At 44.4% G+C, this 136,068-nt stretch overlaps 1 protein-coding gene across 1 annotated transcript; it reads left to right on the top strand.

Moving 5' to 3' along the window:
• Positions 1–27,431: 27,431 nt before the first annotated feature.
• On the top strand, positions 27,432–94,792 carry FOXO1 (forkhead box O1). The gene is made up of 3 exons (XM_037376005.1): positions 27,432–28,263; positions 88,818–90,174; positions 90,563–94,792. Exons 1-2 carry the CDS (start codon positions 27,658–27,660, stop codon positions 90,159–90,161), a joined length of 1,950 nt encoding a protein of 649 aa, XP_037231902.1. The 5' UTR covers positions 27,432–27,657; the 3' UTR covers positions 90,162–90,174; positions 90,563–94,792.
• Positions 94,793–136,068: the final 41,276 nt, after the last annotated feature.

Below are 136,068 nucleotides of genomic sequence, written 5' to 3'. Positions count from 1 at the left end.
ATCTCGTTGTCAAGTAATCCATGAAGTTGTGTGTTAGAGCAAGCAGTTTTATGATGAGGAAATGGCCTCAAATTGTGCTAGGGGAGGTTTAGATTGGATATTAGGAAAAATTTATTCACTGGAAGGGTGGTCAAGCATTGGAACAGGCTGCCCAGGGACACGGTGGAATTGCCATCCCTGGAAAGGTTCAAAAAATGTGTACATCTGGTGCTTAGGGACATGGTTTAGTGGTGGGCTTGGCAGTCCTGGGTTAACAGTTGAACTTGATATTAAAGGTCTTTTCCAACATAAATGATTCTATGATTACTGCAGTGTTTGGAGCTGAGGCCTTATCTCCTGCATCTGTAGGTCTAGACGGGGGTCTTGACATTGCTGGCAAGGAGAGTTGTCGGCTACAGATTGCTGTCGCATAATGCCATCGCTGTTTTGTGTTTGGTCCTCTGATGATGCTGGTGAAGTATCTATATTTTCTAGATGGTCCTTTATTCTAACTAAAGGCAAATGTTCTGTCGTATCTATTAAGCAATCGCAGTATATTTTACTTCAGTTACCTTTTGCTAAATTTTCATCCAGAGTTACTCACTCGTTCAGAATCCTGGATTAAGTCTCGCTGCCTAACTTTCCAGAGCATTTCCAGCCTCAGATTTTGTGTTCTTCCTTGTTCTCTCACATTTACTCCAACCTCTTTAACAGCTGTTGGCCCTATAAATATGATCCTATCTTTTTCTCGCATTTCCTCGTAACTGAGGCAGGAAGGGGAAAGTTACAGAATGAAGGTAAAACACTGGCTTCATATGCAAACTGATTTTTAAAATGAGAATTACAAGAAAGGAAAAGAAAATTAAAAGAGTTGGCTTTCTTCTGTGAGTTGGAATATTGTTGCTGTGTTCTGCTCATCTGCAGGATGTGGGTTTGCCTGTCTGGCAAAGGGCAGGACTCGGGCTGTGGAAAGGAAAAGCAGCTTTTTGACTTTCTAGCTGTAAGAACAGCAAGGTTCAAATGCAGAGATTTTCAGAGGCTTCCTGGCTTTGAAATGGCGCAAGTAAGAATTGTATCAAAGTATCTCCATTTAGTACTTGGATAGTTTTAATTTTTGGTTCAATGCCCAAATACGTTGTACTTCAAAGATACCATCTTCCCAAATTTCTACCAAACTATGATGCCTGCATTCTGCTGTATCTGAATGAGCCTTTTCTAAAACAAGGTACAGTGACTTTGAATTCACCACAGACTTTTAAGAAAAGTCTCCTCTGTGTATTTGCATCTGACCTCTGTTTCTATAAGAAAGGCAGGACACTCACAAGCTCGGCCCTTACTGGAGGAGGTTCGGGAGCATTAGCTGTGGATGACAGTACTGAATTTCCCAGCACTGGGAGAGAGGTGAATGTTATCATTTGAACAGATTCATTAGGAGGTCAGTACTTCGACAAGCTCTTAACAGAGTTGGTGCTTAGGATCTTTGGAAAGCTGTAGTAATTCCTACTTAGGTGCTTAAATATAGATTTGAGAGTTAATACTGGGCAACAAGATTTGATTGATCAGATGTAGCTGCACATATGTAAGGATGCTTACGGGGACTGCTCAAGGCACATTGAGAGCTGAAATGGCAGGGCTTTTGTGTGTGGGTTTTTGAGTTGTACACTTCCTGGCAGTCCCAAAGGAGGAGAGTTGCAGGAATGTAAAGCATTGCTTGCACGTTAGTCACTTAGAAGCATAAAAATTGCTCCTTTTCTTTTGCAGCTCAAAGGATAAAAGCTGTCAGCCGTTGTTCAGGGAGGAGCTAGTGCTGCAGCTAGTGATTCCCATGTTGGAGTCATTCAGACTTTTCTTCTGAGGGTTGGTTTGTTCCCTCTTGTAACTGGTTGGGTGGTATTACATGTAACTTAATGGACTCAGCATTAGGATCTCTCCAAGGCAAAATAGTGTTTTTTATGCTCTGTGGTCTTGCATTTCCTTCTTCGTGCATAAAGCTGAGGTCTTGTTAAATGTGCTGCTAATGCTGTACCTCCATGACACCCGCTTTGGACAGTTGTCTGGCTTTGAGGGGGGCTGTTAATGCTGCCCTGAGAAGAGCAAAAAGATGGAGCTGACTGACCCGGGGCCATAACTGGGGAGGGGGGGTTGATGTTGTCCATGTGTGATTTTTTTTTTTTTTTTTTTTTTTTTTTATCTGGTGTGGATACAATGGGTACGTAGCAGGAGGAGAAGGTCTTGTTGAGTGGAGATGGCTGAGCTACTGCAAAGTTGCATGCAAAGGCATACAGACTCGCTGTTGATGATGGTGGTAGCTGTTGGTAGCATTGTGAATGGTGGTCATGGCGTTCCCAGGTTGGCTGCTACACCATGAAGAAGTCCAGGCTCCTTTTTCCCCCCATTCCATCATAGCTGGGTAGTGTCTATTTCCACCCGCCTGGTGCTACCGCAGTGGTTCCAGAGGGTCTCTGGCCATCTCGGAGGAGACAGGCACTGGCACAGGTAGAAGACCTGGCAGAGGGCAGTGACAGAGTTGACAGAGCGAGGGAAGAAAGGGGGAAACGAAAGGGGCCCATATGGTTTCTAAAGGTGTAATGGAGAAGTTTAAGGCACAACATTGATTACCTGGCTGTCCGTGTCCCTGTAAATTCTTTATTTCTGTTTCCCAAGGGCTGGTCTTGCCCTGCCAATGGCCAAACTGATTATCACAGTTAAAAGCACTTGCCTACCACCTGGTTTGAACCCAGCTCCATGTCTCCCCTCTGCTAACTGGACAGGTCAGAAACTGGGCTGGAAAAAATCCAAACTTCTTGGGGGTGGTCCCTTGCCCAAGGGGAAGGATAGGAGCGAGTAGGGTGAAAACCCCATAAAGGACTGAATGATTTGTTGTGTTACACGCAGAGGACCTCAGTGAGGTGTAAATGCCAGCCTCTTGGGCTGGACATCTGATGGCACCCTTGGTCTTCTCAAACCTGTTTGATAGGAATGGTTTGCTAGAAATCAGGCTTGATGAAGCACTTTTTGCCCCGCTGTGGAGCAAGCGTGAGCATTTGCTCCCCAGTGTGGTATTAGGAAGAAGCTGGAGGAATGATTGTATGGTTTGGTTGCAAGATTATCTGTGCTGGGATTTCAACTCTTGGTTAACCCCTACCAAGCAATTACACCGTGGCATTGATGTGGCCTGTGCCTGACAGAGGGGTGGTACTTGGAACATTTACCCGCGCACTGGAAGAAAGAGAACACTAGAAGAAAGACGGCAGCGGCTTAATTTAACCCTTCTGACCTGCAGAGGAGCTAAAACGAATGGGGTGAATAGGGAGGAAAATCTTGCATATTTCCGAACTGCAGGCAGTTTTTGCTTAAAGCATGTATTTTTAGATGAAGAGGAGCATTAAAGGAGTTCTGAAGTGCTACTCAAGTCCATTTTCTTTCAGTGCTTACAGAGACAGTAAAATTTCAGCATGAAAATAGCTTCTCATCGGAAGCTTGTGCTTTGATTAGAAGCCTGAAGCATCACGGCATTTATGCAAGAGGGGCCATGGTATTACTTTCAGTGAGGATTTAAAAGTAAAGAGTCACATTTTAGTTGGGTTTGTGAAGATCACTTAGCAAAACGATCTTTGTGGACAGAGAAGGATGGCTTCTGAGATTGCAGGACCTGGTTTTCACTGTGGACACACCTGAAGGTTCTGTGGCAAGTCTGGCTGCCACTGCAATGGTGTCTGGCAGGGCACAGTGAGGGTGTAAATCCCACCCCACCAAGTGGCTGCACCATTCTGGTCTCATGATCTCCACAAGATGTCAGTGTAGATTTATTTGATTAGATATAAAATCTTTATGCCATGTCCATCTGGTCCCGTCCCCCCTCCCCACCCCTACCGTTCCCCCTCTGGCTGATTAAATCCACAACTGTTCTAGAGCTGCACAATAGGTTTGATTGTGCTCTTGCGGTGTGTCACCCGTGGAGGAGCCATGTGGTGGCCTGGGACCACCCCGCTGCTGTCCTGGGAGGTGTGCGAGTGACACCCTGAAATGGGAGCAGAGCTCCTGGTAAAAAAAGGCAATGCTTTGCTCATATCAAGGTGCCTTTACTCCCCTGGGGACAAGTTGTGTATGTGTATTATGCCATATTGCACTTGCGTAATAAAGTGCTCTATATTTTACTCGAAGAAAAGCTGGAAGCCTGAAGAAATACTGCAAGGGCCAGTCTAGGTGGCAGGAAAGATCTGAGGGCTATTGGGTCAAGTCATATACTGGAGAAGCTTAACGCTGGCACATGGCATCCACAGCTTGCTTTGTTTCTTTACGTACAAAGAGTAGTCTTGCAACGTGGAACAATGAGTTGTGACCCTGCAAAGAAACCAGGATGTAGCATCCAACCCAAGGGAGTTCCCCTTCACCTTTTAGCTCTTTTGCATAGCAGTCCCTGCCTGTCAGACAAACTTTTTAGTGCCTGTTGAGGTGAATTCAGATGGATGTCAGCAAGAGAGGAGTTTTTCCATGGAAGATTGTCTGAAGGGCTGGCAGTGGTGATGGGGAGGCTGGCCCAAACCCCCAGGTCCGGCCCCGTGAAGGAGGGAGCTTCCCCAGCCAGGCTGGGCTTCTCCGTGCCACTGAACTGCCCTGCCCTGGGCATTGCCGGGCTAGCTGATGCACCCCTGGGCTGCTAGCTCCTGTGGCTGCGGTGAGGAAAAGAGGCAGCGTGGCCAGCAGCAGTAGGGATGTTTCAGAGCCAGCTTCCCTCTCTCCTGCCTTGCATCTCCTGGTATTTATTCCTGTTTTCCCGATACAAGCCAAATGCAATGCAGACCCCCTGGCTCTCCGTGCGGCTGGGGCTGCACCGCCCCCCCCCCCCGACCCTGCGGTGCTGCTGGGCTGACGTGGGTGGCCCCACTCCCACCACCGTGCTCGAAAGCCACAGGAGCTGCAGCAGGATGATTCATTTATGGTCCCCGACGCTGCACCCTGTCACCCGCGAGGGAGGGGAGGGAGCGAAAGGTGACGGTATTTGTCAGCGGTGGCAGAAATAGCCATGTTTCACCGGGGAAGTGGGGAGGCAGGGAGGGAGGTCAAGACAAATGCAGTGCTCAGCCCCGTTTCCGGGCCTGCCTCAGCTGGGAGGGAAAAGCAGTGCCCAGTTTTCCTTATGGGCAAGGATTCGCCCACTGAAGTTTGTCTGAGAGGATCCTAGCAGTTCCCCAGTGTTTGCGTTGTGCCCGTCAGCTAGAGACAAGGATGGAAACTCTCTCTTCCCTTTGTGCGTTATGTACCAGCTCACCTGGGGGACAGCTGAGATGACTTCCAGCGGTCCAGGGATTCCCGAGGAGGTATTTGTGTTTTCCTGCCCTCCATGCCACAGCAGCCACAGGGTTCCACTTGACTGGCAGCCACAGTGGAGAGTTATTCTTGGTTTTCTGCTGGCAGAGGGGTTTTGCCTGTTGAAGGGCCAGGACTCTGCCCCCATGCTTGCCACTGGCACAAGCCAGTGGCTGGAATGTGCTCCTGGGCTGCCTGGGACAGGGGATGCTCTGCAAAGCTGGGCAGTTTTCAAAGATAAGGAATAATCTTATCTTTAGAGCTGATTTTAAATAGAACAAATCCTGATGCTCAGCACGCTGCAGCCACGTTGGATAAGAGAAAAGGTGCAAACAAAACAGCTGCCCGGATTGAAGAGCAAAGCTGTGAGCTTGTTCCTCAGGTTAGTGATTACCCACTGAAATCAATGGGGTTGCTCAAGCAAATTACCATTTTGGATATAAGAAAACTTTATGGTGAACTCGCCCTAAGCCTCCCCGGTGAGGGGATGTTTGCTTAGTGCTTTCTGAGGGGAGAAATGGAACGGGAGGCGCATACCAACAGCTGCTCGTAAAAACCTCCCAGTCCCTTAGATCAGGGTTTATTCCATTACGTACATGTAGGATACAATATCTGTAACATAGCAGCAAATGTAAAATGGTTTTGTAAACCTGGATTTATAAGCCCACAAGCTATAAGACAGAAAGGGAAAGGAAAGGAAAAGAGGGAAAATAATACAAATAATACTTCAAGTTTAGCCACATTTTAAGCTGAAAATGAACATTTCAGCAGTGTTGCTCTCAATGTGATCAGTGGCTGTGTTTTGCTCAAAAAGGCTCTGTGATCACGGATTGTAAAACCCTGGGAAACATTGCTCTAATGAAATTATTGGAATTTACTTTCCCCCCCCTCCCCCCCCTTTTGAAAAGTGTCGTTTTAGGACAGCCACGAGATACACAGGCCTCAGTGTGGCAGTGCTCTATCAGGTTGTCAGTGATGCTGAGCGGCGGTATCCAGGCCCAGGTTGTGCCGGTATCCTGAGGGTGTAAATTTGAGTTTCCAATTGCCCCCAAATCGGAAGCAGCTGCCAGGCACGGGAAAGGTTGGTTGCCTGAATTCAGGGCTGCAGTCCCATTGATTCCTCTGTCATTGCAAGCCGTGTGATTTACTAACCAGAGTGGTGGAGAGGGATGAAGGCTGCCTAAAGCCACTCAAGGCACCCCTGCAGCCAGCATGGCTGCCCCGGGTCCTGTCGGGATGCAGCAGGGAGGAGAGGGGCTTCCTGGTGCTTTGCAGAGGCCAGCCATCCCACCTGCTAATAATTCTGCACTTCCCTCTCTCCCAGACCTGAAGCACCTCCTGCTCCTTTGTAGGCGCTTTCTGCAGATGTTTTAAAAGAGACTGACAAGCTTCCCTGCTGCGGGGGCCGCTCGGTTTCTGTCTTCCCCCTCCACAGAGAAAAAGACTCTCATCTGAGGGGTGTTTGCAAGCGTGAAAAATGTAGCTAAGGTTCTTTTTGCTATCTAACAATTATTAAAGATACGGTGAAGCAAGCTTGGCGGTCTTCCCAGGTGCCTGCCATGCCTCTCCTGCTTGCCCAGTGCTGCTGGTTGTCACTCACTTATGGGAGCCGTGGGGGCCTGACCCTGCGTGTTGGCTTCCACAGGAGCTTTGTTGTTACTGTTATTGCTCCCAGCATCAATCCCCCATGCGAGACAAGACCGGTGCCCTCATCTGGGATGTCAGGCTGGGGCCCCTCGCTGTTGGGTTCCTGCTGGAGGAGACTTTGTGGTTGTGCATCTGCCAAGGAGAGATGTTGGAGGGGATGTTCCTTCTTCCAGGCTGCATCGACTCCCCGGGTACATGCGTTCCATATAGTATGTAGGTTTGGTTCGAGCCTAACTGCCACCCGAGGCAGTTTTTCTGCAGCGTGATGATAATAGGACTGACAAAAACTGTAGCTAAAACACCCAACCTAACATTTTGCTGCTGCGAACCAAGGAGCTGGGAATGGCCGCCTTTCCAAAGCTTCACCCTGTGCTAGTTGCGTGGTAGTTCATTTTCTGCATGGAAAAGTGATGGTAAAGAGGGGAGGAAAGCAGTCCTTGCACTTTTGAAGGGTCACATTTCAGTTTGGCAATAGGGAGCAAGTGAGGTGGGCTTGGGTCGGCCGATGCCTGGCCCGCAGCCCTGCTGTCCCCAAGCCACAGCATACCTGGCTACATGCCCACTGGCTCAGGGCTGTAGCTCCCGGGGTGCCTTGAGCCCCAGTTTTCTGAACATTTTAAAAAAAACACCTGGCTTTCTGTCTTGGCAGTGGCATTGTTTGGTGGTTGGAACGGGCTGTGCAAGGCTCGTTCTTCATTCTCCACAGTCACTGGCATAACTTGTCCTTTGTCTCTTATTCTGCAGCACATCCCCCAAATGGGCGTTTAACCAGATGCCAGTGTAGGAAGCAGGCAGCTTTCACCTGCCTTATCACCACTGCTGAAGTATTTCAGCTGTACTGCAGTGTGGAGGGGATTCTGCATCCTTCTCTGAGCTGTCCCTGGGTCTCCTTCTGTTGCCAAAGCGCTGTGTTCTTAACAGGAGCAGGCTTGGGCATGGCCAAGGAGGCCAAAGCTGGAGCTAGTGCCTGGTCAGGGGGCTATGGGGGATGTCCCTGCTCCTCTCCAGGATCTCCAGTGCCTTGAGATCCAGCAGCATTGCTTCTGGACATCAGCCAGAGCTGAGGGGTAAGTGCTGCAGTTTTGCCTTTCACCCAGCCCCGGGAAAAGCACTGAGACCTGTTAATCAGACCTTCTCCTTCCTCCCACCACGTGGAAATGGGGAAGGAAAAACCGGCTCCCCTCCTCTCCTGGCCGGGATGGGAGAGAGAAGCTGTTATTTTACTTTCCATTGCCTCGTAGCTGGAAGGAGGAGGAGAAAAGAGGATGTGGAAAGGGAGAAAGGAGAGGTTTGAGGCATGGGGATCCCCATCAATGACCACACTGGGGTCTGCCGAAACCTGAAATGGGCATACAAGGTGAGCAGTCCGCGGTGTGGCACCCTCACCCTCAGAGCAAACCTTTACCGAGTTGTATGGTAACAGCATGGAGCAAACTGGGAAGGCAACCCAGAGAAAAATCTGTCACATCTGCGGTTGTGTCAGGGGCGTTGCTGGATGTTATTTGTAATATTTAATCATTATTTTTAGTTGTTCCAGTTCTTCCCAGACAGAGAAGGTCATTCAAGCCATTGCTCAGCAAAGAAAATGATGTTAAGCTGGTAAAAAAAGTGAACTCCTGTGGGTTTGGTTTTTTCTCCTTTTCATAATTTTGCCATTTTCACTTTGGCGGGTGCTGAGATTTCCTGCACGCCTCACCTGAATGAGGGCTGAGCGTGGCAGTTACAAAGATAAGGGCAGAGCAGCACAGAGATATGGAGGTGTCTGGGTTAAGGCTTGCCGAAAAAACCCAAAAAAACCCAAACCGACCAAAAAAAAAAAAAAGTCTTGGCCACAAGCACAAGGGGTATGTGCCAGTGTGGTGGGCGCTGGGCGAGGGGGAAGCTGGCAGAGGGAGTGCAGCCCCTGCCTGGCCCTGGCTGTTTCTGTGTGATGCCTGGAGTGGGTGGGAGCCTCTTGGAGAAGGGCAAACAGGCCTTCCACGCAGATGGGATGGGTCTATGCACCAGACAGCACATGCTGGTCCTGGAGAAGGTCACTGTGGCAGCAGGTCTGGAAGCAGCTCCGGGGTTATGGCTGTGGGTTGCCTTTGTGGTGTGTGGCAATGGTCAGGGGTGCTGAAAGAGCACCCCACGTGTCCAGCTGGTGTGTGGCTTGACGTTGCTGGCATCATGTACCTCAGTCAGAAGGAGCTGTTACTGCTGCAAGAGGAGGCAGAATCAGGTGTAAAATGTGATACATGGGAAGAACTTATAATCCTGTGGCAAGTTTCTCTTACTTTTTCTGCTCTTTATATACTTAAAAAAGAGAAGCTGAGAGGTTTGGGGCCTTCCACAAGCATTTATCTTGGGCTGCCAGCTCCAAACCTACCCTTCCTTGAGCACAAACTTCCTACTTTGCTGTGGGCTGGTGTAACAGTGTTGTGTGGGACGAGCAGTGCCTTCTCTGCCTCAGCAGTGTGATGCTACCCAGAAGTAAATGACTGCAGCAGCTGTCAAGTAACGAAAATTAAATGTGTGTGTTAACACACCTCTCCTCACTCAGATTCTCATAATTAGGCCAGATAGAGCAGCTACTAATTTGAATAGTTTCTGTGGCTCCCCTCAGACAGTCTTTGCAGCAGCAGTCCCTGATTTAATTGGGCTATGGAAAGACATTACCCTTTTCTGAACCATTTGCTAGACCTGCTCACCCCCACAAATACTGACACATGATTTTACTGCACAGAAGCCAAACATAACAAATCAACAAATAACTCATGGTATCTGATAATCCAGGTGACGTAGGTGAATAATTGCCTAGAAACTTACAGGAAGATGCTTGAGTGCTGGGTTTTTTTGGTGGTGTCAAACAAACTGTGAGTATCAGCTTGCATGGTTTGGCTTTTTGCAGGAATGGAGATAAAGATCTGAGTCCAGGACATCTAGGGCTAAGTCAGTTCAAAGGTTCCTGACAAGGGTTTGTCTCTGGGAAGAATGTGCTTCACACCCCATTAAAGTGGTCCTACGTGGAGATAGCTGTGGTGCACCAGGGTGCTTTTGCTGGTGTGTAAGGCTGTCCACACCGTCCCATGCCACCCTAGAGCTCCTGAATCCCCTGTGTGAACAAGACCCATCATTCATGGATCATGAAGTCAAAGTGAGGCAATGTAACCTTCAAATCCGATATCATGTGCAGTGCAAGCCAGGCAGCTTATTAATTTCAACTAAGGCGTCTTTTTTTCAGAAAAACCAAGCAAACAAACATTTGGGACTTAATAATTTCCAGCAATAGAGAGTCCACAGCATCACTGGGTAAGTTGTTGCAGCGGTTAATTATGCAATGGAGTTACTGTAAACTCAAGTTATACCAGTGTGACTGAATACAAAATTTGGCCTAGTTACCCAAAAGGAGCAGCACTTTGAAGTCGCTGTATGTCTTTAAATAAAATTATTCTCCAGCAGAGGATGCAGAAATGCAAGACTTTTCCTCTAAAGCGTGCTCAGCAGTCAGTCGGTCTCCAGTGTACTACTGGAATATTAATACCAAATCCAAATTGCACCCATGTTTAAGACAGTTAATTGGACTTACTTACACATAAGTCTGTCTGTCATCGTTAGGGCTATATTGCTGCTGGCTCTGATAACATTTTTATCTGTTAACTTCCAAGCTGCTACGACTAACACCAGCTACTCATGAAATGAGTCAGCTAACTTTCCTTTTAACCGTTTGTTCTGCTCCCTGAAGGTGTTACAAATGTTGTGGTATGACAAGCTGGTCGACACTCATTCCTTTAGAGCTTATGTAGCAATTTTATTGTCACAATAGGCTTTCTAAAAAATGGGGTCAGAGTTTTGCAGCAGCTGGGAAGAAACATTTCCCACTTCAGTGCAAAGACCTGAGTGAAAACAGTCGTTTTGATTTATTAAAAAAAGCGTCTTATGATGAAAATTGGCATTACAATATCCAGGTTTTTGCTCCCACAGGAACAATTCTTACAGGCTGTCTGAATTATCTAGAAACGGCCAAGGCAGACTTAAACTGGATTATAAGGAAATACCCTGCAAACCACTGCAACAAATCATTACTAATCACAATCAATTGGAGTGATTAAAGCTCTGAAATCTGTCCTGAAGTTGCATTAATGAATGAGAAACTGCACACAAGTGGCACTGCGTTTCTTCTTCCCAGCCAGCCGTTGTGCCTATCATCTCCCCTCTCACCCAGCAGGTCAGAAGATTTTTCCCTTGAGCTGATGTCCCGATAAATGGCTTTTTCATGCTGGGTGAAATTTTCATGGGAGGACTGGGGACATTTATCCCAGAGAAAGAAGCAACGCTGTAGCTTGTTACACCCTAGAAAGATGTTAACTCCTATAGACTAGTCACACCCTCACTCAGGTAAAACATTTTCAGACTAGCTAACTTATCTCTTCACGTGTAAAATGTCTGTGGTATTCGTCTTAACTTCCTGTGCCTAACTGCTGGTGCTATGGTTGCTATAGTATATGGCCAAGAAGCTACGCTTTCCCACCCCAGATGTGAACAGAGAGCTCCAGCATATATTTATCTTTTTTTGCATACTTCACAGAAAGATTTTGAAGCTTAAGAAGTCTCTGGGATTATGTTTGTTCAGTGTTTCAATAACCTCCTGTGAAAATACTCACAAAGGATTATTCTTCTTTCTGGTCCGCGATGATTTACGTACTCCTCCAACTCAATGTTTGTTTCATGCCGATTATAAGGGCCATAAAAACATTGCACTGAAGTGCATCATTTCCAGAGGCCACTTGCTCTCTTTGCTGGGAGAAAATGAGGAATCACACCCCAGAGGATGCTTTCTGGACAGAGGATGGAGCTTGCACTCCTCAGGCTGCACAACAAGGTGACAAAATGCAGCTGTGCCAGAAGTCCACTGTCACCAGCGCTGGCTGGGAGCAGAGTGCAATGGGTGCCCCCGGGTATGTTTGTGGCTGACAGCATCTGAGGAAGGCCCCATAAAGTCTAGTTCTCCTTAATCCATCTCCTCAGCAGCCCAGAAAGGCTGTTGTAGTTGGTGGGATGTGCGTGAATCTGAGCCTTTGAAAGATGGAACAGGATGATCCTTCCTCCGTGCTTACTGTACTGGTGTGAACTTGGTCTGCGTTACAGAAACCTTTTATAATGTCCCTGTGTTTTATCCTCATCCAAATCACCCAGAAGAAAAAAAAAAGTCCGAGATTATCCAGCGCCCACGTTTCCATGCCCCCTGGGAGACAGACATGAATGTCCACCACCTGCTTCAGCTGGGAGCTAGAAGGTATGTCTACAGACATCGGTGCACGCGCCTGGGAGAGCAGCAGTGTAATTGCTGAGTGGTGAACAACATTTATCGTGTCCTGGGATCCTTCCCCATGTACACCCACTTTATGTACTGCTTTCCTGTTTAGAGGGGAGATTATCTCAGCCTGCAAACACTCCTGTAGCGAGTTAGCTTTGTGCAGCTCTCCTCCGTGTGGCAGAAGTGGTGGTGAGGATGCCCGACGTAAGGAAACCTGTGCACCACAGGACCTGTCCTCCGGGCTGCCCTGCTGCTGACTGCCCTTTTGAGGCCATCTCCTCCAGCTGCTGTGCTGCAGTAACCCATGTCCACACCGCGCCTGCGGCACCGAGAGCGCCGTCAGCTCTCGGTGGGTTTCGCAGCCACTGGAAGAGGCACTGCTGGGAAGAGATGTCAACTCCTGCTTTAGGGTGCTCCCATATCCCAGGACAGCACAGATATCCCTCAAAGGCTGGGAGAGGTGACCCAGATCCAGCGCATTGTATCTCCCCAAAGGGTGTTGCTGCGAAGCGGTGCTTGTTGATGCAAGTGCTTCTTAGTGACAGGAATGACGTAGGCGTGTTTTAATGAAGAGTGGCTTTAGCTTCACCACAAGTCCCTGTGTGGGAGGATTGCTTTGCCGTGGGGGGGCTCACCCCACTTCTCTGCACGGCCGCTGGCCCCAGGCGCTGGGGGATCACCCCTCTGGCTCTGGGCAAAAGTCACCTGAAATCTCTCCTTGCTGGTGGTGCTGGTTTTGGTGAAGGAGGTGATGAGCTGGGCTGATAATTGTGTCTTCACAGCAACAACAGATAAGCCAAACATTTGAGGAGGAAGAACCTAGTGAGGGGAGAAAAAGAACCTGTATTTCTCATGGTATCAGGACACCAGTGCTTGGCTCACAGTTGGATGTGAGCTGTGGCTGTTTCAAGCCAAAATATTCTAACACGGCAAAAGGGCCAACTGGTCTTGGGGGCTGATCACCTTCCCCCTTCTGTAGAAGCTAAAGGGCTGTTTCTCCAGTGTGTCTGCTCTGATTTAATACTCACCTGAAAGGAATCAGGAGTGCCTCTGCAAGCACCTAGTGCTTCTGTGAGCCTACGGTTCATCCCTACGCACATGGACGTGGTTCTGCATGAGCCAGTAACAGAGCATTTTCTGCTTCATTTTTTTTTCCATAGTCTTTGTAAGAATTCCCTGTTTTTACCTTCAGCCATTACTTACTGAGTAAACGGATGCACTTGCAGGGATATTCATCCCTGGCGTTCATCCAGGTTACCTGGACAGCTGCCAGAGATCCTTCACGTTTGTTCTTACCTTTGTGAGCCCTTCTCCCGCAGCATAGCTTCTCTTGGAGAAACCTGGCATCTGACCCTAGCATTGCTCCTCCATTTCTGTGAACAGTTTTGTGGTTTGCATGTTCGAGGCTGTGTTCTGCTTTTCTGTCTATCTAGTTCACAAATACTCACTGCTGAAATGATCCTCTAGCAGACCTGACTGCACGGTGCTGTGTCCAGCAAAAGCAGGTTTTTTGCTCTTCAAAACCTTTCCTGCTGCCTCTTAGTGCAGCATCACTTTGTGAATCAGTGTCTCACTTCTAATGGTGAAGAGCCCTATTCATAGTCAAGATGATATTTCTGGCACTGGACATAGCCATCTTCTGAAAAGTCTCTCCTGCTCCTGTCTAATCTTTCACTTTTTAATTGTGCGGGTTGTGCATCAAAAACCTGCTTCAGTAGGTACTAGAAACCTTTGTCTGAAGACTCTTGCAAAAAGGTTTTGCTTCTTTTAAGTGAAACAAATCTTTGGAGAGCCACCACTGCTAGTGTGTGGTTCTTCCCATGCTTTAGATGGTCATCAGTGCTGTTTTCTGTAAGTTCATTCTCAGTGCTTCTTGCCGGTGTCTCTGTGGACCCTCAGTTTGTATCCCCTTTCTGCACGCATTGCTTTAAAGTAGTTCTTTCTACCTTCATGAAAGGACAAAAAACCCCTCTTGCCGTGGTCAGTGCATTCCCGGGATGCTTTGATGGCCTGGAATCCCAGGTTGCTGCAGTGAGGTTCCTGCTCCGCTGGTCGCCCTGCCTCCCCATCGCTCTTTGCCCTGCCTCCACTTCTGATACGAAATCAGCGTTCTCTGCTGGTAGATAAGGTGAGCCCCACGGCAAAGCAGCTAACGAAGATGAGTCTTTGTTATAATAACAGGTTAACAGACGAAGGGAGCGATTTGAGAGGGAGAAATCTACTTTACCCCACAGTAACAGTACTGGCTGACTCCATCTGCAGCTCTTCCAAACAAGAATATTCTGGTCTCCTAAAGGCCATTGGTAATTCTGACTATAATCCATGCAGGGGAATCAGACTTGAAGTCCTTGTCAATCTTCTCTCCCTTTCCACTGACACCAGCCCATTTTCAGGTCAACATATTCATTTATAAGTTGCTATTAAGTCTACAACACTGACATGGCATTTCAAAGTAAATTCAATAGCAGAGGTTGAACAATGCTCACAGATTATTAATTTATGTAACTTCTATCAAAACAAAGGACAAAGATGCTTTTAAAGAATAGTCTTTTATTAATACCATCAATACTATTATTACGCAGTACTAGCAAACATATAATTTTACATTTAGCTGTGAATTTATTTTACAGAAAAGAAGATGGTTTGCACTTCCAGCTGAAGATCTGTTGTATATAGCATGGCTGCTGCCTTTGATTTCTTGTCTGGAGTGATGTGATTCACCTTTGTATAAATAAAATGTGCGCACTCTCAGTCTTCACTGCTGTTGGACACCTGTAAGTCATCTCCAAACTTAGCAATATGTGAAGGCTTTCCATGCAGAATTGGAGCGACGGCGCTAGCCAACACATTGTCTTCAAACACAGAATTTGCCTCAAAAGTATCAGCTGATATTTGATGTAAATTGGCTCAAGCATTTGACAGGCCTTAAAAAAAAAAAAAAAAAAAAAAACACAACAAAAAGGCAGCTGATTGACAACTGTGAAAGCAGATGCTTTTTTTTAATACTGCTTTGAGGGAGGGCTTGCTTGGTCAATGTCCTGTCATGGTGTGACTGTAAAGTTTGAGCCAGAGCCAAAGCTTACCAACTCTTTCGCTTGTTGGCATGCTTTGATGTCTAATTTTGCGAGGGCTGGGATTACCCTCAGAGATTGAGCACAGGCTGTTGAAGCAGCTCGCCTACCTCTAGCAGCCTGCAGGAAGGATGGGATTTGCACCCAGCTGTAGAGGTGCGAAGGTCTCCAGGTCAGCACCAGCTCCTCTGCGCTGTTCCCATCAAGTCAGAACAGAGGATGGCTCAGCTCTCCTGGCTTTCAGGCCAGGCTTTGGATAAATGAATTTTCTCTGCCTGGTTTTCTTCCTCAACTACAAATGGAGCTGAAGATGGTTGGCAGGGACCTAAACATTATGTTCTAGATGCCCAAGTCGTGGCAGGTGAATCTAACCCACACGCTGAACTGCTAAAGGAAGCCACACAGGCTCTCAAACGCCTGTCTCCCCAGAAGCCTTGGCCAGCACAAAAACGGTTCGAAAGCCGCTCTTCCAGCTTATGACTGGGAAGATTGCAGGTACTTTCCCCTTTGCCTGGAGATATTGTTAGAAGGCAGCAGAGGCCCGTTTTACCGCCATAACAAGTTAATTAACTCCATTTTCCCCCAACTAAGCTGAGCAAAAGTTTTGTGCAAGCCACATGTGCTATAGTGAGAAACAGGGCTTTTCTCCCTCGTTCTTGCTGTGCCCACAGTGATATGGCTAACAAATGCTGTTGTCTTCTCAAAAGGAAAATCATGCTTCTGAATTGTTTCCAACGGCCTGGGTTGCTCTTTTGGTTTCTAACTAAACTCGCTGCATTAGAAGAAATCCCTGTTGCGAATTGCCTGCTTCCCTCACCAAGCCCTTGTGAATCATCCACCAGGGAACAACACGGTGCCGCTACCGTGCTGAGCGCAGCAGCTGCCAGGCTGCTCTCCTCGTCTGCTGCAAGACGATGCCCAACATGAGCATTCAACAGCTTTCACAAGTTGTTCATGCGACTTTCAAAATTTTTGGCCTTTTTTCCCCCCTCCCTGTTGATTAAAACAAGTTATGCCACCAAGGTTTTGCAAAAGAGGTTTCCAGATACTTTTTGATAGCAGGGTTGCCGATGACAAGAAGTGTTAAAACCCTCTGCAAATCAGGAAACTTATTCTGCGGTGCAATCTGTGTAGGGAAAAGTTCACTTGCCACTTTTTGTGCTTGGCTCTGCCAGTGCAGATTCAACATCTCCCAGCTTCGATTCCCGTGAAGCACTCTCAAAATATTTGTCACAGACTGCTTTTGCTCAAAACTTACAGGAGCAGAGCAAGCTGTGCAACACAGCATGCCAGCATGCTTGTGAAAAATCCCTTCTGGATGCCTGTCACTGCTCTGCTTAGCATTTACCTTTGCACTTGCTATAGCCATTTTCTTGACCTTGCATTTGCCTCCATGGCACTTACCCACTTCCTTGCTCAGCTGCAGATCTCGTTGGCTGGCTCAGACATTGCTGCACACGCAGCAATCTGTCAGCTAGACAGTAACTCCACTGAGGAAGAGATGTGCTGATTTCATCTGACATTGGCACATGAATCTGATGAAAATATCAAAGAAAGAATCCATTGACGCAGGTGTTTTTGTAGACCCATTTGCACGATTTCACAGACGTTGCTCAAATAGATGGTTTTTCTGACCACCATAAGGAAACCTTGGGTTTGATCATGGAGGAAGAGTCACCACCCATGCTGTAACAGCGGTGGTTGGGATGAAGAGTTGTGTAATCCATGTGCCAGTGACCCACAGCTAATGTTTTGCATACCCTCCATCTGGCTGCTGAGCTACCCTGGCTGCTACTTTCACAGCACCAGCAACCGTTGAGTCTCCTTTGTCACCTGCAGCTGGATCAAGCTGAAAACCAAAGAGGGGATGAAAGAGATCTGGGTGACAGCTTCTGCAGGGACCTTCTGGGCTGTGTTGGGCCACAGGGTACTGTCATGTCCCTGGAGAAACAAGGATCGAGGGGAAGGATTATAATGCATGTTTGTAATGCTGCAAAACTGCAGGAGGACAAAGAGATATTCGTGAAGACCTGTCAGAAAAACAAATAAAACTGAGAGCTGTTCTGGTGAGTCAGAAATATTTGGCACTTTGCAAACTACAACACTTGATAACCACTCAGCTGCTGAGAAATTCAGTGTACTCAAGGGTAAGGTTTACAATCTCCCCTCTTAGCTACCAGATTTTGATAGCTTTTTAGGAAATTATGACATCTCTTTGGGCTTCTTTGCCCTTGTCGTCTCTCTTTGTTGTCTTCTCCTTTTCTTATCTTTCCCACCCTTCACAAAGACCTCCACAAGATGACAGAATACTGCCCTTTTAACTCTTTCTTCCTCTCCTCAAGCTGCCAGATGTTCAGCACTGGTTAAAATTGGTGCCCTGGAGGGATCTGAATAAGACAAGAAGTGTGAAACACAGTTGTTGTCCATCAGTCAGCCTCCAGGGTGACAAACCTGCAGGCTGCTGGTGACAAACCAAGTCATCTCCCAGCCTTGGGCTCCTGCCTCTGTAGCTTCCTTCTCCACAGCCTTGGGGCTCTGGAGAGGGTAAGCCATGCCCTTGCCTCTGTGCTTTTCAGCAGGCTGAGGCATAGAGCCTGCCTGCTTTGGGGAACTGACTTTGGATGGGTCACACGCTGCTGTGCTGCGTTTTGGGTGTTGCCCTGGAGGAGGCTGTACATCTGCTTCACGCCGTAAGTGCCCCTCTGCTAACAGCGGGGAGTGTCACACAGGGTCAAACCGGTGCTGTATTTGCACTCCTGATGTAGTTCCAATATTGAAAACACCCAACTCATTAGATTCACATGATGGAGCAGCAAAGAAAGTGCCTATTTATGGAGGCTGAGGAGAAATCCACAGAGATGTGGGTTGCTGTTATTTGTCTGGATGGCACCTCCTGACATCACGAGTGGCTGGAAAGGCTTGCTTAGGAACAACGGAGAAGGCAGCTCTGCCTGGATGCCTTAAAGCCCTCATGCAATGCTTTCAGCATCTAGAATTGCATTTCTTGGGGTTTTTTTTACAGAAATCTTTTGCAGGAAGTTTGATGTACAGGGAGGGTAATGCTTTCTGAGTCTTGTTTGCAAAGTGATTTTTCAAGCACACCATAGAGATTTTACAAGGAGTAAAATGAGGTGTTTAAGTAGAAAATAGAAAAAAGCCATAAGAAAAGATTTCACTAAAAAAGAGTTATAGGTAGATATCAGCTGAAAGGAAACTCTGGCAGGTCTGGAAAAGGAACAAGCAGTCCTGCTTTTCTGCACTGAATTTCCCGTAATGTGAAAATGCAGTTTTGTAACAAAACTATAAAAGGCTCAAGTTTTTAACAAAGTCATATATGTTAGGGTTTTCTTTAAAATTTATTTTTGGCCCTGGTCCATTTTATTTTGACTGCCAAGTTCTTCTTCAAGAGTGTATCCAAACACTCAGTGGCCATCAGTGCTGGATCCTCCTGGCCAGAACGCTAGCAAGAAATGTTGAGGATACCTTGGCATTTATTCAGGTGGGTCAAGAAGAGAGCAGGTGGCTGCTTGGGACACCGTTTCATCAAGAGCTGTCAGTCCCTGGCATCCCTGAGCCAGGGACTGAGTCGATGTGTTGTGCCCGGCTATTTGGAACGGAGCACCACTGGGTGAGGGCTCCTTTGCCAACTCCAGATCTCGTGTCTTTTTGCAGCACTGCCTGGCTTTGCTGGAAACACCTCAGGGAAGCACAGCCCAGGGGTGCTTGCTCTAGACTTGTGGTGCTGCAGGGCAACGTCAGCTGTGCACCAGGAAAAGAAATGCTGAATGGCTGATGCACGCAGAAAGTGAGGCGCAGGACCAGCTCTGCAGCACACGCTTGACCAGGTGAACTTTGCTGCGGTGTAGACTTTGGAAATGCAAAATTACTTCTGACTGCAACAGGGGCAGGAGCTCTGGATCTGTTCGCCCATTAAATCTCTGCAAGGCGCACTGTGGCGGGGATGTGAATGTGGCTGGAGTGAGCTCTCTGGGAGACACCCATGCAGACCTGCCCTGGACGCCTGCGGAGGTCGCCTGTTGTCCCTTGAAGGCACAACTCTGGGATGACAGCCTTTCAGTGCCTTTTAGGTATTCGTGTGGATTCTTTGTTTTGCAAAAGCTCTGATTTAGGGTGCTTTGATACATGACCTCTTTCTTCATATAATGGACAAGTCTCATTTCTCGTTTCACGCTCGTTTTCCTCCTTTCTACTTTTTGCTTTCCTTTCTTGTTGTTTTTTCCCTTGTTGTGACTTCTTTTTGTGATTTTCTTATTTCCCCGCACCTTTTCTTCCTTTTTTTTTCTCTCCACTCACTCTTTCCCTTCTGCCCCTTCGTTGTGTTTCCCATTCCCCAGCAGCTCTGGCACCCATCAGAGAGGACAAGGCATCCCTGTGAGTCTGTGTCTCAATGAACCGATCCTCACCCCAGCAAAGTGGGGGTACCAGAGAGTCCAGCTGCTGGCTAAGATTCTGCTTTGGTTTTTGTTTGCTTGGGATTTTTTGTGGTTTTTTTTTTTTTTTGTTGCAAGATGCTTCATCAGCCCGTGAGGTTGGTAGCCACAACTGGAGCAAAGAGTGAAAGTGGGTGGCTTTCGGGGAGCCACTGCTGATTTCTTTGCAGCAGCAGCATTTCTGTAACGTGTGGGTGGACAGATCCGACAGCCCCACCATTTACCCCTTCGCACCCAGGGCTTTTCTCTGCCTCGAGCCCCCTCCTGAATCTCGCCATTCCCCATCTCCTTCTTGGATACAAAGAGAAGCCACCAAGCTGCTGCCCGCCATGTGCCTTCCTATTACTGATCATGTGGCACAAGCTCATCTGATCCTGGTTGGGGTTTGCTATTCGGGGCTTGGCAGATACGAATGTAAAATTGAAACTACTCGTTGCTCATTTTATCTGTTTTCAGGCCGGTACGTGGTGTGCCTCTGCCTTGAGGCAGAACCTGATGCTGGGACCTGGCTGGTTTCAGTTTCATCAGTATATTCTCCTCGCAGGCCAGGTGTAAGAAGGTTTGCATTTGCAGTGCTGGATCTCAAAGCATTTAAACTGTTAACTAACAGGGTTGCAGACACTTTTTATACCTATTTTACAGAAAGGTAAAAAAAAAAAAAAAAAGCATGGAATTACTACTGTGTTTCGTGAGAAGAAGGAGAGTGTAGCTGCCTGGGGTGGTTGTCCTGCTGTGGACGTTTATACCGTGGAACAGTATTTGTATGCTACAGACCTTACCTGTTGAGCATCCGGCTCGAACACTGACTTCTGTAATGGATCAGTCACCAGCAGCACAGGAATATATGCATATATGTCAAAATACTGTGTTACTATTGTTGTCTAACCACGTTTGCATCTATATAAATCGAGCGTAAAATGCATATAATGATACCATGCATACGCATTTGTGCAGCATATACATAATGCACTCATTTGTATGCAAATACAGTTGTATATGTATATAAATATGCTTTTCAAGCATGACTTTAACAATGGAAAAAACCACTTTTTCTTAAAAGTAAGCTTCTGTTATGGCACAGCCTCCATGCTGATTCTGGCTATAAATTATTTTTCTCGTTGATGACAGGTAGCTATCAGTTTTCCAGTGAAACAAAGGAAAAGAAGATGAAATAGTTTTCAAGCATTGCATTGTACCATGCCATGAATTTTCCTTCCTACAGGCTGAAGAGAAACCACTGAATTATACTGTAACTGTCAAGCGTCCTGTTTTTAGTTTGTTGCTCAAACACAATAAAATTATTTAATATACAAAAGCTATCATGCGAAGCCAGTCAGTTTTTCCTCCAGCAATATATCAAGGAAAACAAGAAATGAGAAACGCACCTGAAAATGTTGAAACATTGACAGTAGGATGTGGGAGAATATTGTAATAGATCATATTTACGACAAAACAGAAACTCAACACCCTGAAAAACATACACACCACTTGAACTGTGTTTACTTCGAGGCACGTTGGCCTTTGCATAGGGGTGGGCCGGGTGATTCAGCTGAATCTGAAACCTGATAAACTCTTGCCTTCTGTTTTTACATCACAGCCAGTGATTGCACATGACACACTAAAAACAGATATCGCTACGTGGACACTACCTTTGGTATTTATCATATCAATCCTGGTAAGGATCATTTCTTGTGCATATTGTACTTCAGTCTTTCACTTACGGATGTCTATACGTGGGTGATGGGGGATGTATGTTTAAATGGGAGATCTTGAGCCTAGATTGTAAGAGTTGAGAGATGAGTTTGTGTCAAGTATTTTCTTCAGTTTGCCTTCTTTTTCTTTTTACAAAATGTGGCAGCAGACTGTTGTTCCCAGTAACACGGGATGCCTCATTTGAGCTTGTTCAGTGAATATGGTTTTGTCCAAATGCTAAGTAAGAGCCAGACTGAGCAGGAATTTGAGCTGCATTAATCGCACCAACCAGTGAAGTTGTATTATTATTTTTCTTGGCCTGGAAAAAACTTATGAATGCTTCTGACGTGAGCTCTTGCACAAGGAAATTTAAAATTAAATTCTGATTCCTTCAAATAGTGCAACTTGGAAATGGTTTCCATGAAACCTTGTTCTCAAATCTTAATTGTTTACATTTTTGCAGATGCTGAGAACAAATGAGGTATGAACAACATCAAGGGAAATTGTCCAAAAATACATAGTAAAAATTTTTACTAGCTATTTTTAATAAAAAAATATGTTTTAATATTAAATTCTTTCTTCATTTACGTAACTAAATATTTGTTGTGGTACTTCTTTCAAGCCAGGGTGGTCCAGCTTCAGCAGCCGCTAAGTCTGCAGTGACATCTTGGCAGCCCAACGCCCAGCAGCTCCATCTCCCAGTCTGGGGAGCACAACCCCACCGTCGCCCCTCTTGATGTCTCCCTTTTAACCTTTCTCCTGGCAGCAGCACCCACTGAGCCCTCCGGCTGCTCTCTGCCACCAAAGCTGCTGTAGACAAATTGGGGAAGGAGGAGGGCGTTGGCTGCAGGCTGTGGTTGTCCAGTTTGAAGACTTACTGCTGATTGCTGATGGTGAAGAAGAGGAGGAGGAGGAGGAGAAGGAGGAGGATGCAGCAGCTGCTGTGAGAGCCCCGGTCGCAGCAGCCCAGCTCCCTACAGCATGCAGTGAGGAGGTGAAGGAAACGGCACTTGGCTGCATTTGGGCAGCTCTCCCACCAGCATCCAAGGTTCTCCATCTCCTCTGAGAAGAAGGGGTGGGCTGCCTGGAGGCTTTCTGGAGGCCGGAGCTGCACCACTTTGTGCGAGGATCTGGCAGTTCTCGACTCTAAAAGATGTCCAGTGAGGTGGGCAGCCAGCATGGACACATGTGGCCCTGATTTCAGCTGTCCAGGTGTAAGTCCAGAAGGGCCTTCCTGCCTCTACGGGGAATGTTCAGGACTTTGTACTGTGTGTAGCGGGAGACAGACCTGAGACAAGGTAACTTCAAATCCCTCACCAGCAAGTACCCTGACAACACTTTGATGGCATGAATTTTGGTAAACCGAAGGACTGGGTCTTGGTAGGCTTGGCTTCTCTGCCCAGGCATCCTCTGTGAGGTCCTCTGCACATTATGTGGGTTCACGGTGGTCCAGTTCCCCCCCTGCAAAGCAGGACTGATCATTTTGCCTTTCTTTTGCCATCTCTCCGCAGTGCCTGGCCAGCCTGTTAGCCTTGTGGTATGGCCTGTTTCTTACTGTTGAGCTCCGGAGGGCTGCAGCCCTGCTGGGGTGTATAGGTGCTAGCATACAGCGGGTAACAAGAAATATTATAAAAGTTTGTGCCAGGCAAGGCTGAGTGCCGCGTGTTTTGCTCAAGGAAGTGATCCCTTGAGATTATCGGCGTCCTGACTGTTACTTCTGGCTTGCACAGAGCCAGCGGACACTTCTGGAGCCCTGAAAATCCTGGGGATGCTATGGCATGGGAATTGGAGATTACACATTTTCCATGCGCTATAAAACAAGATGGGTGGGATCTGCTGGCCAGAAGGCAGCTGGCTGAAGGTAAGTGTGAACTACTGGGAGCAAGAGCCTGGCATCCCCGTGGCTGGTCAGCTCCACCACCTGGGGTGGTAAATCACCCGTGGGAGGGATTTGATTCCCTCCATTAACCATGGAGTGACCGTAAATGTGACACCGGCCTCTCCCCGAGCCAGCCAGACCCTGACCTGCCAGGCGGGAGGCGAAGGGCGAGATGGAAGGAGAGCAGGGGAGCGGGGGCATTAGCACCACCTAATTGTGGTGAGGGATTAGCAGATCCTTAAATTCCCTCTGTGGTTCTGTGGTTGGTGGGGAGAGATGCGCACTCCCAGGAGTGAAGTTAAGCTCCTGCTCTGAAACGTGCTGTGGAGGGACTGCCTTTCTCCAGCGGCTGTGTAGAAGTCCCCAGCTGTTTGGGAGAGCTTCAGACACCCTGAACTCTCTTAGCTAGGCAGTGCCAATGCCCTGTGCACCCGGGAACTGTTCAAACCCTGCCGTGTAGGGAAGCCCTCAGTTACCCTCGGCTGGGAGGGGATGTGACTGAGGTGCCATGCCACCGTTCTGAGACCCAGGCTCCTTGGAAACGTGGACTGCAGACAAAGTCAATGCCTTCTGAGGGATGTGGGAGAAAACTGGAGGTGCTGAACTCCCTCATCCTTCCTCAGAAAATAAGGTTTGCCCCAGCTCTTAATGATACCAGGTGCAAATTGGTATTTTATCGTTGCTTTTTGTTCTGTTAAAACCTTTGTACTCTCTCACCATGCACATATCTGTAAAAAAAAAAAAGAGCTGTACATATACTACAAATGCTTTCAACTTCATGTAATCTCCTGCTTGATTTGATCAAAACCTCAGAAAGTGAATTATACAGACAGTAGTAAAAAGACAGTGCAGATCCTTTATTTTGGCTGCCTCAAACCCAGAATATGAATAGAAGCTCTGCTTTATTCCAGTGATGATAAAAGGCAATCTTCAGGTCTTTAATTTGAAAAAAAAAATAAAATAAAAATACAAGTCGATGCTAAGGATGATAGGAGATACTGCATTGTAGAGGAGTGGAAAATGGGAGCAGGAGTAGGAGTAGAGAAATAAAAAGGTGGAGTGTAGGAGGAGGGCCGTGGGAGTAGAAAATGAATTGTGGTGCATCCATCAGCATTTTGGCATCGTGGGAGATGAGATAAACTTAATGCTGTCATTTGTAGATGCAGTAAAATTTCTTGTACGGAGCCATTGCTGTGCTGAGCTGTTTTAGGAGGAGGAAGCCCCCCTCCAACAGCCAAATGGATGGTTTGTTCACTGCAGTGTGTCCTAAGCGTGGTCGACGGCGTTTGGGGTGCACTGGGAGAGCGGTGCAGGCGGGTTAGAGCCTGCAGCTCGTGTGACCCTCATACTGTGTATGGCATGCATGCCACTTCGTTGCTTTGACTCTAAAATTGGTTGATGTGAAAGGATTCCGCCCCCAAATACTTGATGGAGAGAGATCCTATGAGGAAAGCAGAGGATGATGTACATGTGGACTGGGACATTGCAGAAGGACTCACTCACTCAGGCGGTTCTGCCAAAGTCGGAGCAGACTGCCTGGATTACTCATCCCAGGAAAGTGCACGGCATCATCTCATCGGCCTTCATCCTTCCTCCAGGCCTCAGCAGACCTGGGCCCAGCCGAGAGCCTGCAATAGTCAAAATCCCCATGGCAGAGATAAGCGCTGCCTGTTGCGTTGTGAGTCACGGGGCCCCACTTGCCAAGCAAATGCAGCATTTTGAAGGCTCTGGTTTAATCAGTCTCTACTTCCACGTCCTCACTCCTCACTGCAATCTGCTGTCTGTACCCACTGCTAAGTTTTAAGCTGCAAGAACATCAGTAACGCGGGGCACAAATGTGGCAGAGCCCTGCCAAGAAGGTGAGGTAAGCAACGGCAACACCACGTAGGGCCAAGAAAGGGCACTACAACCCTTATCCTGCAGAAAGAGCCGGGCTGAGTGATGAACACACCAGGGCTTCCTAAAATTCCCCAGCAGTAGCTTTCTTTGAGGTCAGGGAATAACATCTCTACTTTTGACAAAATAAAAAAGCAAGGAGTGCAAGATTTTAAAAAAATCCTTAGAAGAAAGCCTGGGTAATAAATCCATTTCATTTAGCAGGATGGGTGCCAGTCTGGCTCTTAGGTTTTTTGTTGGTTTTTTCCCCCCCAGACACCAAGGAAAGAAAAAGAAAATGTTTCAGTGTTCTTGGGCACTTCTTTTGTTCTGGCTTCCATTTAAACACGTCAATTCGCTGTGCATCCCTGGCTGCTTCTCACCATTATATAATCTCTGCTTCTTCAAGACGGGGCTCTTTCCCTTATTGCAGGGCAACTACTACACCGAGTTGTGTAATGCTGCTGGATAAAGCTGTTCCAAGCTGAAATGTGGCATGCAAGTTATTAGGCTGGACTTGGACTATTTGCCTTTTTTTTTTTAAAAAAACTGGAAAAAAAAGGGGGGTTTCTAAAATGCATAGGCTAAACAATATAAATTTGTGGGTTAAATCTTTTAAAGAATTTAGAAAACACAGAAATGACTTAAAGGCAAAGCGACTCCGAAATCTGACAAGCAGCCAACCTATAATAAGGTATAATCACCTTTGGCGTTTGGGAAAATAAACATGACAAAACCAGTGCTTTAAAATTTGATCAGTTACTATGCACTTATGCATATGTTGGACTAACTATATGGTTAGGTGTCATCACATGTCTTAAAAAGTGTTTTCATAATAGACGTTATGTATATGTAGATGTATGATCTGTCACTAAATTATATGCTGTGGGCCTAAATCCAGTTTTATACTCTCTCTCCTTCATTATTGTTACTCATTTTCAGGAAATATTTTTATAGGAACAATGAACGGCATTTAAATAACATTACCGCTCTGTGCCTGGGTACAGAGGAGGGAAAAGTAACAGGTTTGCTGGCTCAAGGGTGACAGTTACCCAGCTCCAGCGGTTCTTTGATGGGCAACATCAAATGCCGTGGCTGGCTGTGAATTCTGTGACTTACGAAGGCACGTCTAAAGAATGTTTTTTAAAAGCACTCCTCCTACTGAAAACAAAACAGATTTTCTAAGAAGTTGGGCTTGCCAGTTTGAACAAGGTGTCGAGTCGTGCCTCATCCCTGGGATCGTTTCCCTAGCTTAAGCAAACGTCTCCCTTGTAATTTTAAACGGAGTAACACTCCTGTGTTGCCTCGAACATACATCTCTTTGTATGTTTATGCGCTCGGGTGGCAGAGGTGGCGTGTTCTTTAACTGCCGCCTCTTTGGAAGGGGGGAATACAAGCCTTACTAAATTGTGTGGCCTTGGGGTTTGCCTGGAAAAATATAAGGTTTGTTTACTAGTCGACTTAAAATGAAATTATCCCGAGCTCCCGTGCCTGCCCACGGAATAAAGCACCAGCTCACGGTATGAAAACACGCTCAGCCAAAGGGGAGGTTTATCACTTCGGGAGGCGCAGCCACTTTCTGGCGAGGAGCCGGCTTGGGAGGCAGGGATGGAGGCAGGGAGGCTGTCGCAGCCGCCGGTGCCGTCCCCCCGGGCGCGGGGGCTGCCCGGTCCCCCCCGCGGCGGGCAGGCGGGCGGCAGCGCACAGAGCCGGCGCCGCCGGGCTCTGCTGGGAGCGGGGAGCCGCCCGCAGCCCCACCGTGCACGCTCTCCTAGCCGCCCCCTAACCCCAACCCAGGCGCCCGACGCCCCCCGGGTCGGCAGGCAGCGACCGGGGCGGAGATCCTCCTGGGGGCACGTTCCGTGGCGGTGCCCCGCAGCTCCCCTGCCCCGGCTGCTCCCCGCGCAGCCCGCGGCCGACGGGCGCTCACCCCCCGGCGAGGCGGGGGAGCTCCGGCCCCGCCCAGCCCCTCGGCGGCGCCGGGCCCGGGGCGGCGGGGGGCACGGCCGCCCGCCCGCCGCTGCTCGCCCTCCTCCGCCGCCGGAAAACAAAACCACCCAGAAACAGCACGGGGGCACCGGCACCCTCCTGCCAAACCGGCCCCGCGGCGGGAGGCGGGCGGGCGGCGCGGCGCTACCATTGGCGCGGCGCGGGCCGTCCCTCCCCGCCGGGAGGAGGAGGAGGAGGAGGAGGAGGAAGGCTGGAGGCGGGCCCGCGCGGGGCGGTCGCTCCAGTCGGTGCGCGCCGGGCGGCCGGGTCGCTGCCGTTGCTGCCGCCGCGGAGGGCAGGGAGCCGCCAGCCGGGTAGGGGCAGGGCGGCGGGGCCGGAGCCGCCAGGGGAGTTGGCGGCCGCGCCGTCGAGGCCGCGCCGGTCAGCGGCCGGAGCCTGCATGGGGCGGCGGCGCTGAGCCCAGCCGCCCCGCCGCCGCCGCCGCCGCGCTCCCGCCCCGGCCCCGCCATGGCCGAGGCACCTCAGCTGGTGGACATCGACCCCGACTTCGAGCCGCTGCCGCGGCCCCGCTCCTGCACCTGGCCCCTGCCGCGGCCGGAGTTCAACCCCCCCAGCTCGGCCACCTCCAGCCCGGCGCCGTCGTGCGGCGGGCAGCCCGAGGGGGCGGCCGGTGCCGCGGCCGGTGCCGGTGCCGCCGCCTCGGGAGCGCTCAGCGCCGACTTCATCAGCAACCTCAGCCTGCTGGAGGAGAGCGAGGACTTCGCGCCGCTGCCCCCCGCCGCCGCCCCCCCAGAGGCGGCCGCCTGCCGCTGCGGGGATTTCCCGGCGCCCGAGGCCGGCTGCCGCCTCCACCCGCCGGGACCGCCGCCGGTGCCGCCGGTGCCGCCGCCAGTGGCCGGTCTGTCGCCGGGCCCCGTGGCCGGGCAGCCCCGTAAGAGCAGCTCGTCGCGCCGCAACGCCTGGGGCAACCTGTCCTACGCGGACCTCATCACCAAGGCCATCGAGAGCTCCCCCGAGAAGCGGCTCACCCTCTCCCAGATCTACGAGTGGATGGTCAAGAGCGTCCCCTACTTCAAGGATAAGGGCGACAGCAACAGCTCGGCCGGTTGGAAGGTGAGGGGGGGGTGGCGGGGTCCCCCGTCGGTCGGGGGTCCTGGGAGGCTCGGCTGCGGGCGCCGCACACGCTGCCGTCCGGGCCGGGAGCCGCGGTGCTGCGGGCGGCCGGGCCCGCTCCGTCCCCCGGGCTGCTCGCTGCCCGCCGCGCCGTCTGCAGCGCTCCAGCTCCCTGCCTTGTTTTCTTTTTTTTTTTTTTTTCTTCCTGGAAATTGTACTTTTTTTCACCCTTCCTCGGGGAAAAATCCTAAGGGAAAAAAGCGTTTTCGCCCTCCCCCCGGTGGGGCGCAGGAGGGGCCAGGGCGGCTCTCCGCCTCCCCCCCCCCCCCCCCCCCCGCCCCGCCGAAAGGAAAAGTTCACGCCGTGTCACGGCGCCGTCCCCGGGAAAACGCGGCGAGAGCGCCGCCGCCTCCTGCGCCCCCCGGGGCGGCCGGCCGGGCTCGGGGTCCAACACCCGCGTCGTGAGGGTGGCTGTCGGGCGCTGGTCCCCGGGGGCTTCCCAGCCCCGGGGCGGGTTGGGGCGGGGGCGTGCCGGCAGCCGGCGCGGCGGGGTTTGCCGTCGGGCGGCGGAGAGGGGACAGAAGCAAACAGGGATGGGGAAAGAGCGGGGGCAGGACAAGGGTTGCAGAAACGGCGTGTGTTTAATGAGTAAGCCGCTGTACTTGGCTCGATGGCTTGGTTAAACTTGGGTTGCGGGAGCGCCTTTCTGCTGCAAAGTGCTGGGACAGCGCTGCCTCCCGCAGCCGTAGCGGGGGCAGCGGCAGCCCGCAGGCGGCGGGGGCAGCGCCCAGCCCCGCGCAGGCTGGAGCCGAGCGCCCGGTGCCGCTCACAGCCGGAGCCAGGCCGTGGGGCCAGCTGCCGCGCCCCGCCCGGGGGGGGCTGCGCGCCGGCTCCCGGGGGGCCCCGTGGGCACCGGGTGGCCCTGGGCCCGGCGTCGCTTGGCGCGGGGCCGGGCGGCCGCGCTGGCTGTCGCCCAGCGTGGTGGGGACAGCGCGGGGCCCGTGGCCCCGTCGCCTCCGTGGCCCCGTCGGGTGGCGAACGCTTCGCTGTGCTGGGGACAAACGCTCCTCCTCGGCCTCCGGGAAGGTGTCACCCACCTGTGCCCCTGCTTGCGGCGGAGGCAGGGCGCCTGGCGCCGTGGCACTGTTGCGTGACAGCGTCGGCGGAATGAGCTTCGGCCGCCTGCGTCAGGCAGAGCCTGGCCGCCCCGCCGGGGGTCGGCGGTGGTAGGGGACTGTCACCCTGTCTGCGCTGCGTCTGACCGCGGTTCAGCGCCGGCCGACTGGGCTCCTCGCTTCGCTTTCTAATATCGGTGTTATTTGCCTTTCCCAAACAAGAAAGCGTCGTCAAACCCTGTGTTTATGTATTTTTAATCGCATCTAGTTAGGAATGTTTGTTACCTTTAAATGTTTGTAAATCTACTTCATTTATTTTTTGGAGGTAAGCGATGTCCTGGTAAGGAAATGCAGATCAATCTTGAACTCATTTTTAACCAAAGGCTTTTGAGGTTTTTTAAAGTAATTTGTTAGTTTTTATCATTGTGTTGGTCTGAAAAATTTAAAGGGTATTTGCCTGAAGACATCTTTCATTAAAACCTTTAATAGTGAAATAATTGATAGCTGACAACTTTTAAATACGGTAACTTGTCACTTGAAGATGCTGGTTCTTTTTTTTTTCCTCCAGTGATATGTTAGTCTCCTTGAAAAAAGCAAGATACATCAAGTGCTTTTTTCAGAATGAGTAGAAGTGACCTAAAAAACACAAACCAACCAAAGTAAAATCAAAGACCTCCCAAATTCAAGCAAGCAAAGAAGCTTTGCTAGCCGTGTGACTTACTAGGTGCTTCCTATTTTATTGCTGCTCTTCCTGTGGTGCTTCAGCAAATACAGAAGCCTCGCACACCTCCCTCTGACAGGCTGAGCTCTTCTGTGCCCACATACCTCCGTTATGACGGGGACAGCAGTTACCAATATGTTTTTTGGCTGTAGTACCCTCTGGTAGGGTGCAGTATGTACCCTGCCACTGCTGGCGGGTAAATACACGTGCTCTCCTACCATAGTTAATAGTTGCTGTGTTCTGCATCAGGCACATGTTGCCCAAATCCCTTCCTTTGGCTGCGTCACTGCCAGGCTGCTCAGAAAGTTACACGCTTACAGGTTTTACCGATTTAGCCAGGTAAGTGCAGTGTTCCTTAAACACACAAGTTTAGTTACTGGCAGCCACAGGGTGTCGATGCTATAACTGATCTGGTTGAGGCACGCAGCCCGTTTGCTCGCTCGTCAGCATTTCTCCATGGCTCGGCTTGAGCAGGGATCGTTTTTATTTTTCGATTTGGGAGCTGTTGGTTTGCTTGTGGTCTGGGGGCCGGGAAGCTGTCGTGGGTGCAGGTGGAGGGCTGGGAGCGCAGCCTGGAGTCAGCCACGGGCCCTGGCACAGGAGAAGCATCACTCCAGCGATGAGCACAGATGAGTGGTGGACTTTCCTGCCGACAGAGAGGGAGCGTGGGTTTGCCTTAGAGCCTGGTACCGACTTAGGGCTGGGAGCACATCGTGCGTGTGTGTTCTGCAGGCTGAGGAAGGAGGGGGTGTTGTTTTTTCCGCCCCCCCCCCCCCCCATCCCCTACCCCCCCCCCCACATCCACCCCCCCTTTAAACAGAGCTTCGAGACACTTCATCTTGGTGGAGTTTGCATGTTTGTAAGTGCAGCAAGGCACCTTTTTGAAACGATACACAAAATCTATGAAGTACACAAGGAATTAAAAAGAACGTGCACTTTCCGCATAGCGGCAAGGCTGTGTTTCTCACCCAGAAGATGAGGGCTGACTGCTCTAATGCTTGTGGGTATGTACTGCCTGGATCTAGTGTCTGATGCTGAGCTGCTTTTTAGTTTTTCACTGAATAAAGAAGTTCAGCGGTGTCAGCGTTATCTGTTAGGGGCTCAAAATAGCATCCAGGTTCTTCTGAATAAAAACATTCACATAAAAGAGGCTTTTTAAATAAGGGTAGAAGCCAAAGGTAGTAGCATGAAATTGTCAGTGGTGGCTTATTAAAGGAGGTAAAATTGTGCTCAGTTCTACATACAAAGTTTATTCCAGACTTTCTTAGCCCAAACTCTGCTTTATGAACAAAAGCCCTGTTGAACTCTAGGGGAGCAAAGTCCACATGACCCCCCAGGATGCAGCGGCTATCTTGAATGAGGCACTCGAGATACGCTTTGCCAGACCGGTCATGGTGTTGGTTGTGAACGGGTGCCGAGCGGCCAGCAGAGAAACTCAGCGAAAATGGAGTGACTCAGAGAAAGCTGAAGCAAGAACAAGATCTGTTTCAGAGATAACAAAGAAATCGTTGTGGAAGCTGCATGGAAGAACAAAACCTTTCTCCTAGTAGTAGTCAAGTGAAAGCAACATTTTCCCTTACCTGTGCTAGTGCGGGACATAGGGCTTAAGACAGTCTACAGTCCTCCAAGAGCTCTGCCACAGCTGTAGGTAACTCTTCCTTTACTCAAATCTGATAGCTTTTTGGCTAATCATCATGGATAAAATATAAAACATCTCCTGCAGTGCGCGTATTTCATGATGCCTCTGCTTTATGGCAAGATTGTTGAGATTTATCGTAAAGGAGCTACCAGTTAAGCTTCCTTGAATGGTCTCATCCCTTTAGCCTGCTTTTGAAAATGGGTCCAAATCAAACCCTGTGATTTTTCTTAAACAGAAAACAAAGAGTTTTGGTGGCACTCCTCTCGGGGTGGATGTGGTGTTTATTTTTCACAGTGGCAGGTGTTAAGGTCACAAGGGTATTTACACCTCCTCAGCTTCCAGTCTCAAGGAAACCTGATCCCTTGAATTTATTTGTTACCGTTGCCAAAGGAATGAGAATAGGTGATACCTAACTGCAGAAGGATGAATGGGTGTAAGCCTGAAGGCCTGAGGATGAAACGGGTGTGGGCAGGGTGCTTTGGGTGGCCTTCCCATAGGAATACTCTCTGGTCATGACTCTTACTCTGTAGTGGGTTGGTCTTCGTGCAAAATAAATTCTGGGTTGTGGTGTCTTTGATTCAAAAGCTACATGTAGTATGACATGTTTGAAAGACTGAGAAATTAAGATTAATCTTCACATAAGTTGTCCAAATTTTTTGATTTTACGTCAGTGACCAGTTTAAATTGTGACAATTTATACAATTTATTTGAAGTGAAGTGAGTACATCTTTTGAGGTTTTTAGTGCACATTTTTTTCCTACATGGACACAGCACAGCTGAAGATTGCATTGAAGAATTGCTTTGTATTCCCTCAGTGCTGGTAACATACCTGTAGGCATTTACCTCTGTCGTTTTAGATGCTTCCCTAGGTGATTTGCGGACCCCCTAGCATCATGCATCGTGTCATACATACATACATCACACACGTGCATATGCATATGTAAGTATGTATGTTTGGTTTCCTATTTATGGATTATACCAAGTTAAATGCTATTGCAGTCATACCTTTTTATGTGTGACATTAGTAATAGACTCAACAGCTGGAAGCTCCGCTCTGCAGAGATGCCTGCTTTCAGCTGGGGCACACTTGGAGAAACAGCCGGAGCAGTTCCAGCCTCTGCCCACCCTGTGGTGAGCTTTGCTGTTTCATGGCTTGCGTACCTGCTTGCTGCCACTAGAAAGTCATTCGTAGCAGCCTTCGTTGTCTGTCTGTGATTTTTACCAGCTTGCGTTTTGCTTAGTTTCGGGCACGAAAGTTCAGTTGAACCTTTGCAGGTGCAAGGTGCTCTCCTCGCCTGTGCCCGAGTAACTCACAGCAAAGCTGTATCGCAATGCCAGCCCTTAATTCTTTGTTCCTTTTAAACTTATTTTTGCTTCTCCTTTTATGTTTGCCCTTTTGCCCTCAGCCCTTGCTTGAAGGAAAAAGCCCATTCTGACCTCAAACCTGTGCGTTGCTGCCCTGTTTTTGGGGTGGTGTGTGGGCTTCCCTGGCCCTGTCCGACAGGCAGGCTGTGGCCAGGAGGGATGCTCAAGATGCACCTGCTGCCAGTACCTTGTGCTGTCTGGTGCAACGTGTCCCAGCATTCATCAGTGGGTTCGAGCTTCCCACCAGGGCCTTGAAGTATGTGTTGGAAATACTCTTCATTTTCTTTGCCCGTTTCCTATTTGCTGTGACGTCTATTCAGTTACTCCTATGATTATAGGTAAGATTAAACACTGAAACTAAACACCTGAGTGGCTTTGTATGCTGATGTAATGAACTAAATTTTCCTGAAGTGGCTGACTTTAAAGAACTTCAATACAAAACTGAGGTAACTGCTGTCTTTGCCACCATATTCCTTATGACGGCCTCAGTCACTTCCTTAACATCTTGATTTTTGTATCACACGGTTTCACAAGTTGCCAGTGAAATTAGTGGTTTAGGGAATTGGGGCTTTTGCTGCCTGGGATGGAAGGGGGAAGCAGTGTGGTACAAGGCAATAAAGGTGTTTAGGTAAGGTATGTGAAGGGTTTGGGTTTTTTTTAGTACAATGATCAACAGTAAAATAGGCACAGTTTTTGGTGTTTTAGGTTTTTTGTAAGACTCCAGAAATTATGTACTTCTGAGATGTCTGTTTAGACTTTTTTTCTGTTTCCAAAGCATACTACTACCTAAATATATGCTCCTCTGTTTACACAACTGGTGAGTATTTTGTGAAATGAGTGCTTGGCTTTTGGAACAAAAATGCTGATACATTTTGTAGCCACAGATTTGTGAAATATGTAGGGCTGCGGCTACAGAGATTCAGCATTCAGCCCTTTCTGTTTTGGGAGAAAGTTTGCGTATGAAGCAAAGATTTCAAATGGCACGGGTTTTATAACCTTGAGTAATGAATACTGAAGTAAGACATAGTGAAGGCACTTGGTTAATAGTTTATTGTTTTCCTCTTTCAGAAATACATGAAAGATGGAGATATTTACTTAATTGTCAATTACCATGAAGAAGGAACTTCAGATTCACTGACACTGTCTGCAGATAGTCGTAGTTAAGCATATGGTAGTGCATACTAATATTTTAATGAATTTTGTAGCATTTTGTTTGTAAGTCTGGTTGCCAAGAAGGGTTTTAAATATTGGGGAAACATTTCTGTTCGCGGTGATGGGCTGTATTTCAGAAATGAAGTGCACTGGGAAGAGTCACGTTTTGAAGAGCAGCATCTCTGCTGCTCCATAAAGAGCTTCAGCATGAATTAAATCAATCTCCTGAGGACAAGCGCTATTCACATTTAGGTATTATTTCTAAATATACTTAGTAAAAGTTATTCACGTGTGTTCATCAGACAAAGGTACTTCTTTCCTGTACTGTAGTTTGTGATATGCAGATGTCTTAAGTTAGTTGTGCAGCAGCTGTATCGTGGGGTTTCTTGGTAGGTCTCCACTCCTAATGGAGGAGGTGGAGGAGTAAAAAGAACAAAGCCAGCTGCTTTTGCTGGATTGATGATTATCTGTTAAGAACTTCTTTAGACCTCGTGCTGGATTTCGATAGTGGATACTGATCTTTACCAGATCACTTAAAATAATACTTCAGGAGGCAAATGTATTTAGTTTTGAAGCACTTCTGCAGGAAATGCTAAAGGTTTAGCAATGCTTTGTTTTGTAGTACATGGGACCAGAAGTGGCTAGGTTTAAAAAGGTAGCCACTGAAAACCTCCTGTGACTCTGCAAGCTGCTGCATCAGTCAGAGATGTGAAGTTTGCTGGAGGAGCAGAGGGCAGTGCTCCATTTGCTCAGACAACTTTCTGTTGTTAAAGGCATCTTGCATCGCTGCACGGTATCAATGACGCTATAGTTCTGTTTGAAAATACGTCTTATTCTAGAGCTAATTAAACTTAAAGGTACAAGTCTTCTCTTGTTCTAGTCTTAGAAACCTAATTTTTGGGAATGCTAGGAATCTATGCAGCTGGAAGCTCATTCAGTCCTGTCGCTGCTTCAAGCCAGTGCGCCAGGGATGGCTGTGATTGCATTTCTGAGCAGCCCATGTTTCCCCATGTGCTTCGCTGCTGTGTGCAGCCCAGGCTCGTGTTGGTGTGAGTGTGCAGGGCTCCTTTTTAGTTTTGTCAAGGCTGTTCTTGTTGCCTAAGTCTAAGGGGTGTAAATTCTGGGGCCTGGCACGTACGTACTGGGTATGCGTGGGGCATGGTCTCTAAATAGTACATATTCAGATTTAAGTTTGGAGTGATGGCCAAAAAAACGCTTGCAAACAGAGGTGCCCTTAACCCATAGTATTTGCTGAGTAAATTATATCTCCTAACCATGCTTTGTAATATGTAAGACCTCTTATTTAATTAACTTTTTTTTTTAATATTTATTACTCAGAGGCCACTTCCTACCTGGTGTCCATGTTCTCCTGCGCCAGGATGTGAAATGATGAAATATGCTGCTCTCTGCTTCTTGCATGTGGGTGCCTCCCTCTAAAAATGTTAGAGACACCCCTCTTTTAATTTAGTTAGTGCCAGAACGAAATTTTTACCATGCGCAGAAATCAGGAAATTAAAAACTTCTAACGAAACGAACAGTGTGTGTACATGAAGGAGCCATACGTGTGAGCAGCCTTTGTGCTGTCCTTGGAAACTGTAGTTTTGGGGAAAGTTGAAGGTCCATAAAGGCAGAAGATGCGGGGCAAAAGGGGGGCCACTTGCTGGTGAGGCTGATCTGTGGCTGGGTACCTGAGCAGCCGGGGCAGTGCTGCCTTGCTCTGCTGTCCGTGTTGCAGAGCAGAAGGGTAGCAAGCGAGCAAAACCGCTGTATCTGGGAGGGCCCTACACCACTGATGGCCACCTGGAGCTGGTCTTGGCTCCCTGCGCTGGAGCTGGCGGTGTGTAGATGGGCAGCGGCTGCGATGAGCAGGCTGTGTCCCTGGCTGCCCTGCTGCCCTTCTTGCTGGCAGGTCCACCTGGGGAATCCCTGTTGTTGCTGATGGTCTCTGCTTTAATGCTGCAGTGATATGTGCCTCCTGGCATAGGCAGAACTTGTGGCTCTTTTGTCTATATGCTGACCTATTTAAATCTATACAATTTATCTCAAGTTTTATTTGTTTTCCTGTTTTGTTTTGGTTTTCCTCCTCTTATTTTTCTTTTTTGGCAGTTACCGCGAGCAGGCAGCAGAGGGTCTTTGATTTTGCTTTTATTGGGAAGGGGAGCTCCAGGGCGTTGGAATATGGACATATATTTTGCAGGAGAAAAACAAAGTGCAAAGTGCATGCTTTTTTCTCTTTCCTGAGTAAGTGCTATACGCATAGTTCAGAATATGGACCCAGTTGTCAGAATACTGTTGGCAGTGTCACTTGCAATGAGAAGGTAGCAACTTCTTCAGTTTTCTTATGCTTAACTCCAGAAACTGTGACGTGGGTGGAGTTTCACTTACCCGTCACTGACTTTTCAAACTACGCAGTTAGATAAGACTGAGGCAACTTGCTGTAAATGTGGTGACTTGTTAGACCGCATTTATTGTGCAAATGAGCTTACATCCTGCAAGATCAGCAGAAATGCTTAATGTTTGCCTCGATGGAAATTAATTAAAATTTGGCGACTGAAATTAAAGGAATGGGTTTGTTGTCCGTTGTGTTATATGAAGCAGCCTTTTGGTTCCCACAGTGGGAATTAGTGCAATTGCAAATGTGTTTTGGCATATGTGAGTTTCAAGTCCGAGCCATTGCTAAGTTCTGGCATCTGTAGCCTTCTCAGATTCAGACTAAACTTGTTTCACTTCTGCTGCTGCCCTTTAATACATGTTAAATGTATTTGAAGCTGCTAACAGGAGTAAGGATACCAACAATCCAAAAATACACTGTGGTGGTGGAGGCTGATTTGCTTGTAGCTTGCATTTGCTTAAAACTGATTCAAGTTAATATGCTAATTTGAATGTAGTTGTTAGAATAATAATAATAAAAAAGTACCTGTGCCATACGTATCTTGGATATATATCTGGATTTAAATTTTGATTGCCAAAAGCATACTTACAGACTGAGAGATCTTTAGTGTTTGCCCACTAAATTATATCTTACAGTGATGCTTTGCGGTACATAAAACCTCCTAATTAGATATTCAAAAAATGAAGATGCTGTTATTCAGAGATGCTTCATAGGAGGCCTCCGCAGTTCTCCCCTGTCAGGATGTGAAAGGATTATGGGCTCTGTGCTCCCGCTTGCTGTTAACGTGTTGATTTTTCTTTCCAAAAATACTCTCTTTTAAATGTGAAACTTCAAATTAAATGTAATTATTTGCAACCCCCACAACACCTTCTCCCAGAAAACCTGGCTCTTGAAGGCACTCTGGTGGTGCACTGAGGGAAGAGGGATTATTCCTGATGTTGTCCCCCCTCTGGAAATACGGAATTAGTAGGTATCATTTGTAATCGTTTGGTTAGTCCCCCTCTTCTTTCCTTGCCCCTTTGCACCGTCCCCAGCAGGACTGCCCTGTGCGGCTCCAGAGTGCCGCCAGGCCAGGTCCAGGGGCGGCTCCTGGCTGCCCTTCACAGCAGTCCCCTCAGATGCAAACATGGGAAGGCACGAAGAAGAGGTGCGGAGGTGTGAGCAGAAGGCTTTTGGGGGAAGCCTGGAGCCTGGCTTCTGCCCCTGCACTGGCAAGGTGCTGCTGTGCAGAGGTCCCTGGGTGTTAGAGCCGTGACCTGGCGCTGAGCCCGCTGAAGTGCCGCGGTCTGTTGGGCTGCTCTTGGGTACCTCTCTGTTTTCTGCTCGGGTGTGAAGAGGAGGTCAGGGAAGGGAATCGCATTTCCTCTCAGCAGTTACAGGGAGAAGTCTGTAGTGATTCACCACACAGGTTCCTCACGACTTACGGTACATCCCTTGGCCTCTCCGGAGGATGCCGTGCTGTGCTGTTACTCCTCAGTAAGGTCTTCCAATGTCTCTGGAGGTTCAGGTGAGGAAAGCAATGCTTGTGCTAAAATGAAAGATTCGTGATGTAAGTGTTCTAAGAGAAATGTTTATTGATTAGGTTCATTACTACTACTACTACTATTCTTTTTGTTTTTTAAATGAGCTTTGTGGTGATGTTAAGGTAGGTTAAGTTGACAGAGCCAGCTCTGGCCCAGGGTTTGCAGTTGCTGTTTGCCTGTCGCCGCTGCTCCGCTTGTCCTACTTCAGCCCTGCCTCTCTGAGCTGAGTTCTGCGCAGCTGACGGATCTGCAGCTCAAACCAGAAGCTGCTTGAAATTAAGGGTGAGGATACAGCCACACGTGTGATCTGATCAAATTATGTTACATAATGCAAACGTAAAGGAAAATGCACTACATATTTTTATCTAGCTAGATATATTTGGATCTTGATTAATATTTAGAAATCCATAGTGGAGGAAGCAAAACCAGAAGATGGTGTATTATTTTTTTTTAAGATGTGAAACCCCAGAGTGTGACTGCATGTTTAACTCAGAGCAGCTTCACTTTTTCATACTTGTTACAGTATCTTGGCCCTGCCATCCTTGGGATGGCATTAAATAGGCAGAGCTGGAAGGCACTTCTGCATTTTAAATGCAGGTGGCACCATGCTTGGAAACCTCAGAGACGGATGGAGTGGGCTGAACCAGGAGCCTTCTCTTTCAGCTCAAGTTGAGGGATTAATTTTTTTTGCCTTACTTTCCCTTTTTCCTTGACAAATATACACAGCCTCCAAGTAAAACTGCGTGTCAGATCTTTACGGCTGAGGGTTTGCCTTTGCTACAAGAGCTGAGAGTCTCTCCCAACATTGTGTGAGCATATATATTCTAGCCGGTGGGGTACTGATGCTGGTCTAGGGTCTGGTCCCTGGTGGTGTTGGTTTATTGGGCCCTTATCCACAAATGTAGTAAGTCCAGTAAATGCCTTCTTGAAATAAAAAGGAGGACGGGAGTTTAAAGCAGTGTTTTAAAATGCAGCCTGTTGCAATTGATTTTGGGAAAATAAAAAGATGCTATCTTGATGCAGAGTTTTCCATGCTCGTTAGGAAACTTGAGTCACTCTTGAATAATCCAGTTTGTTCAGTCTTTGAAAACCTGATACTGCACTCTTGCCTATTTCTTCTTTACAGTTCTGTGGCAATGACATAGTAGTAGGTATTAAAAGGAGCAACCATAATCTTCTCTGCTTGCAGTCCAAGCCAACACTAGTCATTCCCTGATGCTATGAAGTCATCCGTTGCTTTGAGGTTTCTAACTAAGACTTTGCTCCAAATGTCTGCTCTGGGTGAGCAGTAGTGGCATTAGTGGGGGATTCCTGGTGCCCTCCCGCTGCCGCTGACCCCTCTTCAGACCATCGTCTTGTTGCTGAGGGGACCGGTTCTGCAAAGTCCACCCCATTCTTTGACAGTGATCCCTCCTTCCCCCTTCTGGAGCTCTGGAACAAAAATGAAGATGTAAATGGATTTGCAATGATTGCACAACCTGATTATGCAACGAGGCTGACGTGGTAGCGTATACATATGTAGAAAACGCCTTTTTGAAGAGGTGACATTAAGCGCAGTTTCACCACCTTCTCCCCAAAGATGAGGGCAACTGCATTTCTGGCTTCACCCCCTGGATGGTTAAGCTGCATATTAAAGCGCACCAAATACTCGGCTTCTGTTGACTGAGGATTATTGTCGATGGAGCAAAAAAATAAATTGGTTCCTGTGGACTGTTTATTTAGGAAGGAGTTTTTTAGCTTGAGGCCCAGAGTCCAGGTAATTAACATTACAGTAGTCAGTCTTGGGGCAGTGTCCCACACTGTAGTGAGTTTTTGTACTGTCAGCATCATCTGAGCCTTCTAAATGTGTGTTTTGTTTCTTTTTTTCAAATGAGTGGTGGAGTTTCAGTTAGAGGCAGTTCCTTGCAGCGGGGAGCCCCATTTTTTACTTCCTGCGGGTTTTAATTTCTCTAGAAGAAGATGCGCAGCACTGCCAACTCCTGTCTTTTGTGTGAAGGGGGATACTGATGGCATGGTGCTCTAACTGTGTTTTTGGAGTGGGCTGGTTTGCAAGGCTGCCTTGACACCGAATGAGACGGAGGCATTTGTTCCATTGCTTCGCTGGCGAGTTACCCTGTGTGTCACACGGGCTGGTGGGCAGCTCTGCCCTGGGAGCCTGGAGCAGGACCACAGCTGAGCAGAGGTGGGATACCCCTCACCACATTCATTCACCCCCTCAGGGGTGTCTGCTGGCTACCTGTGTCCTCCGTGGAGCTGTGAGGGAGCTGTGGGGCTGCAGCTGGGGCTGGGGTTGGCTCCCATAGTGGGCGGTAGCAAGTAGCTTCTTGCAGATGTCTTGGAGGTAATTGCTGATGCCTTGGGGCAGAGAATAGGCTTCCTGAGGTCCCTTCTGTGTCTTCAACTCAGCGGATTCACATTCAGCTACTGGCCTTGTGGGAAGTTGTTCTCCCAGCTAAGATGTGCAGTGTCTAGAAACTTGACTCTATCCCATCTTGCCAGAAATGGCAGGTGGCGGTGTTAGTGTGATGTGCTGCGGCTCTTGGCCTGGCTTTGGCTGGTACTTTTTCACTTCTGTGTGGGAAAATAAACCTTTTTGTCCCTCAGTTGCTTCCCTTCTTGCTTCTGTATTAATTCCTGGTAGGTAGAACAAAGAAACTATGGTACCTTCACACATAATGCTTACTGCCGATTGAAAGAAGGATTCTGCAAACTAAGCAAGTAGACTGACCTGACAACTCCTCATGACAACTGCCTCGTTTAAGTTAACGTTCAGAATATTTTTATCCTAGTCTTCTCCTTAGAGGCTAATAGAGTGCTGCTAGAGTAATTTTCAGATGAATCATGCCATCTGCCATGCGTGCTTTGCTGTTTCAGCAGTAGGGGAGGAGAGGGAATATATATACATACAGTGGTCTGAAACAGTATGTTTGCATTCACTGTAATACTAATTTAAGTTTCAGAGCTGCTGCCTCCCCCTCCCCAGCAAGCATTTTATGTTTCTTGCTTTGGTTATTAGTTTAACATGCGGCTCCAGCACTGATACTGCTCCGTTGGATGATCAGTGCCAAACTTTGCAGAGACTCACAAGGCACAGGGCATGCTTGATCTGGCCCGCTAGTGAGTGGAAGCGGACCACTGCAAAGTCCTTTTTTGAAAACACAGTTCAAAGTTGACCTTTGGGACTGCCAAACTGAGCCAGCTGTTATTTGCACCCACACCCCCCCTAAAAATATATATAAAAAAGTAATTAAAAAGTTGTAGACAAATGAAACTGGAGCAGGCAGTCTGGCAGTATAGAGGGAAAGGTCACTTGTGGAATGGGTTCTGTAGGGCTGATGTTCAAGACTTGCTCTTCCAGGAGCTTTCCTGAGCCAGGGGAGGAGTGTCCTCCAGCTGTCTTACGTATGGGAAAGAGCAAACTGGCATTTGAAACCAAAAATGCATAATCACAGTGGAGCGTTGGATGTGTCGTTTCCCATCTTGTGTTTTGTCCAGAAGCAATTATTTGGGAGGCCAGCCAATCTGTTAGTAAGGTTCATGGGTTTGGAGAGGGCTGGAATCATAATTTCAAGGAGTTTGTACTTCAACCCTATCCCATCTTTGAGAACAGGCTATGATATTAGATAGTGCTTTAATTATTACCAGGCAGAGTGAATTCTTCTGTTCTAATATATTAAAAATCTTCCCTTGCTGCCTGTCCAAAGGATCTAATTTTCTTATAAACTGATTTGGCTGGTGAACTGTTGTACGAGAAAGTACTAATAGATTTTGTGCTTTGTTCATGTCTTTAAGCTTTTTACAAGAATTTTATCTCACGTGCTTGGTTTTAGTGCCCTGACAAATCATATTTGAAGAAATTGAGAGCAGAATATTGAAGTGCGGAGCAATGAAAGTGTTTGCCTCCCTGTGCGTGCATTTCACCCGCGCCCCTCAAGGGAATGATATATTTGGTAAACTCCAGAATTACATGAGGTCAGTTGAAGGCCTGAGCAATAGCATGCTCTCTTTTTCACACAAGACAAATGATTTTTAAATGCCAGGAATTAAAAACAAAGATTGCTTGCCTATGGAGAGGAGTTGTTGCACCAGATATCGAGCTGACATGCAGGCAGATTTCTGCTACCCTTAGACGAGGGTTAGTTTATGCCCTGAAGCAAATGGGTTATTAACTGTTGTAATTTTATTTTAGCATGTTTAACAACAGATACTGTTGTTTATAAACCCCATTTAATCCCTTTTTAATCACTGCAAGTTATTTTCCAGTAGTTATCCTGCAGCCATGGGTTCCAATGGTTAGTTATTTACTGAGTAATACATAGCATTTGTCTGTCTGTGTATAAGTCATTCTTTAATGCTTTGGATTGGAGTTTAGAAGCTAAAAGAAAAGGAGGAAAAAACCCAGACTTGCGCCTCTTCCTCCGTTGCTGCCTTCTCCTCCCTTTTCATTCCCCAACTCTTCAAATACCTGTCGCAGCCCCTTCTTTTTGCTGTTTACTCTTTGGGCTCCATCTGCTGCATCTTCATTTCTCTTCACTTTTTGCTGGCTGCTGCCGTTGCTGATGTGAAGCACCAGCGGGGTAATCCTAGTGGATATTTATTAGCTTGGGCTTTGCTCTGCACCTCAAGGCATTTATTGATAAATAAGGGCCTTGTATTATGGGATGTATAACCACGAGCATGTGATTGCCCTCTGCGTTGGATTTGAGGATGTAGGAAACAGTGGTGGCATCAGTGGCGTCATGATGCTCTTAAAGGAGGCAGTGCTTTCTTAGAGCCAAGGGTACTGTGGGGGGAAGGCTGGCAAGCAGGAGGTTCTTTGTGTGTGAAATCAAAGCTGTCAACTTCAAAACTATATAGCTGAGAAGAAATACTTGAACTTTTAAAGAAGATTTTTAAATTTTAAAGAATCTTTTAAAGAAGAACTTTTAAAGAAGTATCTACTGGCTATCTGTGTCCTCCGTGGACCTGTGAGTGAGCTGGGGGGCTGGGGCTGGCTCCCTCGGCGGGTGGTATTACCAAGTAGCTTTGTGTTAGAACTCACTGCCTGTAATATAGGTCTGTGGTCACTTCTGCACTCCTTTCCATTTAGCATTCCTATGTGAAATCTGAGGTAAAAAACCCCCAAGAATCTAAATCTAACAGCAGTGTCTTGCTAAGTCATCTAGTTGGGGATGGAAATTAAATTTTGCTCTTTCCATCTCTATAATGGCTTCCCCTTTCAATCTTTTTTGAATGCAAGAGCATCATTGGCGGGTGTAGAGAATGGGCACCAGGGGAGGTGGAGGGCTGAGTAGCTCTCCCAAGTGAGAGGGAGATGGAAGCTGTTGGAGCTGGAGAGGTCAGTGGGAGGGGAGGAAAAGAATAATCCACCATAGTTTTTGGCATCATTGCTTGATCTTTTCCCCGTGTTTCCTATCTGCTCCTGGGGCGAGAGCTGGTATTTGCTGTTTTTTTCACTGCCAGCCAACTGCTGCACCACGCAGCACAGATACCCAAGAGACAAACTGGTGCTGCAGCCTGTCCTTTGGAAACCAGGCTAAAGCAAAAATGCACCAAATACCTTAATTTTCAAGTTACAATCCAAGTTGAGACAGAGATAAGAAATGTTTGCGCCAAAAATCACTTGCCAGGTTAGGTGTCTTTAGTGAGGCACATTGTGCAAAGGTAGGAGCAAATGATGCATGCACAAAATACTGCTCACACCAAGGTCTTCAAGCTTTTTATGTTAGCCCATCTGTGACCCAAGGGAGTGCTGTGGCTGTGGAGATTTCTTCTGAGGTAGAAGTTTCCAAGCTGCTCCAGTTGTTCTGCTGAACAACAGGGTTTAGTAACACACCAGCTGAATGTGCAGCTGTGGCTCAGGGAGGCGTTTCATTTTCGCGAGCCAGTTCTCGGGGCGGCATTGCTGCGGTGGCCCAGCAGCCGATGTCCCTGCCCGATAGCAGTGTGCAAGGCTGGGGATGCGGGCTTTGCTGTGCTGTCCTCTAAACTTTTGGGATGACTAACTGTCTCTTTTCCTCGCTGGAGGTCAAGGAAACTGGGAATCAGAATTTTGCTCTTCCGGCCTGTGTATGTTTGGATACGTGTGGATGTCCCACCTGCTCAGAAAGAGGGGTGGAGAGCCTCAAGCCTTTGCAGGTTTGTTGCTCAGTTCTGACCACTGTGCTGGGACCTTTCAGCATCTTTCGAATATCTGCCCTCTCCATGCCAGCCGCTGGGATGCAATGCTGCCTTGCATGTGGGGTTAATTTTGTGCTGTCAAGTGTGTGTCTGAAATGGAGGTGCATATATATGGATATAAGCTGCTTTCTAACACAGCGTGAAAGATGAAGAACGAGAATGAGACAGCTATAACATTTATGTCTTTCTGAGTGTAGGAGCTTTGCCTCTTGGCTCTGATTAAGCCAGTGTTTAGGCCATGAACTTTTTTTTTCTTTTAACGCTGGGAGATGTGCTATTACAAGAGATTTTGCCATTGGGGCCGGATGGCAAAAAGCAAATACCTGACTGACTTGAAATAATTTGATTAGTCTGTCTTTTGCTGGGAGAATCCCTTGCTCAGGCCTATCCCAGGGATAAATGAATCATGCGGAGGAGAAATTGAAATTGCCAACCAAGGCTTTAAGTTTGTTGCTGTTAAGTGACTGTTAAATGAGCTTTGCTGTAGGAAATGTGCCTTTTCCTAGAAACATCTTTAACACAGTCTGAATTATACTGAAATATGAATTTCCCTTCCAAATTTAAGGGAAAAAGATAATCAGAGGGCAGAATACGCTTTTATTGTCAGAAGCTTCAGACTGGGTTTCCTGCTTGTGCTGCTGATTTGCTAAAGTACCGCTTAACACCGAGTTTTATTGCATGAGGAATAGAGATAGAGCAGCAAAACCTATCAGTACTGCCCTGCATATTCCCTCTCCCCATTAACACCTTTTTCCCTCTGCAGTGTAAATCTTGGGTTAATGTTCACATAGGTAGCACCAGTAAGAAAAGTTGACCTTGATTACCATTTAAAATTGGAGTTTTCATCTTGTGCTGGCAACCTAAAGATCATGTGTTTAACTGCTGATGGGAACCGGTCCCAGTGAGGTTCTGAGGTTCCTCTGTAGCGTCGAAGCTTCAAAGAAGGAAATAGAGGTTTCTTCTTTGTCCCTGACCAATTAGCTGGTGTGTAGACCACAGTCCTCTTCTGAACTCTGTATGACAGTTGCCTGAAGTTAGAAAGCCTAATAGTTGCCTTTAGTTAAGCCTAGTGGTTCGTTCCTCTCTGTGCTTTGACTTTTGTGATTCAAAGTGCCTCTTGGTGTTGCAAGGAAAGCCCTTGGGTAACAGGAGAAGGGAAAGAAGACTGCTAGATATGAAGAGAGTTACGTAGTCCACTTTTAGCTTGGGAGGCTGGTCTGTTTGGGATTGGTAGTCAGTAAAGGACAGTAGGTTCCTGCCCTAACTGTTTGCAAGCAGAAACTTCATCAAGCATGGTGAATGACTCCCTAGAAAGGAGGCAGCCCTTGTGAACATCCCCAGAGGTCTTTTTTTTGGCTCAAATTGGTGCACCCATCAGTTTAGGGAAAAGGCCAAGGGACTGTTTCAAATGTTGACAAAATAACCTCATCAAATTCAAGGTTGTAGTGCTGAGTGTGTGAGGCTAAGATGGTATCTCAGACCACGTTGTTTCCAGCTCAAGTGAAGACTGTGTATTTTGGCTCCTTGGGGAACTGGCCGGATTTACCCTGTTGTGCTGATCTTGAGAGTTCAGGAACTTCCAGGTTTTTCTCTGTATTGGCTGTATTTTGGCAAACTGATTTGGAAACCAGGCTCTGGGCATCTTCTTGTCCATACCACAGTGGCCACTGAAGGACTAGGAAGAAGGTTCTCTAAGAAGGCTAAAAAAAGAAAGAATCTCCTAGTCTGTAGAGAAGTCACAGGCGTCACACGCAGTAGCAACAGTCTGTTCCTCCAAGGAGGTGGAAGGGTGACGGTCCTAACATGGGGTTTAACCAGTGCCTGACTGGGAATTCTTAACTCTGGTCTCTTGAAAGTCTGAGCAGAACCACACAATTCATGCATAGTATAGGTGGTTTTTTTCAGTCAAATAGTGTAACTTCCATCCATATGCAGTCGGAGAGGGTTCTCTCCCTTTTCCATTTTGTAAGCAGGAGCAGGGACACAGGGCAGTATCCTGCGCGTCCTGCTTGCGTATGATGAAATATGGTCTTGGAGCCAGAGGTGGCTGTGACGCCCGTCAGTCCTCAGGCTTGCCCACTCTCAGGACAGACCTAAGAAATATCTGAATTGCAAGTTGTTTTGTGCTTCCTAGAAAGTCTGCAAAGGCTGGATGATTTAGATACAGGGACAAAGGCTATAACATGCCGGTAACCTCAGCGGGTTGCAGAGAAATTTCCTCATATCTGGGAGCAGTAGGGTTTTGAAAATCAAAGCAAACAAATGTGTTTTGGTTGTGGTGTTTATAAGAAAAGGTGAGAGAGGAAATGAGAAGACTTTGAAATGTGAGTTAAATTGTGAGTGCCATGAGTTGTGTTTTTCTCTGTTTTTGCTTTGTAAATTACTGCTTTCTCTTGCTGAGGCTTAGTAAGGAAAGTTTTACTTTCTAAAGAGAAGATAAATTGTGTCATAAAAGAGAAGGAATGTCTTAAAGGTATGTAATCTGCTATGTAACGGAAGGATTTGTTATGGAGAAAACCTGCAAAAGTAAGACTGTATAGGTTTTTCCTATTTAAAAAAAGTCTTCACCTGGAAGCATGAACTCTTCAACAGCATTGTTAATACGGGTGAGAATTAAAGAAAAAGATACAGAATTAAATGAGTGTTGTAAACAAGCTGCAATTAATAAGGAAGGTAACTTGCTATGAATTGTATTTAAGAAAATGGCTATTCCCATGCAGAAAATTAAAATAATAAAGAGATTTAAAAGAAGGCCTTGTGCAATTCAAAGCTTGTGTGCTTTTTCCAAATTTGTTGTCCAGTATGAGGTATAATGTCTGTCTGCAAGTCTTGTCTTCAGACACATGTATGATTTTCCATGATCTTTGGGTCAGAGGGAAGAGCTTTTTTTGCTCTTACTGGTATATGACAGGAAAGAGCAGACTTTTGCTTTCTGAAGCAGTGTTGTGCAATGTCATTGAGCAGATCTGTTTGCATCACAAGCCAAAATGGAAATAAATAATAATTAAAAAAACAATCCATAAGCTTAAAATAACAATCCAGAAGCTTAAAATGAACTATTCTTCCTGCATTTTTAAGGGTTGAAATCCAGAGTGTGAAAGGGATTAAAAAATTCTGAATGTTTCTGTGGGATATTTATAAATCCCATTTTTTTACCATTCCAAATGCTGGGTGCTTGTGCTTCCCTGTAGTGTTGTCATCAAAATTGTTTTGATTTGTAATGCTTTTTGAAGTGTAGCCCTGATGTGAAATGTGGCCCCCAAATTATGGAAACTTTACTCAGTTTAGAAAAAACCTTTAATGAGTCACAAGGCAGTAATGAATCCAGCTTCTGTGCTCATCACTGTAATATTCATTATTATGGCTAACTGTCGTAAAACAACACAAAAAAAAAAAGAAAAAAAAGAAAAAAAAAAAAGAGAAGGTTTAGTTCAAGAGTTAAGTAGCCCTGCTTGGGATCTCCTGTTTTGCTCCTGGTGGGTAGCAACTTGCTGACAGGTCTAAGGTCTGTTGCGGACCTGGTGGTCTCCCTGAAGGACGTTGCTTAGGAGGGGCTGAAGGGTGCTGTGGAGTTTGGGGGCTGTGTACTGGGGGCTTGCAGTATTTGGGGGCTGCGAAATACAAAGGACTGAAGGTAGCTAAGTTGAAAAGGGGGTGCAGATCATGGCGTTGGGGTTATGCCAATGGGAAGCTGTGTGGGACACAGCAGGTGTGGGGTGGGTAAATCTGCAGGAAGCCATGGCAAGGCTTGTTGTGCTTGCATAGCTTTAGTGTGTCAACCTTCCACGTGCCAGTATTTTCACTTATTTTGACATGTATTTTTATTGAGGACAGCTGACAGGAGCAACTGCAAGTAAAGGCAACCCTGACTGTATCAGGAAACTCCACAGAAGGTGGTTCCTTCTATAGCCTAGTTCCAGCCTATAGCCTAGGGCGGCCCCAGAGGAGCAGGGTTTCAGTGTCCTCGCTGGCGGTGGTGGGACAGCTGAGAAGGAGCATGGGGCAAAGGAGAGGACTGGCGCTGCGTGGGGGCTGGTGGTGGAACCTGGAGCTGAATCTGGGACCATGAGTCAAAGTCCCATGACTCCATTGCAAGACCATTAGTCCTTTTAAGTAGCTGCCAAGAATTAGGGCTGATGGATAGCACCAGAACAGAACTCAAATTATTTGGGGTTTTTCAGCTAGAAAGCAGCATGGGGTGGAAACCAACACTGCAGTGTGTTTCACAGGCAAACTTTGGCACCGTCAAACATGCACGGGAAGAAAAAATCTGGCTGGCTGCAATTGTAGCTTTTGAGTCCTGGCCACTGTTACCGAAAGGATCTTGAGGCTTTAAAGGTCATGATGAATATGAGTTACCAAAGCGTGCGTAAGAAGCTGCAGAAAGGATATGCAAGAAATAGAAATTGTTCATTTGTACATTTAAACTGTGGGTTTAAAAAGCTTGCAGTCAAGAGACACCACTTTAAAACGCAACTTAGTACTTTTATCTGCATGTTTGGTACAGTATTAGACTTTTGGTCACAAATGACTTGGTAGTTATTGATTGCCGGTTTATTAGGAGTAGAACCCTGGGAATTAGCATTTGCTTTTCATACTCCAGTCTAAAGTACTAGTTTACAGTTTGTTATTCTACATACAATGCAGAAAAATGTCTGGGTTTTTTACTACAGCGAAATATTGGAGAAATTTCCTATTCTCAGTACGTGTTATTTTAATTCAAATAATTCTGCATTCTTTGTATGTCTATGTCAATTACTGTATGTGTCAAATATGCGGAGTCATGGAGCTTGCAATTCTTTCAGACAGATACTTCCCCTGGAAACACTCAGGGCTGTCTTTGTGATGTTCACCCCAGATTTTTCCTTTTGCAGTTTGGTCAAATACAGTCTATTTGTGTTTTCTGCTATTTCAGGTATTTTTATTTCTTTTTAAAAAATATATGCTACTTAGGACTTTTATATAAAATTTTCTTATGCGTTTTTCTATTCTACTTTTTTGCTTTATTATTCTGTTGTTTTAAGTGTTCTAGGTATGTAGGCCACTCAGTGTGTGCTTATAAAAATATATGCGCTCCAAATCTGAGCTTGAAATAGCCATCTTAATTGGTCTGTGCTTTTATTCTAAGTCCGTAAAATAATGGTGCTTATTTTCTTCTACTTGTTACAGTTCTTTTAGCTTGCAAATTGTGTAAGGACTGATTGCACCTTGCTTGCAATGCTCCTGCTATTATGTATTTCTGTGTTAGGTAAAGGATGAGTATTTTGGGGATGCTGGGGTTTCATCTGTCTCCTAATACTTTTCGGTGGGACATCTTGTGTGGTTTGTATGTAGCGTTTGGGTAGGCCTGCCAGAAGTAGGTCACTGTTTTCTTAGTGCAATGCACAAAGCAAGAGATAGCACCTTTACTCTAGAGTTCACAGCCAGAGGTCCCGAGTGTGCAAACGCACGACTGAGCGGTTGTGAGCATGTTGTGAGCACTGGAACCTGGTTAAAGACAGCTCCTGGGGAGCAAAAGTGCAGGGGAGGTGAGAGCCTAGACCTTTACCTCAGCTCAGGCAACCCGTTGTTTACAGGAGCAGAGTGGTGGAATCACTTTGGCAAAGAGGCTATTTGTCACAAATTTCATATTCTTTGGCAGTTTCTGCAGTATTTTTTCTTCTGTATTTTTTCCTAAGGTATTGTTTTTGCAGACCATATTGAAAACATGCTTCTTTTTCTTTTCTAATTTGATTGTAATAAGGGCTTTGTTAATCAAAAATAAGTGCACTAAGGCAGAATGACTTGGTTATTTTTACATTTTCCTGTTTAAAAAAAAAAAAAAGCCTCAGTAAGTGAGCCACAATGAGCCGTGATGTATTTCCTCCATCAGGATGGAAAATAAGCCATTTATTATTTCAGCTCTGACTCACAGTGAACCTGCTGACACTGAGACATTTTTATAATCATAAGGAACAGGTTAGGGCAGTAACTTGGACGCCAGGCTGGGGATTACCTACTTATTACAGTGTTTTACAACCTAGATGCTTTAGGTTTTCTGGCAGAATGTCCTAAACCTCACACCAAACACCATGTTGTTATTGTACAATTACTGCTTGCAGGTTTTGCTGTAGGTGGTGCCAGCTAGACAGATGCCTTCATTATAATTACTGTTTTTACTATATATAAAGATTTAATCCCTTTAATCCATGTAAATTTTACTGCTCTTGAAAGTGACACTAATAGTTATACTTCTTGCCCTTCCTCTTTTGTCTTACGTTGTTCCCAAACCGATCGGGGCTGGGCTGGCTCCATCCAGAAATGGGAGATTTCCGAGGAGAACCTGGGGTTCTGCAGGAAGCGGCGCTGATGACTCAGTAGACAGCGCTGGTGGTCATTGTACAGTCCCCTGACACAGTCTGCAAGAACAGCAGCTCTAACTCCAGTGTCCTGGCCAAACTCCAGCTGAATAATTACTTTCTGCCTGCCTCGAATTCCTCAGCAGCTTCAGCTGGAGCAGTTGAGCTTCGTTTTCCTTCTTATAAACAATCCCGTAGTGTTCAAGTGGAGTGGCTGCTTCATCACACCTTGGAGGTAACTGTGCTTTGATGTCAGGTGGGTGACTTCACCCTCGCACTTGTGTGTAGCCCGAGAAATGCTCTGGTGGATTTTTGGCTAAGTCCTGGCTTTCATTCTTTGCATTCGTGAAAGCATCTGTCCCATCATGTTTGGTGCTTGTATAAATAGCTTTAAAATATATGGCCCGGGAATAAAAATAACCAGAATTTGAGTGTTTGACTGGCTAAGCCAACTCCTAAAATGCTCCTTTTACTATGACATGTGTGATATCATCTTGCATTCTACTTTTTCAGTAACAGCCTGTGGATACTATCACATTTACTGATATATAAGGGCATCTTTGAAATTCATGGCCTATTGATAGATAATGTTGGAAGACGGCTGGGAAAGGAATACAGAGATCCTTATTAGTGAATGAGCTTAGACTCTTTCCACGTAGCTATTTAAGCATAGTAGGTGATGTCTTACTCTTTGATAAGCATCACAGTGGGCAACCTGTAACTGGATGTCTCTAGTCTACTCGAACCCACAGCTCTACATATGTAGTGAATCAGAGAAGTAGGAAGGTATGTCAGAAAGTTACGTCTACTTTGAGAGTGTCTTCAAAAATAAAGAGTGTAGCCAGTGCTCTGCTCTGGGCCATGGTGTTCAGACAGCCCCATTCCACCACGGTGGGAGGAAGGCTGGCTTGCTCGATGGGAGGGACCAGTCCTGCATGTGGATGGGTACTGTACCTCCTTCCACGTATGGGGGCTCTGCCAGTATTTTATTGCTTTTTCCTCTAACAGCAGAGACTTGATGTCTCTGAGAGAGGGGGTGGCTGGTGATTCAAGAGATTGGTGTTGTGGTTTAACCCCAGCCAGCAAATTAAGTACCACACAGCCGCTTGCTCACCCCCACCCCTGCCCCAGTGGGTTGGGGTGGAGAATTAGGAAAAAAGGTAATACTTGTGGGTTGAGATAAGAAAAAAATAATAATTGACATAAAAATGAATGTTATAATAATAACAACAACAACGATGATGACGATGTAATGAGGAGGAGAGAGGAATAAAACCCAAAGAAAAAACTCAAGTGATGCACAACAGCGTTGCTCACCACCTGTTGACCGATGCCCAGCCAGTCCCCGAGCAGTGATCGGCAGCCCCCGGTCAACTCCCCCAGGTTATATACTGGGCATGCTGTTCTATGGTATGGACTGTCCCTTTGGCTAGTTCGGGTCAGCTGTCCTGGCCCTGCTCCCTCCCGGCTCCTGTGCACCTGCTCATGGGCAGAGCATGGGAAACTGAAAAGTCCTTCATTTAGGGTAAGCGCTACTTAGCAACAACTAAAACATCAGTTTGTTATCAACATTATTTTCATACTATATCCAAAACACAGCACTGTACCAGCTACTAGGAAGAAAATTAACTCTATCCCAGCTGAAACCAGGACAGTTGTTCTTTGCTTGTCAGTTGGTTTAATCTGGTATCTGGCTGATGTGTTCCCTGAGCTGCACAGCTGAAAGACTCTCGTGTCAACTTGATTTTTGTCAGTGTGTGACAAATGGAGTGTGATTCATATGTGCCCTTACACATTTAACACATGCAAAAGTTACTTGCAAGAGACAAACTGTGCATGGAAGAACTGGTTGACATGGCTGAAGATCTTAGTTGCTTGATTTTGTGTGTGGGCTCACACGCACAGAAACTTGAATTGCTTTCTTAAGAGGAAGATGGAGAAGTTAACCCCAGAGTTAGGCTTATGCTGTGATTTGCTGTTGAGTTCATCCGATGGAGACTGTGTAATCTTTTGCTTGCCAGATACGGAGTACGTGTTTGAGTGCAAATACTAAATCAAGATTCAGTGAGATTTTCTATGCATTTAAGAGCTACCTTTTTGTCATTTATTCTCCTGAAGAAGTTAGGCTTTGTATATTCTTTTCTTAAACTGCCCTTTAATTGCTTCATCCTGTCTCTTCTTGATGAGGAGACTACTCATGTCTTCTCGAAGACTGATACTTAACAGTGTTCTGTAGTTAATCATCAAATCCTATATTCAATACATACTTTACTGTTTTGTCTCTTCCCTCCCTGGGTGCTCAGAAAGTACACTAGTGTTGCAGCATTTCTGTCATCTCGCAATATTGGATATAGGCACTCTTGGATTTGATGGGAGTCAAAATAATTCGTTGCTTAACCAATGCAGATTGCCCACTTCACTGTGCATCAAAATTTGAGCACCGAAAAGACTGCTTGGTAGGTTTCCATAGTGAGTTCTGCTTGGTGTTTTGTTTTTAAATCATCTTTAGGGAGTATGTGGTAGTGAATATGTTGTCAAAATCTGGATGCAAGAAGGTATATGGATTAAAACTTAAGCAGGAAGGGTCTGATAGCTTCAGGCTGTTTGGAAATGGCAAACTTGAAGGTTCATCATAGCAGCCCAGGAACTTTCACTAGCTCTGTTGAAGCTCTGGTGTGTGTTAAGGGTGTGTGACAGCTGACTTTCTGAGAAAAAAAAAAATCTAATGGTGAACATGCAGTTTTCTTAATAAGTAAATGTTAATGTCAGGTTTCATAACTGGTATGTTAAGAGGCAGACAAAGTTACTGGTTGCCTTGCTTTTTTTTTTTTTTTTTTTCTTCTTTTTGGAGGCAGGGCAGCTCGGTGTATGAAGTCTGTCTTTTAAGATGCTTCTTCGTAATGCATAATTTCTGCATGTTTGCACGTAGGAGAAACTAAAGTATGTAACCAGTGTAGTTCTCCTTAAATTGTCCAAAGGTCCAAAGTTTTACCTGGTTTTCTGTAGGCTTGTCAGCTCCCAGTGCTATGGATCTTCCAAGATGAAGGGGAGATACTGGATTCTAGGCTAAAAACCATATCTAATCTGAAAAATCTCAGTATAGGAAGAGATTGTACAAAATATGCAAGTTGAAAGGCAGTGTGGGCACAAGTGAGAATTTCTGTTATGAACCCTTTATTATTTATCATATGAATCTTGCTGGTAATCTGACGTTTACTTTAATGATTGAATCATTTGTTCATTTATTTATTTATTACCTGAACATGTCTTGAAGGGAAAACTGGAAGGCACAGGTTTTGAATGGACTTTGTGGTGCTTGCAGAACCAGAGTGAGCTTCTGGTAGCAGATTTGGAGCTAGAGTTGTAGTTAGTAGGTGCTTTCTTTGGGGTCATGTGGATGTGTAAGTAGGAAGAGCTGTCTGATTTAAATTTAGAGTAAGAAATTATCCTTGTGTGTGTATTAACAAAGAATGTATAAGTAGGTGTTCCTTGGGAGTTAACAAAGTGGCTTTTTAGTAAGGTGGTTGTGTTGTCAAATACTTTGGATTTTATCTGCTGTTGCTAGTTAAGCTGTAGGACTGCATTGCTGGCTTGTCACCACAAATCCCTTCCTAGGCAAGCCACCTATCCAGCTAAGAGAATATTCTGCTTGATACGTTCCTTTAAACTTCAAAAGACTGATGCAAATAATTATTTATGCAATAGCAAAGATGTTACTGTACATGTTTTGGGAGAAAAAGTGTTGTGACAAAAATGAGAGTTGCAGGACTAAACTCTAGGTACTTAAATCCAGGTTAGTAAAGAAATGTGTAGGGGTTACATATTCCCTTAGATGCACAGTGCTGGATAATGAGCAGATTAATAATCATAAAACAGGAATGTGCTGACGATGTAACTCTACATGTGCTAAGCATCTTTCTACTACAGTTATTTCATATTATTAGCTTTAGACTTACTACGAAAGACTGGTTTAAGGCTAGGAATGAATTAAATTCTACCAGCCTCATATTCACTCAATTTGTCAAGCTAAATCTGTATTAAGCTCAAGTATGTGGGCCTTTCTCAAGCCATTTGCTTTATGATAAGAATTTTTGTTGAGAAACTGTAGCTGAGTATATGTGGTGGACTTGGCAGTGCTAGGTTATCAGTTGGACTTGATATGATCTTAAAGGTGCTTGCCAGCCTAAATGATTCTGTGATTCTGTATTTTACCATACATTTCTGGGGAAAACTTGGGAGCATTCATTAATAAAAATTTGAATTTTTTCTCTTAAGAACAAGTATATATAATTGGACCACTTCTGGATTTGTCCTACAGGGAGACTGAAAAAGTTCTGTGAGCAGTATTTTGGTAGAGTCTAATTATGGTAGTCATTCCAAATATTTAATAGGAAGGGTCTTTCTAAGAAGCATATTATTACATTAAAAAGACTAGAGTGAGAGCACAGAGCTCATAGTGCAGAGGAAACCCAAACTATAATGTGTCAGTAATGATAGTGTGATCTTTATTGCCCCTGGGTCACCACTCACCTCATTCCTTTGAGCCATTGCTTGCTCTGTGAACCCACCACTAAATATATCCAGCTAAGAAGCCTCTGCCCTGCAAGGTGATATCCATGGAAAAGCAGAGAAGGCAGGAAACAAGTCTTAAGCAGTTGTACCGTAGGAAGTATTTAGGTGTGGTTTTGAGTCTTCTTTCTTTCTGGGGCATGGAAAAAAATCCTTTTTTTAAAGTGTATCACCTGCACACGGTTCTTTTCTTGGGATGGAGAACATAGTTGCTTTGTGCAACTGTGCTCCATCCCCTTTTTTGATTTTAATCTTAAAAATGTTTTGTTCTTACTTGCTACAGCATTCCTGTTACCTTCCCTCTGTTATATAATACACACCCTGCAAAAGTTGCTCCCAGAAGGAGGTTCTGCATTGCAGCTAGTGGCTTTTTCTTTACATATATCGAGAAGTGGACCTTCTAATGATGTTTTCTACAGAGCTGGGGTGAAAACACCTCCCTGTGGCCTTGAACACTGGCCTTTGTGCAAGTCATGTGGGGACATAGGGGCATGCTGTGGCATGGGTGAAGCTGCGATGGCTGCGAGCGTTGTTTGAACCAGAGGCTGTGAGGACTGACCTGGTGCCCAGAGGGCTTATTTTGCTTCTCCTCCATACAGCCCTCTGCCGCATTGGGAGGAGCAGCCTGCATTTTCGTGGGAGGAAAGCCCTCTTCAGCAGCATCAGTCATCACTCCAGCTTTGTAAGACTGCAGTAAAAGGAGAAAGCCCTGCTCTCCTAGTGCTTTTGCCTCATCCCACTGCCTCCTTTCCCCAAGGCAAGGGAATCCCAGCATGGCGCTTCCTTCGCTGCCACAGTAGCCTGAAAGCTGCCTGACCATGATTAAGGATCACAGCAGGAAAAGGTGGAGGATCAATAGCTTTTGTAGAAGGAATGAGGCTTGGACAGGTGTGGTTAGTTGAGTCTGGGTTTGAGAAGATAGAGGATGGGCAAGCTGTGGTTGGAATGTGTATGAGGTAGCTGGATGGAGGATGTCATGCTGCAGGGAATGGAAAACACCTTGTCGGGGCTGTTTTCAGCTTCCCACTTACCAACCTGGTAATGCCACCAGATTCAATTTTGCCTGCGTTGTTGAGAAACCTTAAGCTGGTCCTAGGCAAGTATCAGTCACACGTACTTTGTCTTTGATGCCAGAACTGCTAATCGGATCAGGAAGTCTGGGTATGCTTTTTTCTACAGCAGTGTGTGGGCAGAATGCTGTGACTCCTGCTCCTGCGGGTGATTGAACTTGCCGGGTTTTAAGGCTTTGAGACTTTGCCCTCTATCACATGCATCAGCATGAAAGTGGTGCCAGGCTAGAGCTTCTCAAAGAGGCATTTATGTGAGGAGGCCAAGTTCAAAACCACGCTTGGAGTCACTGGCTGCAGTAACATGCTAGAGGGGCTGTAAAATATAAGGGAAGCTGTTAGCAGAAGTATGAGAACATGCATGGCCAAAGCCCAGTGTTTCTGCTGTGAATGGCCTGGGCAAGTGGGAGTTTCCACTGAAATGGGTAGAGAAACAGAAGTGAAACTTGTATTTTTATTCGATTATATATAGGTAAAACAAATCAGAAACTCTGCTATGGCCAGCATGACAGCTTTTAGAGGGTTTTAAACTCATGTTTATCTTGGAATTTCAAAATGTATAAATAAATGGCATGAAGTTAGAAATGTGGAAAACAGGATAGACACATGACCAAGTGTTTATAAACATCTATCCTGTCCCACACAGCACAGTGTGTGATGTTGTTGTTTCTCCTCCAGCAGAAGGTAAGGGGGGAGAGAGCGCGGTCACCAGAAAGGAGTGAGCATAACTTGCTTTAGCACAATCTGAAATCCTTTCACAAGGATGTTTTTATTTTAGAGCACAGAGTACTCTGAATCATCTAAAATAAAAGTATTTATTTTTCAAAGATCCTTTTTAGTTCATTACTTATTGCACGATTTCAGTTGTAGTCGGTGTTTAATGGTTGGAGACTGCAGCAGCTCTCAAATGCACCCTGGTCCCTTGGAAGCTGCACATCTGTGTTTTGACTTGGCAGATGCTTTTCTTTAAAGGACTAACTTGTTGCCACTGTTGGAAATAATCTTGGGAGCCAGAGAAGTCCTTCCTCTGCAGGAGGAGGTGGTGCTGAAATTTTTCCTGACTCCAGCGAGAGAGACACTCTAATTCCTTGCATGGTGCTAAAACGCAGCAGAGCAGAGCCTGCTGTGAGCTCTGCAGCAGCGCAGCGCCCAGCGGAGTGGACTTCTCTGAGTGCGAATCCTTGAGATCTTTTGTAAATGCAAATGTCCTGCAGCCCGTGCTGTACAGCAGCTTTACGTCACCGTGTACTTTGATTCCTTTGAAGTGGTGAAGAGCAAAATACACTTCTTCCAACTCTTCCCCCTGCCTCCTGAAACTTGTAGCCCCGAGAGGCTGATTGCCAGCCAGGGCAGGGTTCTGGTCTCAGCATGGTTTCCTGCGTGAACCTCTGCCCTCCCATCTCGGGGCACCATAACTCTGTGGCCAGGCTGTCAGAAGCTCTCTTCCTGCAATTGTTATCCCGACATCTCCCCTCCAGTTTGTTTTACAGCACAATGATAGCGAACACAAGGAGGAAGGAGTGGGGAGGAGCTCCGGTTGTAAAAGGATTTCTCCCCCCGAGTATTGCTGTCTGTCTGGGGAAAGCTGTGCCTGGCGTTCTCACCCCCTGGGGAAGGACTGATGTAGGGGGAGGAGGCAGGCGGTACCCCATGGCGGGGCATCTGTGAGGTGAAGCTGGTGAGACCTGGAGACATTTGACCCATCAGGTCTCATGTCAGATTTAAAACCAATTCATCTGGGTGTGCACTTATCACTGCCTGCCTGCAGGCTCTGTTTGCTACCAGGCCATTGCCAAATGATGTTTTAAAAGTGAATTTCAGAATATAAACGTGACCTTTGGTGGATTAGGCCTAAGATCCTTCTGCTCGAGTCTTTTCTCTGCCTGGGACCTGTTGTATTTGGAGTTCCAGATCAAGGCATGTATCTGTCCTGTGAAACACCTTCACATTCAAGCAAAGGCTTTGAATTTATTTTGTGGAAAGCATGTAATTGTAATTTAAAGTAGATGGAAAGCTGGAACACTGAATTTTCAAGTTAAACGTATCTTTATACATACTATGTTTTGATTTTCTTAGTTTGTCCTGTTAGGTTAAGTGAGTAGCAAATAATGCTGACGGTGTCATATTGGGCTCCTAAAGTATGATGTAGTATTACTGTCATTGTGCATAAAGTACTTGTTAAATTTTACAAGCTGAGAGTCTTTATCAAGAAGGCACTTGCTGCTGTTGAAGCTTTCAGTCATATTTCTTGTTAAGAAGAAGAAATGATGAAAATACTGAATAAAAAAGTTAATCCCATTGGCTATCTTAAAAAAAAAAAAAAAAGCAGTAAACGTCTCCAGTCTTTTAAAGTAACTTTCATTAGGACCATTATATTTTTCTTAGAAATGATGGCTTGTATATACTACCCCAAGTCCTAGAAGCAAGAAGGCAGAACAAGGCTGACTTGCATGTGCAGACATGTCTGCAAATAGCAGCGAGGACAGAGTTCACTCATCAGCTGTGAACAGGGCTTGTAAAGGCAAATTAAAATACTGTGGGTTACTTAAGTTAAAACTTCAGTTAAAGACAAAGCTGCAACAAATGTGATACACAAAAAGCAATTGAAAACACGTGTCAGGCAAAAATATTCTAGAATTTGTGTGTTGGTGTGAACCTTAAATGAAAGTAAGTTACCTGAGCCTGCCCCTTTGAAGGGAAAGACTTAGCTGTGCTGTACAGGGGTTGTTTTCTGCTCCTAGATTTAATGCACAGCCTGGGAGATCTGCTTTGAGTAATGCCTACGTAACTAACTTGGCTTTAGCAGTGTGGATGGAACAAAGATATCCCAAGACCCGATTTCATGCTTAATCCATTTCCTCTATTCACTTTTCACTTGGTTGTTAAGGATATAAGATATTCTGGAAACAAAAAAAAAAAATCATATTCATGGAATTGTAGGGAGGAAGAGGGATTTTCACTGGATCATGGGCTGTAAATAGGGGTACACTGTAAGTTTTGGAAGTAGAACTACCTGCAGTGCCAGAGCAATGTTCACATGCAGTGTTTTAAGAAAACTGTAGGAAACAAAGCTTCAGTGTGTGGTGCTGCTAATGAAGCTGCTAGCTGTTACGTCCAGAAAATGAATGCCCACTTTGATTTTTGCCTTTGAATTGTGGTTTTCTGATGCATAAAGAGGAAAACATCTTGAAGATAAACCAGTCCTCCATGAAAGTCACAATTCTTTCTCTGCACGGTGGGCAGTTGGTGCAGAGTAGATCCAATTTCTGTCTCCAGACCAATTATGGCTTGTAGGAAAAGGCTTAATGGGTAGGTAGGTGTAAGTGTATTTGGGAGGAAGACTGGTTCCCAGTGTAGTACATGTGTTACGTACCCTCCTCAGTCTCTTTTTGTAGCCTGGGCTGGTAGCTCTTTGGGTCACTGACTTGGTGAGCTTCTGTGCCTGGCACAGTGAGGCCCTTTCTGCTCAAGGTCTCTGGGTGCTACTGCAGTACAAATATTTAATGATAAAACATGCTTATCTCCCGCCAAAAATCTGGCAACATCCTTATCGAGATATTATTAAATTGTCAGTTCAACCATATGCCGAGCATTTTAGGCGAACAAATGTTCACGCTGGCTCTTGTGCAATACATGAAGACTTGGAGAGAGACAGGTGGCCGTGTTTACACCATTGAGTACTGCCCGGTTCCTTACAAACAAAAAGTTGCATTAAGTGACTCTTGCTTTATAGCAGATTAAAAATTTATGGGCTTGATACGCTTGAGACAATGTTAATTTGATTACACTTAAAATGTTAATTGTAGGTTGGTGGAACTTACATAGTTTGTGTATTAAAGATGTCTCTGCATTGCCCATGAAAAAGAAATAGGAGAAGTAGGTTTATCAGAACCTCCCCACAAAAAAAACCACCACCCTTGGCAATGTAAGTATGGTTTGAAGTTTAATAGTATTTTTTCTTTCAGAGTAATTAACAGAAGAAACCTTCATCTATAAATGTCATTAGTTCTAGTACTTGCCATTGATAAATGCTCAGGAAAATCCTGGTGCCTTTTTAGACACTGTTCCCTTTTTGTCTGCTCTCGCCAGATGACATCACTTATTATCACACCTTGGTTCTTGGAATACATGAGCTTTAAAATCCACCAAATAATTGTCAGCTCTTTCATTCTATCTTCACTTTGTCTCTTTTTTTAGGAGTGAGAAGTGGGGATGTTGTTCTGTCACTGTACTAGCATTTTTTCCCACACTTTTGTTCTTGGAAGGTAGCCTGTCTGGCAAAAAATCAAAATAGTCTGATTTTTGTGAAAATGCTTGGAATTTTCTTTCAGAAATCTGTAGTAATACTGCGCAGTCTTAGCTATGGTTAATCAAAATGATATATTTATTCATTTAAGTGTTGATTTTTGTTTTCTCTCCTATGGTCTTGCTTTAAAAATAAATTAATAAATTAGTCCTTGTGGAAGCTATCTACTATGACAGCAATTTGCGTTCCTTTCATTAAGAAATTTATTCTATTCTGGGGACCTGCTACAGCTTGTGGGATTTGATTCCCCTTCCCCTTTTTTTTTTTTCTTTCTTTTTTTTTTTTTTCTCCCCAAGGATAGACTGCACCAAACTTCCGTAATGGTGAAGAGAGAAGATGGAGATGATATTCCTTCTTTCTTGTCTTTATTTATTGGTGGCATTTAAATACACTGGGAGATAATAAACTGAAAATGAATTACAATTTATACTGAACATTTTCTTCAGAAACAGAAATGCTTTCAGAATGCTTACTGCAAATTAATTTGAAGGTAGTTGCTGATCTGTCTTTATTGATGGATATTACTTTGTAATAATTCTACTTTTTCTACCTGTGTCATTTCTTTGGGAGAGAGAAGTTCACATGCAACCCCCCCCCCCCCCCCCCCTTTTGTAAGTATAAACATCAAGAACATTAATACTTGCAATCTTTCATGCTGTTTTAGGTGAACTTCCCTTACTCAAAGCACTATTGCTTTGCCAGTGTCTACATTATCTTTTTGACCTGTGTGTTACTGTCTCTGCAGTCGTTCTTTTGCTGGGATGAGAGCCCGTGACATAAAGCTGTCCTGCAGCTCCAAAGTACCAGGAACAATGTCCCCCAGCCCCCAGATGCCTGCTAACACCTTCCTTGCAAGCTGAAGCTAGAAGAGCTGGACACCCCCACCGGCAATGCAACTCTCCTCTCAGAGGAGCCTTGTGGCTGATGGGTGTCCCTTAGGACATAGAGGGAGCAAGGAGAGGCTTGCTGCTGTTTGGAGCAGAACTTCTCAGACACATGCCCATAGCTGTCTGGGCCTGTTAAGGGTGATCTAAACTTTATCCATGCACTAGCTGAAATACAGCTTGCAGTGACTGTGTCTGAATGCTGTTTTCTGAAGTAGAGAGATGGTAACATCTCCTCAACCCATCTGCTTGTCAATTCATCCTGTGCTTTATGGAGAAGTAGTTGTTTGGTAACTGTATTCTACAGGGAAAGTCCATGGTCTCCCCGAAACCTGCTCCGGAGCAGCGTAAACCAAAGCTGTGCTGGGCCAGCTCTGTTTCAAGGGGTGGATAGAGTACATTGGAGTTGCAGTGACATAGTTTTGAAAGGCTCAAACAGTGATGAGTCAGTGTCCAAGATGGTTTGGGAACATGAGGCCCTTTGTAATTTTCCATTTAAGTATCTGAAAGACTTTAGGCTTTTCATAAAATACAGAGAGTCCGATTCCTTTGGAATTGCCATGGGCCAAGCTGTCAAAAGAGCACAGAGGCAGCATGGATCAAAGTGCTGTTTAAGACGGGATATGTGGCCATCCCTCCCATGGCAGTGCTAGAGTCTGCAGGGTGTCCAAGAACACCATCAGTGGAGACAGGCTAAGGGAGCGATCACAGAATCACAGGGCAGTTGCGGCAGGGAGGTACCTCTGGGAGATTGTCTAGTCCAGCCCCTTGCTCACAGCTGGATCTGCTAGGGCTGTGCTCGGGAGCAGGTCCAGTTGGGTTTTGAGTATCTCCAAGGGCACAGACTCCACAGCCTGCCTGGGCAACTTCTGCCGCTGTTTGACCACTGTCACAGTGTTGTGGTTTAACCCAGCAGGCAGCTAAACACCACACAGCTGGTCACTGGCTCTCCTCCCTCAGTGGGATGGGAAGAGTATTGGGAAAGAAAAAGTAAAATTCATAGGTTGAGTAAAGGCAGTTTTAGTAGGACGCAAACGGAAGTGAAAATGATGATGGTGATGATGATGATAATAATGAAGGAATTAGAAGGTACAAAACAAGCAATGTGCAATGCAATTGCTCACCACCTGCTGACCGATGCCCAGCCAGTTCCCGAGCAGCAGCCCCCGGCCAGCTCTGCCCCTGGTTTATATGCTGAGCATGGCACCGTATGGTATGGAATAGCCCTGGGGTCAGCTGGGGCCAGCTGTCCTGGCTGTGTCCCCTCCCAGCTTCTTGTGCCCCCCAGCTTACTTGCTGGTGGGGTGGGGTGAGGTGAGAAGCTGAATAGTCTTTGACTTGTTGCTAAGTAGTGTTTGTACTAACTAAAACATCTAGTGCATTATTAAAATTATTCTCATCCTAAATCCAAGGCACAGCACTGTACCAGCTACTAGGAAGAAAAATAACTCTGTCTCAGCTGAAACCAAGACGTCTAAGGTGTTTTTTCTTAAAACAGGGAAATAGTGATCTACTAGGGAAAAGGGTAGATAGTGCCAGGGACCTGATGAGATGGTATTATGAAAGCAAATGACTGCTTTCAATTTTGCTAAAGGATCTGAAATACATTTCAAACAGATTTGAGATCATTGTTGAGAAGCCAGAAGCTGCTCTGTGTTTGCACGGCAGCTCTAATCATGGGGACAACACCATGCTCATGTCCATTCACAGTGTGGTTGCAAAGATGTCACCTCATATCCCTTACTGGGCCATGCCGCATCCTGCCTAACCACCTCCGCCCCCGTCCCCTCTCTATCTCATCAGATCTGAATGTCTCGTCTTCACTTTCAGGGCCTCATTTAACCTACTGTTTTTTTCCTTTCCACTTTTACTCACTCCTGTGATGTTCACGCCAGCTTCTAGTTTGCCTGCATTATCTGTCTCTACGGCCTACTTAATGCATCTGTACAAAACCTGTTTTGGTGGGCTCTTGTTGGAGAGAAACCTTCCACAAAACCGCTTCATTATCCTCATTCTAAAGCCTGTTTCAAGTCTTTGTAGTGTTTTAAAGACCTTGCTAGTAGGCTGGGCTTCTGGTTTGCTCCTGCTCCTCCCTTGCAGATGTATGTTCCCTCATCGATTCAGTGTTATGCTGCTCCTGTATCACTGGTTGCCTTGCTGTATTCTCCAACCTGAGGTGGTAACCCCCTGCCTGAGAAGCCACTGTTTTTTCCCCCTCTGCAGAAGGCCCTGTGGAATGGGATGCAATCCCTGTGTTGACGGGATAATACATAACACAAGAAAATGATGGTAGGTCTCTATGAGGTAGAGACCTGATGTGTTACCCAGGTGGACCTGCATGAACAGCTCCCTTGTGTAGAAAGCCCTGTGGTCCAAAGGGTACAACCAGGTTTAAGAATTAAAGTGAAAACATGTAAAAGGGGACAATGGGAAAATGTTAAGAAGTCTTGTAAGGTGACCTCTGTTAGATGAAGAGGTCTGAACTCTTAAAAATGCTACAGCCTGACCTTGGTTTGGGTAGGAGGGGAACAGCTGTGAGGTGATGTGGTCTCTGCAAAGCTGGTCTGCATCAGTTTGGGCAGGATTATTGAGGGAGATCAGCTGGGTGAAGGCCACAGAAAATAAAATAGAGCAAGGCTGGTTGCTGGGATTTTTAAAGTAACTCCACGTGTCTGTACTCCAGCGTACTCTGTCCCTGGCTTTTGGGCAGTATGCTGCCCAAATCATCCTTGTGCTTGTGGTGGCATAGAGTTGCCTGTGGTTGGGCTGGAGGCAGGGAAGAGTAATGAAGTTGCTGATGGGTTGATGCAGTGCTGTTGGCCTTGGTGTCATGACCAGCTGAATTTGGGGACCATTGGTGTACCCTGTCTTGTCTGTGGTTGTGTTTGTAATGCAAAGCACCCACCACTTGGCAAGATTAGGTGGCTGTGAGTCCAGTGACTGCTGTAATAAAGTTTCTAGAAGATACTTCTCCCCCTTTCAAGAGGTGTAATATAGGTAACATCACCATATAAAGTGAGTGATCTTGTTGCATTAATATAAAAAAAGAAAATTTTCTTTCTTTGTTCTTGTAACGTGCCATCTATCTGTGGCCTAAAGCAGAACTTTGTTCTTGCTGTGATTGAGGTACTACAGAAGTAAATGACACTGAAGTCAAGAGAATCAATTTAAAAGTAAGGTCACCTTTATAGTTGGATGCAAAAAGATGTCTCATCGCAGTAAATCAGACTTTGGGATATGTTAGTAGTCATACACACAGAGCAACACTTACGTGTTGGCTTTGAATATCTGAGTTCTTTTTAAGGATTGCTCTGCATTACGAAGTAACTTTGTGCTTTATCATTAAGTGTAGTGTTACACTGGTGGCTCTAAAATGCTAATTTTAATGTACTTAGTATTAATAAAAGGTTGGAATTTCTGAGAAATATATTTGTTCTTGTTATTTTTTGTTCTTATTGCAGCGCCCAGATGCAAAATTAAGAAACTTGGTAGAAGGTGATTCTTTTGTTCTTACAAGTTAGATATGCAGGAGCTCACTTGCTCGTTTTTAGCTGCTCCATGGACAGGGGGTTTCAGGATGAGCATGAAGCTGCTGGTGTGCTCCTGCAGGTGGTAGTTGCATGCACGTGCATGTTTCAGGGATCTGTCCTCTGTCCCTGTCCCAAATAAAGTCATCTTCAGTTTACCAGTTTTTAACCTCATCCAGTTTTGCTGAACTTTGGCCCCAGTGGAGATAGGAAAGGGAGCAGTATGCAGTAAGGTCTTACCTGATCATGTTCCCATCTCTCCTGTTTAGCAGGGAACCTTATTCCCACTTCACTTGAAACCCAGAGCTTCTGAAACAGAGTTTGCGTTTCTATGGGGTCCAGCAGGACTGCAGACTTGAAATTTCATATTAGTTTGTCACTGAATGGCCCTTCCCATGCTTGTCTTCTGAAGAAAAAAATATTGGGTGGAGTTGAGCTGTTTGTTCATCACTTGCCTTTGAGTCCCTGCGAGTTTTCTTGTGCTCATGTAGGTAGTTCCCTTATTCCTTATTTGAACTGTGCAAAGCTGCAGGTTTTGTTTTTCTCATTTAGCCTAAGTTTTCAAGAAAGAAAAGAGATCTTCAAAGAAAAAATATTTTTTTAACTGTGATAGAAAAAATGTGTTTGAAAAAACTTTGAATTGACATATAATACACCTTGTTGTGAGTAAGCAGGTGATGTAGTAGATCCAATGAACACTTAAGATACAGTAAGTATTTGTGGCAAAGAGCCAGTAATTTGTACGGTCATCTGCAGATTCTGTCTGGTGATTTGACCTGCTCAAAACAAAGTTACATTGGATGAACGTTAATTCATGCCTTTGTGTATGTGTGTGTGTGTGTGTATTTTTTTGAGAGAAATTTACTTATATGTGTTGAAGCAACAAAAAATTGCACATGACTATCCAAGGTGAATAGATGTATTTGGTCAAAATAAGATGAATATGATGGAGAACCAGTAAAGTGCTGGAAAGTGATTGAGTTACTGGAGTCATCAGCTTGATGCATTATTGTTGACTGGGGGGCAGAAACTAAGTTTTTGTCTAATTGCTATTTATATTAATTATATGTTGAGAATAGTGTATACTCTAGATGACTACTGTGGTAACATCAACAGCTTTGTGTTTTCTTGAAAACTCAGGATCGTAAGCTGGAAGTTTACACTATGCCAGAGAATGAATAAACTTCAGTGTGGCTTTGTAATTATTATAACAAAAAATACAGGTGTGTACTGTATCTTCTGCTGTTACAAGGTGTCGAGTTTGTTGTCTGTTCCTCTTTTCACATTCCTTTGGACTCTATTATGACCAAGCTTTTAGTTTGAGCCCTGATTTTTATGTCCTCTCTTAAGCTTAAAAAAATTAAATAATTTATTAACTTCATATATAGAGGGAAAAGTGGAGGGAAAGAAAGGAAAGGGGGGGCACTGTTTGCTTACGTGCACCAGACTGTAATGCTCTCTGACCATTAAATGTCATTATCCCATTCTTGTTTCACTTCTCCTTCCCCCATATCCATATTACATTTTTAAGTCTTTTATGCAAAATATGTCAAGCCAGTTATTTAATCATCTCAACGGAAAAGTTTGGTCTCGGTTGAGTGCTGAATTTCAAAAAATGTGTATTAGCTTTTTCATCTCAGGCTAGAACTGTTAATGAGTGCCTGTGTCCTACCAAACATCACTAGCTTTGCATAGCCTTTGTGAACAGTATTTAAATATATATATATATATATGTGTCAAGCTGTCCATTGCCAAGGAAGGCAAGCTAACAGTGAAAGTGTTGTTGAAGGCTCTAGATTTTAGGGATTGGAAACATATTGACTAAATATGTCTTTTAAAACATTGTTTTGTTTCAAACTTGTTTCAAAATATCCTGGAATTCCCTATCAGGTCAGTAGCTGTTGACAGTAAAAACAAAGTAACACAGTAAACATGGTTGTCTGGCTGAGTAAGATTCTCAAAACCAAACAGAGCTGTGAAATTAGTGCATCCGAAACCCCAGGAATTAAGAACAAGGTCAGTACTGTCCAATGAACTTTGCTTCTGATTTCCCTTAAAAAGGGGGAGGAAGAGAAATAGCCAGTAGGTTTTAAATTTCTCCATCCCTGTTTATAAGTCTCAGACATCTGTTTCTGCCATGGTGCAGTCATGCTCCGGTGCTCCCCCTGCTAAAGCGTGACATGTCCCTGTGCCTCAGTTCGCGTGACACCTGCCCCGGTGCTTTGGGGAGGGTGAGTGTCTTTGAGGTTGTCCCAGCTGTGCCTCGGCAGGCTGAGAGACCTGACCAGCATCCCCACATCCCCAACGACAGGCAGAGATGTCCCTGGCCCTGCTTGATAGGATGGTCCCTCTCTTGCTGCAGCTCAGAGTCCCTGTAGATAGTGGCCATGCAGTTTTGGGGGTGCGCTGATGCTCAGGTTTGAGTCCATTGGCAGTAAAATGGCTGGTCACTCTGCAGTGTGCCATTTTCTGGGTTACACGGCCAGGACGTTGGACTTGGTGTGTTTCCCCAGTCTTGTGTATTTAGCTGAAGCTTAGACTTCAGAGGCTTGTGGTTAGCAAGTGTCTCATGTGTGGCGAGGGTGGGACCCTGGGGAAGGACTGCAGTGCCCTGCTAAGTGAGCATCCAGGTTTTGTTTGAATTTACCTCTTATTTTTGGAACCATGGGTGACTCATTCTTGGAACCCCGTTTTTCAGAAACCCATCTGCATGCAACGTTGCCAGGATTTCTGCTACAAATATTTTGTCATTTGCTCTTGAGACAATCTGTTGTTTCAGTCCTGGATGAAGTTCTGTAGTATGTTGCTTGAGACATCATGCAAAATATCTAAGTGGTGGTGTAATCTAGGTGAAAACACAAGGTTATACATATTTTTTTAAATAGAAAATTACTTGGTTTTATCAATGAACAAAACCTATAAAATATTTTATAGAAAACCCCCAAGATTCTAGTGCGCCTATTCCTTCCATATCTGATTGCATCAGTTGAGTTAAAAGTCAGCCACCTTTTCTTTTCCAAGGAATATTGTGGACTTCTCACATTTGGTGCTCATTTTGCTCCATCCTTTCTCACCAATTTCACATGCTCAGAGCATTCGTTGTGCCTGGAAGCCCATTTGTTTCAATTTTATTTTTTTTCCTCTGGAGACAGGTCATTCTTTTCACTAGTACCTCCCTTGGTGTACGTACAAAATCCTGCCTTTGCTAGACAGTGATATAGCAGAAGAGTTGCTGAGAACTTTTAGAAGTTGGAGGTTTGAAAACAAGGCTCAATCTTTACTTCTGAATGACAATTCTTACTCTTTATCAGACTTGTGTGATGCTCGACAAATCTTTGTTTCCCCTGTATGTGTGCGTACAGAGACGGATGGTAGTTCAGTGTGTTGTTTTAATAACAAATGGCAGTATGCTACAAATAAATTTATTAGGGAAATACTGAATACTCAGAGTCTTACAACCAACAGTGTTGGGTTGTTAGTGTTGGCCTTTCCAGTGTTGCCAACAGTGTTACCTTCTGTTGTGTGATCACTTAAGGGGCACAGGAAGATGCTGTAGGGTGGTTGCTCATGATACCACTGTGAGTAGCAAGGGGTAACTGCTGAAATTCTGTTTACTGGGATGATTATTTTTTTTAAAAAAAAACTTCTCAGTCTTCAGGTGTTTGTATTATCCTTGTCTTTTTCTTCCAGCCCCAAAGAATAAAATGAAAAAGTCCGCTGATAAGGAAGATGTCAGGAAAACTGTTTTTTGTCACCAAGTGGGAAAGGGGAATAAATGCACTTGCCATGGTTGATACTGGAGTGTATATGTTTACCTGTTCTCGTGGCTCTCCTATTTAATTGGCAGTCTCTGAAAAGTTAATTGCCCAACCTAGCAAATGGCTTAAGATTTCAAATGAATGGAAAAAAATTCTCAGTCTTCCAAAATAGCCTCCTGGAGGTGAATCTCATGGAACCTGCAGACAGAAAGGTCCAAAACCTCAGGAAGCAGCTCCAAGACGCTATGGAAGAAAACTTAATTAAGAGTTAGGTCAGCTTTATGTGTTTGGGAAAGCTGTTACAGATGAGGTTTCTAACCGTAAAGAGAACTCCAAAACTGGAGCATGAGTCGAGTGGTTGCCAGGTTTATTTTGGCAGAAGCAGCATTGGAGGTGGTAGCTGATGCTCAAGGTGTGCTAAGAAAAGCTCCTTTCTGCAGTGAGTGGCTTTGAGTTTGAGGAAGCTTCGCGTACTCACAAAATTCACGTAAGGTCCTTACGAATACTGCTCGTTTTGCACTTGCCCCTCTTCCCGTTCCTATAGCTGGGCCTAGGAGCAGGCAAGCAGTGCTCTTTCCTTGGCCACTGCCAGGCAGTTCTTTCTCTTGGTGCTTCACTAATGCTTGTTTTGCTCTCTGGATACCATGCGCCTGGCAAGCTTTCAAGCGCTGGTAGCTCCTCTGTGCAAGAGAGGTGGGCAGGTCTGACAGCACGTAGCTTTGCTGGCGTACTTAACTTTCACTTGTCTTCTCCCTGCAAAATAAATAAATAATTGACGCGTGAAGGGGAAAAGCGTGGGAGGAAAAATGTCAGGAAATTCAAAGGTGAAGCTATTTCCTCCCTCAGTAATATTTTTCTTCTGTGTGTTGTTTCTTCTCTTCAAACAATGGGGTGAGTTTAATCCATTCTTGACCATCAGCCTTGCCATTGTTTATTCATAAATCCTTTCATGTGTGTGACGGACCTCAGGAAAAACCCACACTTCCATTATGAGCCCTCTGGGCAGGCTCTGTGTAGTACGGTGCCAGTACAGCAGGGCTCCAGTCCTTTTTTGGGGTCCCTGAGTGCCAGTGAGTTAGTATTAATGGTGAAGCATATGATGTGCATGATTTAAAGGTGTAGGCTGTGAAATTTGATAAATCTGGTAAAGCTTATTTAAAAAAACCAAACAGATAAATATTCCAGATACTCAGAACAAAGATTTCTGATGTTAATTACTTTAGCGTAATGGTGTTTAACTTTTTGTGTGTGTTCATGTGTATGCACACACTTGCATTTGGGGGAAGGGGTGTTTTGCTGAAACAGGTGAAAGTTAGTTCTGTAGTATAAAACAGGAAGCAGATGGGTGCTAATTAAAGCCCTGTTGATGATAAAAGGGTGACTGAGCTTTTGAAGCAGCTGCTTTCCTAATTTTATATATAGCTGGTATGTACTTTATATAAGAGCCGGCCTCCCCACACTTCATTGTTTTCACGAAGCCGGAGGAAATGCGTGTGCATGTGCGTGCGTGCTGCCACGGCTGAGGGATGGCACTTGCAACACTTGCTGTTTGCTTCCTTCTGTGCGCTAGAGAAAATGGTGTTTTCTGAGTGTCTGACAAAGGTGCCAGGCACCTTTTCCTCTCCCTTCTCTTCTCCTCTGTCTTTCCATGTGCCAGTAGGCACAGGGGCTGGCGGGAGCGCCTGTTGGCAGTAGTGCTGTAGATAAGGCAGGGCAGCTTACTGCCTGTTGCAGGTCTTTATGTCTTGACTCACTGGGGAGAGCAGCATCTGGGAGAGAAAGTTAACTCTTTGCAGCTATTTGTTTTTTCTCTGCTAGATTTCCGCAAAGTGCTTAACAACCACTTTGTTGACCAAACCTTTTGGTCAACAACCAAAATACCGGTGAGGGTGTCAGCCTTCTCTGTGTTTGACCTGTGATCATCATTATGGTCTTTAATCTTCACAAGTGCTCTTTATATGTCCTTTACTATCTTTTCTCTTATCTTGGGGCTCATAGGATGGATAATAAATTAATCTTCAAAAAAAAACCCCAAAACCCAAAAAAACCCCAAAAAGATTCAAGCATATTGTATCAAAATGCAGGCAAAGGAAAAATAGCACCAGGTCTTCATACAGCAGAAGTAGCAAAGTTAATTGTAGTATTTTGATGCCCTCCATAGAAAATGAGTGTTTGACAGAGAAGTGATAAGTTTCTGTTGACCTGAGTAGCCTAAGTTTTATCCATGTATTGAATTCTTGTAACCTGCTTACTGGCAGCTTTTGCTGCTGGGAATTGGTGTGGGTGAATTGGTTTCTTCATTGGGGAAAGTGCCAGTGTTCAGTCCCGGTGTTGGGGATGTCATCATTCCAGAAGAAGTAAACTTGGTGTGGGCAGGAGGAGAAAGAGGAGGAGGAAAATTTTGTCAGCAATGAGCACGAGTCCAGTTACATGCAGATTCAGGGGATGGCAGCTGTGGTGTGGAAGAGTAGCTTCTCTATGGGGAAACTCTGGCATTGGCCACATTTCTTAATGAGCAGTGCTTGGAAATCAGGATTGTATTCAGCTGAAGCTCTCGTAGGGATGCTCTCTGGGTGTCTATTTGAAGAAGCAGCCTTTCTATTTTGAAGCTGCTGCTGAGGCTGCAGGTTCCTGAATTCATTTGAAGCAGAAACTGCTTGAGTGGCAGCCTCTGCTGCTACCACCCTGTAAGCCCACGACTCCCTCCGAGGAGCCAGAAAACCCAAAATGTTCAGGGAAGCGTTGCCTGGTTTAGTGGCTGACATTCCTTCCCTCAGTGTCACCGAGTGACTGGTATCTACTGTGGCTTATCAAGCAGCTATGATGAAACTGCTGTACAGTATGAGCCATGGTCTTTAAATCTTTCTCTGTTAATACTGTTAGTGGGGGTTATTCCCCCATGTCTTTTCACTCTTGTGGGAAGATGACCACAAACTGGCAGAGCTTCCTAACCTGGACTTTGCTTTTCTTTGTTCCCTTCATGTGAGGGGCTGACCAGTCTTTCTGTAAGGATGATCTCAAAAGCCTCTTGCCCCTCATAGCAGGAATGAGAGGAGGCAGCTGACAAGTCCACCTCTTTCCCTGTCCCTTGCTAACATTGCTGATGTTTTGTGGATGTCCCCTTTGAAACTGTGCACTTCGCTACTGCATCTCTCCCTGGCTTCTGGCATCTGAAAGGAGAACCACCAGGTCCCCAAATGCATGGAAGAATGGCAATGTTGTCTTCTCCATTGGACAGTATGTCTCTTGGAGGCTTTTCTTACTCTGAAGTCATCTGGGTTGTCTGCATTTCTGGTTGCGGGCTCAGGGAGTTGTGCTGCATCACTACAACCAAAGCTATTTGCTGGAGTCTACCAGGTGCCAGAACCTGGTCTGGGAGAGCTTTCCTTCATGCACAGACTGCAGGGTTATGAATTCTCCTCTGCAGTATCGGTGTCTCAAATGTTCTTGGCTTTATGGCCCTGCGGTGTTTGTCAAGAAGCTGTTGCTGTTTGAGTGTACTTTGACATCGTACTTGAGTTAATCTCCTTTGGCCTTATCCTTTAAATCAGCCTTTTAACAAAGTCTGGGGGCTGGGTTTAATCTTAGGTGGTTCTTGCTCTTTTTCTAGAGTCAGCAACTTAAAACTGTCTATTTTCTTCTTGTGATGCAGGTGTATTTAAGCCAGGATTACAGGAAAGCCTGTGCAATCAGAGGGAGGACATTTGACTGCCACTACCTTCCCTAGCTGCCTTCTGAAGGATTTTAAAAGTATTTTTAAGGCCCCAAGAGTTTATGGGCTTTAAGCTGAGAAGAGCTACAGTAGAAAGGATCTTAACTTGCGAATAGACTTGATTAAAAAAAATAAAAATCTATGTGGTTAAGGCTATTTGAGAAGTGGGCAGCCTCTGCGGCAATGTAGAGGAGTCGTGCAAGCTGCTGCAAAAGTTGCAGCGGGCCCTTAGCTGTGCCAGGAAACAATTGCCTTGTCACTGCTGCTGTCTGGCAAGTTCTTTCTTAGGGTAAAAGGCCTTTAAGCCTGCTTTAAATGTGTTTCTGTGGCTTTTATTAGCCAGCTATACTGCGTAGAAATCACTGCAGCTGTGGGATTGTACAAATCACAGACTCCTCTATGGTTCTCCAGTGTGTATCTTAATGCTTTGATTGGTCACACTCAGTCTTGAATGTTTTCACATTTGAATACTTAACAGAAACATAGATGGAAATAGGTGAGAATTGCTAAAAAAATCTTTTTCCTGTTTAAAATACCAATTAATTTATTTTTAAGAGCTGTAGAGCATAGCGATTTGTATTTTTGTTGTCAAAATTGCTCAGCTGCTACTCTCCCTGGAAAGTCAGTCAAATGTGTTGGATGTATATGTGTGTGGGGGATGGCTGCTGTTCTTAGGCAAATGAGCAAGATAATTTTGAGCTTCCTTATCAGATGCCCTAGAGATGGCTGGTGTTGAAGGAAGTAGGCAGCAGTGGAGGAGTGAATGAGGGGTCCTTGAATAATTGACGGAAGAGGAAGAAGGAGGATTGAGCCCATGGTAGTTTTGCCAGTTTCCATTATTTGATCCTGATGTGTGCAATGTGTTAAGTGGTAGGTCCTGAACTCAGCTGATACCTTGAGAATTTCATTAAAAGGTGTGTCTAAGGGCGTACTAGACTTTGTTAAAACAGTAATTGGTGCCTAGATACCTTCAAGGTATGAGGTCCAGATCCTTCAGTCATTGCTTCAAAGCTGAGTTTTGGAAGTACCTTTTTTACAAAGCCAGTCTTGGAAGAAATGTTCTTCTTTCCTTCAGCTCTTTCCTAGGTAAATGAGAAAGATGTAGTTAAATCAGAGCAGTTGTTAATTGTAGTCCTTTTAAGAGATACAGACTTGATCTTGCGGCAAACAACAACTAGCTTGTAAATGTTGAGGTCAAGACTCTGCCCTCTGAGCAGATAATTATTGTGTTGTTATCTTCTCTAATTTTATTACTTTTATTATGGGGGGAAATAGGGAGTAAGGGAAGAGGAAAGGATGGAGAAAGGGTAGGGTAGGTAAGCTTTCCTATTTTTATTTAAGGCCAAGCACTGTGAAGTAGATATATTCAATAGGCTTCAGTGTAAAAGCAGATAAACTGGAATTATTTATGTTTACTCTCAACTTCTACCACTGCTTTCTTCAAGCTTCAGATACCAACTTTATCAGACAGAGGCTCCATTACAATATTGCTCTGTTGGAGAGGGTCCTTTGTTGCTTTGTCAAGCTGGCATACTTTGATTTAAAATAAAGTAGATAATGGTGATGACTGTGTCAAGCCTGGCATACATACAACTGGTGGTGGGAGATAAAGGGAAGAAGCATTAATGCACACAGTCTTATCTTTAGGAAAACTGTTTTTTCCCCAAACTATTATTGCCCAGTTGCCAATAATTTGGCTTAGCCCAATCCCCAGTTGTTATGTTTTAGGGGCTGACATAGCAACTTGGGAAGTTTACAGCTTGAAAAGTTCCATGAGCTCTTCTGATTTACAGATGATCTTCTCTTTCATGCATGTCTCCTTGTACTTCTATTTAGTTACACACTTGAAATTTGGGGATGGGGGAGGGAGTTCTGTTGTTGCTGTTTTGCCAGAAACGTTCTGCAGGTAAGTTGGTAAATGTGTTCTGCCTCCAAAAGAAGGTTATTTTTGGATGGCTGTAGCACACTGAGGTTTGCTTGGGTAGACTGTAGATGTCTGTGGGGAGAGAGAGTTACCTTGCCAAGCAAGATAACTTTATTTTTGGGTCAGGAGTCTGTATTTTCCTAGAAAATGAGATCTTTCAAAGTTCATTTTAGGGGGATCCAAAATAAGACTTCTTCAGCTGTGGTCATTCATTCTATCTTTTGCCTTTTTTGAGTTGTTTTTTGGAGCCTGTGTGCTTGGAGGACTTGAGGCATGAATATGACGTTATGTCAAAGCTCAAACTTTTAGATTTTGAAGAAGTATTTTTCACAAAGGTGGCCAAAGGAAACACGTAGTTGAACAGTCATGTTTCTTCCCTCTTATTTATTGGGATTCCTAAGACTTCTCTAACAGAGGAAAGGCGGAAATCCTGCTGCAAGAGAATTGGGTGCTTGAAAGATAATGTCCAACTTTAACCCTATAGAAAACATCCTTGAGAAATTCCTGAAATGTAGTTCTGTAATTTCTGCTTTGGCACGTAGACAGTTTTGTATGAATTGTGTGACTTTTGGAACGATGTCTCTGTTTTGTCTAATCCACAGGGCATACTCTTAGGAGTCACAATGGGTTAGTAATCATGTCCACAGCAGATCGTGATCCTGATCAGCAGCAGGGATGGCATATAGTTCAAAGGCTCTTTGTTAACTCTCTGCCTTAGTGTCAGGGTGAGCGTAGGCTAACAGTGCCTTACTGGGGCTCTGCCTCTTCCAGCTGTGTTACCTGCAGTACCTGGGTGCATGTGAGCTGACTCCAGAAGAGCTGCTTTGGTTTTCCTATGATTTCAAAACAAACCTTCAGCAAATATGGTTACTTTATGTTCTGCTCTTTTTTTTTTTCGTGTCCTGTTTCTTGCTACTTTTTGTTTGTGTTTTGTTCTGAGCATGCTTGTGAGCCAAACCATAGCTGTGTTTACAGGTTGCAAGGCTGTGTAAAATGATGAATTATCTTCTTGCTGTTGTAAGTCAGCAGCGGACAGGAAGAAAGTTGGAAATACTGACTAGGCAGCATATTGCTGCGTAGGCACTTAATGTTGTTACAGTGTGATATAAGTTAAAATATCGCTTATTTCCTCTTTGCTGTTCAAAACAAGCTGAAGCATGTTATGACCAGGATCTAAACAATAACTGAAAAAGTAAAAACAAATGGTTTAACAGGGAAAGGCATGGCCTGCCAAATACTCTGCGTAATTTATGACTACATGAATAATCAACAAAGAAAATACTTGAAAACACCTGACTTTCCAGGAGAATACTTCAGTTTCTTTTTACAACAAAATGAAAATGTGAAAACATTCCCTGTAATATCTTCAAAACTGAAAATAATAAAAAAATTAAACAAGAGTAGCAAGGGCTACGGTGTCTGCTGGAGTTTGTCAGCAGTTTAATGAATCTGTGGACGTAAACCCATAGATGTATCAATGACAATTATTATAAAACTTCATAAACAAACTTGGCTAGGTAAATAATATTGGAAAACATACCTCAGTAAACACACTTGCTTTTTTCTGTTTCATCCTTGTTTTTAGAGACCCTTATGTGATCCACAGAATAAATAACTTCTTGTGTCTTGACAGCTATTGCAAATGACAACCCCTACTGCTGACATTACTGCTGGTTTTAGTCTGCTGTAAGTTTGTGTCCTGTAAATTATTTTTTAAAATTATTTTTTGAAATGAGCATTCTGACCTAGCAAGCCAGTTCACTCAGGAAAAGAGCTTGTGCATCTTCGGAGTTGCACAGGGAGCTGTGTTGTTTCTCTCTGAACATCTGCAAGAGGGAAAACTAAACTGCGGTACTTAAAAGAAGCAAAAGCTGTCAGGAGGAGACAAATACTGAGCAAGTCCCTGTAGAGTGTCTTAAGACTTCCTTGTTGCAGCCCTTTGAATTGATTAGGGCATTTTAGCTCCCTGTCCCAGCTGTGCTTTTGCCATAGCACTTTAGTGGACCTCTGGGGAAAGCTGGAGGAGAGCTCCTCCTCCTCCTTCATCTTTGGGCAAAGGCATGGGAGGGATGGGAGGCTCATGGCAGCCCTTGTGATTGCGAGGTTGGATGTTGCAGTCCTTAAATCTAAATAATTAGCCAGGCAGGCTTAGGCTGCCTGGGTACCCATGGGCTTCTCATTGCAGGGGAGTGGGAGCAATGACGGTGAAGTTTGCACCAAGTGAAGATTGTGACCTCCAGGAGAAGGGAGCCTAACTGGAAAGTTGATAAGAGCTTTTTGAGTTTGTGGGATTAGTGAAGGGGAGTGGAAGACTTTAGACTTTTCAGAAACAGTGTTTTCTTCTCTGAACTGATAAGGGTGATGGCAGTGTCCCTCCTGGGACACCTCCTGTTGCACCTGGCAGTCCCCAGTGTGCCCAGAGCCTCCTTGTGTGAGGCTTTGTCCAGGGGAATGGGAGAATGAGCGAGGTCTTCTCTGAGCAGCTACAGTGAGGCCAGCCTCCTTGCTTATAGCAAATGGAGAGAAATAGGAATGGGGAAAGATTAATCAGGACTAGTTAGCAGGAGAAAAATAATATCAAAAATGCCTAGCAAAGCTCATTTTTGCATAACAGCATCCCAGTCTGGGAGCTGTCTTCGTTTTTGTCCAGTGTGGTCCTGTACCTGTTTAGCAGCAGGTGTGTATGTAAAAGGTCTTAAGCCACAATGGTGTGGTTTATCTTCCTTTTTATTGTCCTCATTGTAATATTTTACTGTTTTTTAAAAAAAACGGATGTTTGGGTATTGTGATGAATGCTGATGCACTGGAGCTCTGGCATTTTACTCCGTTAATTCCATTCTTGTCATTAAAATCATGACTTTTTCTTGTCCTTTTTACTTTTCTTGTTTGGGGAGGAAGAAAGCAAGTAAATAAAAGGCTGACGGTTTAAGTCACTGTTGCCAGATGATATTCTATGGGAATGTGGACTTGCCAGTATGTAGATTGTAAATAGTCCTTTGATTTAATAAGGGTCTGTTAAGTGCAGAGTACAGCCTACAGTGGTGAGGGAATAGGAATGCTTCCAAAATGGGTGTGAGGGAAGAAATTACCCTTTAGTTTCCCTCCTCTGTGTGCCCAGCTTGCTCTGAGAAGTAGGACTCTGCCTCTCGTAGCCTACTGAAAGTTGTAAGCAATGTCTGGGGGTAACTTGGTTCAGAGCTGGTGCTAAACGTTTTGCAAGATTGGGTGACTGTGGCTTTATAATGCTGAACAGATGTTATAAAAACCAGCGATGAGCACCAGCATTTCTTGAAACTGCAGCCTGGAGAATGTCACGGAAAGCAGTGTTCAAGAGGGAGATGCTGGCATCAACAGTGCAACCACCCGTTAGGAGTCCTCCAGGTCCTGAGACCCTCTTGTGAGAAAATCAACTAAAAACCCTTTAAGTACAAATGCCACCTTATATGAAAGAGGCTGGTTGCAACTGGCCGGACAGTTGAGAGGGGCATTGCATACTGGAATATAGCTCAAGGGTACAATGAAGTTTGGAGGATTTTTTTTTTTTTCTGGGCATTGTAGTACTAAATCATGTTATATAAAATCTACTAGGCTGTGGGAGCAAGCTTGAGTTGGAAAGAGCTCTCCCAAAGAGAGTATGCTGGTGGTCTGCCATGCTTCTGTGGTGGGGGAAAAAAGTACCAAGGCAAACTGTGTTCAGAGAAGCTGAGTAGAAACACAATACCTAGTGTACTGCCTCTTTAGGATGTACGAAGAGGAGTAACTGGAAATCACTGCTTGCTTCTGCAAAATTTGAGGTAAAGAACAAGAATGAAAAACAGGACACAAAGAAAAAACGAACAAATACTGAACTGCATAAGGCAGTATCCTTCATCTACATATTTGCAGATGATGCAGTAGTTTGAAGAGAACTTAAATCTGATCCCATTCAAAGTATTTTAATAAAAACTGAGGAAGTCTATTTTTTCTGCTAATATTTTGTTAACAAGAAAATTGTATTTTATTTTCTTTTAATATATGAGACAGCTAAAGGGAGAATTGGCTAGAGGAAAAAGAAATAGTAAAACCAGTGGCTTTATACACTGGAGAATACTCACATACAAAAAAACCTAACGCAAAGAGAGATGTCCCTGTCTTCTTTCCTCAGTTTCTCTTGGTTACTACAGCAGCACCAGATGTTTACAACATTAGGTGAAATCCAGAGGGTGGTTGTTACTTTTTAAGCTGACACTGCTCCCTTAAAAACGTGAAACCTTCAGCATCTTTATCACTAGATGCAGTAAAGAGTCTCCAAAGATGCACTAAACAACAAAATTTGGCTCAACTCTGCTTTATTTTCCTTTGTGTAGCTTTGGGTACTATACTAAAATTTTGCTAGCCTATCCTTGCACTTGCTGTAGTCAAAATAAGGATCAAATGCATAGTGAGATGTAGCATAAGATATCATTCAGCCTGTAAATGGAAGGCTTTGCCCTTCTTTTTACAAGACTTGCTGTTTCCTTCAGCCAGGGATTTCCTGTGGGGCACAGCTAACCCTGCTGCAAAGGAAGCTTGCTGCTTTCATTGACTCTTTGTTTCTGAAAAACTAGTATTCAGTGACACCCATGTCCGGAGAATTTGAGTCCTTTGCTTGCTAAAGGAAAAGACTCCCTTTGCTATGCTAGTACAAGTGTAATAAGGAGATGTATTTTTTATTATTATTATTATTCCCGCCCCCCCCCCCCCCCCCCCCCCCCCCCAATCTAGACAAAGACTCAGCCAACCCAACTTTTTTCTATTATTGCATCTGTATACCCCACTTGGTATGTTGGTTCCCAAAGTAAGAAATACAGACCGGCTTGGTGCCTTTCCTGCAAACAAGCAAACATCTCTCTGCTGTCCTCGTCACATCAGTTTGTGCATCGTAGGTGCAGTGCTGCAGGTATGCTTGGCTCCATCTGTAGATCCATGGGTACAAACTGACAGCTGCTCCTTCTCCTTGTCCCCAGGGATAGGTCTGTGGTCAGCCAATGGACACTGTTGCAGGTTAAATAAGTCCTCAAGCCTCTCCAGCCACAGCTAGCCCATGGGCAGCACAGCAAATGGGGCAAGTGTCCAGTGCATCCTGTTTTGCTTCACCAGCCTCAGTTTTAACTTAGTTTCCACCATTGTTTATTTTCCACTGTTGAGGGTAGCCCATTGGGTCCTGACAATCTTTCCAACCCTTTGGGTTATCAGTGATTTTGTGAAAGCCAAGAGTCTTGATACATGAGGATGAAGAGGTGTGGCTCCCTAGTAAAGGATCCATCTGAAACCAAACATTTAGGGTTAGTTCTGCTTGTGCCTTCTGCTTCGGTCATAATGCAGGGCTTTTAGCATTTAACACTTACGTTGACTTCTCAGGCAGGGATCTTTCCAGTTGTTTCACTTATCCTGTTAAAGCTTTTGGAGTAATCATATCTGTTTGTGCCCCCCCCGCTTTTTTTTTTTTTTTAAATACATTCTTGGAAGTTCTGTGCATGTCCACAAAGGCCAATGGAAAAAAAAATGAGACCTATTTTTGGACTGTGATGTTTCTCACCCCTGTGGTTTACACAGAGGCTTTGGCCTATTTCTCACCTTACTGCTGCTTATTGGTGAGAAAGTGTTTCTAGTGCTCCTTTTAAGAAGATCTGCTGGTCTAATTAGTATTGATATATTTAGCATGCATACACATTTGTACCTCTTCATTAGATCTCACAAATGTCAATAAAGGGCAGCTTAGTTTTGGAAAGAAAAAAAGGGGGAAGCTTTCTATAAACAGTGCTGTACTCTTTGTGATGAATTGGGTGTAACCGTGGAGAGTGGCAGAGGTGAAATAGGCTGTCTGTTAAACAGGAAACGAGTGATTAACATTTTTTGTCTTACTGATCATAATTATTCCCACTGGCTGAAAAAAAATAAACACCCCTGAGTCTCTCTTTAGCTGCAGAATAAAACTTTAAACTATTAGTCATTCTGGCATTGTATGGATGAACTGCTACTTGATTACTCCAAAACTGTATTTATTTATTTTAAGAAACTTTGCTTATAATTGTAATTCTTGTTTCCTTTGCAATAACCTGCTTGTCCTCTGCATTCAGCTGTCACCTCTGCTGCGGTGCCTGCGTCCCCTATTCAGTTGCATTCCTGGTTGCTGTGTTAGAGCCTGCGGTGAATGTTCTAAGAGGGCTGCCTGCCTGTCACAAATCGCAGCAACCTTCCCCACAGCTTACTGCCCTGCAGATAACTTTAGTGGTTTTGATCCGTGTGATGAGCGCATATTAGCAGTGGTGCTGATCTTGGCTGTGCTGTCATTCAGTGTGGCATGGGAGTATCTGCAAGTGTTCTCTCACTTACCTTTCTTGAACAAAAGATATGTACGTGTGATGGCCTATATTCTGCGGGACTGTTTTGAAAGACATTAATTGCATCACTGACATCTGTTTGTTTATTAATTGAATCTTTTACCAGCTTTTGTATGCTAGCACCTGGGACTGATGTCAGGGCACCCAGGTTATGCATGCGTCCTCCTGCTTTGCTGTTTCTGGTTACTGATGTAATTGCAGCACAGGCTGTGTGTGAAGGCCAGAGGTCTGAGAGCACTTAAAGGGTGAGAAGGGGCCCCACTTATAACTGGATCTTGTTGAAATGTTCCTCTTCAGTGAGGCCTTAGTATTGGCCTCCTGTGTCGGTAGTGGTCTTGGGAAATGCTTCTTCATCATAAGCGATATATGTACATATGCACACATATATATACACACACATATATATATGTTCGATAGTGTGGAAAAAAAATGCTTATTTACAAATAAGGAGCCATTATACTTGTCAAACACTTGTTTTCCATATGCTGGAATAGAAAGCTTACAGCATCAGTTTTGTAAAAGCAGTATTAGGATTGTCTGGATCACCAAATACATAGTAATCCCTGCTAGCTTTGATTTTTTTTCCACCTGATGTTTATTTAGTCCCTTATTTTCTACACTCCACAACTTCTGTTCTATCCTGATGGCTATTTGCTGCTTTTTTAATTTTTTCTTTAGTTCTTGTTGTTTGCTTTCTTTCACTTCTGAAAACTAATAGATTTTAGACAAACCTGTTGGCTGTCTTGGCTTTCCAGATGATTTTACCGGGGAGGGATGAAGTTCCATTTTACAAATCCCTTTTAAAAATCTCACAGTTTTCATATGCATCTTCGTCTGTTGTTTTTCCTAATCAGTGTCACTTAGTTTCCTTGGCTTTGAAACGCTAGCAAATGTTTATATATTTGGTGTATGCTGTGTTGATATTCTATCATGCCTGTATTGTGGTTATAGGAATAAGTGTGGTTGTAAAACAGAATATTGGCACTGATGCAGGTGATTGTTAACATGGTTGTGGCTCTGCCTCTCTTTTGGAGGTACAGAAAGTGTAAGGGTGGTCATAAGAAGCTTTGGTTGGAGTTACCATGTGTGGAACAATATCCAGGTGTGTGCTTGCCCTGTGTGTATACTTCTCATACTATGCTTTACCTTGTTGATGGTTTTTACACTCATTCTTTCTAAATGCCTGTGTAGGGATAGTAGGCAGGTGTTACCATCTCATTAGAAATGTCCAAACTGTCATTAAGGAAAAGTACTTCAAAGGACTCCACCTAGAATAAAGAGGAGGGTATCTGGGGATAGTGATTGGGAATTACTCAGATACGTGCCAGTAGAGTTGCCAGTTCTGACATGTAAGTATGCGTAGCCAAGTCCCTTAAATATCAATGTCTGGAGCTGTGCGTGTGTTTTCGGTTACTACATACCATGTTCCAGAGGAGAAAGCTCCAGTGGTTGTGAAATTCCATCCAGTCCCTAGTGCCATGTGTGGCAGCAGGATGCAACCTGGAGGATGGCCAAGCCCCTTTGGTGTCCAAAGTTTTTTTAGTCTTCTACAGCTATGAGAAGGAAGCGTAGGAAAGTATAAATCTGCGGACTTAACTGCAGAATGTGCAGGACTTAAATTAATACCACTGACATGTGGTCACAGTAGACCCCCCTCTGTGCAGGAGAGACGTGTACAGTGTTGTATTGTGATAATATACGGTCTGTCCCATTCTTGTACATTTGCTCAAATTTTATCAAATGGAACAGCCTATGAAAGAATCTCCATGTTTAGAGATGGTGTTTCATGGGTGGTGCTCCGGGATAGACTCTTGTTATGCCACCATCTGTAATGAAAAGCACAGCGAAACAGTGCAGGGTCCCTCTAGTAAGACTGAATTGTTTCTGCACTTCTCCCAGCCAAACTTCTTAACCGTATAACAGTGCAGGACAAAAACGAAGTCAAAAAAGAGCACCCCCCCCAAGAACAAAGAACCCAAAAAAGCATGAGGGAGGAAATCCTGCCCTTCCACCTTCATGCAGCTGCTGGTGGCAAATTGCCAGCATCTTCTAAATACAACTCTTCGACCTGAGGCTAAATGACATACTTTCTGTCCATGCTCTTATCCGACAATGGAGAAGGTTTCTGAGCTGTAACCAAAGAATGCTACAACTGGGTCACAAAAATAGCTATTTCATTAGCATTTGGACCTTCTGACACTGCAGATAGATGTGTGGTTGTATTGGTGAACATTTGTGGTATCAGGAACCACATGCTTTTGAATGCAGCTAAGGCTGTTTTATGAACAAGCATGCTATCTGCTAATCAAATACTTTTGAGTGTCCAACAGTAGTTCTGAGGCAAACCCAAGCTCCATGTGCAGCATCTGCATCTGAACTTCCTGTATCTCATAGTCATTAGATGAGACAAACAGGACTGCCTTACACCAGACTGTTGTACCAATGGCAATTTTGGTACATCTGGAGTTAACAATGTTCTCTTTCCTCCTTAGCCTCCTCACCCTGCCTCTGCCAACTTGGCAGGATGGTTGGAAACCACAGCAAAGCTGGTGCAGGCAGTGTGAGTATTCCAAGGAGACCTGCCTGTTTCACAAAGTATGGTCTGCTTGGTCTTGGATAGGTGCTATGTGGTGTCCCTTGCCATGGTTAGCCCATGCTGCTGCTGTCTGGCTGTTAATGCTGAAGGAGCCCTGAGCAACTGTGCGGGTGAACTTCCTGGCCTTTGCATACTTCCCTAGGAGTGTTTTTAATGACTTCTTTTTAAAGTGGTGCTTGCCACGGAGGCTCCAAGAGAAGGGTGATTTGAACATCTGAACCTGCTGTAGAGTCCCCCTACATAGACCCTGAGAGACAGGTCTGATGTCCTCTGTAACAACATATGGAAATCCTGGGGTCTTCCTTTCTCTGCTGCAAAGCTTTTTCTTTGGTGGTGTCTCCACAGAGGGACTGCGCTGGTTCTGAATCCTGCTGTAATCTGTCAGTAACAGGACATGCTAACACAGCTGGCTTGTGTGCCAGCCACCACTGATCACAGCAGACACCTCTCAACAGCGATGATGTTAGCAGATGAACTTCTCTCCTATGAGCCCTCAACCCTGACTTTTTTGCCAAGCACGTTCCTATTGCAATATTCTCCAACTATGAGTCCAAATAAATAAATAAGCAATCAGCCCCCTTTCTCTCTCTCTCTTTTTTTTTTTTTTAAATTATTTTCTTTGTTTGAGTTGTGATTATCTTAGAGGGTTACGGCAGAAGAAGTCTTGAGTGTTGTATTCCCTGAAGGTTTCTCTCCAGCTTCCAAATCAGTTTCAGATACTGTTTGGAGAGACCTGAGAACTACAGTCAGATACTGTGCCCCAATCTGTGTTTGCAGCCATTTCAGCTGATGGTAGTGCAAGCTGAATAGCCACGTGCAGCCCATGCGGTTGAATTAGGTGTAGGAAGCAGTGGACTGCTGAGATGTCTTCTGAATGAAAAATTGATGGGCAGTCATTAAGCTGTTAAGAGAAATGCTTGATCTGTGTATTATGGAAGCAGTCTTGCTCTTAGGGCCTCCCACATTGTTACAGCTGCATCTGCCTCTAGGGGCCAACTCCTTCTGCCTTTGTTACTAGTTACTGGTGAATTTCTTTCCCAAGGTGCCATGGTGTCTTGTATTGCAGTACACTCTGTGTGTGCACCTTGATAGCAAATCCACACATTTTTATAAAATGTATCAGCTGTTGCATCCATTCCTTGCTCTCCCTTTCAGTGGCTAACGCAGCACTGTGGCTGAATGGGTGCTGCCTGTGCCTGCCTGTGAGGGTATGAAGGGTGGGAGATATCGTGGGCACTCACAGGTGCTTTTACAAAGTTTTGGTCTTGCAGCTCCCCAGATACTCACAGATTCACAGTTAAATCCTGCTTGAGGAGGTTTGCTGCGGAGTTAAACAGGAGCTCTGCAATAGGAGCTCTGCTCTGCTTCCCTCTCCCTTGCATACACCAAGGCACTGGGGGGGAGGAAGGGTGGCCAGCTGCATGGTCTTGCTTCAGGAAGTACAGGCCTACAACGTTCTCAAGTTTGACGAATCAACTGTGGTTTTGGGTGCTTTTCTTCAGTAAAACACCAAAAAAATGTACTGAAAAAATAATTATATACCTCAACTTTAATTGTAATAGGGGCATGAGTTTTTTCAGCTATGAGGTTAAAATTAAGTTGCATGTTTTAGTATGAATGTCTGGGCTTTAAGTGCAGTATTAGATATTAGCAGAGCTACTCACACCCAGGGATTAAATGGCTGAGCCATTTATTTCTGTAATTGTTTTAAAACATAAAGCAGTTTGAGGGTTTTTTTTGTTGCTTAGAAGAGCAGCAAGCAGGGTGCTGTCGCAGCAGTGTGATTCGGCTGTAGGAAATGTTGGAAATGCAGCTGAATGATATAAACGTGTAGATTGACAGGAATAATTTTCTTGGCTTCACGGGTTTTATTAGCTGGTATGTGTTCATCATGTTGTGCTTAGGAGACACTGAGTTTGCGTATTTTGGCTCTTAAATCAGCAAGCAGCGATAAGCATATCCACAGGTCCTGGTCCACACACCGAAGTATGACATGAAGTCGGCTTGCAGACCAACAGGAGCGGAGGCTCCCAGCACTTTATCTCAAAGGCGGAAACTCAATCCCAGGAAACACCCCACAGGTGGCAGCAGCCCTGCTGCCGTCCTGGCCAGGTTTTGATAAAATTCCAGAGCGATCTGGCATGCGTCGCCGCTGCATGGAAACTTGCCTCAAAAGTCAGACGCTCGCTTTTCACATCATTCGGGCCAGGTTTTGGGAAGCTTTGCTTTGAAGTCTTGCTGAAAGCTGCGGCCAACGGTGTCTTGCAGCGTGCCGGTGCCGGCGGTGCCACTGAGCACTCCGGCCGCTGACAGCCGCGCTGCTCCTCCGGCTGCCAAGATCCACTGCTGAAACTATACTTTTTTATCAGGTCATGTTTGCGTCTGGCAAAGATTTGTAGACACAACATCATTAACAGCAGTGCATATTTTCACAAGATTTACCTCTTCAACACTTTTTCCAAGTTAGTAAATCATAGCTTCTTTAATGTCCTGCTGGCTGCGTGAAAAACAGGAATTTATGTAACAAGCTCTGGGCCACAAACCTTTTCCTGTTAGGAAAATTTTTTTTTCATTACTGGCAGAGTTAGGAGACAGCTCTGTTACTCAAAGAGCGACCTCAGATGTCCTCAGTACAAAAATACCAGATTATAACATTTTTGATGACTAAGGAATAGCAGCATTTTCTTAAATATTTAACACTTCTGTTGCAGAGAAGAGGGAACTGAGCCTTAGCACGATATTTTCCTTGCCTGATGTTTTTGTGTGTCTGATATGCCTATTTTGATAGTAAGCAGTAAGCCCGAGCCAGCTGGGTATGTTTACAAAATACAGTAAAGAAATGGACTGGCGCAGGAGGTTTTCTAATCAACAGAGGCGCAGAATGATTTTCTTGCGACATTTCTGGAGCTGGACTTGTGTCAGCCGGGGCGTCCAGTGGTGGCCCCGGGGTGACAACAGGGGGCTGGGCCCAGCCAGCCTGGTGGGACTTCTCAGCCAGCCCCAGTGGCTGTGGGCCACTCCGGAGGTGGATCCCAGGCTTGCCCGTCTGTCATGCTGCCTGCACCCGGTGAAAATAAAATGTCAGGGCCTTCCCCAGCACCCTATAGATAGAGGCTGAGATTTTGTTTGCAGGGTTACCTGCAGTGAAGAGATACAGTCCTGCGTTACTGAGTTAGTATGAGAATGGCTTTCTTTCAAAATTGAGTAAGGAAATGCTCAAGTTGTTGCTGGTGTTTTGTTTAACTGGGATAATTTGTTAGATGGTTCTTTGGAGGGGAAGGAGAGGTTGGAAAGGCTTCTGAGGTGAGGCACATGGTTTGGCTCCTCGCTGTGCTGCCTGAGCAGCGAGCTGCTGTGAGGCCATGTCCTGCCATCTTCTGCTGCTGAAGCTGGACCCCCGTGGGGGTAGTCTCAGGACGCTGCTGCCTGTGAGTTGTTACAGTCCTGTCACACCTCCTTGCTGCCCTCATCTGCTGGAGGTCTCTGCAGCCCCAGAATAGCTATCCCTGTTGAGCTCTGCCGGTGGCTGGGCCTGCTTTGGCTGGTTGGCTTGCTGTGGTCCACAACGTGTCATGGCCCTTGCACGGAATTTGAGACCATTGTCTCAGGTTTGAGTCAGGCCCTGTGAGATGACTGTTTTCACCTGACAGGCCCTCCTTATGGTCTTGGCTCCTTTTCTTCCGTCAGCTGAATGTATAGGCAGTGGGGAAAGACGTGCATCTTTGAGAAAGCCGGTCTGCGCAGGAGGATGGGTAGGGTAGAGGAGTGAAGGAAGACATTTCTGGAGATGTTGCTGTCACAGGCAGCACCCTAGGTTAGGAAATACAGCAAAAGCAGCCAGAGACCAGAGCAGTGGCTGTGTCCCTCGTCCTGTGGTTTGCCTCGCAAGGCAAGCGAAGCTCCACAACCTGTATCATCCTCATGGTTTGGTGCTGTAGTGGGTCTTGGGTGTCAGGTTAAAAACTCAAGGTAGATTAGGGGAAAAGGTAGGAAGACAGGAAAGACAGACAGGGTTTTTGTAGGTCTGGCAGCCATTTAGTGTTTTGAGATAATTGGCGTACTGACCTGCTGGTCAAGATCAGCCTTACCTACTGCTTTCTGGAAACAGTCTTTCCATTTTTGCTCCCCCGATTTTTTGTTTTTTAGAAAAACAACTTGCTAAAAACAACTAGGAATGGAAGGCAGCTACTGGTTTGCTGGTTTCTCTGTTACTGAGGTCTAATTTCTGGTTTACCCATTTCATGTGTTGCTTTGGGGTTCCCTCCCACTCGTTCTGCATGAATTGCTGTCCTAGCACAGACCGTGGGTCCCCATGTAGACTGTGCTACTGTCCCACTCTCCTACTACCACCTATGGCTGCCAATTTCAGTGTTCTTTGAACTTGTGGCCTTTTGTTAGCAATTACGTCAAAATATAGGACAGCTCTTCTGTTGATACAAAGTTCTTTACATGTGCTCAGCAGAAAATTACATGAGGAAAAAAACGTTTATCTACAGCTTCGTAATGCAAAGGGTAGTCTCTTGTGAACAGGTCAGCCTGTGGGCTTGGATTTTGGATTTTTGGAATTTTTTTTCTTCTTCTTTTTTTTTTTTTTGTAGTTAAGAACTGAGTGGCTGAGGAGATAATGAAAAGCTTCAGTACCTCTGGTCAGTCTTGGCACAAGTTATCTTGTGCCCTCGGGTATTAGAAGACTCATTTTTGCATATTAAAATGTTGATTTTGAAAGAGAAAGATGGTTTTATGACTGAGGTTTTAAATGCAATTTTGTCTGTGCTGTTTGCATTACTTTCTCCCTTATGATTTCTTAGGCAATTTGTGATGTTTACTTATAAAAATTAGAACTTAATCCTCAACTGGTTTTCCATATGTGTTTTCTCAGATAACAAGTAATACAAACCTCACTGATGCTCAGTGGCAATACTCACAGGTTGGCATGTTTGCGGGGTTTAGGGATGTGCAGGATGAGAAACCATTACAAGGACCATCGAACAGGATCTAGTATTCCTGAAGTTTGCATAAAATAATAAGAATAAAAAAACCCTGCATGTAATCAGGTTCAACTCATTAGAGTGAAGCTGATAATGAGATCTTCAGTCATCTTCTTGGTCTTCTAGTATATTTTGTCTCCTTTATGAGGGATTTGTATTTTGGAACAGCTCCTTCGGTATTCTATTTAACTTTTTAAGTCAGATGTGATTGGGCCACATGACAGACAAATTGACGTGGCAGCTCCTTGTAAGCTCATTTCAGCCAATTTTGAGCGGTGAGCTGATAAAAGATGTTTCCATGCTGGCATGTTTTCCCATATCATGATTACCTTTATGTTTTGTAACAAAAGGAGAGTGTGTTTGGAAACACAAATATTAGTATGCCATAAAAGATGGCGTGTTTTCTCCATTTCTTACACCTTATTTTGTTTTTCAGAATTCAATCCGTCACAACCTGTCTCTGCACAGCAAGTTCATCAGAGTGCAGAATGAGGGAACAGGGAAGAGTTCCTGGTGGATGCTCAATCCTGAAGGAGGAAAGAGTGGCAAATCTCCTAGGAGGCGAGCAGCATCCATGGATAACAACAGCAAGTTTGCTAAAAGCAGAGGCAGAGCTGCCAAGAAAAAAGCATCCCTTCAGTCTGGTCAAGAGGGAAATGGTGACAGCCCCGGTTCGCAGTTCTCGAAGTGGCCTGCAAGCCCCAGCTCTCACAGTAATGATGACTTTGATAACTGGAGTACATTTCGACCTAGAACTAGCTCTAATGCTAGTACAATTAGCGGAAGACTTTCTCCTATTTTGCCAGAGCAAGATGATCTTGGAGATGGGGACGTGCACTCCATGGTATACCCATCATCAGCCACCAAAATGACGTCTACTCTACCTAGCCTTTCAGAGATGAGTAATTCTGAGAACATGGAAAATCTTTTGGATAACCTTAATCTCTTGTCACCTAATACGTCAATGACTGTGTCAACCCAGTCTTCATCTGCTACCCTGATGCAGCAAACACCAGGTTACTCGTTCGCATCCTCGACCACAAGTATAGGTTCACCAAGTCCAGACTACAGGAAATTTACGTATGCTCAGGCTAGCATGAACTCTTTGCCACAGATTCCTATGCAGACTCTTCAAGACAATAAATCAAGCTATGGATCGATGAGCCAATATAACTGTCCTGCAGGACTTCTGAAGGAATTACTGACTTCTGATTCTCCGCCGCACAATGACATCTTGGCATCAGTAGACGGTGGTGTTTCCCAGGCTGGTGGCAGGGCACTGGGCCAAAGTGTGCTGATGGTTGCTAACTCGGTGATGCCAACTTATGGCAGTCAACCGTCCCACAACAAAATGATGAACCCTAACACCCGCTCTCACCAAGGACATAACCAGCCAACACCTGCAGTTAATGGTCGTGCCTTGTCACACACAGTGAACACCATGTCACATACATCAGGTCTAAATCGCTTGTCGACAGTGAAGACTTCTTTACAAGTGCCTATGAGTCACCCGATGCAGATGAATGCTATGAATCCGTACGGCCCTGTTAACAGTTGCAATGGCTACGGAAGGGTGGGAATTGTTTCCCTCCACCAGGAGAAGCTTCCAAGTGACTTAGATGACATGTTAATTGAACGGTTGGACTGTGACATGGAGTCGATTATCCGTAATGACCTTATGGATGGAGAAACATTAGATTTTAACTTTGACAGTGTATTACCTAACCAAAGTTTTCAGCACAGCGTAAAGACAACCACACACAGTTGGGTGTCAGGCTAGGATGTAGTAGGAGGTAAGCTGTGCTTTTTATGATAAATCTGAGAAACAGCTAAATGGAAAAGAGATGTCGAGATGCTTAAAATCTGGGTGGTCTTCTGTGTTGGCATGTGAAGTGCCTCTATTACACTCAGTCACTTTCCAGTCCTTAGTTAGTCTGAAAATCAGGTTTGCACCAGTGCATTAGGATTGCCACGTACCAACTTCTGTTACTTCATGTGGAGCACTGATGTTTTGCCATTGTTATTTTAAACAAAAAACTTGCTGGTAACTAGCAATTAATGAATACATTTTTTTTCCTCATTTAAGGTATCTTAAAGCTAGTTTGAGCATATTTTAATAGGTTTAATCTTTTGGTGTGAATGTTAATTTGTTCTTTTTGTTGTTTTTTCTTCCCTTCCTAGGCTACGGTTATATTCTCCAGACTTGTCTGACAGCAGGAACTGAGAAAAGCAGTACAAAGATGTCCTTCACCTTCCTTTTTAATTTTCTTGACAAAGCTATGCGCATGCACTAGCTTTTTTTTGGGTCTTTTTTTTTTTTTTTTTTTTTCTTTTTTCTTCCTTTCGTCAGAGTTGGCAGCAGACAGAGTATTTTCCTGTACAGGATGTTTGCCCAAGGTTTGCAGGTTATGTGCTGCTGTAGATAAGAACTGTGCCATTGGAAATTTCATTACTCTGAAGTGCCAAATTCACTACACCATATAATCACAGCAAAGACTCTTACTTACATCATATTGTGCTTTTGGTTTTGTACAGTATGATCTGTAGAAGAATAATTGTTTTTTAAGACTATCTGTTTTGGTCCAAGAAAAGTTTATAAACTTTTGTAAGAATACTGTGATGATCTCATGCCCTAAGTAAGTTTAACCTTTGTTGATGTTACCTGTGTTTTGATGAATTGAGATAACTGTGGACTTGCCTTGCAGCAGTACGAACTGCATTATTTTACTCAAAATTGCCACACATTTCATATGGGAACAGAATAGCCTGTTAAATACGATCCTACTAAACTCACTGACTATTCAAAGCAAACAGTAGATTAAATGTCATTTGATAAGTTACCTGTATTCCTGTAAATTTATGCAAGAATATATCTGGATTTCATTGTCAGACTAATGACTTTATTGTTGGACTTAAGAAAATTTTTGGAATACTTTCCAAGCTATTTTTCTTATAATTAAAGTCTACTTTTGTTACATAGTCAACTTTAAAAAAAAAAAAATATCTGAGATCTGGCAGCATTCATAAACTCTTCATTTTGTACAGTATTTTAACTGGATTAAGTACATGTTTTTATAAATTTCCCTAGCACTTGGGAGTGCTAATAAAGAAAAAGCTTAATAAGGATCTTGAATACAAAACATTTCTGTCCCTTTTTTTGTTGTGTGATGTATAAATATAGACAACTTTATGTTTAGGAAATATTTAATCAGTTTTATATATGCATTTTTAGAAACGTCATCTGCTTCTACTATCATTTTAACTCTGACTACCACAAAGTGTTAAGTATTCATTGTTAGATGCTTGTACAATGCTTCACATTTATATTTATTTCATGGAGGTCTCATAATGTTTGTGCACTCAAGAGCAAGACCTTTGGAGGATGTTGATAATCTTACTAAAATTAATGAAAAAATTGCCATTTGTCCTAAGTAGCACTAGTTCTGGGGTTTGTCAGTGTTTCTTTTGTAACGCAGTACGTTTGACGAGGCAGAAGTGCTTCTTCTAGGGTGGGTGGCTAAAACTTCTGTGACACCTTATTGCAGGACAAAACATTACTTTTTTTTTTTTAATTAAGAAAGATAAAGTAAGTGACAAAGTTATACAAATACATCAGCTTTACAGTAGGGGAGAACATTATCAACAGAGGGCTTGTTCCTGTGGAAAAACTTGCTGTTGTTGGAGTAAGTACACTGACAACTAATGCCATGACTGAGCATTTTCAGATTGGGTCTTGGATAAATGATTTCTGATTTTTCATAATCGCACGATGCAGTTTTCATGGATGTATGGATAACAGGTCCCACCTGTCTTTTCACTTTCACACATCATTTGTGCTATAGAAATCCGTGGAGCTCTTTTATGCACTGACAGGATGAACAGCTTTTGTGCTAGGGCTGGTGTTGTGAAGAAGGGGAGAAATAAGTATTTTTCCACTGAATTTTCTTTTGTCTACATAGCCCACAACTGGAAAACGTTCTAATTGAAAATTATCTTCCCTGTAGTGATGGCATGTGGTGGAGAAAGAAATGGGATGTGCCAAGAAAACGAAGTTTAGTAACAAGCCATATATTTAATGATCCTGTTGTGACTTTCTTAAGGCTCTGCAACATATTTATTGGTGTGCTAGCATGTAGCTCCCTGTTGGGCTTAAATCACTACTAATTGCAGCTGGTCCTACTTTTGTCCTGTTATGGTTGTCAGCAGTTCCAGAGGCTGATGTTAAGCTATCCTGTGATATGGAATCTCCTCCAGCGTAAAATCAGTCTTTGAAATTCTGTTGAGTAAAATGAAATGTTCTTAGTGCTGAAATCTCAGTGAAGCCACCTGCTTTTACAGGCAAATCTCTCTAGTAGCATCTTTACCATCAAATTCATAGTCTCTGGAACGTGATGGTAAATCCTGGCAGTGGAGCAAGTGGAGGGCTCACATACAGGTTTTTTTTCTTTCTGTTGCATGTGCAAAAATGTTTGCTCCCAAACAAGCACTTATATGCATAGACCAAAGCAGTTGTAAAATTCACCTCTGCATGCAAAGAAAACAGTACTTAATGCTATACTCCACGGGGTTGCAGCTGAACATGCTACATTTAATAATATACCTCCTGTTTATTATTTACTGCTACTGTATAACTTCCGGTATACAGATATTTTCTTCATTTCCTTTTATAACTATGAATGACATAAATGTAGCCGTTCCTTAATTACAACAGTCTGTAGGAAGCCCCTTATAATTATTATGAGAAGGCAGTTGTAGATAATCAGAGGTTTGGGCTGTGTGGTCACATTCATTTTCTTCTTTTTTTGGTTTTTTTTTTTTTGTTTTTGTTTTTGTGGTGCCATTCTAATATTTTGAAATTGTAATTCTGGAATACTGTGAAGTCCGGTGAAGGGGAATGCTGTCTGCCTTGAAAGCAAACATTATGTGACCTCTAGTAATAAATCCTTTTTCAGTAAAAGTACCAAGTTTCTGGAGTAACTTAGTTTGTCAGAATTGTTGTAAATGATTGGTTTGTGAATTGTGCAGATGATCTTACCTATGCAGCCTTGTTTTTGACCTTTCTCTGGTTTGTACTGTTATTAAAAGTTTATTGTATTATAGAGCTGTTCAGATATTTTAAATATAAAGATGTATTGTTTCCATAATATAGCTATATGATATATGTTTAGGTAGTAGATGCATTAATTGGAAAGCTCTGCTTTGATAAACTGACAATTTGCCTACACCTATAAGCAAAAGTCATATTGCTTATTATTGGCTTAAGTCAACAGAGCATCCCTAAGAAGAGAAGTTAAAATTGGACCAATTATAAAACAGTCTAAAATTTGCACTTGTTAAACCACTGGATATATGTTAGTACTTTTTTATTTTTTTACTGATTTGAAATTCCTATTTTCATTATGAAATTGCTAGGATCCTTAATTTATGACTGATTTTAAATAAGGTATTCTCATTATTATTTTGGTAATCATAATGTAAAATGCATCATGGTTTATGCAAGCAAAAAGCAAATTACTCTGCATTAAAACTGGCCTCCTTTTTGAGAGTGTTCCACAAACCAGCAATATCGTGAGAGATTGGCATGTACATACTGCTAGTTCTATTTGCGAGTGGTGTGACAGCTCTTCAACGCTTCACTGCTCTGACTTAGTCACATTGCAGAATTAAAATTCATACGTGGATATTTTCAGAAAAAGTGCCTGATGTACTTCTACAGACACACGAGAACAATCCCTGACAGTTTGTTGTATAAAGCCATAAATGTATATAAATAATGTTTAAAAGGTTTTGTGTCCTTTCTTGTATACAGAAAATGAGATTTGTACCAGGATTCTACTTGTGATTAGTAATCCTTCTACTCAGACGTTGTCGTAATCACTTTCCTTACCGCGTAATCTTTTTAATGATGATGATCCCATTTGGACAATCCTGATGGCATTAGCAATTTTATACAGAAAAATACCTCATGGTACCAAGTCTTGCCTGGCAAGATGATACCATATGAATGAGCAAACACTAACTGCAGAATACTCAACAAATTTTCCATTACTGGGTATAAAGGGATTTCTCTCTCTTGGCATTGCTTCTGGAATTGGAACTGTGGCAGGTACAGGAACCTAATAGGGCTGTGTTACCAGTGTTTTGTCACAACAGTGTGTGCTAAAAGTAACTTGTTTACAAGTCTTTGGGACTAAACGCAAGAAGAATCCATGCCTGACTCTTAGGGCTCATGAGAGATCTTTGTGTAGAGACGCTTTGTTACTGGAAGCTGCATTAGGCAGCATCGGACCGTGTTGCCAGTGCTTCAAACAAGCCTAGTTCAGAGAAAATTACAAAAAAAAAAGTCCTGAAATCCATTCAGAATGGGGATTTGTAAGTATAAGCTCTTAATAAAATTGCTATGACATGAGATGGTAATTAGTGTATCAGAATGTTATGTAATGCATTGTTAAAGAAGGAAAAAAAAAAAAAGGACGTTAACATCCATCAAACCGCAGGAAAGAATTAGTCTTTTAGTCCAAATTACATGTTAGCTCCTAATGCTATTAAATGTGGGAGAGAGCCGGCTCTGGAAGGACATTTTTCTCTTCCTTCCGCTCCCCCTGTCGAAATGACAAAGTCCTCTTGGCCCTTTTTACCTTCATTTTTGCCTCTTGCCTGCCTCTGCCCCTCCTGCCTTCCTGAAGTACATACTTTTTCCTCAGGGTAAGAGTTTTTTCGTTGCCCAACGTTTAGGTGCTATAGGCCAACCTGCATGGTGCTGCTCCTCTCGCAGCCGTGCTTTGCACCGTGGCGGCAGGAGTGCTGATGGGAGTAGAGAGAGCCGGAATGTCTTAAGGGTTGTTTCTTTTTAAATTTAGATTGTGTTTCAAAACAGAGCTGGAAGAAAGAAGGAGAGGCTGCCAAAGCAGACAGCCAATAACACCCACGCCACAGTAGTTTGTGAGGCCCGGATCCCTGCTTGCCTGCAGGTGGGGAGGGAGGGGGGTGGCAGAGTGCAGGCTTTAAATGAATTGCTGGCAAAATTGCCAGTTTGATTTTAAAGTGATCAGAGGTAGAACTAAAGAGCATGGAAGAACGCGTTGCACATAAACCCAGAAACATTTACAGATATTTAAAAATTAATTTCCCCTTGTCCTTTGCAGTTGCATCTTTATTTTAGCTTTACCCTTTTCTCTACAGTGTACATTTTGGAAGGGGTTTTGCACATTAGGGGAAGCTGAGGATATCTTCACTGGCATTTTGAAAAGCCTGACTTCTGGAATGGGAGGGTTGTAAGATCAAAAGATACTCCTTTTGGGTGTTCATGAAGCCATTGTTGGAAAGGTTGTACATCAAACTGGTACATGGCTAGTTACTGCTGTCAGGAGAGGTAGTCAAAGCTTGTCTCTTGGGAAGGGGCCGGCTAGCAATTTATGCCAATCTGGCAACAAGGGATTTGAATCTGCTGATCAAGCACAGAAACCTCAAAGCATCCTTGTGCTCTGACTCAGTTCTGCATCGATGTAATAAACATGTTTTTGTGCAGAAATAGCATCAGGTATTATGTCATGTCAGTTGATAATCCAATTAAAAATACAAATAGTGTTAGATGTTGCGACCATTTATTGTGCAGCTGGTGTGCAAAGATGGGTTTTGTGAAGATCCTGAGAAGGAATAACTTGCACTGATCAGTGCCTGTGGTCATGCCCGCTGCTGGAACTGTATGCAAATCCCTGTTCATTACCTGGTGATGTTTTCCTTGGGGTAATGTTCTGGCATGTGCCAAAATGATAGCCAAAATGAGGAGGCAGGGACAGCGCCCCATCTTATTTTATTTTATGTTTTCCTGCTTGCCGTCGGACCCTCGGGCAATCAGACATTTTGCATGTATTTTTTGCAAGTAAACTTCTTGCGTGGGTGTTTATCACTGAGTTGGTGGGAAAAGGGATGAGGTCTTCATGCACTACAACTGGAGGAGCACTGCAGGAAACTTCTGGTGGGTATAATAGGGCTTTGGAGTGGAGAACTGGACAAAGAACTCATTCATAACTTAGAGCCTCAACATTTTATATCCTTGATAGGTACTCATCTATAGTTGCTCATGCCATCTTTAAATGAAGAGGCCTTTCTAAGTGGTTACATTTCCTCTTCAGTGCCCTATGATGATACCACCTGAGCAGACAACTTGCACAAGAGCTTTGCTGGGTCTCCAGGGACGTGGGGAACTGTGGCAAGAATGTCTAAACAGTTTCTGAAATATTCAGTCGACCTGAATTTTGCTGAAGTCAGGCGTTAATGGAAAAGGCCATTATAGAAGTGCATGTATATGCATTGGAAAGGGAGGGGGGGATGAGAAATTCTGCAGGTATAACAAGCTGATTTCTGCGATGATGAAGCAGGGCAAGTCGTTGTTTTGAGGGGTAAAGGAGGCTGGATTTCTCTGGGGTAAGGGCTCAATGTAGCAAAAAAAGATTTACTGCTGGATTTTGAAGTTGTGTCCAGTAGCAGCTAAGACAGCACAGTATCCTGGCCTGATCTGTTGCTTGGGACTTTCTGACCAGGTGAAAACAAGTGATGAGCTGTGAAACCTTGTGGCAACTGGAGTTTCATCTCAGGAGCCCAAATAAGTTACCACTTCCTGCTCCTCCCTTTCTTTCCCCTTCACCCCATCGATATACAGCACTTGACAGGAGCATTACTGTTGGGGTTGTTTTTTTAAATCTGTCCACCCTGCTCAGAGCAGTCGGGCTAGGCAAGGCTCTGTGTCCTTTCAGCCCCAACATTGGTGGCTGAGCTGTGCTAAGTTAGCTCTTTGCCTCCTCTGAGCTGTGCCAAGTTAAGTTTTTTGCCTCCTCCTCCCTTAGCCCATACAACGGGCCTCTCAAATTAACACCCAAATGAGCCTGAAAGCCAAAGGTGATTCACTCCAGGAGATGACTCCAGGAGCCCTTTGAGGTGGGAAGTTTCATCAGCCTGTGGCTCTCCTGCTAGGGGGATTCTAAACTGAAAATAGCCTGGGGGTGGCAGGTGAAGTCCTGGGAAAGAGGTTTGTCTTGGAGCCATGCAGCTGCTCCACCACTCGCCCTCTCCCACCCTGCCCTGGTGTCCTTTAACCCTCGCACTGAGCCTTGTTGGTCTGCAAGGCAAGGCTTTCACAGGGTTTTCTGAGCAGGGTTTCTGCAGGCCAGATTTCTCATTCTGCTACAGGAAAACTCTGCTGGTGTAAGCTCATGTGTCAGGAAGTTTATTTTCAGCATAAAGTAAGAAGTGCGGCCCTCCTGCCTACAGACTTCTTGCACAGCTGGCTGTCTTCATCCCAGTGGTCCTGGTGAGGTAGGTGCAGAAAGCCAAGAGCCTGCTGGTGACTGAGCAGCGTGCCAGGCAGATGGGGCTATACTGACTCCAAAAAGAATATTGAATAATAATGTTTGATGTAATTATATTGAATATGCTGGACTCCAATGTGACTGCTGGGAAACCCATTGCTTAAGTAGGACTTAGTGCCAGATAAATTAAGTTAAAAAAAGGGCGATGCTGATCTTTGCAAGAGGTGCTAGTACAATCATAGGAACCAGGCTTGACTTCCATGTGGGGTAACTTCACAGAACGTGTAACACAGGCTCAGTGACATGAGGGAGACAGCAGCCATGTTCCTGCTGGAGGGAGGGACCTGTGCTTCACAGGTATGGTGAAGTCAGTGAGCATGGGGACACAAGTGATCAGTGGTTTGAGAAATTTCCTCATCTAAGTTCCTGAGCCAACTGGGATGTAATGGAAGTCCTCTCAGTGCCTACATTGCTCTAAAGGGTTGGCCATCCGAGTGCGAGTAGTACTCGGCTTTTCCAGACTAGGGAAGCTGCCATTGCCTTCCCTCAAGGACCTGTGCTGTTCAACGAGTTTGAACAACAACCAGCAGAAGCAGCCAATGACTGAATTGCTGAGTGCACCGTTATACATGGTAGTAAAATGTCAGGCTGTGCCAAGAGCTGCAGACGGGGTTCAGCTTATTTTGTGACTAGCTGATAAACCAGCAGATACGATAAAGTGTTGATGAATGTGGAACTGAACAGTGGAGAAGGGAAAAATGAGTCTAGTGCGCATGGTTGCATAATGAACTCTGGATAAGGTCCTACCACCATGAGAAAGATCTTAGAGTCATTGGAAGGATTTCTTACAAGTCTCGACTCACAATTAGCTGAGGACAGAAAGACACAGCAGGAATAAGAGTAGGAAAAGAGAAAGAGAAACATCTGTTGTGCCACTGTTTACATGCAAAATACACCTATATTGTAAATATTGCATGCTGCTTGGTTTTCAAAGGCGGTATTGCAGGGCTACAAAGAGCCAGGAGCAGAGGCTAAAAAGAAGGGATGAGTGAGGATGGCTGTAGCTGAGTGAGGTGATAGAGGTTTGTAAAATTGTGAATACTGTGGAGAAGACAAATAGGAAATGATTAATCAGTATTTCTCGTGACACAGCTGGGGGCACCCAATGAAATGATCAGGCAACAGGTTTAAAACAAGAGGAAGTACTTCTTCACACAGTACATAATTAAAATTTGGAACTTAATGCCACAGGATGTTGTGGAGGCCAAAAGTATAAATGGATTCAAAAAAGGTTTATACAAATTAATAGAAAATAGGTCCATCAGTGGCTATTAAGTACAATGGCCCGGATGTGGCGTCTAGCTCAGGAAGTCTCTAAATGGCCAGTTGCTGGAAGCTTGGAGCATGTACCAGGGAAAGGATTACTCAGTCCATGACCCACTCCTTATGGTCTTTCCTCCTGCACATCCGCTGCTGACCACTATCGGGCACTGGACATTGGCATAAGTGGACCTTTGATCTGACCTTACAAGGGTTATCTTCAGATTCTTAGTTGTGCTGGGAATAGGTACAGCCAGAAAGAGCTGCCCAACACCCTTCTGTGAGGAGGTTCCAAACATCTGTGTGTCCCTTTCCAGTTGTCTCTCTGTGGTCATGGACTGGTTGGCTCTGTGTTGGGACTCTTGATATCTTTTACTGGGAGGTGTCAGCTGCATTCTCACCATAATAAACTGTGATGTAACAAGTGCAAAGTACCTGGATTACCTAGATTTGTAAGCTTTTAGGGCAGAAAAAAATGCACAAGGAAAACACAGCAGGGAGAAAAAAACCCCCTCGCTTCTTCCCAAGTAGCTTTTCCCTAGCAGCTCTGTGGAGGCTGTGCTTAGAGCAGGGATTAGATAATGTGCTACAAATCCCAGCCTCCCTTCTACACCACCCATGACTAAAGCACTACTTTTTTTTTTAACTTTTTTTTTTCTTTTCTTTTTTTTTGGCAGATAAAGGGTTAAAGTAATTCATGTAGGCATGTGCAAGCCTTTCAAAGACAGTCAACATTGGTACTGGACAGTGAGCCTAGCAGAACTGGTCTAGTAGTAGTAATGTGTCAGTGGTACCAACTTCTCCAGTGCTGACAGATAAGGTCAGCCAGAAGAGAAATGTGTGTGAAATATGCAGTTTTATCTCTTTCTAAATATTTTAATGATGTAGAATGGAGCTCTAGTGGTGGACAGAACAGCATTTTCTTGCTGGATCTAGTTTGAGCTCTTTCCTTTGTATGTTAACAGAATGACACCAGGCTTGTTAACTCATCATAACTGATCAAGAAATGCTGACCTAAACATGAAGGAAAGGTAAGGCTTGTTATCCTGCCTATAGCTGTGACAGCCCATTATAGGACTTCATGTGAAGAGACACTGAGTAGACATCACAACCCAGTCTTGAATGCCAGCAGCTATAAATACTGGGTGAGAGTGAATTTATGCTGTAGCTCTCCAGTCAACATGCAGGAAATCACAGACTTCACTCGAGTGTTGAAAATATAATGCTAATGGACTACCATATGCATTGCAAACGTAGCTGCCTTTCCTTAGATCTGTGTCCAAAGCTGCTTCCTTTGCAAAGCTTTGAAATGTGAAGTCTGATCTATGCTGACTCTTCTCAAAACATTCAAAAAGAATTTTTAAGAAAACTGTCACCTCTGTATGTTCCCCTTCAAAAGCGAGTGGTTATTTTCTCTAAATTGCCACTATTAAAAGAAAATGGAGATATCTAAACCTCCATAAATGCAACCTATAAGTTTTTTAAATTAACATAATTTGGCACTTCAACTGACTGAAACCTGGGCTTTTTAATGTATTTCAAATTGAATAATAGAGAACCATGTGTTTTATAAACCACTGGTTAGGCATTATTATCAAGCAGATCGATTCCCTCTTTGTCTTTTCTCACCCACCTTCTCCTTGCCAATAGGTTTGGCAATGGCTTAGTGACCCCCAAATCATGGGTGCAATGTTAAAGACGGGGCACCCAGAGCTCTTTCCTGTTTATATCATCATCTGTGATTATTTAGCAGCTTCTCTTTTGCTCACTTTCATTAGTAGTGTTCACAAGGTGTGAAAGCACTTCCCAAACATGATGAAAAGATTCCTGTTTCTGAAAAAGCTTGCAGCTGATGATTTATAGTAAGCAATGGTTTTGTATAACTGGTTTTGAAGGCTGCTATGTCTCTCCTCAAAGTTTCCTAGTTTGTCCTGAACTAGACTTTGATTGCATTAGCCATTAGCAACGTTAAGGTATGTTGAGGTCATTGTGAGAGCTTCAGGAAGCTCTCTGCCACCCAGGAAGCTTTCTCCCACCCATTCCCAAAGCTGTGCAGACACTCTGAGCCTATAGCAAATGCAAAGCAAAACATGTGAGCCTACTCCCTCTGAATCAACTTTATTTGGAGGTGATTTTTATCAACTTTTTTTCTTTTTTTTTTTTCCTCTTGTGAAATGGTTTGCTGGTATTTACACAGTCAGTTACTGCGGCTCTGTGGAGAAGTGGTAACTTCTATCAAGCAGAAGTTACGACTTCTTGAACCTTTGGCCATGTAAAGGGAACCCACAACCTAGTTGGCCGTGACAGCTCCCATATTCACTGCATTTCTGTGCATCCTCCTAATTTGACTGAGGAAGGCCTCATAATTCCCTAAGTTAAGACGCAATTGCATACCACCATTACAGTTGCCTTTTGCGCATTAGTTAACTGAGTGATGATACAAAGCTGTTTCTGGCAGCCAAGGGGATGAAATCCAGCTGGCAGAGCTGCTGGCGTGGGGTCTCAGGCAGGCAGCCCTGCTCTCTCTGTGTTTCTGGTGCTGCTGTGCTAATTGCTGGAATGTGACTCCTACCCACGGTGCAAGGGGAGAGCATGAGCCCTGGCAAAAGAAGGCTCGCCTAGCCCACTGCCAAATCCCTGGCTGCCCCCAGCTGTTCAGGCTGCTCAGCTTGGGTAAGTCGCTTCTGCAATGCAAGTGCTTGGGAGCTGCCCACCAGCAGCCCCGAGCCCTCCATGCTGATGGCTGCGTGAAGGGAGTGGTCCTTGCAGGGCACACGATGGTGTTGATTTTCTGGTTTCGTTTTAAGGATTTAGTTTATCCAGTTGGAAAAACACTCATCAAAGGCAGTAGGTAGGATGGTCTCCGATTCTGTGTGGTCGGGTTCTTAGAGGCTTTAGTGGTGCAGGCATAATAAATTGTCCTCAGCAGTTGCGAAAGCAGCCTCTAACTTCAGCAGCGCTGGAAACCATGGGAAGACAGCATTTGTGTTTACTTTGGGTGAGCGCTATCTGTTGAAAAGGGGACTCTAGGGGACTTTTATTTTTTTTTAGGGGAGTACTGTTTTAAAGATTCAAAAGTGTGACTTTTAAGGTCCTGATGCATTCATGATGTTTGAAAATTACTTGCTTATTGCTCAGATAAGCATGGATTCTGATATATTGATAAGAACAGGTTTAATGAGAAGGGAGGGGATTTTGGACTTATTTTTCTCAAGACAAAAGAAAAACGCAGCTCTGATCAGTAAATTTAAATTAAAAAAGAAATAATCTTTATTCCTTCATGCTCTTTTGGGTTATAGACAATTCTGAAACATGTTTAACTATACATGTGAACAAGGCACATCTTAGTTATTAGGTTATTAGGCTTGTGTGGAGATATAGTTGACTTTTAGTATGACACAGTCAAAAATCCAATAATGTGGAGCACAGATATAAACATAGTCCTTGACAGATGATGGAAATCAAGGGGTGCTAGGCTTCTGGGTCCCCTATTTTTAATCCTGTTCCTATGGTCCTCCCTTCTTTGGAGAGATTTGTACTGCTACTTATCAGCATAGTATATGGACGAATGGGGCCCCACTGGGCTGGGTGCTGGAAAAACCTGCTCCAGGAAATCATCTCTGATTTGCAGCCTTTATGGTCTTTGTTGAGAAAAGGGAAGCAGGGTGGGAAAAGGGAAAACAAAGAAATGGATTGAGTGGCATGCTGGCAAACAGTGTTATGATCCAAACCTTTCATTTTTGATTTTGTTGTGGTTAGCAAGAGAGAAGCTGAGTGGAAAGAAAAGCAGAAGGGCATGAGTTGAAGAAAGCTATGGAGGTAAATGAAATGGGATTGGAGAGGAGAGGTAGGGGCCAGGTGGAGAAAGTAATGGGAAAGAGCAGACTCAGTTACTGGTCAGTGCAGGACAGGGCAAGCTGGGGAGAGTTACCAGGCATTCAAACCAGTGGCTTGGCAAGATAGACCTTGTCTGAGAGTTACTGTCTTGAAAAGAGCCAGCAAAAATTGCTTGGGGAGCAACCTCACATGTCCAGGCAAAACAGCTTCTCAGCCAGTATGTCCTGTGTGGCATTGTACGCTCTTTATGCCAAAGCTGATAAAGTAACCCAAAACAATGAGCTTAATGGAGGTATTCATAGCTGAATGAGTAACTGTATAATATTACGGAGTTTATTGACAGTCCTTTATAACATGAATAGTTTAGACTACATATGGAGAGTGTTTGGCCACCAGGCTGCTGGGAACCATGGGCTCCCAGCTCCTGGAGGAGTCATTAATGGTATCTGTATGGCTGATCAGCTGTGAACCATGAAAATGAGCACATTGGCAGTCGCTGGGAGAGCCTGACACCAGGTAGAGCCATTCTTAGTGCAAGTGTGGTACCAGCTGAACTGAAACGAGGCAGATGGCAATGGAAACTGAGATTATTCAGAAATGAAACTGTCTTTGAAAGACAAAATGTTACCTGAATCCCTAGGGCTACAAGTGGAGATGTATCTTGGGTTTTGTTTCCAAGACATCAAATCTGTTTTCAGATTTTCCTAAATACATCTTTGCTTGCTGTATCAGCTTCTAAGCTATCATCTATTTGCTCACAGGATCAAGGTGAATCAGATGAATTTGCGGTGTCTAGGTAGACAGTCTCAAGAAAATGGTGGACACATGCACTCCTCAAAGACCTGTTGTCAAGGCTGTGGAGGGGGCTGGTTTTCTGCCCATCTTTAGGGAAACTGGAAATGGGATTCATGTAGCTAAGTGCTGAGTTTTGGGATGGGACTATTAGTGTTCTGTGCAAACTGGCACTCACCTGCAAAAAGAAACAGCTGACACACCTTTCAGCTCCAGCCAAATCCAACACTGTCTGTGGCTCCACATGTTAGTGACTGTAGAGCGTTAGAGACTCCAGCTACTTGTCCTGGCCCTTTTGCTGACCATGCAAGGCAGCTGCTCAGGGAACCGGCTCAGGGAGCTGATTCAGCCAAAAAATAAATTGCCATAAAAGAGGCCTTAGGAATTACAAAGTTGGAGAAGAGCAGCTGTGGCTAAGAGATGGAGCTATACTAGGTCAGCATTTGCTCCAAAGCAAGGCACACACAAACCCAGGCATTATTGTCCGGCCTAAAAGCTAAAGAACTGCTTAAACCTTAAAACTGGAAGACAGTTGTGGATTTAACAGCTTAAATTTTCCAGTGAATGCAGTAAGCCCTGCCTGACTTGGGGTCTAAGCTTACCTCTGGCATGGAAACTCCCCAGTGCTTCTTCTTCCAATGCTGGTCTGAGGAGTCTAGCCCCATTTATGGTGCTAGCCACCCCATTCCCCGTTGTTTGAGAGAATTTATGACAATTGACATGCTCTCTCCACCCCTTCTCCCACGCTCTGGCAGCTCTGGTCCACAGTTTAACCCCCTAGAGAAACTAGTAGAAACCAACATATGCGTACTCCACAGTACAGAAGGATTTATAGGTGGCCCTTTACTTGTAAATGTGGATGAATCTGTGCAAGATAAGACAATCCATACATAGTCCAATGCTTGAAATTACTCCCAGCTCCTCATAATTCTTTTGGAGAAAAAACGTCTGTTTGGAGGAGAAGACAGGGTTTTTGTTCCTGCTACTCCTTCTCCATCCCATCTTTAGACTGTGCAGTGAAAAAAATTGTTATTTTTTTGGAGCCTGTGTTGGATGTGCAGTGCATTTCACTTTCAGAGCATTCAGCTTCTCTTTGCAATGGGCAAGTGCTCCATAACCAGGTGTAGCAAGCTGCTGTTTCCAATCTAACAACCTGTTCAAACGTGACTTTGTGATAAGGCATGAACATGTCCACAACACATGATACTTGGAATAGGTCACTGTTGAGATATTTTGCTGTGCTTTTATTAAACTGGCTGATGTCCTCAGTTTGAACTGTCTGGTTCTAGCAATAAAACTCAGCAGCTGTGAAGTCTATCAGGTGCTGAGGGACCTTTAAGCATAGGTTAAGCCCAATGTCTTTAGGTCTGAGATGTTCAGCTTCGGAAACTTCATGCTATAAAACTGCATTTGTTGGAAAATTTAAGCTGCTAAATCCACAAGTGTGTTCCAGTTTTAAGGTCTCAGCTTCAGCATTCGTTCAGCTTCTAGCCATCACACTCAACTAATATGGGCTGGTAAAAGTTAAAAAAAAAAAAGAACAAATGACTCCAGAGCTTCTGTACCATACCCCAAAGCCATGTGGCTACCTACCTATTCCACAGGAGACTTCAGGAGCTTAGTTAATGACAGCCTTTAAATATTTTGAGTTCTTCAGATGAAAATACTTACGTATGCCTGTATGTTGTTCCTACTGAGGCTGCTTCCTTGGTTAGGCTAGGGCTTCCCTCTCACCTTCATGCGCACAGTAGGGAAGAGGGTTATGTGTACAAAAGCCATGCACAGGAGAATGGAAGGAGCCCTTTGGCCACTCCCAGGCATTTCCAAGGACCTGAGCTGATAAACAGAGCAGGTGTTTGAGCTAACTTGGAGTTTTGGGCTCAGAGCAAACATAGGAGGGAAAAAAGTGCCTGAAAAACTCCTCAGCTTACATTAACACTACTTTTTTTCCCGGTCACCTGGTACTACAGAAAATGACCAGATGTCCTCTGTTCTGAGCAACCTTTCTTAGTAACACTATCCTCTCTCCCTGTGGCAGCTCAAGCATTTGTCAGTGGATTGGATTCTTGCTGGGCAGCTGTTCTTGTTTGGTGTAACGGCGACCCAACGAATCTGACCTATGTGCTGCACTGAAGAACATATTTCACTGGATAGTTTGAAAATAACTTTCTATTCTTTTCCCATTGCTTATTATCGTTGTTCCTAGGGCTGCCAGGACAGTGGGAGTCCCAGACCCAAGCTAGCATGGACAGGTTAAGCTGATTGTTTGCTTCTCGGTCACACTTGGTCACACATGGAACTGTAATAGCCCTTGGCTGGGTTTCAGAAAGCAAAGGTGTGCAATTCTGTGGCGGCTCCACCCCAGCCAGAGATGAGGGAATTATTCTCCCTGATTTACAGTAGCGAGAAGAAATGTTCCCTCCTGCAAAGTTGCAACATAAGACATGAACTGGCTGAGCTAACTCCTGCTTTTCATTTGGCCTCTGCCTTGCACCAAAGTGGGACCTGAAGAGCAGAAAAACAAGCAACTGGTGTGAACGTTGTTATTGGAGATGCTAGGCTGGCCTTTGTAGGTATCTTCTTTAAAAATACCAGTTTTTATCAGAGCATGGACAAACAAGGAAGGAATGCTGGCAAGACCTTATGTCTAATTACTGAACCTAAACTGACAGTGCTTGCAAAACAATTTAAATGGTCGTCTTTGATATGCTTCTGCTGATGCTCCTGCCTCTCTGGGTTGAGGGAAATGATTGCTGCTTCACAGGGGATCAACAAACAGTATCAACAAACCTTTCCTTTTTTTCTCATACTGTATGTGGGCAAACTGGTGACCCTTTACCACCGCAAGTGTCTGGGTGGAGACTGCTACTGTTCTAAAGCAAGGGGCTGCTTGGTGAAGAAGGGCACCAACAGCCTCAATTCAAGTGCACTGGAGTGAACAGGTATCTCTGGCTTGCTCATTGCTGATTGAGATCCAGGCATACATGTAAAAACTGTGTGTGTGTATACATACACTCGTGTTATACACATTTTTTTCTGTGTGTGTACACAAGCACACATACAACTTTTATTTAAGCCTGCATAGCATAGCCATTGTTGCATGACAATAGGCGTTGAACAAAGACTGATGGTGTAATTAAATGGAATTCGTTGCTCGGGTGAAGAATTCAAGCTGCCTTGCAAGAAATTTAGCCAAGTGTAGATTGATGGAAGGGCAGAAGGAAGCACTGCAACAGTGCTGCCTGACCATCTGCATAATGCAGGTCACAGGACTTGTCACAACAGCAGTGCACCTTTTGACCCTGATTAAGATGCCATTGCTGAAGGAAAACCTACTCTGCCTCTTGGTATGTCATAACAGTGCTGTCAAAAGTAAATCTGACTCCCAGTTAGGCTAGGTAGGTTATCTCACTCCCAACTTCAGTTTTCTACAAAAGAGATACCTACATTCAAGCTTGTTTCCCTCCACGCTGGATTCTCCCTCTGGTCCTTGGAGAGATATAGGTGCTTTTGGGGTCTGATGTATCTGATCCAAAGTTAGACATCTAAAATGAGTTAAGGTGAACTGCATCCTCTAACACCCTATTTTTGTCTGTTGGCTGTAAAGGGAGTGCAAAGTAACCAACCCTGCTGAAGATGCTGCACCAGTTGCCTAACCTCTGCCTTCAGCCTTTGGATCTCATCCTTGTATTTTCTGATAAAGCGGGTGAATTTCTGTTCCCTGGTAACGTGCTGTGGTTTTATCTCTTAATCTTAGTCGAGGAATGGATTGGAATGATTGGCTGGAATGTTCATAAGGCACATTTTAAAACGCTTTGGTCATTCTTTGAGTGCCTCTCTGATTTCCAGTGTTCCCCTTCACATCAGAGCTGGGTACGCTGTACCAGTAGTAGTCATATGCTTCCCACAATAGATTTAGCACAGGTCTGTTCAAACAGCCAAAGTCTATGTCTGTGTTTTGGCCAAAGTGCCACACTGCAAGTTTGCTATCAAATCATGGCCCATGATCTGTCAGTCATGGATGCCTGAGGGGATTCTCTGCCTATGGAGCATCCCTTAAGACAGTTGCTTGATGATTATTGTGGCTGACATTTTGACAATACTGATTTTGATTACACTTCTCATGCATTTTATTGATTTCTTCATCTTCTGTCTTCCTGGTCCAAATGTTAGTGCCCACCAAAATATTTCATATATTGTTAAGCAGTTTTACAACCCCTGTTACTGCTATGAAAAACTGTGTCATGTTAGGCTATCATTTTAATTTGATATAATTTATTTTCCATAAATCCATATTGATTATCATTAACTATATATAATTGTACATCATTATCAATCTTTCTTTCAGCCACTTTGTTATTTTACTAGGGTCAGTATCAGACTGATAGAATGGGGTTGACCTATTTATTTACCATTTAGCCTGGGGTACTAATATGACATTACAATTTGGCCATGCTCTTCCTCTTTTTCCAGTTTTCCTTCCACCCTTGAGTTTTGAGGGGTTTTGAAGTCCTGATGCACCTCTGTCTTCAGCTTGCTTAGTATCTTGCCTAGTACAGTGCTGAGTGGAGTCACACAGATGTTATGGCACGAAGGTGTCAGAATGTAAGGGTTTGGACTGTCTTGAGTGTCTTACTCCACTAACATCGTTGTTGCTTAAGAGAGTGTGTAGTGGTTACAAGTTTTTTTCCTCTGGTAACATGAAAAATGTTTGGTGGGAAGCTTGGAAACTAGCCTTTAGAATGGGAGCAGTGATTTCAAGAAACGTTGTTTGTCTGCAGATCCATAAGGCGAATAGTAAAGACAAACTTCAAGCCATGTATGGAATGTCTGTATATTAAAGCGTAAGTTAGTGCTTCCTGAATTGTAGTTTGTGGATCCTAATGATTCTCTGAGGGCCATGGTAAATACCCTTTGCATTTCACTGGCACATCAGATTTGCCAGTTGCAATGTGGTGTCTTGTCTTACATGGGGAAGATGCTGTGATGCTGACGTGCATACTAGGAGTAGCCCACCTTCTTCAGCCTCTATGAACACTCACCCTTCACCCCATGGCACAATCTGCCATTGTGCAAAGGATCACAGCACACTAATGGGCTCTGCTACTACATTCCTCGTGGCTCTGAAATGGTCCATATAAAACTAAATGCCAGGGAACAGTGTGTGGAAGAGCTGCTTGGTGGTTGTCCCTGAACTGGGGATTCCGTTCTTGAGAGGAATGAGTTCAGTGTCCTTAGCTGTTTGCAGCCCAGACACTTCTGCAAAACAGGCCTAATTATGACAGAACAGCACTGGAGGCACTGAAAGGCATTGCTGTTTGCTGTAAAAAAACCCCAGGTGTGGACCAGGCACACTGCTGGATTTTTGGAGACGTAATTAAGAGGCCATCTACAATATAAACAGTACCAATAAAGTTGGCAGAGTCACTGCCAGAAGCTAGCTAGTGAAAGGCATCCTAGCTTATGTTAGCCCACTGACTGTATCAGTTTATTGAAGTTTATTCAACCCTTTGCAAAGGATTTGATGATGTTGCGGATATTGGCTTGTTAGTTGTGCCTTTGGGTTATAAGGGTGTTTCAGGCTAAAGAGATTTTGGAGACAAAGGAATAAACCTATAGATGTGTCTGACTGGTTGATCTTGGAGGCAGCACAACTATCTAAAAGAAAAATACCCTTCTAAGGATATTTTATGATGGAAATAGAGTTGTTTAGTTGGAGGAAATGAATATTATCCGGTGGAAGCTATTGCCAAGGTCCTGCCATTATTCACAGAATCAACATATTCCTAGCTCTAGGGAGAGGTACTCCACCAAGCAGGGTTATAGTTCAGGAGTTATTTCTCTGGGAACAATAGGAAGGTCAGAAATGCTGAGAAACCTGTAAAGGGAAAGGAATATTTGCTCTCCAGGTTGTTTGTGAACAGCTTGGGTGCTCTCTGTGGGAGGCTCCAGGCATGTCTCTGCCGGCAGGATCCAAAGCTCATGTCACCCTGAACACCTACACAGCAGGGTGCTCTTGCCAGCTGGGGAGCCCAAGTCTGGAGGGAAGCCACTGAAGTTTGACCTGTGTTGCGTGCGTGAATGAGGTGGACCATTCCCATGGTTTGGCAGAAAGACAGAGAGCTAGCAGTGAGAGCCTACTGGTTTGGGATAAGGACTTGTACCACTTGGATTACTTCTAGCTCGTGGTGTATGCTGTTGTTATTGCCACATTGACATCTCAAAGCAGCAGATTTTAGCTCTGATGGAGAGATGATGGAATAAGCAAATCAGGCAACGGAAAGGGTCATTCAGGAGCTCCAAGAATCCGTGCTGAAGAGTGTGTCAGTGTCTGGCTGCTAATACTGTGAAAGTCTACCTTCACTCGAAGAGGAGCTTAAGACCACCTTGATGCTGATTTTCAGAGTGGCAGCTAATGGTGCATGTTGAGCAAGGCAAAATGGAAAAAACCCATAAAACACACAAACTCTTTAGAAACTGAGGGCTTGCCGGTGCACACGCTGCTCTGCTGTGAATTTTACATCTGCCTGTAGATCAGAACAGGAAGCAAAGCTTTGAGAGCTTTTGTCAGAAAACCTCAAAGCTTTTGATGGTATTATAAATGTCAAGTATATTTTAAAGAGGAGGAAAGTACCAGTCTCTGTTATGTACAAGACAATAGGGACTCTATAATATTACAGGAAGCTGCATGTGAGAATTACAGAGAAGTTAACGTCTGTGATATTAATGCACTGTAATAACTGAGCTCTCAACATATTCAATTTAAGGCCTCTCTCAGTATATTCCCAGGCACATGCATATCACACTGGTTGAAATGTGGAGTGTAGGCTTGTCATTTGAAAAGCACTTACAGAGAATTTTTCCCCAAGTTCCAGTCCTCCTAAGTGAAAAGGTTAAAATAAAACAATCAAAACCAAGCTCTTATGCTTGATTTTATGTCAGATAAGTTGGTCAGTAAAGAGAATTTTCTTTAGCTGCTGGTCTTGAAAAAATGAGAGAAATGGCAATGTTAGGAGGATGGGGAGTGGGAAGGCAGGCTATTTCTGGACCCTGCACAAGAGGTGAGCTGGTAATTGTTCGTATCTCAAAGATGTTTGAAATAAGCAAGGAAGTAAAAACTTCTGCCTCAGACCTGGATATGCGGTGAACATGAAAAGCTACGATTACTATATGCTTGGACACGCTGTAGGAAGCTCAGAATAAAAAGTGACCCTGAAAATGCTTCAGTAATCTGCCACTCCTTTGCTGCTGGCCTCGTCCCAACCATCTACGATTCTCTCTTGGCTGAACTGAAGCAGAACCTATTATAATCCACCAAGACTAAATTGTCTGTAGATAATTGGACAGTAGAGAAAGTGAATTAGAAAGTACAAATGTATCCATGGGAGAATATAAAAAACACATTAAGGAGACCTGAACGTCTGTTCTATCTACCTTATTCAGCAGCATTTTAAAACTGGTTTTTGTTCTTCATTCATATCATAGATTGTGTGGGAATATTTCTGAGCTGATAATATACATGGCCTGAAAGCACTATATTAAACCTTTCAGATTTATTTTTTTTCTATTTCATACCAGTAGGCCAATGTTGACTGTGTATAAAGATGGATATGTGAAATTTAAAAAAAAAATCTAGTTGTCTTTATAAGCTGAGAGAGAGAATAACAAGTGGTATGGACTACCAGAGCCCACTGGGGCTATTTCTAGGCTTTGTTTTGTTCATGTGAAATGTTTAGCCAGTCTGATGAGTAGTAGGGGGAGAAGGTATCCTGTAAACTCAAGGAACGTCTTGCCATTCTATAAACATTCACTTATGAGCTCAAGAAGAAACCCTCCTTTGTCACCTTTTTCAAGTATTATCCTTTCCCACTAGCCTTGCTACAACATGCCAACTCTCCCAGACCAATAAATGTGAGAACAGTAGATGTGGTGAGGATAAAATTTCCTGAATTACTGGTGAGCACAAGGCTGAGCTCTTGCTTACAGCTGCCTTGTGTTCTCACCACAGGAGTAAATGCCAGACTGCAGGGCAGGCTGCAGCATGGCTCAAGGCTCCCAGTGCTGCTTCTTCTTGTATACAGTTTGTTTCTGACTGTTGACATTTTTCTGATCACACCCCTCTTTGGAAAAGAGTCATAGGGGATGTCTCCTTGGTGGACTTGTTTACCTGCTCTGCCCTGCTGCTGGGCACCTGTCTGTCCCTTTTGCTATTCCCCGAGTGACTGAAGCAATGCCCAGAAGGGGACTTGCCAGACTTTTCTGACAGCTCTCTGAAAGCTTGCTTGTCTGTGCGTGCCTTTGTGGTAATTTATAGTGGCAATCTTTCGAGGTCTAACCCAAAGCCTACTGCAGCCAGTAGCAAGCCTGTGGGTCTATTCCTGCGGTTAAACTGAAGCATGTGCATGATGGGTCAGGGCCCAGATGTACCAGAGGGAGATGCCTGCAGGTCAGTAAGGATGGGATGCTGCGAGAGAAACAGTCAATGGGGAAGTTTAGATTGGTGTGAATTTGAATTCACTTCCCAGCTGATGGCAGTGGGACTTGATGGTGCGCTCATTGTACGTGCATGTGTAAGTGCTTCTCTGAACTGTGTCTTTTGTTGGTAGGGAAGGAAAAGCAGAGAGTAGAAAAAAGAGCATAATTTCCAGAAACTATTCTGAAGCATTTTTAAAACTAGCCTCCTTTTAAGCCCAAGAAGTTAAACTTCACAGACATATTTTGATGATTTACACTTGCGGATTGAGATTTATCATGTCAGCGACTTGCACTTCCTTAGTATTACTTTCCTAACTGTGCTGAATCTCTATATCTTTAGGTTTTATTAGTCAGATCAAATTCCTGGTGCCTGGAGTAGGATTTGTGTAGGCAAGAATGAGGAAGATTGAAGTCTGGATAATCATTATTATTTCAGCTCTGCTTCATGCCTTCAGAGGTCATAAAAAAATCATCCCTTGCTGCAGATATTATTTTTCACACACTAAAAGGAAAGATAAAGTAGGTTTTCTTTTTTGTCCTGGACTTAGTGAAGACTTCCAGGAAGTATATTCCCTTTCTCAAGACAAAACATGGGGTGATTGAAATGCAGGGAAATCATTTCATATTGTTCATTTCCCACTGCAGCTCAAATGATTGCACTTTGGAGCTCCCCAGATCAATAGAGGTTTTGATAACGTTCAAGATATGCTCAAGATCCCATCACCCTGAGTTTAAAAGGATGCAAACTGTCTAGCAAACATGGCATTTTCCATAGGAGATTTAATTGGTTTGCGTTTGTAGTGTTGTTGCAAAACAGGCACACAGAGCCACCTCACAAGCAAACCAGAGGCATCAAAAAGACAATATACCTCCTTCCTGAGGCAGATATTTCAGGAGTTGGGGAAACACAGCTTCTGTGTTCTCACACGGATTTAGATAATGAAACTCTTGACTGATTCAGAAAGAAGAGAGCATTACACAGTTGCTTGAAAATATTACTACATTATCGTACAATGTGCTGTAGCATTTAACTGCCAGATGTAGTGAAATCTTCTGCGTACATGTCCTAGAAAACAATCATAACCCCCAGGCTGCAACTGGTCTTTCCACAATGTACTTAGGCTGGGATGGGAGGAACCGAAGAAGAGTGGTAGATGGGGGGGAGGGTGGGGGGGGTGGGGAAGCGTAGCAATAATGAACTTAAAGAGGTTAGAAATGGCTGGTTCATTTCTGTTCTTTTAAAGATGTGATTATAGGTGGGGCTGGTAGCTTTGATTATCATTACAGTCACGTGATACCTGGCAGCTCAAATATTCTGTTTTTAATTATTACTCACGTTCTCAGAGCTCATGTGGGCTGAATTTTTCAATGTGGTGTGCTCCCATAAGGTAGGCAGATGAGACCAGAATGACTTCCCCCCCCCCGTCCCGTCCCCCCCCCCCGTCCCCCCGAAAGGATAGCTCAGGATAAAGTGTTTGGTTTTTTTTTTTTTTTTAATTACTATCACTTTGGTGATTTTTCCTTTTTTTCTCCTTTTATTTTTTTTAAATGCTGTCATTTCCATGCTTCCCTCTGTAGCACAGATTTAAAATACATAGGAAGTGGTTGCTTTTCTATCAAAGATGGCTCTTTTCCATCCCCCTGAAATCTCTCCAGGCTTGATCAAGTTATAAGCCACGTGAAATCTGCATTTTGCACAGATTGAGTAGAAACTTGCAGATCTTTTTAGATTTCAAATCTCCTGAAGATATCTTTCTCACCGGCCATCTTCCAGCCCTGGCAATGTCCTCATGTGCATGCTCCATCCCTGCAGAGCAGGGTGTATGGTGCACTGGAAAGCATCTCCTGTGGCTGTGTCTTGAACTGCTGTGGACTGAGCTGGGAAGAGCTGCTGGAAGTGAGATCAAGACAGAGAAACGCTCTCCTGTTCATTATATTTCCTGGTGCCCCAGTAGTACGGAGGAGAAAGCTGTCTTACCCCAATATGGGGGAGTGGAATAAGACCTCAGCAGGTAAAGGTGACAAGAAGGGAGAGGAACAATGCTGGGAGGTTGAATGGGGGCAAATTCAGTTTTGGTGGACGAAGAATTTAGCAAAGAGGGTGGTGGATGGGAAGGCAGCTGGCGTCAGATATATAGCTGAATAAAAGGGGAGGCTGGGACGGACAGAACAAGGAAAACTGGAAACAGTGAAGGAAGGGAAATGGTCTGGAACTATAGACTAGGATCATCGGGATGCAGAGTCATGAAATGGCTAGATGAGCATGATGTAGCTTGAGCTGGGGGTAAGGAAGTTGGCCAGGGACAGAGGCATTTTGGAAAGGTTAGAGGAAATACTGGCCAATATTATTCACACTCACCTTCAAATCCAGAATTCCTAAATTTGATCAGCTTTCATGCTATGGTAGGTCATTTCTGTGCTATCCAGTCTGCATCGTTTCCACCCTGTCACAGTTCTTTTAAACAAGGCTTATACTGTTCAAAAGGAAGAAAAGTTCTACAAAATTTTAGACTTCAGATATCTTGAATTCCAAATGATGATGATGTTATCTGAAAGCTTCTCTACCCAGCATATGTTATGCTGTACAGATGGATGAGTCCATCTCCAAATTTCTTTCAGTCCAAAAGCAAGATGAAGTGAGAGGCTAATGCAATGAAACAGCTTAGGAAGGTACATGGCAGGAGTGGCTACACACATGGTGATGGCAGTGGTTGCACAGGCCAAGTCTGTTTTCTATTCATAAAGAGACAAGCAGATATCTTTTCATTTCTCTCCCTCCTGAGTTTCTGCAAACCTTTTTATCCCTGTGAGGCAGAGCTGGAAGCAGCAAAGAGCACTCACAGGATGGCCATGACTCTTTGAGTTTGAGCAGAACTTAAAACTTCATATTTGAAGGCCATTTGGCCTGGTGCAATAGAAATATTCAGTGTCAGAGGCTGGATGCGTTCTTTCCCACATGAATGAAGAGAAACACAAGAGACTTGTCTATTCAGACAGGACCCTGAGTTGGGAGATGTTAGCTCCTGCTCAGGGTCCGGGTGAAAAAGATCCACTAAACAGGTATGCTGTACTGCTTCTACTATGAAATAACCACTTTTTTTTCAAAGCATGTGAGAACATGGAGAACCATAACCACTCATGCTAATGTGGATTTGGCAGTATGATCTCTGAACACCTCAGGGTTTCTCAGTGCAAGATGGCAATATTGCAGTACTTTGGGAAAACAGCAGAAAAGGCAGGCTCTGACTGGAAATGAATTCCTAGACCTTCTGAAATACTTCTATTACTGCTGATACATGTATGTAAGAGAAATGTGAACTTTTGCTTCATGTCAGAGCCTTGCTGGAAAGTGGAACACAACACAGCTGTTATCAAGAGACTTGAGTTCATATTCAGTTGAAACATTTGATATCCATGGTGGTGAGTGGTGCTGAGCAAGCATTGCATCAGTGACGCTGCTTGTTGAGCTTGTCCGTTGCCTCTCAGCATCAGGCCTGAGACAGCTTTTGGATAAACAATTTTTCCTGTCTTGAGGCATTACCATGTTGTGTTTCTACCTGAACAGAAACAAGACCTTGCTGAAAAACAACTATTGAACTTGGGTTAATGGCAAAATCATGGCACTTTAAAGCAATTGCAATTAAAAGATTGCCTCTGAACAAGCCATCCAAGGTAAGGTAAGACAACATCGGTAGTTTGCTGGTGGGAATGTGAGTTTAAGGAGGATGGGGTACCTCTAATTTTAATGGGGGTTTCTGCTAGCTAATTCTGCTGTAGAATGAGGATCCCTGTTTAAATTTTCTTCTCCCATTTCCTTTTTCTCAGTTCAACAGAATTAGAACTGATGTGTAAAGTGCTTATATTACTAGGAACAACAGTAGGAAACCCTTTGTTAACCTTAATTTCCCATCTAATATTTCTCTGCAGCGTCAGCCAGTCTCCAAGGAGATAGGGTTGTTGACAATAACTCCAAATTGGTATGTAACTGTCAGGTTGTGCAGCTTCTAAAGAGCAATTTGTTAATTTTGCCCCTGCTCATTTGTTGGTGGTTGGTGCTTTTTTTTTGTTTCCCCAGAGGTTATGCAATATCCAGAACTCACATCTCTTGAATGTTAAGTAAATGACAGACCTGAGTTTCCTACCTAAGAAAGAGTATATTTCTATAAGGCTAAATCCAGCAGGTTGCTGAGATCCTCCTGTAAAGGAGGAGTCTGCATTTTTTGAAGCCAAGAGAAGGTGAGAGTACTCAGTACCATAGGAGTTACACAGTTAGTTGCAGGATCTAGAATTTTTCTTTTAAGATTAAATTCTAAGATATGGAGAAACCCTACTTGCCAGCAAAAAACCCTGAAGATGTCTGGTATGATACACGGTCCTATTTCTGGACAGCATGGACATGGGTTTGAGAGTCCACTTAGCTCCATGGAATGCACCCAGAAGAAATGCATATATTCTGTGTCTGTGAAACACTCTTGGTAATTACAACACCCCAAAGTTTGTTCAGTTTTGCTGTTTTACACAGTTGTGTTGATGAAAGAACCTCAGCAGTTCATGAAGGAAATTTTCAACTCAGTGAAACGTTGACTTTTCTAAACGTATTTAGTTGAACAATTGTAATCTTCCAACAGAGCCTGTGTCATTTTCTTCACCACCTTTCCCTCCTTCCTGTGGTGCCTGCTCTCCAGGGCTGTTGGTGTGACTTGCATTCTCCTGGCAGGAGAGAGTGTTAAGACTTCGAAACTATCATATATATTTTTCATTCAAGAATGGTTATGGAGGTGGTCTGCTTAAGATGTTTCACCCATTGCTGAGGTATGAAAGCAAAGCAGAGGCCCAAAATAAGAAGAGGTCTTATCTCTGTGGCAGAAGAGCTTTTCCACCGCCTGGAAAGTTGAAAGGTGAAAGAGGAGTAAAACATGGGTCTAAATTATCATTCAAGCTCCATCTAACTCCTTGAAAATAATGTAACTTCCCAGGAGACACATTTCATGTGAATGAAAATGCAGTCAGGTTTAGCATTTTGGTATTTGGTCTACTCTTAACCATTAAACAGATTTCTGAAAGCTGAGAAATTCAGACATAGGTTTTGGAACATCAACATACTCTTGACAAGGAGGAAATAAAATACATCAGAATGTGAAAAGAAGAAGTTGCAAGGTAAGGAAAAAACCAAGGTTGAAATATTCCTTTGCTTCACTCCTGAAGGAAAAAAGTGAGGCGATTCATAGAAACAGTGACTCAGAGCAGTAACGATTAGTGAAAGAAGTAATTAGTTTATGATTAGCCTTTTTTTCCTGTGTGTTCTCATGCTTGGGTAAAGCATATTGTTCTTGCAAATGTTGAGCGGACATTTATCACATCCTCTGTCATAATTATTAGTGACAAGTCAAATCTGAATGAAAACAAATGGAAGAAGTAAGTGTTTATCTCACTGTGAATTCTTTCTGATAATGTCTCATGAAATTCTTTCCATCTTGTACTTGCAGGAACTGAAAGAGTATTTTGGCCCTGGGACATACTGGGTGTATTCTCATTAACTAAAAAGATCATCCCCTTTAACTCCTCTAACAGTAGAAGAAAGAGGACAATCTCATTCTTGGGAACTTTGCACTTCTATTGTTTTCACACATTTTTACCATTTGAATTGCACTTAGATGAATTGTACAAGGTACCCATTTAGTCCCTTTGACCTGCTCATAGAACATCCAAAAGTGTCACCTAGTTTTAGAATGGCAGAGTTAAGCCTGGATGAGTTTCCTCCCAGTATGAACTGATTTTCCAGAGAGAAAATTTTCCAGAGGAGCTAGGTTTCCCTCTGATGGATACTCAGTCTGGGAGGTGTGGGACCATGTTCTGAGGTGACCTAAAGGTGAAAAGAGGTGAAGCCTCTGGCACTACTGCTCATTCACAACCTTTCCTAGTAGTGGTGCATTGCTGTTAGGAATTGTACTGGGTATCAGCAGAGGAAGGAAACAAACCTGTTCAACAGAGAACAGGATTAATGCTATTACCATGTGTTTGCTCCTAGAGACTAGACTGGACTAAGACAAAAAGTGCTCAGAGGGGGAAACCTTCAGAAGGACCTTGTAATGGTCACTCCTTTTGACCATTGAGGTAAAATGCCTGTGGATTTCAGAGACAGTTTTATTCTAAGGATCCTGAAGTGATTCCTTAATTTCTGAAGCCAGCTGGCCCTGCGGCAACCTGAATCTCACAGAAAATGGCTCCAAAATTATCTGAAAGAGAACTGCTTGTTTTTCTTAATGTTTAGAAAACATGCTTGTGGATTTTATTTAACTTTTTTTTTTTTTTAAATATTCTAAGAAGTTTTACTTTAGGTGCAGGCTGAATCAACTTTTTCCATGGGTTGAAGAAATGCAGTACATGAGCACTAGTAGTGTGTCTGACAATGAGGTGTGGGCTTGGTTGCTCTCCATGCTGTTTTGTGAGAACCACTGGAGATCACTGTCTGGAGCACTGGGACATTGTAGGTGTTCAACTGTGGGGAGATTAGGTGAGTTCAAGGTGATCACGTGAGTTCTCCGGGGCTTTCATTACCTCTTTGTTGCAAGGCTTCTCTCCAGAACACGCATGTTGGACTGGGGGGATACAGAGACAGGGGGAGATGAAGTAATTTCAGAGGAACAGCTCATGGTTTGGGCAACGAACCGCAGTGACTGGCTGTTAAAGGCAGCCTGCTTTGAAGGGGGAAGGACAATTTCATAGGCAGGCCCAAGAAAGGTGCTTTTCACCTGCAAAATGTGCCAAGGACATGAGCTATCTTTATCTGCTTTGAAACCTACCGATCAACATGAAACATATCACAAAATCAACATATTTCTGTGGCAATTGCTCTAAAGCCAAGTCCCTTAAACTCTCTGCAGTTTTAAAAGTCTCAGGAGCTTGTTTTGGGATCCTAAAAGTTGAACACACCAATGGTGAAGAAAGGTCTTTTCTCTCCTTAGCATGTTAAGAGACATCCTTGATGTCCTTTTAGACGCTAGTAAAGCTGACTTCTAGATGCCTTGTTATGGGGTGGAGTTGCTGAGATGTGGGGATGGGAGAGCTGAGACCCTAAGTGTAAAGTCTGAAACTTCAGGGAAATCAAGCCTACACTGCAAACCTGTGATTAGATGACAGTTTGAGCATGTTAGGTAGAGATTATGTACTCATAATGTGAACACAAAATCTGAATCCTGTCCAGCACAGTGGGCTGTTGTGTAGCAGTGAGATCGTGTATGTCAGATAGTCTGTGGGTGATTATGGTTGGACCCCATCAACATATCTGTGGTAAAAAGGAGCCAACTCTGGGACTTGGTTGCTTGTCTTGCTGCCTTGGGGCTTCTATATAACCCTATCCATAACATTGTTGTCTGATTTGGAGGGTACGCTGGTTTGCGGAAATCTGGTGCCAGCATTATGCAAAGGCAAAATGGAGAGCAGCTCGGAGATTTCTCTCCCTGCATTTATTTACTCCCATATTCAGCATCCTGAAGGTGTATTTGTGTGACTGGTCATGCAGCTTTGCCAAGCCAAGGCCAAGGCTTGTCTCAGGGGGAAATGTATGGATGCGCCCCTGGATGCTACTGTGGAAAGGGGCCCTTAAGGCTGGCAGCCAGCAGTTAGACAGAGGTGCCAAACAAACTCCCAAATGGTCATGTGTGTTTGGGGATGAACAGATGCCGAGAGGGAACCTTTCATTTGTAAAAGCCAGCTGCTATTTAGTTTGCTTGCTTTTGGAGAGGCTTCCTTAGCAGATGAACTGAATTGGGAAAAGAAAGCAAAGTCTTCTGGTTTTAGGTCACAACCACTCAGGAAAAAATAGGGGAGATAAAACTATTTGATGGTGAACTATGTGAAGCTGAAATCAAAGGAATTTGAGGAGCAATGAATTTGGCTGTAGCAGCAAGTGATCCTTGGTGAGTTTGTGGGATTGCACCAGTTTGAGATGGACAGATCCATATTTCAGATAATATATCACATAACGGCCCTTAATCAAACAACTTTCCAGAGGTGAAGGAACTGAGATTGCTTTCAGGTCACACCGCTTTCTCTTTAATTTTGCAGTCCTTGCTGAGCTGAAAATACAGTAAAAAGTTTTTTCTCCCAGTAGTTCAGTATTTCCCTCCTAGTCTGAGCAGAGGAAGCAGAGAAGAATGGGAAAATAAACAAAATGAACTAAGTTTTTCTGGAGGATCAAAAGAGTTTAATTTGAGTTTTGGGGCAGAAGTTTGAATTGCTTTTTATTTTCTATGAGTTTATTTTCCTTTCACCCTGGCTGTGAACACTGTGTACTTTCAAGATAACATTGTTCAAAATCATATAAAATTTACACATAAACCGTCTTAAACGGAATATTTAAGTTTGGAGATAGTTGTAGAATGTCATGATCTAATTACAATAGCATTTTTGAAGGGTAACAAGCGTTAAAAGAAATAAACTGGATGTTATGGAAAATAAAAGTAAAGCCAAGAATCTAAGGCTAGCCAGAGAAATTAAACATTGAGGCTTTTCCTTTGGAAGGTTTAAAATCAATTTAGTGTTGGTGAAAAGTGCCAGATTCATAGCAGAGGAAAATGATGCCTTTTATTTATTTACAGGCGAGGCTGGCATGCGCTGGTGACAGCATCTCTTTAGACTATCGCTGTACTTTGATACTCAGCTGAACTGACCACCAGTAAAAGCAGCTGAAAAGTCTTTCTGTCTCTTCTGTCCTCTGCGTTTGCCAGCAGCCTGACTACACTTTACTTTTGAAAGTGGTTTTGATCATGTGGTTCTATCCATCAAGATCTATGCCGAGACAAATGACTCCTCGCATTCAAGTCCAGGAGCAGCTGTCAGATGGTTAAAAAAAAAAAATAGCATTTTATTTTTTTTATTTATTTTTTTATTTGCATGCAAATTTGAATGTCTGTGGATCAAGAGATGGACTGGGGCCAGAGTTTCTTTTTCTGGAGCACACACTCAATGCCTCAGTTTATTCACAATGTATTTCCACCATGCTTTGGGAATCGCAGGGAAGAAGACCCTCCACAAATATTAGCTGCCCTCCAGTGAGGCAACACGGTGAGGGGGCTAGTGAAAGAAAGTGGTGGTTTTCAAACTGCTCATGAAGAGTACAGATTTTTGATGGCAATAAACATGTCTTCTTAGTTCTTCAGAGCAGCTTTATTTCAGGGCTGAGCCTTCAAAACTGACTGATGAAGGAGGATCTGCAAACTTTGTACAGTGCCTGTGGGACTCCTTGCGGGAGTCCTCAGGAGGTAAGTTGGAAGACCAGGAACTGTTCCATAAAATATAATTTTTTTGCATGAGGCTTTGCCTCCTACTGAATGTAGAGCTGGGGCTGAATGAGGGAATTCAATTTTTGTTGGCTGTTCAGTGAGGAGCTGAAAAGAGGGTCCTTTCATAGGGCCCCGGGTTCAGTGGTGGGGCTCAGTCGCACGGTGAGGAATGCCTGGCTACCTGGAAGCCTCGTAAAGCCTGTCTCCTCTCTGAAACACACAGTTCAAAGCATCCTATGACTCATGCAGAAGGTGTTAAGGCATCAAACACGTCTCATTTTGCGAGAGATTCCCCAGCCTTGTAGGCTCAGACTCCACATTGCTGGCTGCTAAAGAAATCAGGCCAGAGATGCTTGATACCTTCATGCCATTTGGAGAGTTGCATGCAGTGGAGGGGAAAAAGGCAGTGCCTGTCTGCAGCTGTGGATGACACAGCTTTGAATCACCAGGGCTAATGGGATCCACTGACTAACTGGGTGTTTCCAGGAGGCAGCCACTTGCCAAGGAGGTGAGGGAAGGGAAGGTGTCTGTCAGGAGCTTGTCTCTCTCTCTCTCTCTCTAGCATGTGGTACCACAGATGCTGTGAAATTTGGCCTGGAATCAGGCAAGGCAGTTGCACAGAGCCAGTTTCAGGTCTGGGAGTCCAGGACCTGGGTATTAAAACAAAGGCTGAAAAGGAAATGGTGATCTGGTTTGAAAATGAAACACAATAAGGCATTGCGAGGAAAGACCGGAGGGGAAACGAATGCTCAGAGGGCTGTTCTCAAGCATCTGAAATCAAATTCCTAGTGAAGGGACAAAAGAAAAGAGCAGGGTGAGTGGGCTCTGGGAGCAGCTGTGGACGAAGGAGGAGAGGCTGGGGTCAGGTTTTGTGCTGCCCGCTGTAGCCGGTGGCAGGGGCTCCCTGCTCCCTCTGTGAGCCCCCTCGGGTCGCAGCCCCTTCCCGGAGAGCTTCTGTGCTGCAGCAGCGTTGGCAGGCTCCTCGTGACTCACAGCTTCGGGGAACTGCTTCATTCTCCTGAGCAGAAAGATCTGCTGCGGGCAGCCCCCGATTCCTGCGGGCGCTGTAGCTGGCTTGGGATGCTGGCCTGGGGTGGCTGGCCGGTAAGGGCTAGTGCCAGGAGTGGGAAGGGCCGATGGCCGGCAGCCTCCCATGAGGGGAGAGATTTCATGCAGAAATGTTGCTGCTGGGTCTTTCAGGAGAGACAGATGGCTCCCTGCAGAATTCAGGAGGAAAACGTGAAAATATTACCCCTGCCTCCAATAATAAACTTCAAATGGCCGAAGGAAGAAGTACTTAGCACTCACAAAAATGTTTGGATTATTGAAAACCCCCAGAGACAACATCACTTTGCTGGTTTGTATAGAAGCTCTGCACTGGTAAAGGACTTGCCAGCTTTTATGCACTGCCCCAGCAATCTAAATTAATTTGAGATCTTTGGGACTGACTCCAAAGGTGATAAAGTCGGTCAGCTTTCATTTCCTCTCATTCTTTGATCTCTCTCCTGAGGCTGCCTTCAATGGAACATAATGAATTGATTTTATTGTTATTCTTGACGATGAGATGACACAGACCCATTGGGAATGGAACAGAAATCATGAGGGTTTTATTCTTTTTTTTCTCTTTTTTTCTCCAAACAAGGTTTCAAGAAGTTCAATTTACTTGGGCTGTGTTTTAGGGAGGCTGCATTGCTCTCTGCTGCTCTCTCTCCATTTATGTGGAAGCTGGGGCTTCTTTGTGAGGTGTCTGTAGCTGGGTGGTATGAAACTGGACCTCTGAAATTCTGCAGCTGCCTTGTGATCCATCCCTCTTCTACTCTTGAAAGAAAAATGCAGAGAGTGATTATCAGACCCATATTTGTGTGTTTCTGTGATGGGCAAAATATGTATCTGTTGAGAAAAGAATGTATTTATGCACCGCCCATATACACCAAGTAATCAAATAATTTTAAACAATCTTTACATGCATTTTTTCCATGCACCTTATAGAAAACTTAAATTGCTTATTCGTATTTCATGTTTTAAGATTAATTAACAAGATCTACCTGTAGTCAGCTCTAAGTCTTTGTCCCCCTGGATGTTGGATTTTGGCTGGATGACTTTGGCACTAAAGCACAGCATTATAAGTAGTGTAACTAGACTGAATCTTCTGAGATCGTCAGTGACATTAAAAAGTCTGGCAGCTGTTTGACAGCCAAGGTAAACAGAGTTTTACTGGGCTGCTCTCACTCTTTTGAATCAGGGGTGCCATCTCTACTGGCAATTTAGTACGGAAGACTTCTGCTGTTCCTGCCTGTGATATAGGATCTCTGAGCATACGGAAACGTCTCCTCCCAGTTTTCTGGCTTCCCAAGAGAAAAGAAATGTCTTAAAGTTGCCTTACACTTCTCTGAAGTGTGCCTGCATTATGCCAGGGTATACAATAATACCTTTGACTAGTTAACCTTCCAACACATATCCTCTAGTGTTTTGGTCACATATGGAGTGATAAGGAGGACAGTGAGTCTGAAGAGTTCTGGAGGCTCCCCCCACCTGCCTCTCCCTCACCTTTATGTGCTGGTAGTCTGATGTTTTATAAATGCTAAGGCCAGTGAAAAAAAAAATAATCAACCCTACCAAAAATCCCCTTATCCCAAACTAAAACGGTTTCTTCATCCATCCAGTTCCTAGTTCCCCGGTCCTGTTATCTGACCTACTATAAGCTCAGGTATTTGCAGTAATGGTTATTCCGAGATTGTCTACACAAGGAGCAATAAATGAGGGGATTAGTCAATCCATAAATAATTGCCTAAATGATTTAAGTATTGAATGATTTAAATAGTTAGGGATTATGTAACCTTCTCCTCCCACCACTTTACTCTGCCACAGAAGGATTAATGTAGGTTTCTCCCTCCCCTGTACCTGCCTAAGCTAATTCTTCTTCTGGTAATGGCTCGTAACCCTAACCGGCGGCAAGCTTTACAGCCCGTCTTGCTTCCTCTGCTTTTGTTTCTTTGCTGATACTTTCAGTAGGTCTCTGGATGTCTGTGTGCAAAGAAATGTACTCCATCCTAAAAGGAAAGCAAGCAGCATCACCCTTGGGAAGGCCTGAATGGAACTGCAGAGGGAGTTGGTGTGAAGCACCTCATGTTATTGAATGCACACCTAGGTGGGGCCTTCCTGTGTTACATGTCTCCTGGTACTGCAGGCAACCACCCTTTCCCCATGTTGGAATTAATTTCATTTTTTTACCCCCTTTCTGCTGAGAGGCTGTTTCAGAGCCTCCCAGTCTCCAGCTTTCTTCTAATCACCAGTTTGAATATATCCAAGCCTGATTCACATTCAAACTCAATTTACATCTTTGTCCTAACACTGCTTTTCATCCCAAACAACTCTGCTCCTTGCCTGGTGCTTTCAGTGACAAGTACAGAGAGGAACTGTAGCTTTTCTTTTAAACTCAACTCATATGATGGACTCCTCATGTTGCTTATTGCCTTAGCCTGATTTTGTATTTCAGTACTTCTTCAAGGTGAAGCTACTGTTTCTTGGGCACAGATGACTGAATTAAGCATGTAAATCAGAATTTATACTCACCAGAAAGCAAAAAAAAAAAAATAATCCCCATCCACATCAAATGTAGGAACTATTAGGAGTAGAATAGAGGACACAACATCTTTATGCCACTGTTTAAACCCATAACTGGACCATGCTTTGAATGTTCAGGGCAGTCCTGTTCTCCTTAGCTTAGAACGGGTGTATTGAAACTGAGAGCAAGGCAGCAGGGATGATCAGGGATATGGACTGACTGAATACATGGGGCCTGTTCAGCCTGGAAGAGAGGCCACTTGGGAAGATGTGATAAAGGTTTACAAAAAAGTCCATTGTGGGTTGCTTAATAGTCAAACCACAAGTAGCGAAGGAAATCCCCTGAGCTGAAAATGTTTCGAGGCTGCGAGAGTACCAGAAGGAAGTCTAACATATGCTTGTCCTATTCTTATTCTTCCTGTTCTTACTCTGGCCACCGTTGAAGAAAGAGTAATGGGCTAGGAGGACCCTTGGTCTGAACTAGTACGGCCATTTGTATGTTACTACTGTTCCATGTTGCACCACTGCTTTATGGCGTGACAACAATGATCTGCCTCCTCTGGAAATACCTTGACTGACATATCCTAGGATCACATATGTTTTTTCTCATAGTTGCATCACTTAGTAGCTTAAATCATCCTATAATTAACTAATGCTCCCTGCTACTTCTTCTCCTCAGTCATCTCCAGTTAATGAGCTCTAGGCTTATGGTAGCAGTTCTCAGTATTACTCCATGAATATATGATCTGTGTTGAGTAGCTTTGAATTTTGTTCCATTTTTGTGTCTCCAGTCACCTTGCTCCTCCAACTCTCGGCTTTGCAAGCCTCCCCTTGGAAAATGGAACCTGTCTCCTTTATGCTATAAGCAAATATCAGCAGCACAATCACCTTGTATGTCAAGGTCACTTGCAGAAACATTAAACGAGATGGGGCCGAGGCAGCTTTCTGAGTAATTCTATTAGTGCTTCTCTATGGACTGACACTTCCCCTTTCATCAAAACTCACTGCTGTCTCTTCTTCACCTACTTCCTTCCCACTTTGAAGTTCTGCTATGCAGGGCCTGATTTTGCACAACCTGTGCATGTGGAGGACCTTCTGGGCTGGGTCTTCCAAGACAGGTAGCATTGGGTTGACCCTGCTCGACTGAAATCAGCAGTTTCCCCATGTCTTTGACTTCAGTGCTGGTGGTGATGGGCCAGCATTAATATAGAAAAAAAAAAAAAAAAAAAAAAGCCAGGTCTTTTCTTTTTTGAAAGGGCAGATCTACTTTCATAGACAAATATTTGGTTTCTTTCATGAAAAACATTGAAAACTACATTAGATTCAAATTATGATATTTGCTTCACTCCCATTTAGAAAAATGACACAGTGGTATTTAGAACCTTTGCTTAAAACTTCATTTGCTTCTGAACTGTTTGCCTATGCAACATTAATTGCCAGGCTGTGGTTAAAACCAGAAGGCTTTGCTATCTCATGGGTTGCAGGTAATGTGAGGTAAATTACAGGGGCACTGCTATCTTCCTGCAAATTAAGATACAATTTTAGGGACAACACATGACCCTTAAAAAAAGATGAGTAGAATCTGATTGTTTTGCAGATGAAAATGAGTACAGCACTTGTGATGATGTCATCCTCAGGAACTGAGGTTCATTTTGGCTTGGAGTTGCAGAAGTATTTAGCATCTGAAGGTACCACTTGGGTGTTGGAGATGGTTCTGGGGACCTGATTTCACTGAGAAAGGAACCCCTCCTTTGCTTGGATACTCATTTCCTTCCTTCCAGCCTTTTCGGTACTTCTCTGTGTAGTGAGAGACATTTGAAATTGTCTAATTGATCTGTGTGTAGGTCCTGTGCACATGGAGTAGTGCTACTCAGGCACCAGCACTGCAGGGGTTTGTGTCAGAGGAACGTGGTGGTGTAGGCACTTCCAGGATTTTCTAGATGTTCACTTCCATGTGCCTGTTTTGTGGGATTGATCCCAGCTGAATTGAAACACATCTTTAAGACTTGGTTTCTTAATCTGCAAAACAGAACCAAGAAGTTATTTTAATATAAAGGAATCAGTCAGTGTTGCTCTTTGTCTCAGCAGAATGTTCCCTGTTTCTTGAAAAGTAGCACTTTGACAGAAGAAAGTTTGGCAGACCTGGGTTCTGCAGCCAGGTGCTCACACCCCAAATGCTTTTTTACAGGAACTGGCCAGAGAAAAACTAACTTTCTGTGGAAGTAACACAGGGCAGGACAAGTGCTGAAGTCAGAGAGCAAATAGAATTCTTTAAAATTTTGTCATGTGTCAGCTACTTTTTTGGCAGGAGTGTATAACATAATTGTAGCATTAAAAAGTGAGTTCAGTGGAAGTGTGGTTAAGAAGGTGAATGTTCTAGAAACTCTGTTTGCATGCATGAGCAGAGCTGCTGGATGGCTGCCCTCCCAGCCAGCGCCTCGCTGTCCTGCCGGAGCTGCTTACTGTGTGGACTCAACCGTGTGGCCCCAGGGAAAACTAAATTACTTAGAACTTATCAAGAGGTTGTTCAGTTACTTAATCATTATAATGTCTCACTTGTAATTTCCTCCAACCTGTGGTATGTGTGTTTGCTTTTTACAGAGACTTGAACAATGATATTCACGTTGGTTATAATTGGATAGACTTTCTAGTGGCACAAATGGACAGAACACCACAGGTCTTAGGATGTAGCAGTGCAGGCTCTGTAGTTTAAACCACCTGCTTGCAGAGAAAGGGAATTTTTCTACTGTGTATGCTCAGTAATTAATTGCCCTGTGGTTGTTCATTGATTGAATACAAACCTATTCCTTTGAGAACACTTGCATTTAATTTGCAGGAGTGTGATAAAAGCTGTTTAGTTATATTATCTGTCATTGCTGATGTGCATGGCAAGGGCTGTAATTTTACTGTCCCCAGTTTAAAAACAACTGTTTGGAGCATTTAGTGCTAGTGACACTGATTTCTAAACAACTTTAGAAACAGAATTTCTTCCTCTCATGTCATCTGGTCAAGGGTGATTTACAATATGCTTTCAGTGACTGAATGAAAAGGAATTATGTTTTCCTCCTCTACTCATGGCAATGTTTTTCTTCATTGCTAAAGGAAGTTCCAGCATGGTGGCGATGTCTCTTCAAAGTGTTACAATCCCTCAGCTAATACTTAGCACTTATCTCATGCTTTTGTGTTTGTAGATTTCCAAAGAGGGTAAATATTTTCACCTCTGTAAATGAGGCCAACAGAGACCTAGTCAAGTTAAGTGATTTGTGCTGGAAAGAAAACACAGTCTTCCTGATGTTTATGCGCTTGCCATCACCTCCAACTCAACTTATTGTGAATCACAGCTCAACTCCTTCTAAGTGACTTAAAGTGGATGGAGCTCAGCACCTTCCTTCTGAGGTCCTTTATTCTTAGCTATCGTGAAGCAACAACTAATGGAAACAAGCTTTGCAAGGAGGCGCAAAACTAAATCTTACATGTAAGGCAATACCTAAGCTTTATGCACCAAGACAATTAGGAAATAAATGGGGAACTTCAGGAACAGATGCAGTCCATCAAAATGCTTGAGCTGTGATCAGGGACATGCACTGCACTGGCTAAGGTGTTCCCAAGGGCTGCCCCAATGCCTCGCCTGCCCTCCCCTCCCTTCTGGAATGGATGGCTCTAAGTGAGACCTTCTGAGTCCCCATGGCAGCCCCTCTGGTGAGGTCTGCTGAACTGTCAGAGGGCCTGGGTGGATCTGGGATCCTGCTTGTTAGTGGTCTGCTATGTGGATTTTGCCCTGTAATATCTGTCCCTCAGCATTCCCTTTTATCTAACACAGTCCCTTCTTCCCTCTGTACCCCACTGTGACACGTGGGTAATCTCTGCAGCACCACGATTGTTTCCCAAACAAAAGGGCTTTCCCAAAACTGATCCTATATATATCCTTTTCAGGTGAAGAGGAAAGTATGGGATTTCTTGCAGGGCTTTGTGACTCCCATAGGTTATGGGATGCCTTGGCATGATCTGAGCATCTTGCTAAGGGTCTGATATCAGGGACATGTGTGTCATGAGAAACACTCTAAGAGTTTCTGCAGGGATAAGACCAAAGGTAAGCAGGCAATTCTCCCCAGCAGGCTCATAGTGGGCACCTAAGGATAAGGACGCAAAGGGCGAGTACACATATTCCTGGGGAAGCTTTCCCAACTGCCAACAGTTATCTGTCTAGGCACTTCCTCAGCTAGGAGGGAGGGGAGTTGCCTTGTACTTAGCTGTCAATAGATTATTTCTTTTTCCCAAGTTCTCAAAGTTTTCACAGGTTTTGTGAACTTGTCTGGTTGCTTTTTAAACTGTTTAGTATAGCAGCCAATTATGAGTAGCACAGCTGAACTCGTGTGTGTGTGTGTGTTTGTGTGTGTGTGTGTGTGTGTGTATTGCCTTTCATTTGTTTGGAATTTGCCATCTGCTAGTTTTGTAAAATGCTCCCTAGTTCTTTGCATATGAGGGGACAAATGAAGAAAAATTCCCTGTTTTCTCCATACCACTCAGGATACTGTACATGCCATTATATATGATATCATATTCCCTCTCAGTCTCTGTTTTTCTGGACTGGAGTGTTCTTGTCTCCTTGGCAATTGCTTATACAGAAGTTGCCTATATTTTTTGCCTTTGTCTCAGTCCTTCACTGTACCCTTTCCAATTCTGCCTTATATCTTTTCAGATGGAAGAGCCAAAATATAGCACAATATTCAAGATGTACCTACACCGTGATCAGGTCTTGCCTGGGCTAAAGATATTTTGCATAGGCCTGAAGGCATGAGATTCCAGGGCTACAAGATGTCCACACAACTGTGTGCACTATGCTGCACAGCTTTGCGTGGTCTCTGTTGGCTCTGCCTCTCTGTTGGAGATGCCTGTGCGAGGATAGATGTGACCAAAGAGCAAAAACCAAGACAACAGTGCTTGCAAACTTTCCCACTTGGTGTAGCAAGGGACAAGTTCACTTGGTAGGCTGAGGAGTCTCCAGAGACTGGTTAAGTAGGTGGTAGTCGGGGAACAAGGTCTGGAAGGTGCTGCTGGGGCCACCATAACAGGGAAGTGCAGCACAGCCAGGGATACTTTCTTGCTCTGAGTAATCACGTCTGATACCATCAGCAGTCTGTAAATCACTGCGGGTGCTGCTCCTTTGCTTCCATGTAATCTGTTGGCTAAGACAGATGCTTAGAAACAGATAAATCGATTTCATCCTCTCCACTGATCCCGTTGTAATGAAGCCGAATTCTTTACTGTCAGTGAAATATACTGCCCATTGATGTGTCCTGCTATGGAACAACTTCCTTATTCTTTCAGCTAGTTGGAAGAGCATGCTGGGTTTGCTTTTCTTTTGAAAAAGACAGAAGAGAAAGAAAACATTTCGTGCCCATGCACAATGCTGCAAGCTCATTTTGCTAGCTTAGATTTTGCTTAGTAAAGCAGACATTACTGTGCTCTGCAGCCCAGGGCTTAGAGATGGGGAACTGACCCACTGTGCCTTGATCTCATTAAAACACCATTTTCATGAATACTTGTAGTAATAACACAGGAGGCACACCATCTTTTTTGAAAAGCATAGTATTAGTCAAGGAAAAAAAGATTAGTGATTGAAAGTAAAGAATGAGCTCTGCAGTGAATCAGCTGAAACTATTCAAGGACATTTTTAGAATTATTGTTCCAGATTAGGTCTATGGCAAATAGTTGTCAGCCCGAGGATTATTAATGCCTATTGGACCTATGCAGCAGGAAGCCTGTGTGTGCAAAAGAGAACGTGCCCTTCACGTTTCATAGTTACGCAAAGGAAATATTTTACAGAAAGCTTCATTTAATCAAGATTTCAGATCACTTAGCAGAGCCCATTTGGTAGAAAATCTGCAGTTTCAGGTGCTGAAAAATGTATGCCTGTATGCATTCACCCAAGAATAACTTCTGGCTGATGCTATTAAAATTGATTCTGCTGGTGTATTCCCTTGAAGGGAAGGTCTTGGCTCACGGGAGTGGATAGTACAAGCTCTTGGCCAGTTTGGCTGGGCGCTAGGTTTGACTCTAGGTCAGGTGGATCCCAGCCCTTTTCTGCTTCTTTGTTTCTTAATCTGTAAAATGGGACAAATAAATTTCTGTGCAGGAGAGAGTTAGTGCTGTTGCTCGAAACAGCAGGAAACTACTTTTTTCTTGACAGTTAAATCCACCCAGCTGAGGCCGTTCTGGGATGATTCTCACAGAGCTGCTATGGTGAGCAGCTGGCTGAGGTGAAAAGCCTCCCTCAGTCCTGGGATCTCTGCTTCTGCGTGCCTGGGGCATGCAATGTCAGCTGTGCAAAGGCACTGTAGACACATCTTCAAGGGTTATTTCCAGCAGTGCTGGAAACAGGGCTGTCCATTCCTCCATCGCTGCAAAGACTGGGGTTTTGTGTGTGTGTAACTTCAGTTGCGCTCTGCCTGTCGAAAACAATATGATGCTTCTTTTTCCTACTATCGTATGTGTTCTCTAGACATACATATTTCCATAGAAATACAATGTGGCTTCTTTCAATAGCACAAACCTTGAAAGTCAAAGCGGTAACTAGGAATAAGTCACTGGGAGCTGCACTTTATTTTTCACCCCAGATGACATCTGCGGACCATGCCCTTCCTGGGTAAGAGGCAGGAAGCCCTCATAACCCAGCTCACCAGCTACATGCTCATCCGTTCTGCACGCTATTCGTGTGACTTTCCTAAAAACACGTTGTATGGTTGTTTTGTGTGGAGACAGTGGGGAGGCTCTGGCTGTTGGCTGCAAACAGCAACCATGAGATAGGTTTGTCCACAGTGCTGAGGTTTGCACCAGTGAGATTAGCAGTCTTGCAGCCTCACCGCTAAGTTACAAAAGATTTTGTACAGTAACTTGTCATATGAGTTTGCATTGGAGCTGATATTCACGAAGATAGTGTACCGCATGTAGAAGCAGGTCCTTCACCTGACATACTTCTTTGGTAACAGCCTCATCTCTACTGCTTTTCCCAAGCATGGGATTGGTCTCAAAGCAGTTTTGTTTCAGCTTCACATCTTTTTCTGGTTAGATCTTTCAGTTTGACAGAATCAAACAGCTGAGGCCTTAATAGGGCCATTTCCTAATTTTGTCTTATTGCTGCATCTCTTTTTGCTCCTGACAGCAAAGGTGCTAACCTTGTGGGTTTCCCCTGATAGAAGTGGCTTATTTGTATTCTCAGGAGGTACAGACCCTCAACAACTCATCCAAATACATCTTTTAAGTGCCCCATGTGATGGTTCTTACAACACCCTGTGCAGGAGTTTCTGTTTCTACTACATGACCAGGGTAGCAAAATTTGCTGCTGCAGGCTGCTGTCATGCCCCCATTACCTAAAACCCTGAGGCAGCTGCTGGCAATTTGATGGGCTGGAGCAAGAACTGGGAACTGGGATCTGCACTAGGCTTCCTCTTTTGTTATTTCACAGGGATACAAAGCAGGAATAATTTGTCAGGGGGGTAAGCCCAGTGCTGTCAAAGTTGCAAGAGCACAGACTGCTCTGGTAGAAACATTTTGGCTAGTGTGATCTCTCTCAGGAGGCTTTTGCATCAGGTGCAGATACTGGACCACTCTGTTGTGAAGAGGTTGCTTCCACAGCCCCTCCCAGCCCCGTGGTTTGTGGTTTTTCAGGTCTGCTGGTAGTGAGGGGAGGAAATGCACTTGCTGCTAAGCCTGCCTCCCTGGAGCTTGCAGACTTGGTCCTCGAACGCAAAAAAGCATGTGTGCTCAGGCAGCACATTAGTCGCTGGATCCTCCATAACTGGCCAAAGGACTTCCCCAGGCCCTCCACGGCTTCTCCTGCTCATGCAAGGGCTATGTTTCAGCTCCTTTTAGCTCTCTTAGCAGCACAGCTGTTTTTCAGAGACATGCCAATGAGAGTTCATGGTAGCAAGAGGAGAGCTTGTCTTTCCAGTAGCTTCCCTTTGTGAGATAAAGCTGGTTTTATCATGCAGGGAGGGCTGGAAAATGCAGCCCAGACCATCCTGGTGACTGGCAGTGTTTGCTCCTGAACTCCTAGGATGCGCTGTCAGGAGAGGCAAAGGCGTGATCTTAATGTCAGCATAGTCTCCTGCTTCATTGCCAAGGTGCTGGGGAATCTGTATTTACAATGCATTTATACTCTGCTTTTCCACCTCCCTGAAAAAAAAAAAAGTAAGAAAGCTTACTGCTGCTGGGGAGCCTTTTGCTTTGCCGGTGGGGTTGCTGCAGGCTGGGGAACAGCAGTGGATGAGGGGTCCTGGACACCACAGAGATACAGGGTTGTGCCTTGACTACTGTTGGGTCACAGGGCTGCTCAGAGATAGGGCTTTTCTTCAAATGACTATGGCCTCCCACAGGTCCACAAGCACCACATTTGGGCTCAGGCTCCTGGTTTTACAAGTGGATAGGAGATGTGCTCCTTTTAGCTGTCCCTTACAGAAAGAACCCTTCTGTGACAAAATATATAATGTGCCAGGGTAAATTTCAATTTATATGCTACAATGCAGATATAGTTTCACCCACAATTGTTGGGTACCAAAAGGATTTGTTCACCTTTCATTTAATTTTTCACAATTTTAATGAATTAAAATTCATCACATGGGGCATTTAAATGAATTCACCATTCATTTAATTTTTGTGTGACATCAGTGTGCAGAATCAGACTACAAAGATCAAGGAAAGGAAGGAAGAGCAGCGGACAGGATTGGAGGTCTATTACGTTGCCTGTCCCAATCATACTGAGGAAATCTGGCTCTTTGGTAACAAGTGGTGCCTTTAATCTGCCCTGGCAGAATAACCTGGTCATTAATTTTTATCTAACAGGGTGAATGGCATGGGATCTGGGACAAAATGGGTCTTCAAACTGCCTGCCTCACAGCAGCAAAGAGAGAGCGTCACAAATCAGAGGCAATAAAGGATGCTTTCCTAAAACCTGCTGATGTGAGGGACAGTGAGATCTCTCTAAGCTGGGAACAAACACCTGCAGCCGGTAGGATGGAAGAAAGGGAGGAGGTAGGCCATTTGGCGAACATAGTATTTTGTACCAAGCAGATTGCTTCCAGGGGGGTACTATTTGCTGTGATCACTATTTGCCGTGATCACTAGGCTTTACCACACTCTTGGTGTAGGAATGAATGGGTATGTTTATGCTAAGATGCTTAGCATATTCTAGCAGCTTTTTATAAAGATCATTATCTATAATTAGGTAAGTGTGCGTAACTGTTATTGCTCTTGTGCTAAAAATTGCTGCAAACGGAGCTGAGAAGGGAGAGGATTATAATTTAGATATCAGATAATTGGACTTAATTTGCTTAAGAGAACTACTCGTTGTGGCCACTTGAAACAGTAGGTCTTAAGTTCAGGAATAAAATGCTTTTCTAAAAGTATTTAGTGTTGCTGTTCGTATCTGTGTCAATATTTCCTCTAGAGATAAATGGTTTTGTGACTGAAAAGGCATATGAAAATGTCAGTCAGTGCACTGCTGAACATAATGGTCCTGATTTTGCCTTTTCTCACAGACACCTGAAAATAGAAACAGGCTGCCATTTCCTAAACTTTAGTCAGTTTTTCTGAACTATGGTGAAGTTCATTGGTCCTTTTCACACTGATCAGATTTTCAGGCAGGGTTTTGAGGTGCATTTGATGCTCCTGTGGTCACAAGTGTGGTAGTAATGGATTCAGATGTGGCTAATAAAGGTACCTATGAAGTTAGTGTCTGTTCCCTAAAGGCTGATCTTCACCTCTGCACAAGCCTGGCCCCTAGGTCTATATTTCACCAGCTGTTTTATGAAAGGCTGTGCTGTCTTTACTTGATTTCAGAAAGGGATTGCTGAGTGCATGTAACCATCCACAGTACTGTCTCCTGCATTGCGTTGGTACCCAGCTGCCCTCACATTTCCTGAACCTGCTCTGGGACCAGCACTGCCCCTGCGTGGGGTGGCTACCTACATGTGCAGAGGGCTAGCATTACAATGTGTCTGACAGAGAGTCCTCAGGGCTACGTGGACTGTGGCCTCCAGTGCAGCCCAAACTTGCTGTGGACATCTGCATGCAGATGAATTTTGCCCTTACTCTCTGCATCCCAGGTCTGTAGCTTGTTCAAACACTTTTTTGAGGATCCTGATACACTTCTTGCTTCCAGAAAGAATGGACTCAGCTCCCATGCTTTCAAAACAGTTATTTTTAAATGCCTGTACTGCATTCTTAGTTTTGTCACTGAAAAATTAGCTGGTGCTTTCTGCGCTCTGTTTTATTCTGAAAAGTCTGGAGTTAGAAATTGATTGCTTGTCTTAGTTGTTATGTGAAATACATAAAAAAAAAAGCTATGCTGCTTATACAGAGCTGACAGTGTGTAATATTTGGGACTTAGTATTATCCTCTGGGTGTGGGTCAGTGCTGATTAAATAGTTGTTCATTTTCTTGGGTTCCTGTGCTGGAGCATGTGGGCAGCGCGGGTTGATGGGCTTCATGGACAGGAGTGGCAGATGCCAGTGATCCCCAGGGATACTGGCCTGCTACAGGCTGAATGCTCTGCAAGCCTCGTGGCAAGGGCGTGCTCCTAATGCCAGAATGAGTGAGAAATCCTGTGAACACAAACCCAGAGTTTTCACAGGAGATTATTCCAAGAAACGGGTCTATAGGAACCAAAGCTCTGTCACCAGATAAGCAAGCAAGGCATGGCATGAAAGCCATGGAGACAGGGGAACAGTACTTGCCATGGTGCCTTTCCCACTATTACCGCAATTATGCATGAGGCCTTGAATCTAAAGGTATTTCAGCGAAGTTCTCTTGGTGTTAATCTTGCTGAACACTGTAAAAATGGGTTATGAGGAGGTTCTGATCCTCAATCTCTTGTATCTCTCTCAGATGAAAGCCCTGTTGAGCAGATTATAGAGTTGATCACAAATTGACATGGAATAAGGGGAGAAGAAGTGAAACAGCTCTAGCCAGAAGCCCACCCCAAAATGTCTGAAAGCTTAAGAGAAGATGTGTTTAGTCTGCCCCAGTTCAGGTAGAAGAATCTCCTACAACTCACCAGGTAAGTAACCAAAGAGACTTATGTGCAAAGACAGTTTTTAAAATACTGTCT

The sequence above is a fragment of the Falco rusticolus genome, chromosome 2 (assembly GCF_015220075.1).
Source record: "Falco rusticolus isolate bFalRus1 chromosome 2, bFalRus1.pri, whole genome shotgun sequence".
NCBI lineage: Eukaryota > Metazoa > Chordata > Aves > Falconiformes > Falconidae > Falco > Falco rusticolus.
This window is presented reverse-complemented; position numbering and strand designations above follow the sequence as displayed.

Excerpts from the sequence above, each read along its gene's own strand:
- FOXO1 (XM_037376005.1), top strand. The coding sequence starts at position 27,658 with ATGGCCGAGGCACCTCAGCTGGTGGACATCGACCCCGACTTCGAGCCG. Across the intron at positions 28,264-88,817 it reads ACAGCTCGGCCGGTTGGAAG|AATTCAATCCGTCACAACCT; the intron begins GTGAGGGGGGGG and ends TTTGTTTTTCAG.